Here is a 144,179-nt window from a genome sequence, read left to right on the forward strand (position 1 = left end):
CAGCACAGGAACAGGCCCTTCAGCCCATAATGTTGTGCTGAACTAATTAAACTAGTAATTAAATGCCTAACTAATCCCATCTGCCTGCACAATGTCCATATCCCTCCATTCTCTACACATTCATGTGCCTAAAGAGCCTCTTAATCATCGCTATCGTATTTGCCTCCACCGCCACCCCATGCATCTTAATCTTCTGGGTGAGCCTACCATGGGGGAACCTTGTCAAATGCAAACAGTTGACTCAATTGTTTTTACAGGCAACACTCTTATATAACTGGTTATTGTACAGGTGGCACCAAAAAAAAGGTTCAGTTGAGTCCGATAGCAGATTTATATCATGGAGATGATGCCAATCTTAAGAATCTGATTCACAGAAGTAATCAAGGGGTTCAGTAAAACATCCAAACCATTTGGGAACATTGGTGCTTTATGATAGCTCATGTTAAAAATGAACATGCGATTAAAAATTTGTAGTGAGAGGCAATATTTAGAGAGCTTCGGTAAAGCAGCTGGAGAGCAAGGAAACAAAAAGCATAAGCTATATGTGGAAGAAACAGCAAACAAAACGATTCAACATGGAAGACAAAACCCTTGGAGTAGGGAGGAGAGAGAGGGAAAGGGTAGGGGAGAGGCAAAGAGAGGAATGAGATAATGGGAAGAGGAATGGGTTAAAATAAAGAATGAAGGGAATATTGTGTTTCTTTCGGGGGGGTGGGGGGGGGGGGGGAAGATGAGGGAAGATAAGAAGTAGGAATGAAAAGAGCGCGTGGAAATGTTTGAATTCCAACATGACTGTGCAACAGGATGGCGGGTCAGGCCTGGTATCACATCCCTAAAAAGTATAACAGAAGTCCATGTACACTGATGTTTATTTTGCTCTTTAAAAATTGTACAAAAAATAAAATACAACTGTCTTTTTAAAGTCTGAAAAGATCCCAACTCCCATTTCCAAAAATATTACCTTGTATACAGTTTTGCTCAATTTGTAAAAACGTTCAAGTTTCCCAAGTCCTTTAAATACCCTGGATTGCAGTTTATACAGTCATTTTGTAAAATCTCATGATGCCTTTCAAACTTAATATATAGACAAAAGGAAACAGGTTTTATATTAAAAAATAAAAATACACAACTACCACGAAAACCCTCAACCCAAAGAAAGCATAATGGCAGTAAACATGCCTTATGTAAAATTTAATATTGCACATTATAGACATTATTTTTACAATTATATACGCTATTCTCTATTTCAGTTAGTGTCAAATTCTACTAAAAGTGATATTATTGGTTCCCTTGCTACATAGACAAGAACCAAGGCAGACACACAGATGGTTCTGTATGACCTGCTGGAGCATTAGGTCTATCAATCTTAATTGCATATGTATTTGACTAACAAGCAATCAGATGATGTACAAGCTCTCATGATTACTTTAAAAAGGTAATAAAACAAGTCGCTTTCCAAATGAAGGAACAATTGGAGTGACATTTACTTTCTCATTCACAAGCTTGTCTTCTGAGGTATCAATGAATGCATCTACTATGGAAAACAGGTATGTGATTGGAACAGATGATCACAACACAAATCTGACTGCAAATACCATGGAGTTGAAAATAAGAGGATACCAGGCATGATTGTATCCAATGCCTGTACCAACTTAATTGTCTATAGCTAAAATAGTGTCCTCTAAGTAACACCATCATGGTGCTCATTCTGAAGTCATTGAAACAATCAATATAGTAGTATCTAAAGCTGTCAATATTTGAAACTTATGAAGTATAGAGACATGCCAGTTCAGCTTCATTGATTTCTGTAACATGTACACAGTTTGTTCACTTGACAGGAGCGAACTCCTTTCCATTGGTCATTAACAGTTATTCAGCAGTCAGGCTGGTGACAGCAGTATGATCAAACTGTGATCCAACTCTGAAGTACATTTAGTTGGAAGGCTCTCCCAAGTTCTTGTTAAATTTCAGTCAGTGTGATCTTCAAGCTCTCACCCAGACTTTCAATATTGAGAATGAAAGTATCTTCATTGGAGTAGTGTTCAATGATGTTATCATCCATATTCACCAAAATTCTAGTTTAGCAAAGGAGGAAGGTTAATTCTTGTTTAAAGACTATTTCTGCTGCAGTAGACTTGCCAATCTACTCCTGTAGATCAGAACATTTTCAACAGAACACAAATTTTTTGCCACACTGATATATTACCTAAATTCCTATGCAATGTTTCTAGTAGCGTTATCAATTAATCACAGTTAATGTATGTAATTAACATGATAGTAAATTAATAGTAAATTAAAATGAACACAAGATTCTCAGGGCCAGTTTCAGCCCAGTACATTGCCTCAGCTCACCCCTCCTCCTTCCCCAGATCAAGTCTGACCAACCCTTCAACTCCCTCCTATTAAATTGGTGGTGGGAGCTGTCTTCACTTTCCTGACCTACTCTTTTTCTTGTGTGATTTTAAGAGTAAGTTATTTGTCAATGCACCACATGGTGAGCTGCTGATTGTAGGCTGGAAGAAATCAGGGATGCACATGAAGACAGAATTGGAGGAATGCAATGATCTGTTATAGGACTGGTGGAGGTTACAGAGAAAAGAGCAAGACCACAGAGAGATTTGAACAGAATGACAATTTCAAATTAAGAGGTTAAGATAAAAATGTTCCATTGGACCATTTAAATTAAAAACCGAAATCTAACAATAACCTCTTTGAATGGCCCTATCATCCTTTAACATTGCTATTTATGAAAGCCATGATTTCTTAAAAAAAAATCACTATTAAATCACTACCACCCTAATGACTATTAACTTAGCAACCCTTATTCCGAGAATTGCCAAATGCAATTAAAAAATAAGTTGTGGTGGGTTTGAAAAAAATAATCTAGTATCGCCTTTTGTGTTTTTATTTCTATTGAAGGTGATTCAGTGTATAAGAAACCACTTTTCCTCAGGTACCATCACAGCAAAATGTTTCAAGGCATTTAAAAGGAACGCTATCAAAAAATTTGACACCAAGCCACATAAGCAAATATTACAGCAAACAATCAAAACCTTAAAAGGAGTTAGAGAGTCATACAGCATGAAAACAGGCCCTTTGGCAAATCCGTCCATGCCGACCAAGATACCCATCTAAGCTAGTCCCATTTGCTCCACATCCCTCTAAACCTTTCCTATCCACGTACCTGTCCAACTGCCTTTTAAAAGTTTTTACTGTACCTGCCTCAACCACTTCCTCTGGCAGCTCATTCCACATACCCAACCATCCTCTGTGTGAAGAAGTCGCCCCTCAGGTCCCTTTTAAATCTTTCCCCTCTTGCTTTAAGGTATGCCCTCTAGTTTTTGATTTCCTTACCCTGGGTAAAATGACTGTGAACAGAATGACAATTTGTCATTCTGTTCAAAAGACCCTATCTATGTCCCTCTTGATTTTTTTTTTAAACAGGAGGATCTAAAGATTAGTGAAGGAGTAGTTCAGGGAGTAAAGCTAGAACTTGTGGCCTTGGTGGCTGAAGGCATGCCTGCTAATGATGAAACCATTAAATCTGGGGTTAATTAAGAAGCCAAAATTGGAAGACAAACATCTATCCTGATGGGTTATTGGGCTAAGGGATAGTACACTGAAGGATTCATAAACAAGGATGAGTATGTTTTTTAGCTTTCTTTTTTAATGAGGAACCAACATTGACCCATAAGCACCAAAGTAATGGATGAATGAGAGGGGGTCAACAAAACTGCTGCCCACTTCCTAGTAAAATGAGTAGGGCAGCCAGGAATGCATTGGAACAATGGATCTAACAGGCATGAGTGAGCGTTTCAGCAGCAGAGTTGGGTGATATTACTGAGGTGGAATGCATGGCTAGAAGCTCATCTTTGGGGGGGGTGGAGGGGGGGGGGGGAAACATATGTGAGGAACACAGTTCAGTTTCAGATAGATGCATGGGAGGAGAATAGACTTAAACCAGGGAACAGGGTGTGTGATGGGAACTGAAAATAATGCCTACAATCTTCCCAGTGTTCAGTTGATGATAGCTTCTGCTCAAGCATTATCCACATATTTAAATTTCTCACATTTCCTTACAACATAGTAGGCCATTCATCCCATCAAATCTATACTAACTTCCACAGGAATCCTGTCAATCCCATTCTCCAATTTATTTCCCTGTAACCTATTCCCTTACACACACATGTCCAATGCTCCCAATAGTCACTAATACAAAAAATAATTCATAATAGCCAATTAATCTAATAATCAGCACTTCTTTGGGATATGGGAGGAAGCCAGAGCCCTCAGGAAACTCAAGCAGTCACAGAGAGAAGGTACAAACTCCACACAGGCAGCACCCAAAGTCAGGATTGAACCCAGGATTTTGGAGCTGAGAGATGGCAGCATTGTCCCTTTTTACGTTGACAAAGCAGTCTGCCAATTTAGAGACAATAGAAGGTAAAGGGTTCTGGGGGTTAGGAGGAGCTGGGTCTTCCCAGTGTAAACAGGAAATGGCTCAGGATAGATCCTTGGGGGATACCAGAAATAAGGGCGCGGGTAGAAAGTGAAGCACGCAGTCAGCTGGCTGTGACTCGATGGATCACAATGGAATTAGGGAATGCTATTTTTATCCCCTGGAAAAGAAACCCTGGAATAGCATCCTCTGGTGGAGAAACATTGGCAGGGGATTTTCTGACCAACTATGTCAAAGACTTTGATTAAGGCTGATTCAATACCATTGTAGGGGTGGAAGAATTCACAACAGGAGTTCTGGTAAAGATTGGTATGAATTAGGGAGTGACAATACATTCAAATATGTTGGTCAGGACGAGAGGGTTGGAGATGTAGGCACCAATTTTTGCATTTTTCTGTCACAGTAAACCGTTATTTCCCAACATTGCTTTAACCCAGACAGAAAACTCACACAGGAAATCTTCATCCCGGTTTCCAGTTGAAAAATACCAGTTACTCAAACCAGTAACTTATTCTGGACCAGAAAAGTGATGAGTTAAGAGAATGCCTGCTTCTAAAGTGTTGCATTCATCATCAGTGACCAGTAAGATTCCTCCACTTTGCCAGCCAGCAGCTGTTCCTTGGTGAAAAACTCCATGATGCTGGAGGAACTCAGCAGGCCAGGCAGCATCCGTGGAGAAAAGCAGGCGGTCAACGTTTTGGGTCAGGACCCTTCTTCAGGACTGATGAAGGGTCCTGACCTGAAACGCTGACCGCCTGCTTTTCTCCACGGATGCTGCCTGGCCTGCTGAGTTCCTCCAGCATCACAGTGTTTTTCATCTAGATTCCAGTATCTGCAGTCCTTTGTTTCTCCAGTAGCTGTTCCTTACCCCTTTTTGCTTTTCTTGTAAATTTTTCCAATTTTTTCTGCTGGAAATCCATACTTGTCAGATAACTGTCAGTGAAAAGGGGAAAATAAAAGGTAGAATTAGCAGTCCTAATCCATCAGTTCTTTGAATTCCTAAGTTAAAGGACTCCAGGATAACACTTTCAAAAGAAAAAAAGAAATTCCCTCACAATGATGTTTCCCCAAACAGAATTATATTTTCATTTTTGTTTCACTGTGGATCTAGCTCAGAGTCGAGACTGAAAAATGCCAAGGAATTCTCAACGACTGACTGTAATTAAAATGGAAACTTATGTGCAGCCATTCCATTGCACAGTGTTTAATATGTAAACATCCTCCATCTCCACACACTTCCTCTGACCCTTTGTCAACTCAGGAAAAGGTGGCTGGACATGTAGATTACAGCCTTCTGACTAGAGGTTTATACACACACTGGAGTCAGTTTTAAAGTATCGGTGGGGGTTTGGAGGGGAAATAAGAGAGGCAAGAAAGAACAGCATGAACCCCAAAGCAGGTATTGCTGCCAAATGTTGATTTTGGCAGCACAGCCTCACTCAGATAAAAGCTCCTGAACTCCTGCCTGGCATCCAGGCAGGGTCACTAGCTGGCGTGAGGGGGAATATAGCTCTGGGAGAGTGTGGCCGATGATCTGTGGAAACGAGCACCGGCGGACTGTGGGAGAACCAGGCTGAAGCAACTCCAGCTGTGGGGGCTGTGCACAGGCGCTCGGCGGCTGTGGGGAAGTTCCATCATCGTTGTGAGGCATATGCTGAGATGGCCAAGGACTCCTTTGGGGGGGATCTAGAGGGAGCACTCCCTCCTGGCACAGTAGATGTGACAAGGTATTTAGAAAGAAAACCTTAACCAGCTGGTGACTCCAGCCTTGCCTCTGCTGCTAAGTTCCAGTCAATATGGGACTTCCATTGACTTGTTAAGAGTACACTCCACTCTCTAATTCAGAGGAATGAGGGGGTAAGCTAATGGAACAGTGCAAGATGCAGAGAGGGATTGACTAGATAGATGTAGAGCAAGTCTTCCCCCAGCTGGGAGAGACAGAATGAGGGGTATGACCTTAGGTAAGGAATTGGCCTTTTAGAAATTTCTCCATCTCAGTGGGTTATAAATCTTTGAACTCTCTGCCTCGGATGGCTGCGGGTGGTCAGTTATCCAGTATATTCACAATTGAAATTAATAGATTATTGGTTAGTAATGGAATTGGAGAATACATGGATGTGGCAGGAAAGTGGGTGCAAGTACAAGATCAGCCATGATATTATTGAATGGCAGAGCATGTCTTAAAGTGCTCCTGTGTCTATTTCTCGTCATTTTATGTGGGATTAATTTGGCATTGTTCTCAGCCTGCCGTAGCTAAAGCATTGCCCAACATGAAAGCCTTTAGAGAGCAAATAGATCAGATGGACATGGAGTGGGCTCAGACCAGTAAAGTCGATGGCCTGATTTTAATCCCTCCCACTACTGGAGGGAGTCACATACTTAGGTTCTTTCATTTTGATTGTCCTGGTGCAGAAGCAGTTGACGATGCAACTCAAGCCTGAATATGACTACTTGTTGCTTGGTTTGGTACCCTATGGTTAAAACTTGAGCACGTCTCAGACTTGAATATTACAATAAAGTATCATCACACTTACTGCATCCATCAGCCCTTTGACTGTTGGCGACTTCAGCATCAACGCGTCAAACACTTCATCAGACTCTTTTCGTACATAAAGCAGGACTAGAAAAACAAACATTCCAACATTGAAAATATATTTATAGATTTACCACAATGTCACAGTAACAAAAAAACTCCTCACACAACTGCTGTTGGGTTTTGATTCCATCATTGTTTTGATTAATAACAGAGGTAATGTTATGAAACCATGGTCCCACAGTGGAGGCCTGCTATGTAGGGTACCTGTCAACAGTTCCAGTCAACCGAGCACCAACCTACCCTGGCGGCGGGGAGGCCACATGCAACGGCGGCGCAGTTTTTCCAAGTGTAAACTTTATCACTTAATGCTGGTGAAAAGTACTGGCTTGAACAGCATGGCACAGATGCTATAACTACCAATCTATTCTGCTGGCAAATGAAGCTCTGGAGAAAGCTCACAATTTTGTAAAAGAACATTTTAATAACAGCTTCATCTTAATTTAGTCAGTACCCACCAAACAACTAGTGGGAACAAAGCATGATATTGCAAGACAAAATTTAATATGGGTTTAGTTACATTATCCAAGTCTTAACTTTCAGAAGCAGCAAGCCATAATCAAGATTTAAAAGTAATGGTGTTTGAGTGATTGTGCAAGATCGAGATTTACAAACAAATATAGAAGGTCTGCAAGACTCTGACCACAAGGAGGAAATAAACTACATTTAAGGTTATTGCTACAGTATTAATTGTGCCTTCGTCTCATCCACACTTCTGAATTTTGAACACAGGCTTCCAGACAGATATAATCAAACTTCCAAATGATAATGATCTTCCTATTCAAGGTTTTTAAATTGTTTTCTAAAGAAGACCGTGTTCTTTTAGTTTGATGAGGTTCACTATAAGTTAAGTTAATGTATTTTCATTGGCACATTGGGACCCAAGTTGTATTGTTGATTCACGCTTAAGCATCTTGACTTTTAGTATCAACAATTTTAAAAAAAAGTAATAGAGTATAATTCTAAAAGGATCTTGCATCAGTAGTTAGCTGCTACCCTCCCAATGGTCTTTTGAGCATGGTATGTGAGGTAGGGGTTTGAAGATGTGCCATACAACAGTAGCAATTGGCACCAAGAGTACCTTTAACCAAACTGGCAAAATTTATTTACCAGCACCAACCCACATCTTTCACATAGCAACACTGGAGCTCAATGCCAAAAATCAGAATAATGCTTCACACTGACTGGCACACTTACCCAACAGGCACAAACTTCATTTATTACATTTCTATGAAAATCCTGACCATCTCCTCACAATAATGAACTTCTGGATGGCTTCATTAAGGGGAGGCAATTAAATGATAGTACAGACTAAGTCAACTCACTGATGAAGGGTAGATTTTTCCTTTCCAAACTTTGAAGTAAATTCCAACTCCAACTATGTACTTGACTAACCCTGTGGCTCACTATTGTAACTGATTTTTCCCTCACCCTTTAATCTCTCCTTCATTTTCACCAATCCTCCTTAATAGTTATTTCTCCTTTCCTCTGAAGCACGAGTTTTCAAAATATGAAATAAACAGGTGCAAATTATTCCCTCTACTTTCCATAATGCTTTGTAAAAGTATGTATAAAAGATTGATCCATTTACTAAAACAAATTACATTGTAAATGCATTGTAAAATAAGTGCTTGAAATTACTCATTTTATAACCACATCTGTTACTCTCTTCTATAAAATACTCTTGATTCTAGTGTAAAGGCATCATTTAATCTTGTTTTGACAATTTTGAGTACAATCATATCAAACACAGATCATCCTGGAATGAAGCTCACTGGAAAAATCATTAATCAGCCAAAAAACTCAACTGGAATCTGTATTTAGTATGGCAGAAGTTACCAGCAAGTTCAAACTATCAAAGACCCCATTGAAAATTGAACCAAGCCTCTCACCTGCCGGTGGTTTCAGCTATGTGCTTATGGTTACTGGTGTTCAAAGGTTGCAGTGGGTGATGGGAAGAACCCCACAAAAAATTTAAAAAATAAGTTTAAATGTCTCTAGTCATTAATAAAATTCAGTATACACTGGTTTGAATTCCATAGATGCACATCACCCCCACAGCAACTTTTTTTTGCATTTTGGCAACTTACTTCCAAATACAGTTCAAGGGCCACAAGAGTGTATTTCTCTTAGTGACTTCTCTGCCAATTTCAGTAGGAGCCTCTAACACAAGTTCCACACAGCACTAGTTTAATCTCAAAGTAAGATACAGTAGGAGATTACCTTTTTTATGCACTTCTTCTTTAATCTGTTTGGTGGCTGTTGGGGGATATTCATCTTCCAGAGACCGGAGCATCCTTTTTACAAGGACACTGTGGAGAACAAACTTGGTTAGAATCTCAAGCCAAAAAGGGGACACTTTTTCCATTTGGACTATTACAGATCAATGTTTCTTGCACAGAATGCTTTGCCTTTTCATAAATAATTATGGATGAAGTTGGCAAACTAGTTCTTAAATGAACCTAGTAATTTTGTCTCCATAACTACAGCTAGACGTTAGTTTCATACACTGATCGTTCAATAGGACGTAGAACAGTAGGAACAGCCTTCAGCCCTCTATGTCTGTGCTGATCACGATGCCAATCTAAATTAATCCCATCTGCCTGCACATGGTCTGTATTCCAATATTCCCTGCCTGTTCATGTGTTTGTCTAAATGCCTCCTAAACATTGCTTCATACCTGCTTCTACTCAACATTTCAGGATCAGTTTCTTCCCCTCCATCAGATTTCTGAATGGTCCATGAACACTACCTCATTATTCCTCTTTTGCACTATTTATTTATTTTTGTAACTTATAGTAATTTTTATGTCTTTATGTTTTGCATTGTAGTGCTGCCACAAAACAACAAATTTCACAACATATGTCAGTGATAAAAAACCTGATTCTGATACTACCTCCCCTGGCAGTGTGTTCCAGGCAACTAGCACTTTGTGTAAAAAAAACTTCTCACCCATCTCCTTTACACTTTCCCCTTCTCACCTTAAGCTTATGCCTTCTAGTACTTGACATTTCCACCCTGGGAAAAGGTCTCTGACTATCTACCCTACGCCTCTCATAATTTTATATACTTCTATTAGGTTGCCCCTCAATGCTCCAGAGTAAACAATCCAAGTTTGTCCAACTCTCCTTATAGCTAATACACTCCAATCCAGGTAACATCCTGGTGAACTGTTTCTGCACCCTCTCCAAAGCCTCCACATCAGACTTCTGCGAAACCGCTCTGTCCGCAACCGTGATCTGCATCTCCCCGTTGCCAGTCACTTCAACTCCCCCTCCCACACTATCACTGATATGTCCGTCCTCTGCCTCCTCCACTGCCAGGAGAATTCCAAGTGCAAACTGGAGGAACAGCACCTCATTTTCCGTCTTGGAACCTTGCAGCCTAACAGCACGAACGTGGAATTCTTCCACTTCAAGTAACACCCACAACCACCATGCCTCTTCTCTTCTTCCCTTTCCTAGCCTCTCACTCTTTTTTCTACCTCCCCCCTTTTTTCCTCCTTACCTTTGACCCATCCCTGGTGGGTCTGCTCTCCCCCTCATCCCCCACACCTGCCTATCACTATCTCATACCTGCATCTACCTATCACCACCTTGTGCCCATCCCGCCTCCCCTCTTTTATCTACCTATCACTGCTCTGCTTTTCCCTCCCATATATTGGGCTTCCCCTTTTCCTATCTTCAGTCCTGAAGAAGGGTCCTGACCCAAAACATTGACCGCCTGCTTTTCTCCATGGATGCTGCCTGGCCTGCTGAGTTCCTCTAGCATCATAGCGTTTTTCATGAAGAAAAACTTTTTCCATTTCTTTCACAGCAAACTGAAAGACTGCTGTTTTTCTTTGTTGCCTAGACTGGGCAAGTTTTATGGCTACACTGAAAGCCAGCAAGTCGATTGACAGAATCTGACATAATTCCCTATAAACTCTTGAGCATAGAATGACTGAAAAATGACCAGTTTTTAAGGCATCCTTTGATCTGATTAACTGTGTATCTGAAATAGAAGGATACCCATCATGGCTCATCTACAGACCTCAGAAGGCCATAAGATTGGTAGCATTAATTGATTTTAGTTGTAAAGATGTCAAGTTTGGTAAGCTTTAAATGATCATTGTCCCATCTTTTATCTGGAAAATGAACGTGAGCATCAAATGGAGTGAGGTCCGAGCTCTGTGCTGATGCTTGCCCTCCCCATACTGGGAAAGAAACAGCATTTGCTCCCTAGAATCACACTCGAAGAATGATTAAACCTGTGGAGGACCCAAAAGTGTGCTGGAACTCATGGGTTTGTGTCCTATAGGGAGTTAGGATATTCATGGCAAGTGCGTAGAGGTGACTGTATAGTTAATCACAAGTTAAAATAGGATAAACAACGTGCTGCCCCACTAGTTTATTCTGCCAAGGCTGGGCAGAGCACGGAAACAGACTCTTCAGCTCACTATGTCCATGCTGGACATCAAGTACCTATCAATATTAATCCCATCAAACAGCACTTGGCCTGTAGCCTTTTTAAGCCCTGGAATTTTAAGTGCTCATTTAAATATTATTTAAGTATTGTACCCATCTCCACCACCCACTCAGGCAGTGCATTCCAATTTTCAGCAACTCTCTGGGTGAAATAATTCTTTCTCAAATCCACTCTAAATTTCCTACCTCTTATCTTAAACCACTGCCTTTGGGTTATAGACATCTCTGCTACGGGGAAAAGTTTCTCACTGTATACCCCATTTATGGCTCTCATAATGTTGTATAGTTCAATCAGATACCCCCTCAGCCTTCTTTATTCCAAGGATAACAAAGCCAGCCAATCCCATTCATAGCTGAAACGCTCCATCTAAGGCAACAGCCTGGTGAATCCCCTCTGCACCTCTCCAGTGCAATCATATCCGTATGAAAGGCCACAACAATTGAAACAGCTTTTAAATCGGTCTTCTTCAACACTAAATCTAATCATAGGGTTGATTTAACCCAAATGCTTGCAATTGAATTGAACTGGGGTGGAGTTGGGAGGAGGAGGGTGGTTAAAATTGAGATTTTGTGCTAAGAAAATTGCTGTATTATTTCAAAGTTTCTGTATCATCTGTTACAATGCAGTTCGAAAGCCCAGAATAGAAATGCTGATGGTTCTAATTTGTCAAATCCTGGAAGCCCTTCCTCACTCTATGGCCTCTTTAGATAGATGTCTTGATCGGCCATTGGCAAGGCTACCAATGGCACTATAAATATTATTCGAAGAGATACTGCTTAAGCCTGGAACCCTATTCAATGAGTGTGTAAATGTTAAATACTAGAATGGCATTGACCATAAGGATGGGCTTTCATTTAAAGAAGCAACACTCAGCCCTGTTGCGATAATCTGGCCAAGAACCCTAAAATATTCTGCTGATCAGCACCAACTCCCAGAAAAAAAATGAAGAAAGAGAAACAGAATTCTTACCCTTCCCTCTCCATGTCGTCTGTGCTGACGCTGTACATCTATAAAACCAAAAGGGCAGGTTGTCAGAAATGGACCACAATCGATTATGTGGAAAATTTGTACATTGTAGTCCAAAATATATACATTGGTACTTTAACATTTCAAATCAGGGAGATACATTATCAATATAGTTACCATTGACCTCTGATGGTGAAAGGTACTGGAAGTCCCAAAAAATGCATTGCCATTTTGAAACCTCAGCATTGATAATTTCTAATTCCACCTTTGTCTGCAATTATGATCAATTTGAGGGGATCACGTTTGCAACTTGTCCCCTTACCAGGAGCAGTTAATTTCTCAACATCTGAATCCATAAGCCCCTTTATGTGTTTGCTTTAAATGGGTTACAGTTTCCATTAAACCGAGGGCAGTCAAACTTTGCATTTTTCAACCCAAACTATAAACAATATTTTATCAACAGAAACTAATATTATAGGGAAAGTTTGGTGGCTCACTCTCCTCCACCGGGTCCCTGGAGAAGCTAATAGTGCTAGGAGTAAAGTCCTAGTGGAGGCAACAGAGAAGCAGGTCCTGAAGATGATGGTGGGGTCCCATCAGAATACCTGCAACGTTCTCACAATGAAGGAATTGGGGAGAGACTGGAATTAGATGCAGATGTTATGGTTTTAAAATTTATGTCGAGATGGTATGCTTTTAAAAAGAAATGGTATTGTTGTAGGCTAACATAATCCCTGTAAGTGTATTATGGTGACCAATTTTCGGAAGAATTAACCCAAGCTTTGATACCCTGGCAGAGTGGCGCAGTGGGCAGTGCTGTTGCGTCATAGCTCCAGCAACAAGTTCAATCCCAACCTCAGGTGTCACCTGTGTGGAGGTTGCATGTTTTACCTGTTGGTGTTTGGGTTTCCCCTAGATGCAATGGTTTCCTCCCACACCTCAAAGGCATGCTGTTAGGTTAATTGGCAACTACTGTAGGCAAGTGGCAAAAGAATTAAAAGTGTGTTGATGGGCATGTGAGAGAGAGTAAGCTGCAGGGCTACAAGGAAATCAGAGGTGGAATAGGATTGATGGGCTAGGAGCCAGTATGTGCTGAATGAGAAGCTGGTATGGACTCAATGGGTTGAATGGCCTCCTTCCCCACTGCTATCAGGTTTCTGAGCCATTCACCTCTTTCACATCCCCTTCATGGTGGTGCTGCCACGTTCTCGTACTCTTAACTCTACCTTTCTCAGTTATTCTGTTATTGTCAATTTAGCAATTCTTTTTGCACTACTTCAGATCGCACTACCATCTTTGTACCATTCTGCTATTCTGTGCTCATCACTGTTTTATTGTTGTATTTATTATTACCATGCATACTGTTTACTCTGTGAGCTTCATGCGAATAAGGAATTTCATTGCACCCTGGTGTACATGACAATAAACTAATCTGTAAATCTGTCTGCACCTTCATCAACTACACCTCAAGGGGCAAGGGAAAGACAGCTGGTGGATAGAAACATACAAAACCAAGGTGTAAATATTACTGTTACTCTAATGACCAAAGGGGTGTTGCTGGGTGCGGAAGGAGCAGAGTTTGTACCTGCCCACTCCTCTGGAGGTTCCCAAAGTGGATGTCTGGAATGAAGAGAACTGGCTGCGAATCCAGGTCGGTCATGGTTTTGAAGAAAGTCGCATCACTTCGCTTCTGCATAGCTGCAGTGTTCAGTTTGGTTTCTGATGCTGAAAACCAGGGAGGAAATGCATTATTTAATATCCCCAGAGGAAGTCGATTCAGGAGGAAATACTCCCCTTTGAAATCAGAACTTTATATAGAGCATCAGTTACTGAAACCTGCTTACAGGGATTTACTTGGTTTGAGGCTCCTGAACCTTTTCCTTTCTTTCGGTTCTGTTTCCGCTCTTCATCCCGGATTTTCCTCTCAGCTCCCTTAAGATAAGAACAGGAATGAAAATAACATTGAGTTACAGCATTTAAATTATCAGATTAGAAGTGCATTCTACATGGAAATCTAGAGGCTATTAAAATAAATGAAAATTCTTTAACGTAGTTCTTTCAATAACTGGTCATCTGAAATACAAGAGAGCAGGGAAACCTGAGAGTGTAAAGGGATTAAGGGACTGTTGTGTGATGGTGTGACAATGGGCTAAGCAACCCAAGGATATGTACTGCATCTCTAACAATGAAAAGTTGTCAATTAATCTGATCATCCGTGGACTAAAAGCAGTAAAGGAAAACCATAAAAGCTGCCATTCTAGCTTTGGTTCAATAAATTCTGTCAGGGAAAGAATGTGCTATGTAGCCTGTATATCCATGGTGTTGCATAGCAGAGGAAACTCGGCAGAGGACCTTTGTTTTGTGAATATTAAGAGTAAGGCCTAGACATATGCTTCAGTGAACAACTCGCTGATGCCTTGGAACTTGGCTTTCAAACATACACATGAGCAGACATTGCCCACATACTGTAGTCTGATGACTATTAGGGTGATTTTGTTTCTGGAGTGGAGGTGACATAGGTTGAACAGTTTCCTACCTTGCACAATAAATTAATTATACTCCAGCTAGAAGCATGTTGTAAATGAGATGCTGCACTGCAGGGAGTAAGATCAAGGAAAGTGTTTTGGCAATGACACACCTTGCCTGACAAAGATCAGTTCTGTTGTGACCTGTTGGTTCTTTTCAATGTTCCTGTATCATCATGAAGCAATCACAAGAAGTCAAAATGACCATATGCAAACAAGGCCTTGGGAGCAGATTGTAAGCCTGATGAAATTCTAAAGGTTGGCAGAAAGGAATTTCAGCCACAAATTCACAAGCCTATCCCCCATTTGGGAAGAGGGGAAAATGCCAAGGGACCCGGAGAGGTGCCATAATCATGGCTGTCTTCAGGCAAATACAATTGTGGTAACTACAGAGAGGTTTCCCTGGCTGTCTGTCACGGGAAAAGTCATCACCAGAGCCCTCCTCTATTGCCTCCTCCCAGTGGCAGAAGAGCTGTTCCCCAAATTGCAGGTGGATTCTGTCTACCTACATGTAGACATGGATGGATGTAATCTTCAACGAGCGCCATCTCCTAGAGAAATCTAGGCAGCACTAGACATAACTTTTGACCTCAGAGAAGTTTCTGATGACATCAATAAAGGGGGACTGTGGAAAATTCTTCTCAAATTTGGCTGGCTGCTGAAACTGAATTCTTAAAGCAGCACTGTACTACAAACACCCCCCAGCCACCCACCGCTGATCACAAATTCGTGCTTGGATTAATTTAAATTGCATCAAAATATATCACTGTGACATCTATGCTTATTAGACACAAAAGAACAAGAAGCCACTTAGGATATTTCTTCACCCATTGTCCACTCTGCATCCCTCCCTAAAACCCAACCCAGTGTTCAACATCAGAAGGAGCATATGCAAATAAGGTAGTAACAAAAGTATCTCAGGTTATAATTTTCATACTATTGCCCAGCCTAAAAATAATGTCCATTAGCCCTTAAGGATCTCTGGGAGAGTCTCATTAATGAAAAACATTACAAAGGGAACACACAATGGCAAAGAGGAGAATTTAGAATATCAATTAACACAGATAAATTGGGTAGTTTGACTTGTGCAATTCTGAAAAGCAACATTAGATGGTGCTGTGACATTGTTTTACAATAGATGGGAAAATGGCCCAGAAAGGTCCATTTCGTCCAAAAACTTTAGCTGCCTATTTTATATGGCTCACTGTGGCAGTTTAATTGCTTCTGGTGTCATATATTCTACTCTGTGATATTGCAACGGCTAAAATAAACCTGAAGGAGAAAGGGAATAAATATGGTGTTTCATAATCGTTGGAAAGCTTGTCAATTGGTTGGATTAGAGCAAAGACCACGCCCATGCATTTCCTTCTGGCAATCATACAATCCATTGAGGAGCAATTCTCTGACGTGCATTTTTGATTTCACAATGATACCTCAAAGATAATAAACCTGTTGTTCACAAACAAAGTTTTGGGAACTTGAGAAGTTTAAGAAACACAAAAATAATCTGTGTTCCTTCCAACACACATCGTTCACCACACCTTGTCACAGAACACTTTGATCTGGCAATAGGCCCGATGGATGGGTTTGTTGCTGCGATTGTTGTAGCTATAGGTGTCAATCTGTATCATGAGGGGAAGTCCTTTCACCCCCTTCTGAGAGGAGAAATCTGTGCTCAGGCAGTTCACGGTGATGAATATCTGGAGGAGAAAATAAAACAGTGAACGTTAATCATCGGCAAGAATGAATGTTGACAAAACAGTGACATTAACATGTTCAATGGCATCCCAAGCAACGAACACACACTGATTATGAAATCAAAAGCACAAGATGGACCCTGCTTGTTTAGTAAATAGAACCATGGGGCTTTGTGTTCCATGATGCAGGTGCAGCACAGCTGTTAACCAACAGTTCACCATAACATTACAAGGAAAGGTATTTCTTGTTGCCACCCCTCCATATCCCCTTTTGGGCCCTTACATTCCCATTCCGCTAAACCAATAGAAGACACTTAAGTCACCAAAGCAAACGCTCATTACCAACTTACAAGGATCAACAGTCATCAGGCTTTTCCCGAGCAGCTTTTGTATTGGAGCTTGAATGTTTCTCATTGTCAGAACATCAGCCTTCACTGGGAATTCACCCACTCACTCCAGTGAACAGATTCAGAGAGGTGGTGATAGAGGCTAGAGTGCTGAATGCTCGTGGTCCCACCAAGGAGTGGGCCAGGTCCAGTTAAGGTGGACACTCATAACTTTGGCAGATGATGCAAACATTTTACTTAAATACATCATAGATTTTTCTCCCCTTTAGGGGCATACAAGCAGGAGTAGGCTAATGACTGAGCCAGTCCAACCACTTAAATTAGATCCTAGCTGTTATACACCCTAAAGCTATCTACCTACCTTGATTCTATAACTCCTAGTAACCCTCAGTTTAAAAAAATTCATAGTTTTAAAATCAAAGCCTTATCAGCATTTAGGGAGAGAGAGTTAAAAGAAAGTCTACAATTTTTTGTGCAACAAAGTGTTTTCTGATATCACTTCTGATTCAATTCAATTTGAATTTTAATACTATGCCCTCTTGTCGAGGACTAATAGCAATTTTATAACAATTTGGGTGAAGGAGGCTACTTTAGGGAAAAAGATACAAAACAATATTTTGTTGTGCTATTAAGTTTAAAATCTGATTTTAGCCTTTACTTTGGGGGTAAACAATTAATTAAGATTTAAACTGCTTGTAGATGTTAAACCAAGACCTGTATACTTAGCAGGCAAACACTAATTAGGAGTGATTTTCCTGGAGGAATACACGTCACTGACACGCATATCCCCAACTGAAGGTATGGAGTCCTGACAAAGGGTCTTTCACCTGAAATATTAACTCTGTTTCGCTTTCCACAGATGCTGCCTGCTGAGTGTTTCCACCACTTTCTGCTTTTATTGTTGAAGGTACAGAGTGTGCTGCAGATCAATGAAAGATGGACAGCTATAGTCAGGGTGCAGATCTGGCATTACGTAACTGAGTGACAGAACTCAATGCCAAAGCATGCCCAGGGACTAAATGACTGCCCCTGTTCTTATGTCCATATTTAATTACCAGTTATTCAGTAATCAGGCTTTTCACAATTAGAATATAAAAAATACTGCAGATGCTAGAAAACAGACATAAAAACAGGAAATGCTGGAAACACTCAACGTGTCAGGAAAGAGAAAGAGAGTCAACTTCCAGAAATGACAATGGGTCTTCAACCTAAAAACATTAGGTTTTCTTTATCTTTCCATAAGTGCTGCCCTACCTGCTAAGTGTTTCAGCCTTTTCTGTTTCACATGGGAAAACTGAAGTCCCACCATGTCAATAATATCTGAGTACATCAATAGAGCTCAATGTCAAATACAAAAGCATACTTTGCCAGGTGCAATGTTGGCTTTTTGCAATGTGTTAGATTTACAGGTGGTCCTGGTTCCACACCATTAAAACTCAGTGTTAAGCCTCACCCACCATCCTGTCACATCCTGCAAAAACACCCACAATGCAGGGAAGTACATTCACCTATTTTCAATTCAATAAAACAAGGTCATAAGATACATCACTGTCAGTTAGCAAACACACAGGACTCCACTATTAAAACTAAACAGGATTTAATTTCAAGGGACTTGCTTACTTAGAAAAAACAATGTTCTCTCCACATTTGGCATGTTCAAATATTTTCAGACTGGGGCCCTCTGACTTCTCTGAAAGGTTGGGATTGAATTCTTAGACTCAACCTCGCAAAATCATAGGAGTTAGGAGAACACAAGGCTATCATTAGGTGCCTGGCATGGGGTACATGCACTGTTGCACCACTTCTGCTGGGACTTTCCATGTCTCCCTACAGAACTTCAGCAGAAACCCAGAGAACCCTAGCAGGTGATTAGGAGCACTTCTATCCAACAATTCCAGGTAATTATTTTAGCTATTGTTTGTGAAGGAGGAGGATCTCATTCAATAGTGCTATATTAGTAACTGCTTTCCAGAAGTTAAATAGATTCCCATAGTGAATCTATATTAACAGTTGCCACACAGGAGGTTTGAACACTATAAACTATATATATTACTGCTGATATTGGGAATCTGAAATATCTGAAAATAGCAGCTGTGGAGAAAGTTTAAAGACCAACATTTCAGGTCAATGAGTTATTTCAGAGGGTCAGAAGACTTGAATTGATGGGGTGAACCATGCTAAACTGAGATGAGCAGCTCCCCACAGAATCACTGCCCATCACCTGTTGAGTGAATCTTCGATATCCACAGTTGCAAGCTACAAAGCAGAAATCCAACATGCTGCAACCCAGCTGTGGATGCACTTGGCATCCTGCTCTGCTGGTGGACTCATGATTGAACCTACTGAAGGCTCCAGAACATACTGAGCTGAGGGCCTGAGGTATCACCTGAACCTACTGAAGGCTCCAGAACATACTGAGCCGAGGGCCTGAGGTATCACCTATGGCTCTTCAGCTTTACATCATCCATGGCTGGCAAGCAAGAGGTGAGCCCCTTTAATTGAATGGGTCCCTACCTTCAATAAAAATGTAAATTTATCTCTCTTTATTTTACTGTATATTTATGGCTTCAAATACTTAACTAAATTTATTGTAATTTTTGAAGATTATTTTAATCCATTTCAATTGCTTTTACTTCTAGAGACATTTAAGACAATGATGGATGCCTTTAACAGCACATTATTGTCAAAGGTTGTCAGGCCAGTGTGGTGGAGGGTGGGGCTTCAGGTTCTGCAGCCCAAGACTGACTCACCACATGCTCTTCTCCACCTTACAAGAATGTCATGATTCGGAGGCGTCCAGGGTACCCCACTGACCCCACAATAACCAAGTGCGACTGTGGGATTAGTACATGGAGCATATTTAGGCAGTGAGTCAGACTGAGCATAATCCAGCCCATCAACTCTTTTCCTTTCTCCCTGACTTTTGACTATTTCCAGTATTTTCAATCCACTGATCTGACAAAAACATGAGAGATGAGAGGAGGAGCACACTAGTCAGCCCCCTGACAGTGCTGTTCAAAGATCTCAAATCCTATTTTCCAACCCTATCCCTGAATCACAAAACTCCTTTAATGTCCAGAAATCTATTGATCTCAGTTTTGGATGCAGTCAATGACTGATTTTCTGCAGGTAAAGAATTCCAAAGACTCACTACTCTCTGAGTGAAGACATTTCCCCTTACATCACTCCTCAATAGCCTACCTCTTATTTTGAGACTGTGACCCCTGGTTCTAAGCTCCTTAGCCAGGGGAAGCATCCTCCCCACTCTCTATCAAGCCCTTTTAAGAAAGCTGTGTGTTTAAATGAGGTCATCTCTCATTTTTCTTAATTCTCAAGACTACAGGCAAAGTCTACTTAATCTTTCCTCATAAGCCGCTGGTTTCACTATCCCAGGAACCAGCATGGTGAGCCTTCACTTCATTCCTTACAAATATAACCTTTCTTTGGAAAGGAGACAAAAACTGTATACAATGCTCCAGGTGTGGTCTCATCAAAGCCCTATATAATTATAGATAGACATTTTTATTTTTTATTCAAATCCTCCAGCAAGAAAGGTCAACGTAGAGTTTGCCTTCCTAATTGCCTGCTGCACCTTATTCTGTTTTCAGTGACTTGTGTATAAAGACACCCTCGTCCTTTTGAAACTTACCCAATCTCCCACCCTTCAAAAAAAACTTTTCTCCCCTTACGGAAGTGGATAGCCTCACATTTTTCTACATTGTTCTCCATCTCAAATGTTGTTGCCCACTCATTCAGTTTGTCAATATCCCTTCAGGGCCTCTTTGCATCCTCATCATTACTCACATTTCCACCAAGCTTCACGTCATCAGCAAACTGTGGAACGTTACATTTGGTCCTCTCAGCCAAATCATTGGTGTAGATTCTGAATAGTTGGGGCCCAAGCACCAATCACTGCACTGCCCCACTGGTCATAGCCTCTCAACATGAGAAGGACCCATGTTCCTATTCTTTGTTTACAATCTGTTAAACAACTCTCAATCCATGCTAATATGTATGAGCCCCAATTCCATATGCTACATTCTTGTTCAGCAACCTCCTGCATGGGAACTTATTGAAGTCGTTCTAAATATCCATATACACCACACCCCCTGGTACCCATTCATCCACTCCACTGGATACATCCTCAAAGAACTCCAACAGATTAGTCAAACAAGATATCCTTTTCATAAATTCATGTTGACTCTGCTCAATCACAATATTATAAATAACTGATGTCACATCCTTTATTATACATTTCAGCTTTTACCTACAATGGATGTCAATGGTACTTCTCTATTTTTCTCTCCCTACTCTCTTAAATACTATAGCTATATTGGCTACATTTCAACCTCAAGAACTATTCAAAAACTAAATAATGTTATAATATGACAACTAAGCAAATATTTCTTTGCTAATATTATTTCTTTTATTTTCTCATTTGTTCTGGACCTCTGATTCTCTGAGATTTTTTTGTATCTTCTTCCAAGAAGAAAGATGCAAAGTTTTTGTTTAATTCCTTTGCCACTTCCTTATTCCCCATCATAAATTCTCTTGTATGTCAGTAAAGGATCCATATTGCTTTTACTAATCTTAGCCTTTTTACATACCTATAGAGGCTCTTTTTACATCTCTCTCTAGATAACTCTCATATTCTATTTCATTTTCCTGGCAATTTCTTGATCAACCTTTGTTGAACTCTAGAATACTCCCAATTCTCAGGCCTACTGTTTTTTCTGGCAGCTTTACAAGTCTCTTTAAATTTAATGCCATCTTTACTTTCTCCTAATCCATAGTTGGATCACTTTTCTTGCTGTGTTTTTGTGCCTTAAAGGAATATACTGTATATTTGCTGCAAATCAGCCAACTTGCCCCTCATTACTTCACAGTTTCTTTTCTTTATCATTTTCAAAATTAATGTAAAGTTCTGCATTATGGTCACTTTGTCCTAGGGATCCCTTCACAACAAGAATATCAATTAACTCTTCTTCAATGTACAGTACTAGATCTAAATAAGCCAGTTCTCCTGAATGGAATCCTCAACATACTAATCAAGAAATCTATACATTCCAGGAATATACTGCTGATTTGCCCAGTCTACTTGTAAATTAAAGTCCCCCATGATTACTGTATGACCCATTTCAAGCATTTCTAATTTCATCATTTCAGCCTGTTTTCCAAACAACGACCGTTATAAAGATTGAGCCATGTGTCAGTGAAATGTGAAAACAGGTATTGAACATTTCTTTCAAGAATAATACAAGTTGAAATGCAATATTCTGTTCAGTTTGCTTGCTGGTAAGGTGGGGACTTTGTGATATACAAGAGAAATGTGCCCCAAAACCAATTTTATATGTACCAAAAGTGCAGCAAAATATCACAATATTCTATAGCTATCACTGGTTTTATTGCACTGTATGTAAACTTAATTGTAAGAAGAACAGGAAGGACGTTCTCAGTCAACAGTAAAACAATTGAGAAGGGGGAGAAATCAAACATCAAGGCTCAGTTTAACCTTGGCCAACATATGTGCTTATAAAACTAATCTGAAGCCAAGAATTCTTTCCAGGCTAAGACCTGATCACCTTTCCCTATCTTCAGTGGGGGACATCATTAACTCAATCTCCTGGCCATTTACTCATCACTGTTCAGAGCAATAACCATGAAGAGCAGGACTTGAACATTCATCCATCTTTGATATGTCACAGAATGTCACTTGGTTGCAGCACTGTCCTAGCTAAAGGACAATCTTTGTAACTACCTTATTTACCAAAGTGTGCAAGTCATTGTTGCAGTTTCTGGCAGGCCTGAGCAACAGCATCCTGTGTCAAAGACTCTCATATTTGAAAGGACTGATTGAAAGAGCCAGGTTTGTTAATAATATGTACCTGACAAACTTTCTTCCTGCAGTAACCTTTCAAGTCAGTTCAACTATGACTGTATCCTAGCAACATGAAATGTCATAGCAAGTTTAATTGTAACCCTCAGTCAAGCAGACAATAAGTATATGCAGAGGTAGAGTGGAGGTTTACAAGTTGAGCCTTAGGTTAAGAACTGGACAGAAATGACCTAGCTTTGTTTAAATAAATTGATAACTTTTTGCATATTTTGAACAGCTACATTTTCCAAACAAACACATCAGTGGTGTTGCAAGCTACTTTTGCATGAGCTTCTTACAAGTTAAACATAAACAGAGAGACCACTGCCTATCTATTTACCAGAGGAATGCTAAGTCAATGACAGTTACTCAATGCTATCAAAACACAATTCCTTCCCTTAATGAGCTAAATGGAAGTGAACACAAAAGGAAGGGAGCTGTTGACAATAGGGAAGTCTACCAGTAGCATGACAACTCTGGACGATTGCAAAGTGGGGCATGTCCATTTAAGGCTTTCATAGATTTTACATGTCAATTCAGCTATGAATCCTGACCTGTTGCAGAATCTGGAGGGTTTAACCCACTAATCCAGATAATCAGGCTCTCCTTTAATAACTCCTGCTGCGCAGCAATTACAGATCTTAGCTCTTTGTAGAAATTCAGATTGTATTTGCTTTCTGTAAGGGCCAGACAATGATGAACATGTGGCAGGGGTCAAAAAATCCACATCATTCAGTACTTTTCCCTCAAAATGCACACTGAACACAGCCACAAAAAGCAGGCTTAATAACTACACAAACCTAAGCATTAAAATGTTATGTGTTACTCCTGAACAATATATTGCCTATGCTGACCAAAACAGAATGTCATTTAAAGAAAATTTCCAACAGCAGTAGAGAAATGTAGTAACACCAACACCCCAGACTGTGACTATTTCCTCTCCAACACACACCCTTCGTGGTTTCTTAATAGGATCACATTCCTTATCTGTCTTAATTGCCTTTGTCACATATTAAAGCTAAAAGGGGAATAAGGCGAAGGACATTCCTTGCCAAAGCTCTCCTTCAACTTTTCTCTATTTAAGACAGTCTTCCCAATTACAAGTGAACACCTTACAGCAGACTGGTTCAATGATAGCTAGCATTTTTACTTGAGGGATGACATTCCACTGACTTCATTCTGATGGGATCACAGAGTGCAAATACTGGAAAAATACACAAAGAAGGTCAAAATACTTATACAATACAATCCATTTGAATCAACAATTTCTTCCAAACTGCTCAAGGCTCTGCCGTTATGTTACTGAAACACAATTTGCACACCAACACAGGGCTTCTCTGGTGGAGCCGAAGGAAATTCCCATCCAAATGGATTTAGCATTGTCATTTGAGGTCTTACTGCTGGATTAACCAATTAATTGCTTTGACACACCCTTTAATTGCTGGTTCTAGGTGCAGACACAGGTTGGTCAATAAAGGGCATGATGAAAACTAAAAGAAGTGATGCACATGGTTTGCAGAATTGGTGGTCGCTCGGAAACAGAGGCATCCAAACCTCCATTCATTACAAAAAAAAATCCTCACCTTAGCTTCCTCGTTCACATCCCAGGTGAAAGAGATGGCATTGTAGGCAATTTCTTCAATGTTTCCAATGGTGTTGAAGCTCTCTTTGTAATCAGCTAACATGGGGGAAAAGAAAGAGACAAAGAGCAATGTGTGTGAATAGCCAGCAACAGCAGTTCAGCTCATAAAAAGTAACCACCTGGACAGGGTACAAGAAAATGGTCAACAAGAAGCGGTGGGATTATTGAAAAAAAACTTGCTCATATTTGAGGGAAAAGAACTAGGGATCTCTCTGGACCTCATGTAGCTTACACACAATTCAAGTCCCACAATATACCGACTACCTGTGCCCTCTCAAATGATCTTGCCAACCTCATAGAACAGCCAAGGATGTGGCTTTCACTAGAAAACCTTAGAAACATTCAGAAGTGATAAAAGATCTTCAGTCTTAAATGTCAAGTCTGGTTCCCCTTTCACGGGCACTGTTGAGTGTTTCTGGCATTTCCTGTTTCTGTTTCAGGTTTCCAGCATCTGCAGGGTTTTTTAAAATTTCATTCCTGTATTCACCATCTGTGTATTCTAAAATGACATAGGTGCAGGACACCAGCAACTGATTTACCCATTGTTCTGGATGGCAGGAGGTACATGTGGTTGGAGAGTTGGAGGCAGGGTCATTGTGAATGAGGAGTTGGGGGGGTGGGGGGGGCAAAAATTGAAGACAAAAAGCTGGGGTGAGGGTTGGTACAAGCAGAACGTTTGGATGGTGTAGAGAGGAGGATGTCATCAGATTCAGGAGGACAGGATAGAAATGGAACCACCAGCCAGGTTGGGAGGGGTGGGGGTGGGGTAAAGGGGCAGGTGGACAAGTTATGGAATCAGGGAGAGAGGGCAGTGAATAGCTAGAATAAACTGGGGGCGAGAGGGCCGTAGAATACAGGTAAGTAATTCACACACCTTGCCAGTCTCCCAGTTCTGCAGTAGTTTTTAGACCATGCTGTTCCAGAAGTGCCCACTGACAGGAACCCCTATGTTAATGTGGTCCAAGTTACTCTGCACAGCTCCTAAAGCAGTGTTACATGGGGAACAATCTGATCATGCATGTTTCTGATGCTGAAACTGCATCGGGATTACAGGTTGAATTTTCAGAGTGACGCAAAGCAAGAGAGAAGTGGTCAATATCATTTTGTACTCCAAAGATAAAACAAAGTTTAAAAAAATTCTTCAATTGCTTTAAAACAAAGTCTAATGAGAATGATTTCATCCACAAGCATTATTTAAGTCACCTGCTGATATTCTTGGTCCCTGATCACATACTAATCTTGATTCAAGATATCAGAGAACAATTTGTGCCTGTTTACTATCATCAAAGATTCAACATTCTTAGCAGAGAATGGGAGAGAAGTTATAAAGGTGAGAAAGTGAAAACAAACTGTAGAAGCAATTAAATGGATGAGCAGGGAGAGGATTTAGATAATGATAAGTACTCTTGTCCCAAATGTTGCAGATTAGATGGTAATATTCCAATTTATTGTGCAAGTAACCTGAGACAACAAGTTGTTACTTTTCACTGCACTTTCTCTGCATCGCCATCTAATCATACATTTCAACAGTAGCACTGTTTAACTAACGTTATGTAAACCCATAGAGCTGCAATATTGAAACTGATAGAAGTTCTGCATGCATTACAAAATAACAAGAGGAAGATTATTCCCCCCCCACTTCAATCCAAAAGCACATTGTACATGTCGATCGTAGACTGCAGAAATTCTTGACATCCATACTAATTTGTAATTTTAACCTTTGTTACTATATCCCCTATATCCCACTTAAGCAATTTCTTGAAACAACTTTCCCCTCACCACTTCTTACTTCAAAAACATCTCAGAATTATTTTGAGAGCTAAGTGCTTCCTCGGCACTAAAATGCTGTTTCATTATAAAGTGGAAGGATATATTCAATATCAATACACCAAACATCCCCTAATTTCACTCTTGCTACTTTGATACTATTCATTGACTATTTCTATTGTCAATGTTTAATGCTTGTAAATTGTGATCTGCCATTCCTGTGCTGACTTAAATTCTGAGTCCAACTCATTTTGTAAATCCAAGGCCAACCCTTTAATATTGAACATGTTGCTTTTGCCTCTGTGACTAATGTAATGAACCTTGAGGGTATAGTAGCAAGTAGCATGTTACTGAACTAGCAGTTCAGAAGTCCAGACTATAAACTGAAGACTCCAGGTTTAAATCATTCCATGGCAGGTTGGGAATTTGAGATCCTTAAATAATTCTGGGACAAAATACTGATATCAGTAATGGTGACCATGGAAGTGCTAGATTATTGTAAAAATTCTACAGTTCACCAAAATCCTTTAGAAAATGAAACCTTTAGCCTCATTGGAAATGTGGCTTAATCATAATTGCCACCTAAATAGCCAAGCCACCCAATTGTCTCAAAATGAAATGAAGACTACAGCTGGAACTAAATTACATGACAACTATCTAGGCACCAGATATCAATAGAAACATCTGCCAGAATTGAAAGGGCTACCCTGTGGATGTCAAGCAAAGACATAAAACCAAATTTATTTATTTCAGGCAATGTCCCAATATCTTGCTTCCTTCCAAACATAGTCTAGTAAATCTTCGCTGTATTTCATCCATGGCAAATACATTCTTTCTTAGGTAAAGAAACCAAAACTGGACACAGTATTCAAGGTGCATATTCACCAAGACCCTACACAATTTCATAAGACTTACTTCTTTATGTATTTAAATCCATTTGCAATAAAGCCTCATGTACCGTTTGCCCTCTTAATTGTGCAGGGCCTCATTGAACTCCATCCAAAAATCCAAATGCACCACATCTGCAGTTACCCCTCATTTATTTTAATAGGCAAATCCTCAATGAACTCCAGCAGATTAGTCAAATATGATTTTGATCTATATTGGCTCTGCTCCATCTTTTAAAGATGTTTTGATATTATATCCACCACTCTAGATTCCAGCACCTTCCCTAGGCCAGCAGGTTGATAACTCTTTCCCTCTATCCTTTAATAGTGGTGCCCCTAAGTTACTACCTTTCAATCCACAGGAACAACCTAAAGAAGTATGGGAAATGATAACTAGATATTGACCAGCTTTCAAGCTTACTGAGTTTTCTCATACGTGAAAATAAAAACAAAAATACATGCTGGAAATCTAAAACAAAAACAGCAAATACTGGAAATACTCAGCAAGAGATCTGGCATATGTGTGAAGAGAAACAGAGTTAACGTTTCAGGTCAGAGACCCTTCATCAGAACTGGTCAGTTCTGCAGCACTATTTCTTTGACTAATGCTTAATTACTTATTCTCATTTAACCCTTGATTCTCTAATGTACCTGGCGGGTCTCGTGTGATTTCTTCTGTGAGGAAGGGTGCAAGGTAGTTACTTAATTCCTCTGCCATTTTATTTTCCACTTTATAAATTCTCCTGCCTGTCCATATGGGGCCCACACTTGCCCTCGTTAGTCTTTTCTTTTTAAGCATGTATCAAAGCTCTTACAGTCCATTTTCATGTCTGTCAGCAATCTCTCATATTTTTCCATCTCTATTTTTTCTTGTCAATGAGACTGCGGATGAGGCTTTAAATTGATTAGTTGGGGGCAGGTGAATGGAAATTTGTAAGTTTACTGAGAAAAGACAAGCTGACTGTGTAGGGTAGCAGAATGGATAATGATAACCAGAATCTGTTAGGAAGGGACAGTGCATAAAAACACAACAATATACTTCTAATTAGAATCAAAGTAGGGAAAATTGGTTAAAAAAAAAGCAAAACTAAAAAAGCATGCAGCATTCATACAAGATGGGTGAATTAACACAAATAGAAATAAATCTGTATGATCTAAAAGCCATTACGCAGTCATGGTTACAAAGTAACTAATATTCTGGGATACTTAACTTTTAGAAGAGAGGCAAAATGGAGAAGTAGGTGGGGTAGCGCTGATTTTAATGGGATAAAGGCAGTAGAGGAAGGATCTTAGTTCAGAGAGAGAAAAAAAAAATCGAGGTTTGGGTGAAGCTAAGGGCAGAAAGCAATAGCAGTAATGCAGGGTACCGCTTTATAATCAGGAAATTAGAGGTGCATACAAAGTAATAAGATAATCGTGGGATATTTCAAATTCCATACAGACTGAGAAATGAAGGATTCATGGAATATATAAGAAATGCTTTTCTGGATCAGTACGTTGAGGAACCAATGAGGGAACAGCTATTTTAGATCTAGTATTGTGTTAGTTGATGATCTGGTGGTTAAAGGGCCTTTAGGGAACAGTGATCATAATATAATACAGTTTTATATAAAAATGGAAGTGATTTTTATATAAAATTGGAAATCCTGAAACTAGGATTGTAAATCTGAATAAAGAAAAGTATGAAGACATAAGGCATAGGCAGTGGTAAACTTCATTAAATGTTATAGCAATAAACAAGCAATGGCTAACACTTGAAGAGTTAATACATAGCTTACAAGTAATATACATCTCCCATAGGCAAAACAATTCCAGTAAGTGGTCCAGTTGTGGCTTTCAAGAGAAGTTAAAGATGGTATTTAATCAAAGGAAAAGGCTTAGAATGTTCCAAGAAAAGCCAAGCATGAGGATTTTTAAAAATTCAGAATTTGTCTAGAGAGGACCAAGGCATTGATAGAGAAGGAGAAAGGAGAAAATGAAGTATGCTGGTGAATAACAAAAAGACATTATGTAGGACTTTCTATGGAGATGTAGAAAGGAAAAGATTGGCTATGGTTAATATGCCCCTTACAGAAAAATGGAGGAGAAATTATATTGGTGAATAAGCAATGGGCAGAGAAATTAAACAAATATTTTATGCCTTTATTCATGGAAGAAAGGACACAAAACCTCATGGTAAAAGAGGATAACTGGTGGTCTAGAGTGAATCAAGATCTCAAAGAAATCAGCATTAGTCAAAAAAAATAGTAGTATTGGGACCAAAAGGCAATAGGTCCCCAGGACCTGATGACCTGCACGCAAGTGTTTTGAAGGAAGTAGTGATGAAGATGGTGAATACATTGGTGTCATTTTCCAAAATTCCCAAGAGTCTAAAACAGTTCCCACAGATTGGAAGGTAGCAAATATGACCTCACTATTCAGAAAAAAAAAGGAGAGATGGAGCTACAGAAGTAAGGAAATTGCAGCAATTAAGGAAGTAGTAGCAGGACACCTGGAAAATAATAACAGGATTAAGCAGTCAGCATGGGATTTATCAAAGGATAATTATGTTTGACAAATCTATTGGAGTTTTTTTTTAAGATTGCAACTACCAGATTAGGTTAAGTGGGAACCAGTGGGTGAGATATGTTTGGACTTTTGAGAAAACTTTCGATGAGATGCCACACCAGGGTTATTAAGCACAATTTGAGCACGTGGGATTGAGGATTAGCTAATGGACAGAAAACAGAGAGTAGGAATAAATGGTCTTGTATTGGTTTGGGAGACTGTAATTAGTGGGTGCCGCAGGGAATCGTCCTGGGGCACTAGCTGTTCCCAACCTACAGTCCATGATTTGGATGAAGGGACCAACTGTATTCAAAGTTGCTAATGACACAGTTAGGTAGCAGTGGGGATGAGAAGATGCAGAGAGGTTTCAATGGAATAAAGACAGGTCAAATGAAAGGGCAACAACATGGTAAATCCATTCTCACACAAAAAAGTAGAAGAGCAGAGTATCTTGTTAAATGGTGAGAGACTGAAAAATGTTTTGTTTAAAGTGATCTGGGGATTCTTGTACACAAATCATCAAAAGTTAACTGCAGGTACAGAAAGTAATTAGGAAGAAAATAATACTTTGGCCTTCATTGTAAGAGCATTAGAGCACAAGACAAGTCATACAGAAACTACATAGGGCCAGCTGACACCCTACCATACAGATCTGACCTCTAACTAAGGAACTTGCAACAGGGGAAGGATTCCCAAGATGGGAGTTAGTGGCCCAGATGTTCACAACCTATATGAATGACTTGACTGACTTGAATGAGGGGATGAAGCTTGACATATTCAAGTATGTTGATGATACAATGCCAGATGGCAGTGTGGGTTGAGGAAGATGCAGGGAGGCTTCAACAGATTTATTCCTGGGTTGGTGGATTTGTCATATCAGAGATTAAGCAGATAGGGCTATGCTCTCTTGAATTTAAAAGAATGAAAGGTGACCTTATTGAGACATACAAAATTCTTACAGTACTTGACTCGGTAGAAGCAGAGTTAATACTTCCTCTGAGGGGTTATAGTCTAAAAAGAAGAGGGAGGGGCATCCAAGACAGAGGTGAGATTTTATTTTATCCATTGGCGATGAATCTTTGGAATTCATTATTCTAGAGTGCTGTGAATGCTCAGCTGCCAACCATATTCAAGACATAGACTGGTAGATTTTTAGATATTAAGGGAATCAAGGGATATGGGGTTTGTGCAGGAAAGTGGCGCTGAGGTACAAGATCAGTGGAACAGATACAAGAGGCTGAATGCCTACTCCTGGTTCAGCTTCTTATATTCTTATGTTCCAAGAGCAAAATACTTTGGATTCTAGAAATCAGAAATAAATGTACATTTGTGTAGCATCTTTCACATCTTCAGATATCCCCACCTTCACAGTTAATTGAGTTATGTCGAGTCACTGCCATTAAGATTAGCCACTGCTACAAACTTTCACAAACAGCAATACAATAATGATTGAAGAACAATGCAAGAACACCCTGCTCTTCTTCAAAAGCAAGATAAAGTTTTTACATTGATCTGAAAAGTTTGTTGAATTCTCATTGTTAATAGCAGCTTTCCACACTGCCTGGAATGGTCAAGGAGTGCACTTTGTTTCTCAGTGATGTGCACTACTAAAATGACATTATATTGTGTTCTGCTTCAGCAGTCCTTCATCACTGCCTGGTAATATGGAGCAGAATGGCCAGTAGCTGAAAAGCACACACTTTATTTTTATTCCTTACAGTTTAATATTCTGTCTCGCAAAACCACGGTGAAAGAAATGAGAGTTCTCAGTGGAATTAACTCTGTTAGTATTTTACAAGGATTTAAAATTCTTAGTGATTGGCCATACAACTAGAAGCCTCAAGACATGTCATCTGCTTTACAAAAAATTCTAGTAGCACAGGCCTCAGCTTATATATGAAGTGAATTTGGTTTTAGTTCTGTAAGAAACAATTCTAGATGCTGGCTACCAAATTACCAGTTGGAATGGATCTTAGAGGATCAACAATAGCTCTAGCAAATTAAAACAATAAGCTATCAATTGATTACCAATGTATGGAACCAGCATATTTATATAAAACAAACAGCTCCGCTTTCCCATCCAATAAATCTATACTCAGAAAGGAAAAGCTAGTTTAATCCACACACAGTCTCTAACACATTGGATGGTGAGCGCTATTGAACAAAACTGAAGTCAACTAGTTAAAAAGAAACCTGGCTTTTAGAGCAAATACAAATCAGGAAGATGTGGCCATAAAATCAACTTAAAATAACAAAAATGGAATCCTCCCCCAGTGGCCAGAACCAAATTAGCCATGGTTGAATGAATCCATGATCAAACAAAGCAGTTTGTCCCTCCCTGACAGTATGTCAGCTGATTATGCCAGGAAAAGTCCTGTTAACCTTGAACAATGGCAAAGGTACTTATCAATTCCCATGGACTACAACTTCCTGAGTGCATTTTCTTTGGTGCTTAATCAGTGCAAGGTAAATATGTGGCTTATCAGAAGCCGTCTGTTTGCACTGGTTGGAAAACAAATTGCCCACCTAGACATGATCCAGCATTCAATCCCTATCTCCAGTCTGTTTTCTTCTCTATTGACAGCACTTCCTGCTCAGAGGTTGAAATATGTGACCAGGGGTATCTCCACTGCTTGGTCAGCATGGATACTGAAATACAGGCTAATTGGGGCGTGCAGATGGAATACTCACCAGCTCTGGTCCACGATGTTTCATACTGATCTGGGCAAATTACCCTCAAGCTAACAAGTTATACAATCCTGTAAGGAAAACAACATAGTGGGAGACTATTTGGTTCGTTATATCCTTGTGCTCGGATTAAAGGTATACAGCCTGATCCCATCTTCCAGTGCTGGGTCCCTACTCTTCAAGTGCCGAGCCAAGTACTTCTTAAATCAAATGAGCATTTCACTGTCATCCTTTCAGCCAATGTTCCAGACCTCTACTACCTTCTGGGTGAAAAGATATTTCCTCATCACCGTTCTGTTGATGATGGTCAAATCAGCAATGCAACAGTCACTCATAAGTAAAGCATTCCATATTTATCTTCATGAAAGCCCAACTATTAACCATGTTACATAAATTAGGATTGTCTGCACAGAATTATTAATCTCCAGGGTATCAGTAGAAGTATCTTAAATCACCTTACCATCCTTTGGTTTAGGAAAGGAAATTAAAATACATTATTTTAGTTCTTAACTGCTATCAAGTGGAAGTATCCATAGTTACTGGGGTAAAGTATTAGGGAATACCTGGAACCAAGAGTTGGGTGTCCAGGAGGGAGTCAATGCCTTCAAGAGTAATAGGAGCGAAGAAAGTAAATAAAATGCACCTTTACCGATATTACTGTTTTAAATTTGAGCCACAAAACAACTAAGAGCAAATTTAGGGCAGGAAGGAGGAGGAGAGCGACAGTAATGGCAAGAAAACCCAAGTACTAGCAGAGAAAGACATGAACAACATTTCCTCAATAACACTGATAACCTGAGCAAAATGAATAATTTTGGTGCAAATTAGGCAGAAGTTATGAACAGCAAACAAGATTGAAAGCAAATGAGTCTTCAGGGTCAGGAGGCAATCCCATGCAAATCCTGGGGAAGGGAAAGAAATGGTGAAGACTTGAAAGTAATAAGTACATATCAAAGCGGTTACAAAAGACTGTGGGAATGATTTGGAATCTACATTTGGAATTTACATCAATGACTTGTATATATAGAAATTCAATGCAAATTTATCAAATTTAGAGTTGAAAGCACACTGAAGTAATGGATTCAGAGGAAAGCTATAAGACATTAGAAAACAAGTTGGGCAAAATCTTTTAAGTGAGATGATCCAGTGAAGCAAAATAAACACAAATGTGAATATCACACACAGTAAGAAAGAGCTAAACAGCACAGTAGGGATGATATGGAGATCTTAGTAGATTCAGCACCTAACACACCCAACAACACAGATGGCAATCATAAAGCCAATAGAACACTGAACATTGAATTACATCTGAATCTTGTATCCAAAAAATTAAATATCTGATATTAATAGCCCAATAATATAATCTAAAGTTAGGCAGGGCCATACCACCATCCTTTTATTTTTAGTTTTTGTAAATATTTCTTACTTAACTTTGGGTTTTTATTCTGCCAAATATAGGAAAGAATTTTAGAATCAATAGTGTAAAAAAAAGATTTTGGGACGAAAGTTGGAATCGCTTGAAATAAATACAAAAATTTTGGTAAAATATTCATCTTACCTGCATTAATTCAGCCTACCAATGATAAAGACAGTGGGGACCATTTAGTAAATAATTGTTTCAACATGGTCAATTAAAGGCAATAGATTAGCTTTAAATAAGTCCTTATGTTTCTTGGTAATTTTAACACCTAAATACATAAAATAGTCAGTTACCAATCTATAAGGTAATTGCCCATAAATTGGGGTTTGCATATTTAATGGAAAAAGTTCGCTCTTATTAAGATTTAATCTATAGCCAGAAAAAACACTAAACTGATCTAGTAGTGATAGTACTGCGGGGATAGATTCCTCCGGATTAGAAATATAAAGTAGCAGGTCATCTGCGTGAAGAGATATCTTAGGAATCACCTGTCTGCGAGTAATGCCACATATATTTGATGAGTCCCGGAGTGCAATAGCCAAGGGTTCTAAAGCAAGGTCAAATAATAAAGGGCTTAACGGGCAACCTTGTCTAGTACCTCGAAAAAGCCTAAACAAAGGAGATCTTTGATTATTAGTAAGTATTGAAGCCATAGGTGTATAATAAATCATTTTAATCGCAGATATAAATTTAGGGCTAAAATTAAATTTTTGAAGTGTAATGAATAGATATTCCCATTCAACTCTGTCAAACGCCTTTTCAGCATCTAGTGAAACAACACATTCTGGAATTTGGGGTGAAGGGGTATATATAATATTCATTAATCTCCTGATATTAAAATGTAAATAACGATTCTGAATAAATCGTGTCTGGTCTTCAGAGATAATTTGTGGAAGAACCTTTTCCAGTCTAAAGGCTAATATTTTGGAAAATATTTTGGAATCTACATTTAATAAAGAAATAGGTCTATAAGATGCACAATCAGTGGGATCTTTATCCTTTTTAAGAATTAAAGAAATAGTTGCTTCATAGAAAGATTGTGGTAGTTTACCTACTGATAGGGCATCTTTAAAAATTTTGGCTAACCAGGGAACAGGAATATCAGAAAAGGATTTTAAAAATTCAGCTGTATATCCATCAGGGCCAGGTGCTTTACCCGAGTTCATTGAAAATATTACTTTCTTTATTTCTTCCTCCAAAATGGGAGCATCTAATGTAGAACGTTCATTTAAAGATAATTGGGGAATCTTCAGATCTCTTAAAAACTCATGCATTAATGTAGGATCCTCACGGGATTCTGATTGGTATAAAGAAGAATAAAATTCTTGAAAGGATTTGTTAATTTGAACCTGACCTATCATGTAGGTACCATCTGGTTTACGGATTTTATTAATCTGACGTTTAGATAAAGTAGCTTTCAATTGGTTGGCCAACACTTTACCAGATTTATCACCATGTATATAAAATTGACTTTTGTTTTTAAGTAGTAGATTTTCAATTGAAGTTGTTAATAATAAACTATGTTGTAATTGGAGTTCTGTTCTCTTTTTAAAAAGCTCCAGATTAGGAGTATCAGAATATTTTTTATCAATTTCTTTAATCTTGTCAGCTAATATACGTATTTCGTTATTAGTTCGTTTTTCAATCCAGCGGAATATGAAATAATTTTACCACGGGTATATTTTACCATGGATATAGAAGTATCCCATATTATCCCACTGGAGATTTCTTCAGTAAAATTAGTTAAGAAAAATGAAATCTGTTCTTTAATAAATTGGATGAAATCTAAGTCTTGTAATAGAGAAGACTTGTAATAGAGAAGGGTTAAATCGCCATTGTCTGACAACAAAGGGTACATCAATGTAAATCGAATGTGGCTTCTTTGACACATATGTTTTGGTCCTGTCCTCTTTTGGAAAAATATTGGAAAGAGATTCTTAACATTTCAAATGTATTGAAGATTGATTTACAACCTCACCCTATCACTACAATTTTTGGATTACCAAGGATAGAGTCTGGCCATTTATATGCTTCCACTCACTGTATGATTGCCTTTGTTACAGTAATGGCCAAACGATCCAATACCGCCTACTACCTTTCAATGGTTCTCTCAAACTATATCATGTTTACATTTGGAAAAAATTAGGAGTGGTACTGTTGATCCTTTGCTTAAATTTGAAGAAATTTGGAGTCCATTTATTCAATATTTTCACTTGATATAGATCCCCTTTCAATAACTTTCCAACTTAGAGGAATGGAGTCGATGACATAATATTGCTCTGTTTCTACTGAGAAATTTTAGTCCAGTCTTTTTTTGTTTTTTAAAAATTTTTCTGTTTAGATTAGTTTGGTTTGATATATTGTTTATAATTTTTTTATTGATTTGGGGATTTTTTTCTCTTTTTTTATTTATATAATAAATCTTTTTCTTTCCTTTCTTTTATATTATATTCATTTACTAAGAGATCGTTGAATCTACAGATTTTTTTATATTTTATTGTCCTTTATGATTATCTATACCATGATTGTTCTCCTGATCTCTTTGTATTACATGTACTAACATTGATGTTATATATTAATCTGTATTAATCTGAAAACTAATAAAAAGATTGAAAAAAAAAGAAAGAACACTGAACAACATAGCCAAAGCAATATAATACAAATCAAAGAAAATCATGACCTCAGGTCAGACCACAGCTCAAATATTCTGTCTACTCCTGGTTACTGATGCGTCCAATATTGGAAGCAGTGCAAATGCTGGAGGTCCAGACTATGGGGAATAACAAGAGAAAGCTGAATATTTCATCTTGGAATAGAGGTCTCTGAAGCAAATTAATAAAGGCAGCAAAACTGCTCATTGAACAGAATGATGTAAAAAGCAACTTTAAACTAAAAAGGGAGGCTGATGCTTCAGTATAGGAACACATTTTGAAAAGTTGGTTTCGGGTTGCAGAAGAAAATCTCCTTTTGCAAAGTATATGAAGTGATGCAAAACTTTAAAATGTTTTGTGCAGAATTTTCAACAGCCATTCTTAATGGAACCATCTTTTCTGGCAGGCATGTGCTCTGACATTACCACTTAAATTTTATTGGCAGGACCAATTTCCAAATACCAGGAAGAGATGATATATTTGAGCTGGCAAAATTATTCAGATGTGAATGAAATAAGGAGTAAATGACATATTCCTAAATTTACAAAAGTATCAGCGACAAGTTAAAACTCAAGTGTGCCTTTTATATTTTCAAAAACAGCTACTTCTGTTCAATGATTCCATTCTTGAATCAACTAGCACAACCCTAATTACTACAACACTTTGATCACTTTGTACTAAAATGCACTTTGTTTTTTTGTTCTAACTGTGTGCATTCTTGTAAAAAATTGGGTATGATTTATGTTTAGTATGTTTTTCTTGCTTAAATGATGCTATGTGCCTGTGATGCTGCTGCAAGTAGATTTTTTATTGCATCTGTGCATACACGTACTTGTGCATATGACAATAAACATGACTTTGAAACTTCCTGGTGCCCAGCCCAACCAATATCACTAAACCAAACTAAATCTGTTGATCTTTGTGGGATCTATCTGCATACAAATTGAAGCATTTCCCTGCTACAACAATGATTGAGCTACATAAAAAAATCAATTGGCTGTCAGTATGAGTTCTACAACCTCGCCTGCAAGGATGTTGCAATTCCCTGGAGCTAGGGAACAGGAAATACCTGCCAGGTTTCCACACCTTAGAGAAACTCCCAATGCAAGTGTGGGGCTATAATGGAAAGATAACCAGCTAATTTGGGCACATAAATGATTTTACAATGATCTCTTTCTAAATTCACATATAAACAATTGGACAAAGAGGGAAATTTTGTAGAATAATTGCCAGCAGCAGACCGCAGTCAGACAGAGAAAACTGGTTATTGAAAATGTAATGTAACAAAGCTCTGATGGCAAGTTAATAATATCTCGAGAATAAGCACATCAGCACACAACTTCACTGACCTGAAGTTATGTATGGCTGCCACACTGCTGAAATGGTGCCCTCCAGAATTACTTCCCTGCTTTGGAACTAGTTCTACATTGGTCTTCTCTTAATGTTAGGGAATGTCACAAATTTGCTCAGTCTTCTTATTATGAACTTGATAGATTGTCTGGAAATACATTTTAGGTTCCACATACTGAGTTATACAGTCATGGAGAGATACAACTTAGAAACAGCCCTCTGGTTCTCCAATTCCACGCCAACTATTAAGACTTATTTTTACACTAATCTTGCCCTAACCCATTTTATTCTTCCCACATTCCCATCAACTCCTCCCCAGATTCTACCAGTCACCTACACACTAGGGGCAATTTTTAGCAACCAATTAACCTACCAACCTACACATCTTTGGGATGTGGGAGGAAACCACAGTGCTAAGAAACCCATGCAGTCACAAGGAGAATATGCAAACTCCACACAGACAGCACTGAAGTTCAGTATTGAACCCAGGTCACTGGAGAGGTGAGGCAGCAGCTCTACTGGCTGCACCACTGTGCCACCCTCAAATTCTTGCCCTGCATAACAGAGGTTGAAAACCCTTGAACACTGTAGTGTGCTGCAGGGCTCCTCCTGATACAGTTCCTCCTGTTGATTCAAGTCTGACAAATTGAAGATCATTTCTGCACTGTTAAAAGCTAATTTAAAAATGAGAAGAAAGTTTTGTTGGTGGCCTGCATTAGGGTACTGCAGATGCTGAAAAGCTAACATAACAGTAAATGCAGGAAATACTCAGCAAAGTCAGGCAGTATCTGTGGAGGGAGAAACAGTTAACATTTCGACAGGAGACACAAGACTATAGTTGCTGGAATCTGGAACAAAAAAAGAATAGTAAACTTGTGGAAGAACTCAACGGTTCTAGCAGCCTCTGTGGAGACAAAGGAATGGTCAATATTTTGGGCCAAGAGTGCTGCGGGGTCTCAACCCGAAATGTCGACCATCCCTTTGCTTCCACAGATGCTGCTCCACCTGTTAAGATTTTCCGGGAGTTTATTAACATTTTAGGCATGTGTATTCCTGTTTTTATTACATGGTAGTCTAGTAATTTGTCATGGTTTAATTAGGGAAAAGGCATAATGCTATAGTTAATAGAATGCTTGAATCCATATAAACCTTGTTTTTCTCTGTTAAATGAATGTGTGCTTAAAATGGGTTTGCCTCTTCCTGACATATTGCCAAAGTTATTAGTGTTTTATTTTTGTTATAGTTGAGCAAACATTTAATTTTATGGTGCATTTTTAATAAATAAAAATGCCATTAAACTTTTATAATCATGAAAATCTTTACAGCAGTGATCACTGACTCATAAATTGGACAGACCTACCAAAGAACCTACATTTTCCTACCACAGATATCGACAGCACAGTTCCATGGCAATCTAATGACGCTGATGAGGCACAATTCAGTAATTAGTTACAGGGCTGTTTTCCCTTCCAGTGAATAGTACTGGAAAGATAGGACAGCCCTGCACCTGTATTATGCTCAGCCTTTCAGTGTTTGTAGTGTTGCACTATAGACAATGTACAGACAAACACAAACTTGCTCATGCAGATCTTCAACATCTTGGTGGAGCAGCTGAGATTCGCCCAGCCTGGGATGGTATTTTCTAGTCTGTCTACAGCAAGAATGTATAGAGCAAAAGCAAAAAAAAACTCACTGCCAAGCTCCTCCTCCTCAGTCAATGCAAGGGAACAAGTCTGCAGGCAGAATTTTTTTAAACTGCATCAGGGAAGACCCAGCTTCAGCAAATTGGAGGGCTGGAGGAGAGTGAAGGTGCGAGAAAACCATGCATTGGGAAGTAGTATGGCTTAGCTGAGTTGGCATTCTCATTTCTAAGCCAATTGGGTCTGCAGACTTCTATGATATTAGTAAAACAGAAAATGTTGGAAACAGTCAGCAGGACAAGCAACATCTGTGGGGAGAGAAAGAGGGTTAACGTTTCTAGTCAAAGACCCTTCATCAAACCTGATATGTTAATTATGTTTCAGTTTCCATAGATGCTGTCTAATCTGCTGTCTATTTCCAGCATTTTTAGTTTTTACATTAGACTTTCAGGATGTATAGTTTTCCATCCAGGGTATTAGTTATGTTTTATGAAGCAGCCTGGAGCAAAGGCCTTGACTGAGAGGTGGAATCCTAATCAGACATCTCACAAGGGAGAGTACTAATGAACGAGCAATGCTATAAGCTTGTGCTCTTTTAGTTTATTTAACTCATCCTCTGTGCACTCTCTCTCTGTGAACACTTGAATGGTGACTCCTCCTCAAAAAAAATTCATATGGGGTAATGTCTAGATTTTATAAAATGCATGTTTGTTATGTGTATATATTCACTGGGTCCTTAAATCTTACATAATGAGAATTTGTACCTCAGTCATCTAAATTATCACTGGGATTTTATGTGTGGATTAAATATCTATGTATCTGATTTAACTAATTAAAACTAATTCAGCAAAAGGGTTACTGAATAAACATTAATCAAGCATTTGCGACATCTGACTGTGCTTCACAATGATCAATTGGAAGTATATAAGCAATAAAAACTGGAAGGATATTTAGCTGCAAGGACATGATGGATTGGTTAGTGGCTGTGTAAATAAACAGCGATATAATTAATGGGAATTAAACAATCGGCACAGTTCTGGTCACCAGGGTTGAATAGGGTTCCTAAATAATAAGAGGAACAAACACTGTTAAACAAATTAAGTGCACTTTAAGCCCTTTCAGATAACCTCAGACTGATCCAAAAAAAAAGCTGGATGGCAGGCTTAATTTAAAAGGACAATTGACAGAATCCTTTTTTAATTTACGTTTCTAGAAAACATGATGAGACCACAAACAAAATTCAAGCTTTTCCTTTACTTTCCCACTGTCCCTCAGATTGTCACCAATATTTTCTACGTTCTTATTTAGTTTGAGAACACCCCACTTGTCTGTGGAAATATGGTGACCTGTCAAGAATTTTTTTTTATTGCATCAAGGGTCTCCACTTGACCTGGGAGTCCTTGAAATGAGTACAGAGATCGAACTGTACTATTGACCCAGGACTACTTATTCCACCCCAGACAGCACACCAACTTCCGGCTCTACCTCATTTAGATTATTCAAGTATCCAGCCAACTCTAACTGAAAATTCATTGTGTTGATTTGCTGAACACATCAGGAGAGCCCCGACCTTATGAGTGGCTGCCACAAGTAAAACTAACTGTCACTGCTTAACACAAGTCTGCACCAGTTCAGAGGTTAATGAGGTGTGGGAGAGATGAGAGGGGTGAATTGTGGTTGGAGAAGAAGCTGGCAGTTGTTCCACAAGTGAATCTGGTATGAAAATACTGAAGAACAGTACTGGGTCTGGGAGGCTGTGTAAACACATGCCCAAAGGGTAGTGGGAGCAGATGTTCATTAGGGTGGATGTTGTGACAAAAGAGTTCAATGACCACACACAAATGGGTAAGGAAAGTCAATGCATCTTCAAATATCACATCCTACCAGTGACACAACTAGTCTCAGATGCATTTCACCATATCCCACCATTCACCTATTAATAATTCACACATACCTTACATTTGCATCAATCCCTTTACCATATCAACTCCACAGAGCTTCCACATACTGCCACTATAACCACTATATACCCCAGACACGTTATAATGTATTCAATGACACACGTCACTCACCTACTCGGGTGAAAGAGGCACGTAACTTGAGGGGTCAGAAGCTAACCACAAGGGAAAGATGCATCAGAATAACCTTATCCCCTGGAAGACACTGTGCTGGCTGTTATAAGGATGGCCTTTGCTGAAGTTGTGGACAGCAATAGGGCTGAAGCCATTGAAGTATCATGTGGACACAGTGTGCAAAGGGGTTTGGAGCATGTCCTAAAAGTCCAACAGATCCATCGTTCAACAGGGTACTGGCACTGCAGAGGTGCAAACCCAAGGAATCAGCAAAAACTCCATGGACTTGATGATGATGACCCTGATGATGTAATAGAGTAACACTGACCAGTGGGCACTCATCTATATTAATTCCATCTTCCTTCACTTGGTCTGTAGCCTTCAATACCTAGGTGATTCAAGTGCTCATCTAGACGCATCTTAAATGCTGTTAGCAGCTCTGCTTCCACCACTCTCTCTAGTGGTGCATTCCAGGTTCTCATCACTCCAGGTGAAATAGGTCCCCATCAGATTCCTCTAAATTTCTTACCCCTTACACTAAATCTATGTCCTCTAATTTTATTCACCTTTGATGAGGGGAAAGATTCCTTCAGTCTTCACGACCCTGCTGCTTCTCTTTGAACAGACAGTATTAATGACCTCAAATGACCTGCAAACATCTCCTGAAGAAGCTAGATATATGGAAGTACGTTATCACTGTCACTTTGATAGCCAATGGTACTATTCTTTTTGTCCTATCTTGAGGCTGCAGTTGTGGCTGGGAAACTTAACTGATTTCAGTGAGGACATTTTCATTGAAGTGCAGATATCTCAGCCATTATTGCTCAGATACTCCACACTGTTCACACCAGTCTAATAGTTAGATTCCTGTAGGTAACCCTTCTTCCCCAACTGCCTCTTCCAGTAGCTTGCCCTTCAACATTCTCTCAAGATTGTCTAGTGAGGCCAAGGTAAGGGAGAAACTGGTTTGTAGCACAAGTCGTCCTTAAGCATGTATTATTTCACATTTCCTTGGGAAAAAGGATGCCATTCCACCCCAGTGATTCTTCTGATGCTCACCTGTACCAAGAGAAATCCACTGTTCCCAATTAACCTACAAGCACATTTTTAGGATGTGGGAGGATACCAGAAAATCTGGAGTCACAGGAAGAACAAGCAACTCCATACAGACAACACTGGAAGTCAGGATTCTATGAGCAGGTTTGCCAACTGCTTTGCAACTGGGCCACAACTTAGAACTACTTCTGCAGCAGTTATAGAATGACAACCATGGCTAAAAGAAATCAACCAGCAACTACTCAAGTAGTGGATCGTCCCTTTGAAAACTGGGTGAGGGCTGGGGTCTCCTTTCTATCCCCAAATACAGATTTGGCCATGCAAGGTTATGAAAGATCATTAGCTGATGAGAACAAAATAGGAACTGTCAGCAAATTAGCAGTGTATGCTTACAGATGTCATATTTTTTCTGCTTTGTATATTTTCAGTAGATGTTCACTGTGTGCACAATAAATCCTCACCTATATGTGCCCAGAGTGCAGAGGCCACAAAATGTTTATGTGTATACACAGAAACACACACACAATTTGGAATCTTAAATTGGAACAACCAAGCCCATTTTCACACCCACAATTTTTTAACAATCTTCCTTTCTGACTAACTTTATTCACTAACAATTATTCATTAGTATTTAATTTTTTTAATATATCATTCCCCTTCTAATCACGTGCCCATTAACCGGAGCAGTATTAACACAATAACATCAGAGGATGAAAATTTGCAAAGTCTGAGCATCTCCACAACTAAAATATATCAAATTCCTCCTTCTCTCATCTTCTCACTACATGCCACCCAATCCAACCAATGGCAGATATGATGTAATCTCAAGGTAGTGTACACAGGGAGGGAAATGAACAGCAATGGGATTGAGAAAGTTCACCTGAAAAGAGTCTTGAGCATCTTGCTGAATTTGATCTTCAGCAATCAATAAAGCTAACAGAATGAAGTATGTGGGTAAAGAAAAGGATGCAAGTCAGAGAAAAATCAAATCAAACTGGGCATTGCTGTACTCAAGAGTTCATCTTGAATGTTTTGACTGGGGTTGTTTATCATACCAACAGAGAAACATTCTGCAGCTGGAAGCAGAGCAGAGCACAGCAGAAGCACAAGTCTGATTGCTAATGCCAAATTTCTGAATATTGAGGAAACAGAAAAGAAACTCGAGACTGGACATTAATAATCAAGATGCAATGCAGGGGCGTAAAAGATAGATAAAAATCATAAGACATTATTCAGCCTACCTACCTTGTCCATGTCATCTAAAGGAAAGCTAACCACTTTCAAACACCTCGTCTGTAACTCTATCTCACAAGTTCAAGTTACTTTATTGTCATTCATCCACGCTATAAAAACACATGGCGGAACGAAATGTCGCTTCCCCCAGACTCTCACAACAGAGGACATACATAGAACAGAAGACATACAATAAACACAACAAAAAACAAAAAAAAACAAACAAAAAAGTGCAAGAACAAGTAGTGCAAAAAACGGTATATACAAAATACAAATTTAGTGCAGAGTTAGTGCAAAACCGAGTTGGTTAGATCAAGAACATATCAAGAACTCAGACAAACATTAAAGGAACAAAAAGGAGAAGCTTGAAATAAAACTGTGTTGCAGTACAAGGGAACACAAATGTAAAGTGGGAGAAAAAGAAGTGATGTACCCTTGGCTATATTGATTCATCGAAACAAGGTATGGACATCCAGAGAGATGATAAGAAATGAAAACATCCTGGAATCACTTCAGAAACAATTAGGTGGTACAGTAGGAGAGTGTGTCTATATCATATGTAAGAATTAAGATGGACCAAATGGCATCCTTTATCTATTTACAGAATTCAGATTAGCCACATCATTTGACATTTCTATTCCACATGAAGTTGTCGTTCTGGTGCTTGTTTCACTGTGATAAATGGGCAATGCTGAGATGCTCTGTAAATCCTCACACTACCACCTTTTATTTGCACTCAGGATCATGGTAAACTACACAGCAGTAACACTGTTCATTAAATCCACTCTCACATGAAAGCACCATCCTAATCGTGCCAATATAGCACATACATCTCCTACACAATCTGTACTCCTAAGTGAAATTTACCAGTTCCACATTGACTGCTTTTATTGAACAAAACATCAAGAAACATCAAAAGGGACATCAAGAAACCAGAAAAACTTAGAACAAAACTGAAAATGGGCAAACTTTCATCTCGTTGAATTCTTATTGCCTCATTTAATTCTCGAACAGTCAATTGTTACCAAATATCTGATTCATATTACAGTTGATTCTTGCTAAAAGGGCAACAAATTCTACCTCAGATTTTAGTTAACAGAACACATCTCTGATTAGTATGGAGTTCCTTCATTCCCTAGAAGTAATTTAAAACACATTAATCTATCAAGAGATACTGAAGTTAAATAAACATAATGGAGATTATTCTCTCTGGATCTTTTACAACATTGCTTTCAACTTTTCTGCATATTAAACACATGCTAATTTATTGCGCTGTACTGGAGCAAAAGGCAGCTCAAGAGAAAAGAAAGAACATATTTAAGAATTCATCTTTCATGAATTGAGGATTTCCCCAAGGGCATTCATTGTAAATTAAGTAATTTTCAAGTACGGCTACCTTCTAATATAGGAAAACACAGCCATCAATTAACATACACCAAGGTCCCACCACCAACAATGTAGTAATTGACCAAAAAATCAATTTTAGTTACTTTGATTGATGGACTAATATTGTGTGGGAGACATGGAGAATTCCTTTGATTTTCTTTAAATACTTCCAATAGGGTATTTTGCATCCAGCTGATTGGCAGTTAAAGCCTCAATTCAATATCTGACTTAGACACATCAACAGGAAACATCACAAGCACCGGGGATCTCACCAGTACTTCTTTCCTCCTTCGTACCAATATCCCACATTTGCCAAGCTCCTACTTCTTGGGTTCTATGAAAGATGCATTCCAATGAAGTAGCACTCTGCAGTACTATGGAGTAAAGTTAGGGCGGTGCAGTGGTGCAGCCAGTAGAGCTGCTGCCTCACAGCGCCAGAGCCCCAGGTTCAATCCTGACCTTGGGCTCTGTATGCGTGGAGTTTGCACGTTTTAACTGTGACTGCGCAGGTTTCGTCCGGGTGCTCTGATTTCCTCCCACCTCCCAAAGACATAGGGGGTTGGTAGGTTAATTGGCTACTGTAAATTGCCCCTAGTGTATTGGTGAGTGGCAGAGTCTAGGGGGAGTTGATGAGGATGTGGAGAAAATAAAAAAAATGGGGATTAATGTAGAATTAGCGTAAATAGTGTTTGTTAGATGGAACAGACCAGGTCCTACAATTGTTTTGGCTGTAGAGAGGATGACATATTTCCTGCCACACGCCTGAATGACGAGCCCAGTGTTCCCCAGATATTGTCAATCCAACTCAATTCATTGTTGGTGGCCAAGAGCACCTTCCAACAGGTTAATCAACTGCCCATCACAAGTATGGTCACCATATATGTGATAACATGACATAGGACTAATGATCAACCAGAGACCACTGTATGCCTAGCCATTTTGCTGTGCTTTGACTAAATATATCTTGGGCAAAACACCCCACAACGTGCCCAGGGGGTGGAGTTGATAGATGAAAGTGGGTTACGAAAAAATAGGTGAGGAAATTAATGGGACTTTATGGAATACCCTGAGCCAGCATAGATTCAAAAGGCTGAATGGCCACCTTCAAAGTTAAAAGAAAACATTAACAAAAAAAAAACACAGCTTAAAGAACTTGCCTATATTTTTCTGGATGACAGCATTCAATTTTGTGGCTATGTAATGAAAAACAGCCTGAAACATCAGCCATTTCCAAAACATGTTTATCTAATATTATAAAAATTACTGATGCAATATAGTCTATTTGGCATAGACCCAGGTAGAAAATCCTTCCATGGAACATCTATCCAGTCTCCACAATATCTGCTGTCAAGAATGGATGTTAATAGGGATCCACAAAGGATTAACTCAAAAACCAAAGCTTAAAAAAAATGATTTACTGCCAAGCAATAACTCCTGTGAGAAACAGTGGAATGAAAGAAAGGTAGATATCTTTCTTTAGCAATATTCAGCAGTTTCTTTACTGCTCCCCTTACTTAATCAGCATCGATCACCAATAGAAAGCTGGAGATTGCCAGGAGCCACATTTACATACAATTCAAAACTGTTGCTTGAAGCAATCAAATATTAGAAGTACACTTTGGGCAGGATCACAATGAAAATGAGAATTGCAAGACAGCTTCACAATGTCATATTTCCTAGTTTGCTGATAGGACCAAGGTGAAAACCAGAGACTGCAGAGTGGATAAGAAAATTAACCTCACGGTGTTTGTGCATGTGTGCGTGTGTATATACACACACCTGCGCCTGCCTGTGTGCATGCTTGCGTCTGTGTGTGTTTATTAAGTCAAATTCACCATTATAAGGATAGTTCATGTGAATTTGCTCAACACCAACAGAAATTAAACTGACATGTACACACAAATACTTCTGATTGGTAAACGCAAGTTAGACCAAGGTATGTCCTAATGGAAACAACTTGTTGAAACATGCTGTTAAGTATTTATCTATAACATGTAGAGACACAGCCACCCCTTACAAATAAAATCTAGAGATACTGTTTTGGCAGAATGAGGCCCCACACAAGTTGTTCCTTTTAACACTACCCACCACCCACCCACCAACTCCAACCAGTTTCTTTCTTTATTCCTCTCTTTGGGATACAGTATTAAGAGCTTCACATTTAACCCAGTGCAAGTAGTGTCAGTAGTAGGGACAGGATCACATGTGAACATCATCAAAGTCAGACCTAACCCAAAATATTCACTGCATTATACAAGAGCTTATGTTGAAGTGTCTCCAATCAAGGAAAAATGATCGGAGATCAAATCTTTCCAAACTTTCCTGTTACTAACTTCCATGTTACTAAATCAATCTTTAAAATAAGCAACATAGTTACAAACAGAAGCCATTAAAATGCAAATACTAAAGGCACTGAATCTTTCTCAAGTAATTAAAAAAAAGTGATGCTGATTGGGAGTAGGTGGGAAAAATAGGTTGTGTGAATTATTTATTGTTCTGCCACTGAGTTGTCAAACTCATACAAAAATATATCATTTGACATATTGGGAAAAGGCTTAAGTTTTCAAAACCAAGATAGGGATAAAAGTGTTGTCATTTGGCATGGAGGCACAGGCACAGAGTGATACAGCACAGAAACAGGCCCTTCGGTCCACTGGGTCTGCATCAATCATCAAACACCCACTTACACTAAACCCATTTTATTCTCCCCAAGTTCTCATCAACTCCCCCCAGATCCTACCACTTATCTACACACTAGGGGCTATTTACTGTGGCCAATTAACCTACCAACCCGCACATCTTTGGGATGTGCAAAGAAACTGGAGCACCCGGAAGAAACCCACATGGTCGCAGGAAGAATGTGTAAACAGACAGCACCAGAGGTCACAATTGAATGTGTGGCACTGGAGCTGCACCACTGAGCCACCCTTCATGTCCTTGTTTTATCTACAGATCTCTACAAGGTTGTAAAAACAAAAGCAACTCCCTGTTCTATGAGTAAATTCACCACGTGTTGTGAGTCATAAATAATATGTTCAACTTCTCTATCTACCATCAGTCTCAAGTGTGTTAGCTTGAATAGTGCTCTTGAACCTCCCAATCCATCAGGGAAAACTAACTAGGAATTTTTCAGGGAAACTAAATGGGTGGACTTTACCTTGGAAGAAATCAAAAGATCTTTAGAACAGACGAGGGAGGTAATTGAGAACCAAAAGGCAAATTTAGACAAAAAACACCTCTTGGTTCAGAGAGACTGTATCTTTACCAACTGAAACAGCAGGGAAAGAGACAGACTCACTATTGCATATCTATAAAAAAAATCATCAGTAAATTGATGAACAGACAAACTTTGTATTTCTTTCTTTTAATTTTAAAAAACTATTGTCCTTGAGCATTCTAATTCATGTAACAATGGTTTAAAAAATATAAAGGCATCTTTACAGGAATGTAATAGGGAAACATTAGTGAACGAGCATAAAGAAATAAAATGCAAACTGAAAGATTGGGTTTGACCAAATTCATTGAATTCTTGAAAATAGTCAAGGCAGTGTAGTAAGGGTAATAGATTTGGATTTTCCTGCATTTGGTGCCTGTGGTGTCAGGTGACACATAGCAGAACTGACAGCAAGTCAACTACAAAACAGCAAAGAGAGATTTAATCAGTGACAGAAGTCAATAGATATCTTCCAAAAGGAATTGACACAGGTACCACTGTTACTCGTGGTTTATATAAATGATCTGGACCCCTGAATAGAAACAATTTCAAAACTTGCAGATGCCAGCAGATCTGAATGTTTAACCATATTTAATCCACTATGTAAATGCAAGTTGTTAACTGTATAGTTTTTACTGAGGAAATCTGGAACAAAATACAAGAACATTTCAATATAGATAAATGAAAAGGTGCATTTTTGTTGGAGAATTAAGGAGTCCTCCAACTTCGAATCCAACTAGTGCAGATTGGCAAAGGGATCAAGGGCCACAGGCTTAAAAGTATTTAAAATTATCAGAGCCAGAGTCCCATTGTCCCTCGTATCATTTTGCCATAAGCAATCTTGTGATGGCTCATACCCCTATCTGCACTGGATGACAGGTTGTAATGGTTTCTGCTGGCATACCTGGAGAGGATAAGGGCACGAAAACTTAACAGCAGTGTCCAAAATAAAAGTTCTTGGAGCCTGCCTAGTAGGTAAAAGCAGGATCTTGTCCACTGGAGATGGCAACTCCTTTCTCCGCAGTTCACTGAGCAATAACCAAGATCCAGTTAACCATAACCTTAAGTTAAACAGTCCAGCTTTATACCCAACTGCTTTACAGTTAAGCTCATAAATGCCAGACTTTTCAAAATGTCGGTGGGAGAAAGGCAATGCTTGCCTCAGGTGTAAAGCTACTGCATTAGAATGTAAGGGAGGACCGAACCAGTTGGCCTGTGTTGCAGGCCACAGTGGGTGGGACAGTTGCCTACCCCACTGAAACAGCTGGACCCCAAAAGCCCCCACCCCAACCCAATCCACTGAAAGTGCTGGCCTCCAATTTCTCCCTCCTTTAGCAGTACCGAAACTACCAGTGCCAATATAAATGATCCTTCCTCCAAATTGCCAGCCTATTCCCCACCCAGCTCTCAGCATTCAAACTGCTGGCCCCTTGGGTACAACTGAAGTCTTCAACAGGAAGTCAGTGACCAAATCCTGCCATTGCGCCCATCTTGGCCACCCATTAAACTCTCCAGGCAATGGGACTGTACATAGTAGGTCATCTCTGATATCTTCATATAGCTTATTTCTCAGTCACACCTCTTCCTATTGTGGATGTCTATTCCCCACTGTTCATCTTGGCTTGGATCTTTCCCAATACAATCTGTCCCTTCTTAGTTTCCTCCATTTTTCTCTTTTGTACCCCTTCTTCAGGTGGGCCACGTGATGTGATAAGAAAAGCCTTGGCCACAGCTGTGGAATGTGTTGGGAGACTGGAGGATAGGGATAAGATCTGGCCTTTGTAGGCTCCCTTCTCATTCTTTCCACCAAACACCCTTAACACTTCACCCATCCACAGCTCCCTTATTCACATCACAATATCTGCCTTATTCTCTGGAGAACTGAGGTGTTGTTTATGACGCTCTGCTTTCCCATTCTCTTTAACCTCAGCTCTTCATTGACTGATCGCCTCTCTGATGTGGGATACCAAAAACTCTCTTAATTTCAACTAGTCTCCTTCCTGTTCTCCATTTCTTTCAAAAATTATTTGTTTACTTTCAACAGTCAATTATGTATTTCCCAAAAATAATCTTAAGTGCAAGAGAAAGTTATCTTTCAGTCTTGCAGGTATTTAAAACGGAGACTCACTGTGACATTTGTGGGCAAGATTTGCACCGATCATTTCAAACCATGATAAAAATAATCAGCTGGCATCAAAATTAAATTATTGTTGAATGAAGCAGCAGCCTTCATTTCTGCTTTGCGACTCGTCTGTCTATGCGTGTGTATACACACACAGACAACTTCACTGTCCTTTTCAGTGTTTAGACAAACAGCATAACTTTATTCAGTTTCTCTAATATATACATCTTTTATCAAATTAAAATAAAAAGTTTTATGTCAGCAAAGCTTTGAAACTTTACCCCTTTTTCAAAATTCAGTGAAGAAATTCTATGCCTTCAATGTTCTCAAGAGTAAAGAAAATATCAGTAAAGCTCATTTGACGCTGTTGGTGCAAATTTAGATGAGCTGTACAGAGTGTGTAATCCAAATTTAGCACAGTTACATTTCCAACTTTATTCTATCATCAGCTGCATCAATTTTCTCCAGAATACTCTTCACTCTTCCATCTCGTCCAAACACTCTCTCTTTCCCATGGCACCATCCCGTGCATCTGCAGGAGACACAACACTTAGCCCACCGCAACATTCCAAACACTCTTTCCATATGAACTTGTGATTCTTCCAACTTAATATTATATTCAATACTCAGAGTGTGTTCTCCTTACACCGAAGAGACCAAACACAGATTGGGTGACCATTATATAGATCAGTTCAGTTCATTCCCCAAGCATGACCCCAAGCTTCCGGTCACATGTCACTTTCTTGAGGCTCGAGGGATCAAGGAATGTGGGATGAAAGATGGACTGCAGCACTGAATTTGGATGATACTGAACAACAGAGTAGCGTTAAAGGGTCAAATGGTCTATTCCTACTATTTTCTAAGTTTCTGTGTTTCATTTTCTCTCCAGGTCTCACTAACAACTTTCTGTCCTTACCCTCCAGCACTGTTTGAAAATAAGCTCAAAGGCAATACCATCTTCAGACGAGGCACATTGTAGCCTTCTAGTCTCAACATCAGATTTAACAATTTCAGGTAAGCAGCATTTCTGCCATTCATATTTCAGATATCCATCGTTAGTTCTGCACAGATTTTAATTTTACATAATTATTCTGTATTCACACCTCCTCTAGACTTTTGCTACCTTGCACAATCATCTTTATTGCTAATTTTCGGCCCTATCATACATCTTCCCTTTTGATTTCTCCTCCCGTCTCTTTTCCCTCCATCTTAAAACATGTTTTATCTGACCATTCCCAGATCTGATGAAAATTCACTGCCCTGAAACTTTAATTTGAGTTCTCTCTCCACAAGTGCTGCCTGATCTGCTGAATATTTCCAGCATTTTTTGCATTAACTTTAGTTCTGATACAACACTGGGGAAAATGATTAAGCCCAAACTTTGGCAATAGGCTGGAACATATATAAAAAAAACATTTTAATGAAGGCATCAAAAAAATGGACATTTCAATAAATAGATTAAATTACATCACTAAACATGAAGCTTTGCTATTTAACAATTCTTAATGGAATTTGGATATTTTGGAAATCAGAAACTGCATGTACAAAAAAAACTGGAGTGGGAATTCAAAGAACTTTGAACAACTTGTGGGAACTCAGTAGCCAGACTGTACATTCACAGGACGATGCACTCTCACTATTAAAAATTAGCTGTAGTGTATTATATTAAGCTGTGTAACATATTTAACATTGTAATAGCTTGTCACAGCAACACCTACAGGACTAACAGGTTCTGCCAAAACATAATGCATTCTCAATGAAATGCATGGTCCACATACCACATTTAACACACAACAGAAAGATCATGCAGTTAGTTTGTCTAGCTTGAGTAGGAAGGTATCTGAAACACACAACAGAAGCAGGTTCTTAAACTAGCATCCCCTGTGATGCCATAAACTTAAGGAGCAGTGAAACTGAAAGTTAGGCTTCCTGGTCCCCAACTGTAGGTCACATGGCCCATTGCAGGCCAGCAGTAGTTACTTCAACATTAAATGAAAACATTTTATTGAAAAAGGAGTTAGGGGACAGAAAATCATTAACAGTCATTTTAAAACAGCTGTTGACAAAAATAGTATCCATCCAGCCCCGCCATCTAAATAGGAATTGTTTCCACATAACCTGTGCCCTGAAGAAGTATAGAGCCATAAAGCTGTATAGCATGGAAAAAGGCCCTTTGGCCCATATGCATCCATACCAACCAAAATGTGTGTGTATAATATGTATGAATATTACAACAAAATTCGGGAATATCATTCCCCATGCAGAATAGCTTCCTTCACATAAATAAAGAGGAAAGGCTATGCCAAACAAATCATGCAATGATCATGTTGAAGCACTTCCTCACATCATCCTCACACAACTTCAGTGTGCTTTGGAAAGCTGGTTGCAAAACAAAAACACTGGCTGATGAGTTGGTTTCCTGAGAGACAAGAGATCATTAACAAACTCACTATCATGTGAGGGAACTTGAACATTTGCAAGAAGGACCCTTGTGTATAAGAGTAATTTTTATTCAATCATTTGTTATTTTTCATAAGAGATCTATCAAGCATAGTAATGACCAGCAAGAAATAATTATTAGCGAAGTTAAATACAATGCAATTGTCTAGTAGAAAAAAAAACAAATTTATAATGGCTAAGTCTATAGAAAATTTATGACACACAAGATTACCAGTCTATCATGTCTGTGCCAGACTGTACCCAACCTAATCCAACATTAGATTTGTAGTCCTGCAGACCATAGCTCTACATAAATATCCAATCACATTTTAATGTGATGAGGGTTTCTGCCTCCAGACACCTCCCATGCAGCAAGTTCCAGACACTCACCACACTGTAATTGAAAAATATTTCCCCATCACCCCTCTACCAATTACTTCAATTCCACGCCCTTTGGTTTTTGACCCCTTTACGTGGGGAAAAGGGGTAAATAGGAAGGATCTACCTTAGCCCCTCATAATTGTATACACTTTAATTAAGCCTCCCCTTAGCCTCTGCTCCAAGGTAAACAAGCCTAGTTTATCCAACCTTTCCTCATAGCTCCAATTTCCAGACATAGCAACATCCTTGTACATTTCCTCTTCACTAATGCAGTCACATCTTTCCTACAATGTGGTGATCCAAGTTACAAGCAGTACACAAGTTGTGGTCTAATTATCATTAAACATGCTTCTAGTATAACCTCTCTACTTCTGCATTCTAATAAAGGAAAGCTGTTTTAACCACTTTATTGGCCTGTCCTGCTATCTTTAAGGGTCTGTGGATAAACACTTCAAAAGTCCCTTTGTTCCTCTACACTACATTTGTTGTGTATTCCCCCTTGCCTTATTGCACCTTCCCAAATGCATTACCACACACTTATCTGGATTAAAACTCCATTTGCCACTTTTCTGCTGAACTGAGAAGATCATCAATATCTTCCTGCAATCTAATTCTTTACTCCTCAGTGTAAACCAATTTTTGTACCATGTACTTCTTTATCATGTCTCCTACAGCATCCACAGTGATACCCAAACAATCAGCAAATGCTGGTCAGAGAAAAAGCACACCAATAAATGCATGGCATGTTGAGTTAGTATTAAGGAAAGAGGGGAAACAAATCAGCAAGGAATTAGGCATGGCTTCAAGTTCAATGCATAAAAGATTTTTGCATCCAAATTTGGAGAGGTGACCCACAGACCAATTATATATTGCCCAACAAGAAGCATACTTATCAGCTAATATCCCATCTCCATCATCACCCTTAGATATGTGCCCTGCCCCACTGCAAGAATGAAATATAAAAAAGATGAACGTGCAGTGGAAGGGATTGCAAGAGCTGTAATCACTGGATTTGGAAGCCTTGCAATCTGGTCAACATTTGACCACACAATTATTAGATTCATAAGAACATAAGAAATAAAAGCGGAAGTAGGCCATCTGGCCTGTGGAGCCTGCTCCGCCATTCAATTATATCATGGTTGATCTGTCCATGGACTCAGATCCACCTACCTGCCTTTTCCCCATAACCCTTAATTCCCCTACTGTGCAAAAATCTATCCAAATGTGTCTTAAATATATTTAATGAGGTAGCCTTTACTGCTTCCCTGAGCAGAGAATGCCACAGATTCACTACTCTCTGGGAAAAGAAGTTTCTCCTCATCTCCATCCTAAATCTATTCCCTTGAATCTTGAAGCTATGTCCCCTAGTTTTAGTCTCACCTACCAGTGGAAACAACCTTCTTGCCTCTATCTTATCTATCCCTTTCATAATTTTATATGTTTCTACAAGATCCTCTCTCATTCTTCTGAATTCCAGCGAGTATAGTCCCAGGTGACTCAATCTCTCCTCATAGGCTAACCCCCTCATCTCAAGAATCAACCTGGTGAACCTCCTTTGCACCGCCTCCAAAGGCAGCATATCTTTCCTCAAGTAAGGAGACCAGAACTGGAAGCAGTCTCCAGGTGCAGCCTCACAGTCACAGCATAAATCTCTCTGCTCTTAAATTTCAATCCTTCTAACAATGAAGGTGAACATTCCATTTGCCTTCTTGATAACCTGTCACACCTGCAAACAAACCAACCTTTTGCAATTCATGCATGAGCACTCCCAAGTCCCTCTGCACAACAGCATGCTGCAATCTTTCACCATTTAAATAATAATCTGACCTATTTTTCCTTCCAAAGTGGATGACCTCACATTTACCAACATTGTACTCCATCTGCCAGGCCCTTGCTCGCTCAGTTAACCTATCTATATCTCTCTGCTGACTCTCTGCATCCTCTGCACAATTTGCTTTTCCACTCAGTTTAGTGCCATCAGCAAACTTAGATACGCTACACTCGGTCCCCTTTTCCAAATCATTAATGTATATCATGAAGACATTCAAGAAGAATTTGGGAAGAAATTCAGCAATGAGGTGGGAACATTTTTACTTCTCATTTCAATCTACTGATCATTTCTGGGAAGTGGAGAATTGGACTTGGTGGTGACAATCAAAGCCATCAATACTGGGTTTACTCCTCAAATACAGCAGTGCGAGGTTGTTTTGGTTCACACACCAGCAATCTAAAGAGATGAGGACCCAAAAAGAAACCAAAACATAATCATCCTAAAACTCTAAACGAAAGAATACAAATCTCTAGTAGATCCAGCCAGTGAAAATTAAAATACACAGTCATAATAATTAAAATAATGTCACTCCTTTAGCAATAAATCAAAGCCATTGCAATCAGAAATTCTCATTTTGTCATAGTAACTCATCTCAGTGAGGTAGCATTTATACAGTCACTTACCGATATCAAGAACCCTCTGTTTAGCTGTATGCTGTCGAGAATGCCAGTATTTCCAATATTTCAGTTGCTCATCACGGTTCTTATCTTCACTGAATACAACCATTATTACACTCTGGGGAAATGGATTATTCAGATTAGGTCCTTAAGATTGCATTTTCCAAAAAAAAACAAAGAATTAAACATTTATGTTGTTCACATTTTTGTATTATTCCTTATTTGAAGATTAGTGTATCAGCATGTTTCACACTTATACTCTATTGGTATCAATAGTTTATAATTACCCAGTAAGCAGCCACTGTCTCTTACCATTAGCAGAGACTCAGCCCAGCATTTCTTTCTACAATAAAACTTTACAGAAAGTAAAATTTGCCATGGGACAATTGAAGACTATTTAAACGACTTCATATCAGGATTCACTCCATTTACACTGCTGATCAACATTCAAAATATTCATTGTTCACATTCTAATCCTACAGTAAAAACAAAATCACAGCCTTCAAAACATTTTCTGTATGCAGGCTGCCTCATTTGCACATAACACATCAATGGAAAAGAGTTCCATTAAAAACATGGCACGCTACAGTTTTAAGAACAAATGATATCCAGTACATTAAACAAGTTGAGACTGAATGCATGTTTTTAAACACCACAGCAGCTTTTCCACACTATTTAATTGGAGACTGACACTACCAGCAGAAACTTTCCAGTGTAAATGCAACATATTTATTTTACTAGGTAGCCATTTTCTTCTGTAAGTAGCTACTTTAATGCAGTTCCTGCTCAGTTTTGCAAGTTTTCTATTACGGAGCAGAAACAAGAAAAAAAGTAATGTTCTTTCATCGATACCAAATTAATACTATTTGGGGCCAAGTTGTTTCTACAAATGGCAAATTTAATATGTGCCATCATCTTCAGAATAGAAGTTGTACAGCAAGAAATTGCACTATTGCAAACATTCCAATATGAGTCTTACCGACCACCATTTCACAGTAAGCTACAAACTGAATTTCAAATCTGAGAGGTCACAAAGGTGGCATGGGTAGAAAAATGGTACAGGTATAATACTGGCTCTGGATTTGTTTGGACTGTTATTAAAATGTTACGTTGGGCAGAGTGCAGAAGTCTTGATTCAATACCCAATTCACTAGAGATCAAAATGGTAAAAATTTTCCTTGGTATTCAAAGCCAATTTTACATAGGTACCACTGTAAATGTAGGGAAGAGATAGCTACTACTGTATGAAACTGTGCAGTTGGAAGAATTAAGATACATAATGAACACTGGAAATGACAAGTTGGACCAGTTCGCTAGAATCCTAGAGAAAAAATGAACTTCAGATACTTTCTAGACTTTAAGGTCTTAGCTTTGGGGTAGTTGGTGACATTCTTGCTTCTGAGTAATTTATATCCAGCTCCAAAAACACAAAAATAAATGCTGGCTAAAACTGGTGCAACATGGAGTGACTGCAGCTATGTTGGGGCACTGCCCTTCAGATGAGACATTAAACTGAGAACCTACAGTACGTCCTCTTTCAGCAGCACTGAGAGATCCCCATATCATTAATTTTAAAAAAAAAGAGTACCCTTTGAATACCAAGGAAAATTTTTACCGTTTTGATTTCTAGTGAATTGGGTATTGAATCAAAACCCTTGTGGCAGAGCAGAGAAAGGGCACTGGGACATGACTTCAATCATAGGGTCATATACAGTCCTTTCAACTACTCTCAGATTCTACCACTCACCTACACACTAGAGGCAAATTACTGTGGCAGTTAACCTACTAACCAGTGGTGAGAAGAAGATCAGTGACTAGTTGTACATTAGAGGGAGGGGGTTTAGGGGACTCACTCTGCTAGATGAGAGAGAAGGGCAACAGTCTGGCTTGAAATGGGGGCAAGTTGCAGCCACGAGCAGGTGGAGGGGTCCAAGGTTTATTGGTATTGGTTTATTATTGTCACTTGTACCAAGGTACAGTGAAAAGCTTGTCTTACAAACCGATCGTACAGGTCAATTCATTACACAGTGCAGTTACATTGAGTCACTACCACTGCTGTAGTACAGGTAAAAACAATAACAGTACAGAGTAAAGTGTCACAGCTACAGAGAAAGTGCAGTGCAATAAGGTGCAAGGTCACAACAAGGTAGATCGTGAGGTCATAGTCCATTTCATTGTATAAGGGAACTGTTCAATAGTCTTATCACAGTGGGGTAGAAGCTGTCCTTAAGTCTGGTGGTACGTGCCCTCAGGCTCCTGTATCTTCTACCCGATGGAAGAGGAGAGAAGAGAGAATGTCCCGGGTGGGTGGGGTCTTTGATTATGCTGGCTGTTACGCCAAGACAACGAGAGGTAAAGACAGAGTCCAAGGAGGGGAGGCTGGTGTCCGTCATGCGCTGGGCTGTGTCCACAACTCTCTGCAGCTTCTTGCGGTCCTAGGCGGAGCAGTTGACGTACCAAGCCGTGATACATCCAGATAGGATGCTTTCTATGGTGCATCGGTAAAAGTTGGTGAGAGTCAAAGGGGACAAATCAAATTTCTTTAGCCTCCTGAGGAAGTAGAGTCACTGGTGAGCTTTCTTGACCATGACATCTACGTGATTTGACCAGGATAGGCTGTTGGTGATGTTCACTCCCAGGAACTTGAAGCTCTCAACCCTCTCGACCTCAGCACCATTGATGTAGACAGGTGCATGTACACCACCCCCTTTCCTGAAGTCAATGACCAGCTCTTTTGTTCTGTTGACATTGAGGGAAAGGTTGTTGTCATGACACTATTCCACTAAGCTCGCTATCTCCTTCCTGTACTCCAACTCATTGCTATGTACTGACTCATCGATAAGTTATGTACACCTGCTGATTCAGCACTGCAGGATTACAAATGCATTGACCCACAATTGACCACCCTAGGAAAAAATGGTCCAAATTTTCCTGCAATAGTCTAAATCAAATGAAGCACAGGGAACAGCTTCTTCCTGCACATCCCGACACAGAAATCACACAGGTTGCAAAGGTGCCAGAAGGCATTATGTACTTGGCTGAATTTTATGACTACCATGAGTTGACTGTGGGTTAACTTGATTTTCAGTCACAAGGAGCTGAAGAAAGAAAAGCACTCATCTGATCAAATTTCTAGGCAACAATTGAATACAGGAACTCCTATGCAAAGTTCAATTTACTAAATATCATAGCTATAGGATGTGACTGAATGCCACACGATGTAACATTGGTAATGGCTACATTAACACGTTTAATACTCAAAAATCATTGTTTCTCCCACTCAATATTATACCTTCATCTGTAGACACCAATTAGAGTGGGTGCAGTTCCTGTGCCTTACCCAAGTGGCCATTCTGCTTATGAATGCAGAGTGTAGATTGAATGTCAACAGCTTATCATTTGTGTGGGGAACTTCATAACTGAACCCAATTCTATCCATGCTCCACAGTCATATATACACACTTGTGAGCAGACACCACTTGACAGCAATCAGTATGACACATATCCAGTCTGAACCCTCCCTAACAATGGCGAAATTATATCATTGCCACACCATCTCAGATCGGAAATTGGCAAGTTGCTCTGATACCCACTGATCCCCAACTAAACAGAAAATTGAAGCCCTGGAAGTATTTTCATAGAACTCAGCGATTAGATAGGAATCCAACTCTATACCTATAATGCGAAGTACACCAAGACAATCTCCTTCGGACATAATCACAACTTCTTTATAAGTGCACTATCTTTTTGACATTAGCTTAAGAGGTCCCTGTCATTTCATAGAAACTACCTGAATGTCCACTTAAGTTGAAGGGAAATGCAGCAGCTTACCCTAACTTTGCTGATTGGATGGCGAAGGCATTTGTTGGCTCCAGTCTCCCTGAGTGTTATGGCATAAAACTGTCCTTTATTCAGGTACGTCATCGGCCCTTCCCCTTGCTTCTGACGTAAGGATTTTGTTGCTTCCAACATGTAGTGGAACGAATCTCTAAAACAAAACAAGAATTAATTATGTATCCATAAGCAGTCCAAGGAAACACATACAGGACTTAGCAAAAGACTATGTTAGCAATTAGACTCTAATTGATGAATTTAATTTCTGTTAAGTCCTTCTGATCACTATGGTTCCTGTACAGAATTACAAAGGCACAGCTTTAATTTCTCCCAAATGACAAATGAAAATACATTTTACAGAAAATGTAGTTAAGTTAGGATCACAACTGTTAAACAAACTAGCTTGTAACTTTAAAATACACAAAGTGCAGCAAAGTGGCTGAGGCTGTGCAAGGTTGAGGTCCCAATCAATAACAGCCATGTTTACCCTAGGAGTGACAGGAAGGGCTCCTGACAACTAGCAAGATGTTCCCTCTTAGGATAGGAATCAAGAAATAGGATGAGAACAGAAAAGGCCATAAATATCCAGACACTCAAGTCATTCAACTTTCCAGATACTCAGACTTCAGTGGAATCCTACTAACAAAGGGCTTGGAGCTCAGATGGTTTGCAGTTGATCTCAGGTGTGTTGCTAGCTTATTCTGCTTTTTTTTTAAAACCAGCATTTTGCAGTCTTTTGCTTTTTATTTCCTATAAACTGATTAAATTTCTCAGTTTGTCTGCCAGCTACAACATTAAGGGCTCCTCTCTACACCTGCATCAATTCCATCTGGAGAGTATTCATAGAAAAAAAAGGTAGAGAAACAGAGAGAGCAACATACCTGTGTTATTAAGAAATGCAGTAACAGTTCAACACTGACAGCCCTCAACTAAATTCAGCTTAAATTCCTTCCGTCTTCCTTTTTCAAGGCAATTAACTAGTTGGGGTGTTGTTTTTTCAAACACTAAGCACTCTTTTAATATCTCACATGTATCCGATATTCACAAAAGAATGCAGAGACCAAGTGTAATGGAGTGTTGCAGGCAGAGGACATGAGAGCTGGGTCCAAAGCAGCCCTTGTGATTTTCACACTTGTGGGCCCTTCACAGAAACCATCAACTGACATAAATCTCTGGGACAAGAACTAGATAAACAGGATCCAAGGCTCTCTCTGCCTAACCATGGATTCTGAGTTTTTCTCATAACAGGGTGTTACTATATCTTTAGACTTCTTCCCCCACACCCCTCCAAGAGATTTAAGTGCCTTACCCTCCTGTGTGCTCGTAGATGAATTCCTCATCTCCTAACGAAGGGCTACGGTATTTCTGTAGTTAAAAGGGGGGGGGGGGGGAAAAGGGCAGATATTAGCATTCAGCATCAGGTTTCATGATATAAAGTAGAAGATTTTAAAAGTACATTATGAAAGCTTTGGGGGCCCTTTTTCCCATTACCATTATCAATCAAAGTTATGATAGAAGTCAAAAGATAACTGAGATTTCACTGCCACATTTTGTACTTGTAATCCGAGTGTTTTATTTGATTATCTACCATCTTCTCTCCCTAAATTCTGAATTGCACGTTGACAGAATTCCCCTATTCTTCCTGTTCAGACAATCATCAAGTTTGGATTCTGAAATGTTTCCCCAACTTCTGCCCCCACCACATGAAGTGGTAACTATGGTCCAGTTCTGATTGACCAATCAAGTCTGCACCTTATAAAGCAGATTCCCTCTATCCCTAGTTGTATCGTCTGTCCTTCTTGGAAAGAAAAGTCCAATGGCTTAGAATTTTTACTTAATAACTGAAGGCCAGGATAGGTCGGTCCACCCAGCCCCTACTTGCTGTCCCTACCATTCCTCGCAGTCCCCAATCACTGCAGCCCTGCTTCTGTATTACCTGCCATTCACCACACTATTGCCCTACCGTAACCTTGCCAATAGTCCCCTGAAATCTTTTAAGGTCGAAGTTCAAGGAGACCAGGACCAGCAGAAGACTCAAGGTAGGATTCAACACTCCTCTTGTATTCCCTCACAATCCCCACTGGGGTCCCTGGACATAGATCGTCAGGGCTATCTGACAGCAGGCAATGGGCCATGCAGCCAGGGACCCGGGCATGAGGCATCCAAGGATCAGATATCCAAGGACCATACCTAGCCCACTCCAAACCTCTGGACCCAAATCTGGATCCTGGTCCATATCCAGTTCCAGACTCGGGTGTAGTGAACTGGTGGGCATGGCTCTTCATAAAACAAGTACAGTACTATAAGGCACATGTGTGTTGCTGTATAACACCAGGGTGCAATACAGGTGTGGCAAGGTGGAAAAGAGATGTGGTAAGTTGGACAGTGAAGTGAATAGCAGGGGTGGGCGGGTGGGGGTGGTCAGCAAACAGAGAAACAAGTGAAGCAGTGAGTGGCATAGTGAGGGGATGATGAGAGAGCAGAGTTACAACATGTGCAGAAGTGAGGAGGCAACAGAAAAAAAGGGGGCTGTAAGTAGAGCAATAAGGAGACAAGCATTTGTGCCTTTAAGCAAGACCGAAAGTAGCAGTTTCTAGTTAAGCCACACATAAACAAAAATACACTTCTTTTGAATGGCCCTCAGAAGAGGTTTGGATTTTAAATTTGAACCTCTCCACAAGAATGTTGTGCACCAGTGAATTACACCATTAAAAATGAAGTTTCTATATTTGGTGCTTTCCCCATGCATCACAGTTGTTTATAAAATGATCAGTAGTTTCACAATAGCAGAATGACACTGAGAACTCCAATGTTTTGTTTTTTTCTCACACATAACTAAATGCTGAAACAGCTTTCTTTGCGTAGTGGTGACTAATTGGAGAGCCTTTGCAGCTATTTACAACATTAAATTAAACAGGCATAGTTATTGATTATTCTTCCACAATAATTCCATAATTTTCTTGCATATTAACACCATACATGTGTCTAATTGAAATTAGACTTAAAACAATGAAGAAATCATGATTTCAGGGGTTCACTCTGTAATTCTTGTTGCCTTCTGGAGATCAGTGTTGAAAAAAAAGTGACAGATCTAATTTGGTGCATACTCAATACATTACTACATCAATTTGATGAACTTACTGATCCAGTAAACAGGCAGAACACAAATATTAGGTTAATGTATACTGACAATTGGTGAGTGAATAAATTCATTGAACATTTGGTCAAACCAACAAATTAATATTAATGAAGCAATAATGCGTTAGTGAGTTTATTATATTTGCATATTGCATCACCACAATAAGAGATGAAACACTAATACTACCTTCAAAAGCAGTCAGCCAATTTTAAGCATGTCAGATGGGAAGGAGAAGTCCACAATAAATGAGGATACCTCAGCTGAATTCACTTGGAGCAAAACAGACCCAAAGACAGATAAACCAGTTAATTTGCACGGTGAATCTGAAATTCACAGTGACAGAAACTCCCAACACCAGCAACAGGAAATCGGATCTTCCTTTATAAATGTGTTAAGAAGTTATTCGTCTGAATAACCTTCCCCCTGCCTCATTATCCAATGCTTGTACACTGGATTTTAATTATGAAATGTGATACAAATATAATTTAATAATTGTAAAAGTTAATATAAATATTCAAAAATTGTAACAAACATGGTTTGTATAGCTAATGAGCATCCTATATTCATATATATTACACAAGTGTCTTGTATGCAAAAATGTAGGCAGCAGTCTCCTGCTTCAGCTATTGCTCAAAGATAACGAAAGTAAATATGTCAATTGAATTGCTGAACAAACAGCAGATAAAAAGAATATCAAACATTATTGTAATCAGCTAAAGAGATAATGACCTGAAATTATGTTTGTAATAACAGAAAAACTGTCAGTGTTCCCCCTCAGTACTGTAAAATACTGCCAAAAATTTATGCCACCCACAGGGGTGCAGTTAATGTGGGAATCCAGAACTTATTGTCAGTGATGTCCCAGCCTACAATGGCTGTAAACTGTGAAGACACAAACAACACAGAATCAGTGATTTGATGTGACTATTAACTTTTCTTTAAAACATGCCAATCTTGTTGTAAAAGCCATTCAGAATGTTAAGCATTGCTAAATAAATTATAAACAACATCCTTCAGTAAAATTCCAATAAATCAACACAGTAAAGAATTTGGACTGGAAGATCTTCCAGACACAGACTTTTAATTCAATTTTTAGATGTTAAACTGTACTATGATAAATTTTCCAGTAAACCAGTTGAGTGTAAAGGGAGTATGGGAACGGGGGACCTGGCTAGTACAAAGGGAGCACAGCAAACGTCATTTGCTGAACCATTGGGCTTTCCAAATTGTCAAATAGCAGCTTAGAGTTTTACTATAGTTCACCACTAGTAAAAGCAGCTAATCGTATCTTGATGCGACATTCACAGTGCACTAATAAATTCTGGTTCACAACTTGCTTCCTGCTATAGCTTATCCAGGTTCATTCTGACAAACAACGAAATCTCTCAGCTCCCACCCATTTAAATCTGTATTCCAGAAGAACTCCATGTAAATACATTAATTACCCTTCTAATGTAGTCAACGAATATGAAAGGTTGCACTGCCAATGTGTAAAATTTTGCTACAATGTGTTCATCAAGGCACTTCAGTTCACCAACTGTCAGGTTATCAGATCAAAAGCAACCACTATGTTAAAAAGTGGGGCAGAATCTGCAGTGCTTTACATCAGTAACATCAATGTAAACTGGGAAAAAATCAGCCCCCACAATGCAAAAGACTGGCTAATTTTAAACATAAGTGAGCTACTCACTTTTGTTTTACAATATGCAGTTTGCCCATTTGTAAGACTGGCCTCTTCCCCAAAATTCTAGTTCAAAAAAGTAGTCAGTTTACCGAGAATTTAACTTGGATGTACTCGCAAAACTATCAAAAAAACTACACTGAACTGTGTAACATTATTCAGTGATTTTGAAATCAAATATTTCACAGGTGGAGAACTGAGTACTATTATGAAAATGTGCTTATTTTTGATGATAAGCACACATTTAGCTACATCAATAAAAGTGCAGCACATCTATGCTTTTAAATACATCAAAGGGACACATTGTAATGGGGAAAAAAGAAATAGTTACATTTTTATCAGACTGGTTGGTTGCACTGGTTCACAGAAGATTTTACATTTATGGTTCTGTTAATGGATTTTATCAGAAGCTCAAACTGTAATCTATCAATGTAATTTGGGGTGCATTTAATTACATTTACCAATGGCACCAAAAATGAAAACTATCTTAATATATTAAATGTTAAAAGGCCCTGTTAGCTAGCAGGCAACTTCCCACTGAAAAGATTGCATCTCTTCAGTTGAAACCAGCATTGAAATGATGAATGCTGGATTCAGTATGCTGCTACTGGAGGTAGTCTAATGCTTCAGCTATATGTTATACAACAATTTGATCAAAATCAAACCCTCACAAGTGGCAAATGCAGCCACAAGGTGAACAAGCAGTACAATTTATCGCAGTATTTTTTTGGAATAGCTTTTCATAAATTTCATTAAACTACAATTTACCTCAAATAGAGGATGAGCGCAGCACCAAATGGCACACAGTTCAAAGTCCAAGTGTCAGTCCCTGGCCTGTGCTGAGTTAATAGATGTCATTTAGTTTGGGCTGGAGGTATTATAACTGGCTACAGTGAGATAAAGTGAGTTCTTGCCCTGGTGAGCTATCCAGTGATACCTGCTCTGGAACATCTAACTGTATGTTCATCAATCGAGGTTTAATTCAGGTTTGGCTGTGAATAACCCATTAGGTAGGAAGCCAGTAGCTGGGTAAACTGAACCCCAAGGAGAGACAAAATCTCCAACATGAGAGGGGAAATCACAGAGTCATACAGCATGGAAACAGGCCCTTCAGCCTGTTACGGACTCAGTGAAAGTCCCTTTAAGATAGAGAGTGTGTGTGTTTGTGTGTGTGGGACGTGCTTACGTCAATAGAAGATAAAGGACGTAATGACGTGGTTGAAGAAGGCAGAAGAAGAAGGAGAGAGAGAGAGAGAGAGAAGGGAGAGAGACATCAGCCTGCTAGTGTTCTCTATTGATGGATGAGAAACAATAACTGTGTCTGCCACTGAAATCCATGTATGGAAGTTGGAAGTAATCCGGTGGAGTTCACTTTGTTGCTGACCTGTAGAAGGAAACAGGTATTTGTGTGTGGACGACCACGATTCGGATGCTTTTCGGGGTGAGGAAATCACTACCGAGTAAACACTGGAGTGTCGTTTGGGTTCCATCGTGGAACATTTGGAGTTCGTATTTACTCTCTCTATGTTTCTCTACGTCTACGTCTTATCTTCAGACAACGGTGGTTGTTGAAGAAGCCCTTGCTCATGTTTCACCTTATGGCTTGCGGAACTGAACTTTAAGAACCATTCCTGAACTGGGAGTTTTGGACTTTGTCACACACACACACGAAGAGTTTAGTTTTGGGGTTAACGTTCAAGGTTTAACATTTTTGAATTCTAACATACTAACATTTTTACTTTTATTTTTTATATTATCATAAGTAGTGATTAATAAAATAGTTTTTAACACTGAATCATGCTCAGTGTGTTTCTTTTGTTGCTGGTTCGTGACAAGCCCAACTGGTCCATGCCAACCAAGATGCCCCATCCATGCTAGTCCTATTTGCCAGCATTTGGCCCATAACTTTCTAAACCTTTCCAATTCATGTGCCTGTCCAACTGTCTCTTAGAAGTTGTTATTGTACCTGCCTCGACCACTTCCTCTGGCAGCTCATTCCACATGGATACCACCCTTGCCCCTCATGTTCCTCTTAAATCTTTCTCCTCTTAAATCTTTCCCCTCTCACCTTAAACCTATACCCTCTAGTTCTTGATAACTCAGCTCTGGGGAAAAAGAAGACTGAGTGCATTCACCCTATCTGTGCCCTTCATGATTTTATACATCTCTCAGTCTCCTACACTTGAAGGAATAAAGTCGTGGCCTGTCCAACCTCTCCCTATAACTCAGTCCTTCAAGTCCTGGCAGCATACTTGGAAATCTTTTCTGCACTCTTTCCATCTAATAACATTTTTCCTCTGGCAGGGTGACCAAAACTGAACACAATACCCCAAGTGCGGCCTCACCAGCGTCCTGTACAACCGCACCATGACCTCCTAACTTCTATACTCAATGCCCTGACTTATGAGGGCCAGTGTGCCAAAAGCCTTCTTCATCACCGTCTACCTGTGACTCCACTTTCAGCGAACCATGTACTTGTACTCCTAGGTCCCTCTGTTCTACAACACTCCGCAGGGCCCTGCCATTCACTGTAATGTAGGTGAAAACGAAAGGAAGGATATTTTAATAAAATTAATCAAATTAAAACTGTTCCGCGCTGTCCAACAGCCATTTCTCAAATCAGTAAAACTGCTCCATTTATTTGAAATCAATCTCTTTCCTTTCTTGTGACAATCCTCACTTCTGCTCCACAGTTAACTGAACACAATTTTCATCCTTTTCTATAGTCAGGTCCAATGAGAGTTTGCTATAGGTATAGCAAACAGATTTACGAAGTACAAAGCTTTAGTTACGCTTGAAGAGTCAGAAACACACGACACTCTTAGCAGCAAAAGTAAGAATGGTTAGGTTAATTATGTCTCAAGGTAGACTGCTTTAAAACAAATAGTTTCTGTCTAGTAGTGATCCATGACTTTGTGAACATGCTTTCAAGGGGAACTCAAACCCATTTGGCGAATGTCATCAACTGTAATAGCTCACTCACAAACCACCCTCCCCTCCTTTCTACACCCTCTCCCCACCCCCACCACCACAAACGTCTGGACGTGTGCAGCGTCATTGTAGAGAAATCCATCTCGTTATATTGAGATTTTTTTTTCTGATTGCCTAAGCAATGAATCTCTCTTTTTCTGGTCACAAGCAGTCTCCATTCTTGATGTTTATTCACATTCAAAGCTCCCAGCTGGGGTGTACTAGGTTTCAAAATACAAGTTTGTACCAATTATTTCAAACAATGGTTCCCACTAATGTGTTTTAAACTGGGAAATCAGACCATGACGAAAAAGTTTATTCACACTGGCATTGAATTCAAAGGAAATATGGCATAGATAAATTTAAAGGGGATCTAGGTGAGAAAGTGAAAGAGAAAAGATTAGAAGCATATGTTCATTGAGAAAGATTAAGTAAATAGAAAGAGTGGAGGCTCATTTAGACTAAGGACTGTGACTGAATGGCCTTTTTCTTTACTGCAAATGTGATTCTTTGTAGTAGGAATGACCAATGGAGCAATGCACTCCCTGGCATAATATGAAACTATGAAGATCCAGGGTCAATTAGCTTGGATTTAACTAATTCCACTACAATTTTAAGGGATAAATATCACATACATGGAAATAGGATCAGGAGGCACATCAACCACAACCTGACTGAATGGGCTCAAGGGACTGAAAGATCTGTTCTTAATCTTATGTCTCCACAACTACATATAAAAAGAGTGACACAAATGGCTCGGATTCTGAGCTAAGGAAGATAAATCAGCCACAACCTGGTGCTTTTACTGCAGAATTTGAGTGGGTGGAAATTATGATGAAAATGGGAGTGAGTTAGGCAGTGCTTCCCATGATTTAATAGGCGGCTGAAACTCACTGTCTTGGCTTCCAGAGTTGGTGACGTGCTGTAGCCCAGAATGAGTCAGTGCCTTTAGGGGTAGGCAGGGGCAGGAAAAAAAACAGATCTCCAACCAGAGGAGAACACTTTCATATTGCCAGTCCAAATGCAGACAAAATTGAGATCTCCTTGACTGAGAAAAGACTATTCAAGTGATGTTTCTGAGGTGATTACCTCCATCTTACTTTCATTATAGGGAAGAGGTATGAATAGTCCTTGTAGTTCTGGAATGTAATCCCAGTGCAGCAATGCAAGAACCAGCCCTCATTAAAATAGTTCCTGTTGTTGAATCAAAGCAAAAGTGCTACAAGATAAGAAAGAGGTGTAGGTTCCCTATCCCAAAAAAGCCCAATATCTCCCTATTGTCAGACTTCTGGCTTACTGCAGCTTTAAAGGAAGCAAATGAGAAAAAGTTAGTTTTGTTTGTATTCAGGATAGATCATTTTTCCATTATTAGTCATTGAAAATTTGGGCCTAGAAATTGCTTTACTACATTTCAATGGTGTTAAAACACCACAATGGATCACTGTGTAATGCCATACTGTGTCATATTCAGCACAGCGTATTCTATTGATCAATTACCACTGTTGGAGAAGTGGGAGTTTGCTCTTAGGGGAACCTGGTCAGGCAGTGATCCTAAGGGCATATTCTTTCAACAAGTGGGGTATGCACAAACTCCAGGGATAATGCAAGGACCCGAGGTCACCAGGGAGATCTCTGAAAGCAGCAATCTTACACAAGTACACACTACGGATAGCCCTGCAACACAGATGGACTAGCTGGATGGACACCGGGATCGGCATGGACTGGTTGGGCCGAAGGGCCTGTATCCGTGCTGTATTGCTCTATGACTCTAAATACTCATGCCTGCTTCATCAAGGCTGAAGAAAAAAGTGGATGAAGTCTCCTCTACTTATGGAGTTCAGATGATCTCCTGAATAAAGCAGTGAAATGTAAACTAGAAGATGTGATAAAGCCCATGTCTGAGCTCACAGGAGGTCATAGCTCTGAGTGATGACATAGAATGCAGTTTGAGTGTGGGCTCTTTAAATAGCTCAGCTTCAGTGGAAATGGCGTTAGCAACACCTGCTTGTTCTGCAAGCATTTTTAATGCATAGCACTGAAGTTGAAAAGCAAGTGAGAGATGAATTTTGGCCATTGCACCACTGTCTACGTCATCTAGGAATGATTCATGCCAGGAAAAATGATCCAACAAGAAAGTTGGGAATCCGATTTCCAGCTGGGCTCAGACACCTAAAATTGATTGCCCTAATCCACGTTAAGCCAATTTTCAGCAGCATGGCATGATTTAACTTTGGTGTATGAAGGAATTTCTAGGCCAATATAACTTTCTGCTTTTGTTTTTCTCTCCATTGTTAATTAAGAACTTGAACTTTGTTCATGAATCACATCTACGGCAGCTGATGAACCAGTGAGTCTTCACTTTAGTAAAATGCACTGTTACGGACTCAGTGAAAGTCCCTTTAAGATAGAGAGTGTGTGTGTATGTGTGTGTGGGGCGTGCTTACGTCAATAGAAGATAAAGGACGTAATGACGTTGTTGAAGAAGTCAGAAGAAGAAGGAGAGAGAGAGAGAAGGGAGAGAGACACCAGCCTGCTTGTTTTCTCTATCGATGGATGAGAAATAATAACTGTGTTTGCCACTGAAATCCATGTATGGAAGTTGGAAGTAATCCGGTGGAGTTCACTTTGTTGCTGACCTGTAGAAGGAAACAGGTATTTGTGTGTGGACGACCACGGTTCGGATGCTTTTCGGGGTGAGGAAGTCACTACCGAGTAAACACTGGAGTGTCGTTTGGGTTCCATCGTGGAACATTTGGATTTTGTATGTACTCTCTCTATGTTTTTCTACATCTACATCTTATCTTCAGACAACGGTGGTTGTTGAAGAAGCCCTTGCTCATGTTTCACCTTATGGCTTGCGGAACTGAACTTTAAGAACCATTCCGGAATTGGGAGTTTTGGACTTTGTCACACACACACGAAGAGTTTAGTTTTGGGGTTAACGTTCGAGGTTTAACATTTTTGAATTCTATCATACTAACATTTTTACTTTTATTTTTCATATTATCATAAGTAGTGATTAATAAAATAGTTTTTAACACTGAATCATGCTCAGTGTGTTTCTTTTGTTGCTGGTTTGTGACAGCACCTAGGAGAGGAGATAGGTTGCACGCACAGAAATTTTGGATTGCACAGTGCTGACTTTCTCAGCACCAACTGAATGAGTGTTGACTTAACCAGGAGGCAAAATTGTATTTATGGTCATTTCCAAGTCTGATCATATCAACTGTGGAATTTGACAGGCAGTAAATGGTGTGAGGCATTATTGTAACCCCAAAGCAGTTCCCATGTGCGGAAATACATCCCCCTGCAACATTCCTTTTGGAGCACTGCGGAGCTACTTGAGCCACGTTGTCCTTTGATCACCAATACTGGGCACCACTAAGACAACATAGTCTTAATCCTACAGCTCTGACCTAGGACACATTGCAGATAAGTGAAAAACTGTCCAATTCCTGAGGCCAAACCCTACCCCACCAACATTCCAGATGACCTGCCCACCACTGACCAAGCATTCTCAACTATCCACTCCTTCCTCCACCTTTCCCACGTGCTGAAGGCTGTCCAGAGTTCAAACCAGCCACCTACCCACATGCTGGCCTCCAATGGGTCCCCACATGCCTGTGGCCAATCTACCAAGCCTAGCCTCAGGAGAAGAGTACCAGAAAGCACATCTTGAATTTCATGAATGAGAATGCAAATGAATATTAATGCACTGGTTTGTACAACAACTTCTAGGCAGTAACGTTTAGCCTGGTTGTACCATAAAGGAATTTAAAGGGTATAACACTCTCTTAATAAAGTTGAGTGTTATTCTCTATTTCAAATGCTAACAGAATTATGTCTTAAGTTTATTTCTAGTAGGATGCCACTGCAACAATCTGGAGCTACTGTTCTTCCAAGTAATATGGCAGCAATAACACTGGAACTTTGTTCATTAAGTAACATTAAATGCCACAGTTGTATGGGAGGGTTTTACAATGCATCAGAAAGGACTAGTTACAGGCTGATAAAGCATCCAGTAAGATGCACCATTTAACCTTTACAATTTGAAACTTGTACATTTATGTCTGTATGTCTTTAATAATTACAAATTAATACAGTAGCAGACAATTATTCACCCTTCTAAAATAAATTCAATTAATAATAGTCCTTCCCACTGGTCTTTTAGACCATCCCATGAGCAAGCTACAGCTGAGTTTATATTGCAGCCATCACCTGGAGACCAGCAGATGAGAATTCTGGTTCAAAACTGGCTGAAAACTATCAATATTGCTTGGCTTCTGGCTGGCAGGATTTCTGTTAACACTCCTGTACAAGATGCACTGCACAAGTGCATCTTGAACACACAAACAGCAAGTGTTCTAAAACAATAATTTAGTGAGTGGGAAGAGAAGCTCTTTCTCCAAGGACAGGTAGCTCTATAAATGCATATTATGTCCTTTTAAAAAGCTAAAAACATCCACGGTTTGCAGACAAATATCTGCACACTGGAATTGAATTCCATGCAGTGTCAATGGGAGCGATGAAGAACCATCCTTTACAAGGACCTGCAGGCTGGAATCAATCAGATCTAAATCAGATATAGACAGCCAGGTCACTGTGATTGTGCAGCTGAACTGTGTTCTCAACAGAGGCAGAAGGTTGTAAGTTTCAAACCCCACTCCAGAGGCCAACACTTCAGTGTAGTAATACAGGCTTAGTAACAGTGTGCTGAACTGTCAGGAGGTTCAATCTTTTCGATGAGATGTTAAAACAAGGGTCAATCTGCTACAACTGAACATAACAGATCCTATGCCACTATTGCTGTTCACAGCAGGGGACTTTCCCTCAGTCCTAAATAATAATTATTCCTCAGTCAATATTTCTAAAATAAGTTATATAGTCATTATCACTTTGCTGTTCCAAAAGCAAAATTGTGCAGATGTTGGAAATCTGAAGTAGATTCAGATCTGACAGTAGGATCATTGATCTGGAATGAATTTGATTTCTCTCTTCACAGATTCTGCCTGACGTGTAATTTCCAGCATGCTATCTTATGTTGGGAGCTGGCTATGCACAAATTCATTACATTTGTTATATTGTAATAGTGACTACATTATTATAGTACTTAATTTACTAAAAGTGCTATGGCTATGCTGAATAGAATAGAAATGAAAGTACATATAAATATACATCTCCTATATAAATGAAAGTCATTCATTTTTCAGACTGAAAGCCATTGTGTTAATGGACCTTTAGAAACATTCCAGCAACACTCTCAACACTGAGATTGGATGACTGTTGCATAATGGGATCCCTTCAGTGAAGACAGTAGTACAACTTATTTCATTATCTTCAAATGGCTATTGCTACATTGGAATGAAAGCTTTCCTCCTATCGTGACACTGGTTATTTCAAATAGTCCTCTAGAATTAAAATTTGTGTCTTAATATTATCATGGGATTCAACTCACATTCAGCTTCAAAGGCCTAGATAAGTGCTTCCCAAAGCATTACTGAAACTTTTCTCCAGCACACAATTCCCACCACCCAGACCCATTCATCACCTTATGACTGTATCTCCAGCAGTTTCCATTTTTATTTCAGAATTCCAGTATCTGCAATTTTTTGCTTTTCAAGGTAGTGAATAGTGTGGGTGGGGCTGTTTAGCTTCCTGTTCTCTCGAAATATCTAACTATTCCTCAGGACTGTGTTTGTGAAGGTGAAGACAGCCTTTGCTACGTTAAAGCAGAATAGCAAGTGGATTGTAAGTGTTTAATTGTAAGAGTCGAAAACTTCACTATCTGTCTTTGTGTAAAACACACTTAATTTGGGCAAATTTGTTCAGCTTTATTCCACAAAAGCTGTTTCGTTCACTTAAAAGATTTGATTTTATTGGCAATTGAGATATCCCAGCTGTGGAAAAATGGTGGATCATGTCTGGAACTTTCAGGGAAACCTGCTACTGGTCAGCAGCTCTGCTCAGTTGAGTTATGTGTGAAAGATTTCAATTTAGATTAAATAAAAACTTCACAGAGAGGCTGACTCTGACCCAAACAGTTATATGGCTATTCTGTTCCATTAAGTGCCACTTTCACTGAATACAGCTCTGAAAGAATAACTATTTGCCATAAATATCATCCATTAAAAATCCTTGTGTGAGCAAGTGTGAAGACGGTTTCTATCAATAATACATCTGCAGCACACCAGTTCCAGATGACATACCACTGTGGCACAGCATGCCAGTTGGGAAATAGTGCCCCAGGGTCAATGCACAACAAATAAGAAACCCAAAATACTGAAACTGATGTCTTCAATACACCTTTGGTTTCAATGTTTTCAGTGTTTTACTTTAAAAACACGAAATACCAACACCAACATTCTTCTTTCTCTACATCCAATTTGGCTTGTCAATGTAGTGCTATTTACAATTAGAGGGTATCCTTCATGATTAATGCTATAGAGCAACAGTTCGCTCTTCAAATTCTCCTTATGTGCCAAAAGGAAGTTTTTATATTTAGATTTTTTTATATAGTTGAATTCCTTTCCATTATAATGAAAACCTGTCTATGTTCCCAATGCATTTAATGTCACTAGATACCATGGTCTAGAAATTGCGACTTTCATGGCTTTAAAAGAGTGTTGTGGGTCACCTTAATGCTGTTTGAGAAAGTCCATAAAGATCTTGACATATATTTGTGATCATCACAGAACAGCACTGTGGGTTTCCCTGTGTAATGTCACAGTGAAATTGGCATTGTTGCAGGAAATGCAGTATTCCCTGCAAGTATATTGCAAATTCTCACAGGTGTCAGCATTTACCCCAGCAGATGTGATTGCCAAATGCAGTTCTTAAAGGGGCAGAACACAAAGGAAATAATATTCTTCCAGATAGAGTAAAACTCCGATAATCCATTCTCTAATTGTTCAGAAATCCTGAATGTTTGGCAAAGGGCTCACTGGATATTGATTACCGCACTGCCTTCTAACATACCGAGGCCCCAGTTCTCGTGCTGGTTTCTAACTCACCAAGTTCACTATAAAATTTATTACACTACCATGTAACATCCAAAGAAAAGTGAACTAAAAATATGTTGGGAGTATAATTTGGAATAACATCCAATAGTCTGGAAAATCTGCCATTTCGGCACCAACAAAGTCCCAAGTGTGCTGGATTAATGGAGCCTTATCACACTGGAGAGTGTGGCTGCTGATTGACTGGATGCTGCAATGATGTGAGGAAGGAGGGAGGGAGATTACCCCCAGAGGATAACTAGGAACTGGACAGACAAGTGAAGAACAGTGCCTGTAGGAGATTTTTTTTGTACAAGGAGTCCATAGAGATCCTCCAGGGCTATAGCCAAGAGCTCCTGCCAGGGAAGTCTCTCTAGGGCATGACAACAGTCTATGAATGTATTCACTTTGAGTAAAGCCTGCAATGCAGGTAAATGCTCACACCTGATCTGCGTTCTCCTACGGTTGAAGGAAGGCTAGGTGAAGCCTCTTGCCCTGGAGTATGCAGTTGAACATCAAACTGTGAGATGTGCCGGAGGTCAGCAGCAGCAGCTTGTAAGGATCCCAAGACCAGGAAGCTGAGGTCCACAGGCAAAACATTCTACACAAATGTGTGAAGTTGTAGCCAAAGTCATGGGAGGTCACAAAGCTCAAAGCTCAACGAGGACAAAGAATTCAGTTTGAAAGTTGGTTTTCAAAATAGAACAGTTTCAGTGGAAAATGGGCATCAGTAAAACCTGGCTGTTCTCAGACCGGCAAGGCTGAGAATCAGCAATGACAGTTGACATCATTTTGGGGAGTGTTTTATGCCAATAAGTTGCCAAAGCAAACAAGAATTCCATTGTGTCAAATTTCCTGAAGGGCATTAAGAAACCCAAAATGCACACAAAGCTCCTGATATAAGCCAATTTTCAACTGCACTGCACCAATTTTGTTAGCCAAATTTCAAGCCTCCTAGTTCATTTTGATTTGCCAGTCAACTGCTACAAGCCTTTGTCACACACCTAACTGAGAATTATTCTGCATCAAAAGAGACCATGAATTTGCAAAGTGCTTCATGTACAATCCTGCAAAAACAGGGCCAACAACTATTTAGCCCTAACATGGGCAGTTTCCATTCCCATGCAGCTATCTTTCCTGGACATGCCCTCCAAATCAACTGACTTTGGCTGCTTTTCAAGGACTGGATGAGGTGAGGGAAAGCGGCAGCTTAAAAATAATCAAAATCACCTAGTATACACAACTAATTGTTTACATGTCCACATGGGTGTGAACAGCTTTCTTTATAGTTTAACATTTGCTTTTCATCCTTAAGTGGGCTTGTAATAATTCACATTAAGACAGGAAGACTCTTAGCTAGGAATGTGAAAGGGAATTGTCAAGTCATCTCTAAAAATCATCATACAATTATGCAGTTCACAGAGCCGGAAGTTCAAACAAGCATAGAATTGAGAGTAAACTCAACGTCCAATTTAATATTAAGATGCAGGGCTTGAAATACAACCTCTAAGCCAGCAACAATCCAATTGACCAAGGGATTGCATAATGGGAAGAAAATAGGAGAGTGAACATTTATATTCCATACACTGTTGGTACAGACATTTAATCAGAAGCTAGCCTGATGTAACCCAATATAAAAAAAACCTCCTCTGGCTTGAGAAGAGAGGACCAAAAACTGCTGTTTTACCATTCAGTCATATCACTCAAAGTCTTTACCCAAAAATCTATCAATCTCAATCATGAAAATTGCAAACCATGTAGACTCACATCTATCAATTCTAACATGTTCAAAAGCATCTAAATGGAAGTGCTCGAGTGTTTGCAATGTTGAGTTGCAATGTTTACCTCTACCAAAGGTAAAGCAACAACCTCTATCAACTGCACATTTGTTCTCCCATACAAAAAGCTTTTGCAAGAATAAAGTACATCCTCATAAATAAATAACATAAATATATTAAATATTTTTAAACTGCAACTCACTTCAGCTATTCCTTCCTTAAATGATTCACTGTAGCTGCTGTCAGGTGTGCTGCGCTGGTCATCCTTGAGGTAGTTGGTGTGTGTGACAGTGAGCACTTCATATTGGTTGCTGCCGAGGTTCTGTTCAAAAATCACCCCTCTCTGTTCATCACCCTCAGCTCTGCTGTAGTGCACGTTGGGCGTCATTGCCCCTGAGTAGCTCGTAGGGTAACCCTCCGTCTTGATGCTGACCACAGCTACTCCTGCAACTGACACAGGCATGTTCTCAGCTGGATTTGCACCATAATTCTCCCTCTTTGAAACGTCCAAGTGCTCCGGGTGCAAAGACAGGTTCACTGGGAGGGACTTAAGAACTTGCACCCGATTGTCTTGCACGTCCAGATTGTTCTGATTATCAGATGACGCAAGGCAATTTCTGACAAAGCAATGAGACAGTGTAAAGAAAACTGTCAGAAAATGTACTTTCAAAATTAATCCAAAGTAAACAACTTCAATGACACATGATTAATATGAAGTGGTAATGATAGAAAGTATTTGAACTCTCAGGATTTGTTTCACTTCTGCCATAGTCCACGGACCTAACTATAGTAAAATTTCATCTCTGATTGCTAGTTCTACATGTGTGCTCAAATATTGGCTACTATCTGGAATCACCTCTACAGATTTAATTGCACTAGTCAATGGAATACACTTGTCAAAGTCAATGGAACCAAATGTGTGGCAACTGATAATTTCTTGTAGGTTTAGCGCTAACATACCAAGAGAAATTTCGCCCCAAATGGATGTTATTCTAAGATTAACAATTTATTCCCATCCTCTTTTTGATGATTTAAGTTTGTCCAGTCAGTAGCTAAGTTATTCACCAGGAAGGTCCCAGTCTCACTCTCTCTGCCATCTTACTTGGAATGGTGGCTCTTGGCAGCCTTGAGGTAGTGTGAAAGACATCATAAAAATAAACAGGGTTCCCCTTTCTGATACTTCCCAGCTACAAAAGTTTGAGTGATCGATCAAGGTCAGGGTTTAGCTGTTATTCCCTCTCAGTCTTAACTATTGAACAGTTAATGAATATGGCCATTTACGTTGGTGCTTAAGGAGAAACATCATCAAGGAATGAACATAGTTAGGAAAGACAGTGGAAAGGAAAATAATTTAACAAAAGGCTCTTAACTGGATATGCCTTCATGGATAATAGGTTCAATTCCAATACCTTGCACAAGTGGCTATTCTTTGTGACTCACACCTTCAACCTGTTCAGACATTCAAAGAGGATTCACCAATGCCAACAAATTCAATATGTATTTTCTAATAAGTGTTCCAGATGAGATCAGAGTTGACTTGGAATCAAGCATGATGCTCCCAGCCTTTCTGGTGTTAAGTTACACTGGGTGGTGCCTTTAACTACCGGGTCATTGCTGTAACTCTTCTAATTTCATTTTAACTACTGTCAGCCAATTAACTCAATTACAACATAAAGAACAGATACATTTAATCATGGCCTGATGTAGTCTTATCAAGAGAAAATATTAGCCTAAAGTCAGATGCTGCCATATTATACCACACTGAAATCAAACTAAGATTGGGAAAAGTCAAGTCTCAGGATCAAGAAATCAACACTCTTAAAATTAACTTTTTTGGCACTTTGTGCCTTAGAATTCCAAGGCACCTTTAGAGAGCAAATGCATATGTTACAAAGGCATTGGCATCCTCATGCAGTGAATAACTGCCAGAATAACGCAAGTGACCCGTTCAATTCCTCCAGCAAAGTCATCCATAATCAGCAATAGGGAGAATCCCTCATCAATACCATCAAGTCATAGAGCATGGAAACATGCCCTTTGGCCCAACTTGTTCATGCTGACCAAGATGCCCAAGTTAGTCCCATTTGACTGCATTTGGCCCATATCCCTCTAAACATTTCCTATCCATTACCTGTCCAATTGTCTTTTAAACATTGCAGAGGCAGGTACGATTATGGCTTCCTCTGGCAGCTCATTCCATATACCCACCACCCTCTGTTTGAAAAGCCTGCCCCTCAAGTCCCCTTTAAATCTTTCTCCTCTTACCCTAAACCTATGCCCTCTAGTTTTAGACTCCCATATCCTGGGAAAAAGACCACGACCAACCACCTTATCTATAGCCCTGTTAAACTTTTTAATCTGTACAAGGTCACCCATCAGCCTCTTTCACTCCAGGGAAAACAGTCCCATCCTATCCAATCTCCCCTTATAACTCAAGCCCTCCAGTTCAGCAACATCCACGTGAATCTTTTCTGCACCTCCTCTAGCTGAAGCACCTCCTTCTGATGGCAAACAGTGTGGCAAATAGGATGGCAAACAGAACTGAACCCAAGACTCCAAATGTGACTGAACTAACATTTTGTACAAATGTACTGTGACATCCCAACTCTTCTACTCAATGTCAAGGCCAATGAAGGCAACCATGCCATATGCATTCTTCACCACTCCGTCTACCCAAGTCGCCACTCTCAAGGAACTATGTACATGTACCCCAAGTCTCTGTTCAACAACATTCTGCAGGGCCCTGCCATTTATGGTGTATGCCCTGCCCTGATTTAACTTCCCAAAATGCATTATTCACACTTGTCTGAGAATCTGAGTCACACAGTGTGGAAACAGGCCTTTGGACCATCACATTCACACCAGTCAGCTCCCATTACATTAATCCAATTGTCCCCTCACATCCCCAGACACCCTCTCCCTGATTCTCCCAGAGGCAATTCATAGTAACCAATTAAACTACCAACCAGCATATCTTTGGCACGTGGGATGAAATGGGTGCACCGTAGGCAAACCTATGCAGCCACAGGGAGAATGTGCAAATACCACCCACACAACACCCAAGGTCAGGATCTCTGGAGCCATGAGGCATCAGTGCTAACCATTGCACCACTGTGCCATTAACTACTAACAGCTTAACTGTTCCCTTATATCCTTTGGCTTTCTGTGACTTTTGATGCTTTCGAAAGTAGTTTCAAACTCCACTCATCTACTGGAAGTGACGGAGCAACTGCTAAATGGTATTTTGCTGACTTCAAGGTTTCTCCATGAACTTGGCTGTCAAGGTGACATTGGCAATGGACTTTGTGGCTGGCACCTTCCAGACAAGAGTTGGAGAAGAAGAGTTGCAGTTAGCCATCCATTGCATAAAGGAAGGCACTGATGCTCTATTCAAAAACAGCTAAAGCTACATTTCATTCACACACAACAGAGATCACAAGATGTTGCCGTGATTGCAGATTTCCCCTTGGTGTAAGATGTCGCTGACTGCATGCGTATTGCATTGGTATGTCAACTGCTGACCACAGTCCACTGTGCCATCAAAATTTCAGCTAGCATAGCACACCAAAAGATGATTACCAAGCCATTCAGGTTATCCACTGACCACATGGGCATTGACTCCAGTTTCAAAGCAACACTCACATGAACAGCATGTATTCACTGAAAATCATGCTACCATACAATATTTGATAGAGTAGACCACTGGTGCATAGTAACAAGCCATCTGTTGCCTGGATTGCCAAGAGCCTTTCAGTGCTTAGTCAAGCCAGCATCAAGCATCATGGTGGTCTCCTGCTTGCTTCACAACCTCAGTCAGGAGCAAGTTGTCCTTGTCTCCACTATACAGCAAATAGTTTTACGTCAGGACTCCAACCCCTCCATTCTTCAAGAGTCCCAAAGTTATCTTCTCTCTTTTGCTGACTAACACATCCAATTGTGCCCAATGCAAAAATTAAGTCACCACAAATATTCAAATCCAAATTTCTAAGTTGTGTCATATTTCATATAGACATCAACCAATCAGACATACAAAATTTTCCACGAGCGTTTGATTGTGCAAGTGCTCTGACACAGTCACAGCTCAGCACCTGAGCATGGTTGGTGACTGGTTGCTAAATTACAGTGGGAGAGGCTGCAGATACAGTAGACTTGGAGCATAACTTCCAGCAGCTGTGAGCCTGGAAAGGCAGTGGACTGGATCATCTTGGTAGGGTTGGGCAAGAGCCAAAGCTGGCTAGCTGACTGCAAATACAGGACACTGCCAGAGTGGCAGCAGGGGAAGAACAACCATTGTCCTTCTGAGGGAGGGGAGTACGGTTTTTGCTCCATGAAGCCTCTATAATTATCTTGCGTGGCACCTCAACAGTGCTATAAATCTGCTGGATCAAAGGTTTGAAGTATGCTGCAACACCCTTCAATCCCCAGTGTAGAAATTATTTTAGCAGTCCAGTGTGCATGATACCGTGCACTGCAGTTGTGCCTGTGGTATAACCCAACTGACAGTGCATTATAGTTGGCTTCTTAGGTCTGTACTCCAAGCCTCCAGCTAAGCATTGTGTCAAGTTGGCACTGGATCCCTCCATATATTTTGAGAACATGGTTTCTGGCAGGTTTCCCAATGTGCCAACCATTATACTGTGCTTTACCTGCAGGTTGTCTCACTGCAGTCTCCGTTGGCATGCTCAGCACCAGCACTCATGTGCAACCTCACCCATTGTGGTAACCCGCCCACTATCCTGGCTGCAGACCACTCATGTCCAGGTCTCACTGCTTGTGGCTCTTGCCACCATGCTAAATTATGCATTGCCAGTATCTGAGCTGGTGGCTGCAGGTGTGAGACCGTGATTGTGAGAGCTCATCATCACAGTCCTCCACCGCTGCCTGGCCAGGTTGCAGCTCTTGAATATCTGAAATGAAAAGTGGACAAAGATAAGACTAGGAGAATGCAATTTTATGCTCACAGCAACTACAGTTTATAAATCAGGCAGAGTATGGATGAGGGAGATGCAAGAAAGAGGAATAGCTCCAGGGATGTCATTGTCTTTGATGGCTTCCGAGTCACTGCCGGGTACAGCCTCCACAACAGCTGTCCCAAAAATAACCAGCACCATCCTCTCCTTGGGGCTGCAGCATGCAGGCATGCCTTGTCCTCTTCAATTAGTTCTTTCTCCTTCCAGGTTGAGTGGCACTTTGCTCTGCAATGGGGAGGTGTGTCACTGAATGTGTTTGGCTGGTGTGGCTGTATTTATTTTTATTCATTTTTCCTTAATTTATTCATTAATGCTAATTGCTTATATTTTTTGATAATTGGCATTGTATGCAAGCTGCAACATGTGGGTGTGTGGTGCGCAGCTGTACCAAATGTGTGAGGATGAGATGAGATGAGCACATGATTATGAAGTACAAATAGGAATTGATAGAAATAATAGGTAGGTGATTGATGGGGGTGCAAAAAAAAATGAGCAAAGCCTGATGTTAGTAGTGCAGTTGGTATCATATGACATTTGAAGATGCACTCACAGACCTTCACCACTTATGGGTGGCAACAGAGCACCTTGCAGTACTACATCCAGGTCTTCAGTACATGATTCCTGGCAATGGCCTTCACTCCAGTCTCCTCACAGTACCTCTTGATCATGTGTCTGGAGGACCCCTGCAGATTTGAGACCTACTTTCACTTCCTCCATCAAAGTCTCCAATCCAACTTCCAAAGCGATTGGATGACACTTGCCCTTAACCTGTGTAAACTCGTAAATGTTTCCCAGGTCACATTCACTTTGTACATAGTTGCTAGCACTTAGTTCAGCTACATGCACCACCCCTTAGGAGGTACAGGTTAATATTAAGCACTGCAGGCTACACTTAACTGGAGCTAACCACTCACAATACTGGTTCCTACAGGTGTGCCCAGATAATCAGGAATATGCTTTAGCACTGGCTTGTCACTGAAAACCACACTGTTTGTTTTTGAGGCCTACACAATTTGGCCCCCTTGATATTCCCTCACTTTATTTCTAAGGAATTTCCTCAAACAGATAATGCAGGAAATATACAAGTATACAGGAAGATAACGCATGCAAGTATATAAATTCAAAATGCTGTTAGACTGTCATTAGGATTGCCACCCCAAGCCTCAATAAACATATATTCCAGCCAAACTTCCACACCCAACTTTAAAGCGTCAGCTTAAATGAAGAATTGCTTTGTCAGACTCCCAACTTTAAACATCAATTTAAACAAAATAATGCTCGATTAATGTTGTAACACAAAGCAACTACGTCCCACTCAGCTCTTAATTTGTGCACTGTTGTCATAGCTTTGCGCAGATCGGGATGATTAAGACAAGTGTGAATGAGGCCATTAAAGTCTCTATCTTGCATTAATGCTGACGTTTTGTTTGCATGAAGCCATTAAAACACAAAGACATTTGCACATTTTTGAGTGTTAGGAGACACCCATGTCATTTATATAACAAGTTGGCAATCCCGCAGGCGACGTTGAATGAATCAATCTTTCTCCTCTGATATTATGACATTTAATAAAAGGTTACTTCAGAAAACTCATCCACCATCTGAGGCTTCAATCTGCTTTAAATAAATCTGCTTTAAATAAATCTGCTTCTAAATATGCAAATATAATCATTCAAAGACATTAGCATCTCTTCTGACATTCAAGGCATAGATTCATTGGTGGATTAGGTGTCAAGTTGTACAGGAAAAGGATCAGGGGAGGATCAAAGAAAGAGAGCCAGGGGGAGGGAGAACTTCCCCAGGCCTTGCTCCCCCCCCCCCACCCCCACCCCACCAACCGCACTTCCACCCTGCCACCAACAGTAGTGCCCCCAGCCCCATCACTAAAGTCCACCTGCTCCATACCCTGATCTGGCCTGGTGTTTTGCTAGGGGAATGCTGCCATGTGACAGTACACAGGGTTTTCCTCAGGGCTGGAGGGCAAAGGAGGGCATTGGGAACAGGGAGGTGGGAGATTAAAAGATGTGGAGGGAGGAACCCAGACAGACAGAGGAAAGAGGTGGAGGTGTTCCCACTACAGGGTAGGAAGGAGAGAAGCAACTATCAAGGCACAAGGAGGAGTGAAAAGGGGATGGAGGGAGGATGAAAGGAGGTTAGTGATGAGCAGGATACTGAAGGAGATTTGAGGTACGGAGAGGATCGACAGTCAGAGGTGTCAATGGATATGCAGAGAACAAGTGAGGAAGTGGAAGTGGGCATAGGTGTCTGTGCCCAAGTCTATCTATGTATGCTCCTGCAGGCTTGTGTGTGCATGCAACCGCATTCAGGCTGACAGGTGCCTATGCACATCAATGCCTATGCAGCAGAGTTTGGTCCTTAGTTATCTTAGTTTGGTCCCTTTTGTCACTCGATCAAAGCCTTGCTCTGTGAAGCCCCATTTTAAGTTAAGTCAGGCACAGGCAACATGAAGTTCAGGCTCCAGAACACAAGGACCATTATTGATTGTCCCAACAGCATCAGACCTAATGTCAATCCACTATTACAGCCGAGGGACACAGTCACTTTGACATTGACAATGCAGCTCTGTGAGAAACACAATGGGCAGGAGATGGGCAGTTCAAAAGGACAACACAATGAGTACACCTTCTTCTGGAAGGGCAAACCAGAAAAGGAACACCGGCTTCATGGGGTGAAAGTCCACCATAATTAGCCTGTGTGAAGTGACCCTTGGCTTCTCTACCAAAAAACACCAGGACTAGGTTTATGAGATCCGCAAGCTAACAGCAAAGGCCAGTCATTCTTGGATTGGAAACTCCACTGTCTCTCCAGGGAAATAAAATAACTGTGCAGGCACATGTTCATGACCTCTGAAAACCTCATGAGGTCCAACAGAAAATCCATGACCTAATGAATGGACAATTAGTGGAAAGAGCACAGGAAGTCCAGCAACATGCTCATAACCACAACATGCATGGATTCTTTGGTGTTTTCTCCATTTGTGGCCAAAACATTCAAGGTTCCACCCTGCTGAGATGCAAGAAAGGATGCAAACCTATCAAGGACAGAGAGGCACTCAACACCCACTGGAAGGAGAACTTTGAATAACTCCTCAACCATGATTCTATCTTCAATGTGAAAGCCTCCAATTCCATCTCACAGTAAACCATCTGGTCCAGCCTTGCCATCACTCCACATCAAGAAGATCAAAAAAGCCCATTTGCCATCTGAAGAGCAACAAGGACTCGGAAGCAGATGATTTCCCTGTTGAATTTCTAAAACTTGGTGGAAAGAATCTTCAGTCACAAACTCATCTCCCACAAGAGGAGGAATTACCAAGGGATGTTAGAAACATAGTAAATGTGACCATCTTCAAGACAGGAGATAAATCTGATATAACAATAGACTGGTTTCTCTGCAGTCTGCTACAGGAAAAGTTATTGCCAGGGTCCTCCTCAACCATCTCCTCCCAGTGACCAAAGAGCAGCTCCCTGAATCGTGATGTGGTTTCCATTCAGCTAGAAGCACACTGGACAATAGCGTCAGCTCCAAGAAAAATGCAGGGAGCAGCATCACCCAGATTACATGGCCTTTCTTGAACTCACAAAACCCTTAGATTCCTTCAGTTGAGAGGGATGGTGGACATCCTTCTCAAATTTGGTCATGTGCAGAAACTCGTTTCTATTTTATACCTGCTACACAATGCCATACAGGCTATGACCTTAACCAAAAAGTCCACAGCAGACCAAATTTCAATGGAGGCTGGTGTCAAAAAGGCTAGTTCAATGCCCCAATATGTTCCTCAATCTTTCCCACTGTATTACTGCATATCAGCTCCATGAATTTTCCTCCTGTAATGGTGCTAACCTTTAAGATAAACTGTTAATCAAAGTCACTTCCACTCTGAAACCAAGGTCATTGTAACTTTAACCGTCAAACTGCAAACTGCAGATGATGCTTGTGTACATGCATGTTCAGAGACCAAGTTCCAAGCTGTTGTTGGCTTTGTCACTGAAGCAGTTCAAAGAATGGACCTTACACTCAACATCTAAAAAACAAAGGTCCTCTATCAACCTCCACGTTGGACACCATCTGCTGATCATAAAGGTCCATAACGAGACTCCAGTAAATGTAAACTACTTCCTAAAGTCAAGGGCCACCTCTGAATGAAAGCAAACAGCAATCGTGAAATTCCCCATCAGCTTCAGTGCCCCGGGACAGCCTTTAGCAACACAAGGAAAAGCATGTTTGAAAATCAGGACCTCAAGCCTGGCACAAAGCTCATGGTCTACTGGGCAGCAGTAATCCTTGACCTCCTGTACATTTTTGAGTAAGAAACTACCTACAGCGCATACCTCAAACCAATGAAGAGGGCCACCAATGTTGTTTCTGTAAAGTCCTTCAAATCCACTTGCAGGATTAGCAAACCAAACACCGATGTCCTTTCTCCGGCACTGTGGCCCTATTTATACTCAGTCCGCTCCATTGGTCAGGCTAAGTCATTCACATCAGACACCTAAAATAAACACTCAACTCCAAGCTCCATCACGGCAAGAGATTGCCAGTGTGTCAGGAGCAAAAATTCAAGGTTGTTCCCAAAGCCTCCATGAAAAAGTTTAACCCCTCATTGACTTGTGGAAATTCCAAACTTGTGACCATTCAAAATGGAGATGGAGCACACACAATGGCACTGAGAACCAAGTCTGTTAGTCAGGAACACAAGCCAGTATCACCTCCTGAACTACTTCCCAATCCACCATCAAGCACCTCCTGCCTCATCTATTGTGAAATCTGCTGGTTTCAAGTAACCCTCATTAGTTCCCTTGGAACCTTCAGAAGTGGTGTGGATGCAAGTCAGTCTCAACTGAAGGGCTGCTCAAGTACATAAGAACATAAGAAATAGGAGCAGGAGTAGGCCATCTGGTCCATCGAGCCTGCTCCGCCATTCAATTATATTATGACTGATCTGGCCATGGACTCAGCTCCACCTACCTGCCTTTTCCCCATAACCCTTAATTGCCCTACTATGCAAAAGTCTATATGTGTCTTAAATATATTTAATGAGGTAGCCTCTTCTGCTTCCCTGGGCAGTGAATTCCACAGATTCGCACTCCTCATCTCCGTCCTAAATCTATTCCCCCAAATCTTGAGGCTATGTCCCCTAGGTTGAGTCTCACCTACCAGTGGAAACAATCTTCCTGCCTCTATCTTATCTCTCCCTTCCATAATTTTATATGTTTCTATAAGATCCCCTCTCATTCTTCTGAATTCCAGTGAGTATAGTCCCAGGCGACTCAATCTCTCCTCACAGGCTAACCTCCTCATCCCCGGAATCAACCTGGTGAACCTCCTTTGCACCATCTCCAAAGCCAGTACACCTTTCCTCAAGTAAGGAGACCAGAACTGCATGCAGTACTCCAGGTGTGGCCTCACCAGTACCCTGTACAGTTGCAGCATAATCTCCCTGCTCTTAAATTCAATCCCTCTAACAATGAAGACCAACATTCCATTTGCCTTCTTGATAACCTGTCGCACCTGCAAACCAACCTTTTGCGATTCATGCACAAGCACTCCCAAGTCCCTCTGCACAAAAGCATGCTGCAATCTTTCACCATTTAAATAATAATCTCATCTTCTATTTTGCCTTCCAAAGTGGATGACCTCACATTTACCAACATTGTACTCCATCTGCGAAACCCTTGCCCACTCAATTAACCTATGTATATATCTCTGCTGACTCTCTGTATCCTCTGCGCAATTTGCTTTTCCACTCAATTTAGTGTCATTAGCAAACTTAGATACGTTACACTCAGTCCCCTCTTCCAATCATTAATCTATATCATGAACAGTTGTGGGCCCAGCACTGACCCCTATGGCACTCTGCTCACCACTGATTGCCAACCAGAGAAACAGCCATTATCCCAACTCTCTGCCTTCTATTGGTCAACCAATCCTCTATCCATGCTATTACATTATGCCAACTCCATGCATTCTTATCTTATGGATAAATCTTTTATGCGGCACCTTATAGAATACTTCCCGGAAATCCAAGTATACAATATCCACCTGTTCCCCTCTATTCACTGCGCTCATTATATCCTCAAAGAACTCTATTAAGTTTGTCAAATAGGACCTGCCCTTCCTGAATCCATGCTGTGTCTACCCGATGGAACCACTTATATCCAGATTTCTTCCTTAATGATAGCTTCAAGCATTTTCCTGACTGCAGATGTTAAACTAACTGGCCTATAGTTACCTGCCTTTTGCCTACATCCTTTTTTAAACAATGTCTTCCAATCCGCCAGGACCTGCCCAGCATCCAAGAGAATTTTGGTAAATTATCACAAATGCCTCTACTATAACTTCCTCCATTTCTTTCAGTACCCTGGGATGCATCCCATCACGACCAGGGGACTTGTCTACCTTTAGGCCCACTAGTTTGCTCATCACTACCTCTTTAGTGACAGCGATTGTATCAAGTTCCTCAACTCCCATCGCATCCATAACATCTCTCTTTGGCATGTTAGACATGTCCTCCACCAGGAAGACCAACACAAAATAATCATTCAAGGCCTCGGCCATTTCTACATTACCCAACATTAATCCCCTCTTCTCATCTTTCAAGGGACTTTAGCCACCCTTTTTATATAATTATAAAAACTTCTGTTTTTATATTTTGTGCTAGTTTCCTTTCATAATCTATCTTCCTTTTCCTTATTGCTTGCTTAGTGGTTTTTTGTTGCTTTTTAAAGTTTTCCCAATCTTCCTGTTTCCTACTACTCTTAGTGACTTTGTATGCATGAGCTTTTAGCTTGATGCCTTCTTTTATTTCCTTAGTTATCCAAGGCTGACTCTCCCCATCCTTACTGTCCTTGTTTTTAAACAGGCATATACATTTTTTGAGCGGTGAGAAACCTCTTTGAAAGTCTTCCACTGTTCCTCAACTGTCCCCACCATATAGCCTGTGTTTCCAGTCTACACTGGCCAACTCCTCCCTCATTCCATTGCAGTCTCCCTTGTTTAGGCATAATACACTGGTTTGAGATTGAACTCTTGCACCCTCCACTTGTATGAGAAATTCAATCATACTATGATCACTCTTTCCAAGAGGATCCCTAATTACAAGATCATTAATTTTACCTATGTCATTGCACAGAACCAGATCCAAGACAGCATTTTTCCTTGTAGGTTCACTAACGTGCTGTTCAAGAAAGCTATAATAGATGTATTCGAGATAGTCCTCCTCAAGACTGCCTCAACCAACTTGATTCGCCCAATCTATGTGGAAGTTAAAGTCCCCCATGACAATTGCCATTCCATTCTTACATGCAACAAATATTTCTTGATTTATTTTCTGTGCCACTGTAATGTTATTATTTGGTGGCCTATAGACCAGTGGTTTTTTTCCTTTACAATTCCTAATCTCTACCCAGATGGATTCAACATTCTGCTCCCTAGATCTTATATCATCTCTCACTATCGTTCTAATCTCATTCTTAATTAAGAACGCTACCCCACCTCCCTAACCTTCCTGCCTATCCTTCCATATTACTCGATACCCTTGGATATTTAATTCCCAATCATCTCCACCCTGCAACCACGTTTCTGTAATGGCCACTAAATCATACCCCTTTGTACTGATTTGTGCCACAAGTTCACTGACCTTGTTTTGAATACTATGGGCATTCAGATAAAGTACCCTTACACTCATTGTCCTTTTACAATCTAGTAACCTTTGCGTCCTTTGCATTTGATTCTTCTGTACTCCACTCTTACTTTTCTCTTCTAACTTTTGCTCTGGTTTCTGCTTTGCTTCCCTCTGACTTTCTGCATGGATTCCCATCCCCCTGCCATATTAGTTTAATAAGAATAGAATAGGATAGAATAAGTGATGCGCACCATCCAATAAAGTCTCAGCTTCAAGTATTAGATTATTCTGTTTAAGGCAGTATGGAATAGTCAGATGCAACAACTGGTCTCACATCCAGGTCCTAGAAAAAAAAAATTAACCAGAACCCTTCCTAACTTCCTGTAATGCTGGCTTGGAATGTGGATGACCGGCAAGTGTAAGACCACTAGGGTAAGTAATCAGAGCTGCAGTAGGCCATTTTGTCCCTTAAGCTTACTCCACCTTTCAACAAAATCATGGCTGATCTTCAGAGAATTGCGAAGATTCACCAACCTCTGAATGAAGAAATTTCACTTCATTTCAGTTCAGAATGAGAATGCTTGAGTATGCCACCCCTAGTTCCAGATTTTATCCAGGGAATCATCCTCCTTGTATCTACCCTGTCAAGCTCTCTAAGAATTTGTGTGCATCAGTAAGGTTTCCTATCATTCCTCTAAACTCCAGAGAACAAAGGCCAAGCCTACACCTTCTCCTCATGTCAGACCTTCCATCCCAGTAACCATTCTGGTAAATCTTTGCTGCAAGCCCTCTGTATATCTTTTTTAGGCAAGGAAACAAGAATTGTACACAATACTCTAAGCGTAGTCTCATCAAGGCCCTGTATAAAAGAGTAAGAAACCTTTACTGATCAAGATCTGATGAATGGTCTTCAATCTGAAATGTTAACCGTTTCTCTCCTCACAGATGCTGACTAACTGGCTAAGTGTTTCCAGCATTTTGTTCTTATTTCAGACATCTTCACTCTTGCACTTTATCCCTCTTGCAATAACAGCCAACATAACACTTGTCTTCCTCACTACCTGCTCCTCCTGCAGGTTACATCAGGTTCTAATGGCCCTGTAGTAGAGTAGTCCACTGCCACTCAATGCATAGACCCAGACACTGGGGAAAGGTATCAAAGAAAGAAGTGGACATCAATCGGAATCACTTCCCTCAAAAAGAAAAATACTTAGCAGTTAAGAAAAGCAAAAACAGCAGACGCTAGGAATCTGAATATCTGAGCAGTTGTGTTATATTCTTGCAGCAGTAGGTCTGAAAAATTACCCAATAAGTTTTGGATATCATTTGATTTTATATTGTCCACACTTATTGTGGCTGCTACTAGTACTGGCTGAAAGGCAGTAACAATTTTGGTTCAAATCAAAGATTTTTTGAGTCATAAGTGAGCCAAAAACATTCAGTGTTGATTGGAAGTGTTGACCCCTGACAATATATCTACATTAATTGCATGATTATTTTGGACAATACATTAGGTTTTTCCCATAAGAATATGAAACAGAATTTTTTTTCACCCAGATGGTGGTTGAAATTTGGAATGCACTGCCCAAGAAAGTGATGGAGGCAGATAATCTCACAACATTTAAGAAGTATCAGGACAAGCATTTGAATCACCAATTATGGACCAAATGCTGGTAAATGGGACAAGTACAGATGGTTCCTTGATGGCCTGCATGGACCTGGTGGGCCAAAGGGCCTGGTTCTGTGCTGTATGACTCTATGACCTTGTTATCATACTGTATTTGTATTTAAAACCCTCTTTGGATCATTCTATGATTGTGCTTTTTCCCTGAGATTCATGTGAATTTTACTAAATTATGCCCTATTCAAAACCTAATGCTGGCTGGCATCCCATTTTCTACACTCCATAAATGTGAGATCATCCAGAACTCTGCTGCCTTTGCTGTAATCTTTATTGCATGAACAGATATTTACTTCCATGGTTACCAAATAAAAATTCAGGCATGTAGGTCTAAAGGACAACTCTTCTTTCAAAGAACCAGCAGAGGCGTAAAAGAGATCAAATGGTCTTTTTCTGTTCTATAGGTTGCCGTTATTTGATGATGATGATCATGGGGCAAGACTACATGCACATCCACTGATGTGACAAAGCCAACCTTTTGGCAAATCACAAGGAACCTTTCTTGTACAGGTTCTGATAACTTTGCAGTAATTACACGTCTGGCAATTCAGCCCTTCCAATAATGATCAGCACCACTGATTTCACTAATACAACCACTTTATTCGACACCATTTACCAGAAGGTTGTTAGAGTAATAAATGTACCTTTTCTCTTGATCATCTTGTGCATCAGCTACTTTACCAAGTGGCATCAGTCTCTTATCCCTGGGGACCTAAAAGATACAACAAAATCCAAATATAACAATATCGACCGCTTGGGTTCAGAGACTGGATGGAGAACACCATATAGTATTTGAAGCTGGCAAACCTTGTAATAGTCATAAAGCAATCCTAAGGCAGCCGCACTATCTTCATCACCATTAATGCTCATCATTGCTTTTGTGGCAGCTGTCAATGGGTTTTCAAGATATGACTTCCAGGCCTCATCTTCACTGGTATAGGCACGTCTGGGATGGAAGTTTGAATCATTCTGTAGTACTACCACCAGGCGCTTGCTGCTGCCAAAGGAAGAGAATCAATTTGATTACTGTTTGGTGCTGACTTGAACAGATATTAGTAGGAGTATGACAGTGCAGTGGCCATAGTAATAAACCAGGACCAATGGTCAGAATTTCAAACAGAAATGTGTGAACATTAATTTAATAAACTTAGTAATTTATAGGTTGGCACCAAAAGGAGAAAGATTACCATGCTATAAAAATCCACAAGTTCATCAATGTTCTTCAGGGGAGCCTGTCGCCCCCAACCCCTTGACTCTAAAATGGGGGGGGCGGGGGGGTGTAAGCTACTCATAGAAGTTCACATTCGCATTAGTTTTTCAGAATAACTGAAGGCTGATAATGAGCGTGCATCCCAAGAACAATTTCTTTTAAAAAAGGCATCAAGTCTACTACAGAAACACTCCATGAAATAGTTAGGTACTTGCATATTGGTAGTTTCAGACCCATCATCACTGATTAGTAGAATTACACTCCATTGCAAACTATAGAAATAAGATTAAGTAAAACCATCTGTAATACAATAAATCAAAGTTAAACACAGATCAAATATATTTGGCTTAACTTACTGAAACTGGCGTATTCTTGGATACTAGTTATTTCATTTTATTACATCTATTAAAAACATCTTTGCCCTCTTTCCCCTTTGTACTGTGTATTTGACAGAGGGTGAACAATGTTCTTATGCTTAGACTTTTGTCAGCAAGGCTCAATAAAACTGATAAGAACCAATGGAGATGATTTATGTCTGGAAGTAAGGAATATTAAAATCACAAATCTGCAATCAGTAAAACTCAATGATCTTGGAAGACAAAAAGAAAAATTATGTTTAAAAAAGTCACAAAGTTTTGCAGCATTAATTTAAAAACTGCTGTGATGTTCTGAACATTAAAAAAATCAAATGGTAATAAACATCCATTTTTTAAAATTGTAACTCTAATATTGCAATGTTTGAGGGTCAGACCTAAACTGCATTCATTGAATGTGACCCTGAATTTTTATTGGAACTTTAATGGAGAAGCAAGTACCAGAAGACCTAAACAATGTGCCAGAAGTATAAATCTAATATGCACCTACAGAGCTATTTTTGGACCATTCCTTTCCAGCTAAATATGCTCAAAAAAAATTTAGGTTAATATACCAGTAACGAAGTAGTGCTTAGTTGTCAAGGACACCATCTTTTAAATGAAGGAAGCACCCTTCCCTCCACCCCAAGGGACATTAAACTGAGGTCCAATTTTGTCTCCCAGTAGAATTCCATGGCACTCCTTTGAAGAGGAGAGTTACCTATTGTATCCAGCCAATACTTTTAGTACTCTTAAATTTTAGTAAGGCGTTTGACAAGGTTCCTCATGGAAGGCTCATTCAGAAAGTCAGGAGGCATGGGATCCAGGGAAACTTGGCTGTGTGGATTCAGAATTGGCTCGCTCATAGAAGAGACTGGTGGCAGATGGAGCGTATTCTGCCTGGAGGTCGGTGACCAGTGGTGTTCCGCAGGGATCTGTTTCTGGGACTCCTGCTCTTTGTGATTTTTATAAATGACTTGGATAAGGATGTGGAAGGGTGGGTTAGTAAGTTTGCTGATGATACAAAAGCTGGTGGTGTTGTGGATAGTGTAGAAGATTGCTGTAGATTACAACAGGATATTGATAGAATGCAGACCTGGGCTGAGGAGTGGCAGATGGAATTCAACCCGGTAAAATGTGAAGTGATACACTTCGGAAGATCGAATTTCAAGGCAGAATACAAGGTTAATGGCAGGACTCTTAGCAGTGTGGAGGAGCAGAGGGATCTTGGGGTCCACGTCCATAGATCCCTCAAGGTTGCCATGCAGGTCGATAGAGTTGTTAAGAAGGCACATGGTGTGTTGGCCTTCATTAGTCGGGGTATTGAGTTCAAGAGCTGTGAGGTAATTTGCAGCTCTACAGAACTCTGGTTAGACCACACTTGGAGTATTGTGTTCAGTTCTGGCTGCCTCATTATAAGAAGGATATAGAAGCTTTAGAAAGGGTGCAGAGAAGATTTTCCAGGATGCTGCCTGGATTGGTGAGCATGTCTTATGAGGATAGGTTGAGTGAGCTAGGGCTTTTCTCTTTGGAGAGGAGAGGATAAGAGGTGACTTTATAGAGGTGCACAGGATGATAAGAGGCATAGATTGAGTGAACAGTCAGAGACTTTTTCCCAAGGCAACAATGGCTAACACGAGGGGGCATAATTTTAAGGTGATTGGAAGAAGATATAAGGGGATGTCAGAGGTAAGTTTTTTTTACACAGAGAGTGGTGGGTGTGTGGAACGCACTGCCAGCAGAGGTTGTGGGGGCAGATACATTAGGGACATTTAAGAGACTCTTAGATAGACACATGAACAATAGAGAAATGGAGGGCTATGTGGGAGGGAAGGGTTAGATAGAGCAGGATAAAATGTCAGCACAACATTGTGGGCCAAAGGGCCTGTACTGTGCTGTTATGCTCTATGTTCTAATACATCTCTCCCAATTAACATTATTAGAACAGGTGATCTGCTGTTTGTGGGGAGACTATGGTGTGCAATTTGACAACAACATTTCCTATATCTTAACAGCAAATGCACTTCAAGTTAGGGCAGCACAGTGGTGCAGCTAGTAGAACTGCTGCCTTGCAGTGCCAGAGACCCAGGTTCAATCCCAATCTTGGGCGCTGTCTGTGTGGAGTTTGCAAGTTCTCCCTGTGACTGCATGGATTTCCTCCAGGTGCTACAGTTTCCTTCCATATCCCCAAGGCATGCTGATTGGTAAGTTAATTGGCCACTGCAAATTGCTCCTAGTGTAGTTGGTTGGTAGAATCTGGGGAGAGTTGATGCGGATGTAGAGTGAATAGGGAAAAAAAAGGATGAATGTAGGATGAGTCTAAATGGGTGGTTGATGGTCCATGTGGACTTGGTGGGCTGAAAGGCCTTTTCCCATGATGTATCTCTCTATGACTCTACTCCGGAAGCTGTAAAAAATATGTTATGGAATGGGTTGACAAGCAAGTGAGAAACCCAATATACAAGTGCAGGTATTCCCCAGGTTATGAATGTCTGTCTTGTATACAGCCCGTACATACGAATGAACATTTAGGAGATCGGCTGGATGTATTTGCCAGCTGCTGCAGGCATCTTCTGCATGTGGGAACTCAGTTCACCGCAATATATGAATGGTTGAGTTAGACGCCCTGGTTTAACTACACACTGCTTTCGGTTGGCCTATGTTTTTATTTAAGTATACTGCCGCATTTCCAATTTCTCATACATTCGGGTTACGAACAGTTCTAAACTAAGCCCCATTTGCTTTCTCTGAGGAGGGGTGGGGGTGGGATGTAGGATGTAGGGTGGGGGAGCTGCAAAATGTCCCATGGAACTATGGCAAAGAATAGGAAAATATTCTCTGGAGTCTGAGTTAACATTTATCTCTCAATTAGCAACCCTACAACTAATAATCTGGTCTTTATCACACTGTTGTTAGTGGGAGTTTCCGGTCTACACATTGGCAGCTTGTGTTTCTGCTGAGAGAGGGAGGGACAGTGACAGAGAGAAAATCAAGATAATAGAACAAAAGCTGCCATGGCCTGCACCTAGAGACGACTTTAAGAAACAGCCAGGAAAAAATATAGAGCCTCAGAATCAAATACTACCTTTCAAATCATCCAATTGAACTGACCAAAGTCAAAAGGAGGTCTATTGTGCAGGAATTAGCAAAGTTTAGTTTCTGAGCAGACTTGCTGCCTGATCTGTATTTCCAGCATTTTCTGTTTTTGTTGCAGATTTCCAACATCTGTAGTGTATTTTTCTTTATTTTGCTCTCTAACAAGTAAAACACTACTGTTAAATTTAAAATGCTCTTCTCCCTTTCCTCAAAAAGGCACTGATATAATGTTTCTAAGCAGTCATCCCCCATTGGCCAAGTATCTCAGTGAAGGATCCAGATGCAATTCTAGATTTAGACAGTGAATATTGCCAAATCACTCGTACAATGTTGGTGGGAACGTGGGAGTGGGGGGGCTTTAGAAGAAAGGACAGCTGACAACTACATTAGCAAACTTTCCAGCTCCAGGCAATGAACAGTCATCAATATCAGCATCGCTTACGACAAAAGGGACTGCAGATTCTAAAATCTGGAACAACAAACTAATTGTCCTGATACAGAGTCTCGACTCGAAACATCAACTTACACCTTTTGCCTCACAGATGCTGTTTGACCTGCTGAGTTATTTCAGCAATCCTGATCGTAACTTCCAAATTATTCCCAGCCCAGGAAGCCGAGATCGAACGTAGTACTCTAACAGGTACAGTGAGAAAGTTCCACAACATAAACTGGATCTGGAACTCCCCAATATGACTGAATAAATAACCCATTCTATAGGTGAAGAAAAATGTAATACAAATAATAAAACATAAGCAACAACACTCCTACTGTGCTGGGCCTTCCTATGCTAGAAGTCAAAGGCTTTTGTTCCCAATTACTCTACAACCTCCAGAAATTTTAATGAGAAAAATATTACAAACCAAGATGTGAACATCTAAGATGCACATCTGCTAGAAGATGCACGTCTTTAACATACCCTTCGAATATTTTTCCCTCTATCAGATTTGAAGTATTACATAATACTGATCAAACTATTGAAAATGTGGAGGTCTTGAAGTACTGTTTTCTGATATTCCAGCTTTCCAATTTATTGTCATTTTATAGCAGCAAGATATGTGGTCTGGAAATCCATTAATGAATAAAGGACTTGCTTTAAGTCATTTCAAGTTTAGTGTCTAACACACCATGTTTATCCAGTTGCCCACTTTCACTACTCTTTCAAACACCTGAAGGTATCAAAGAGCTCACTTTTTTTGTGGGCTACAACTTAAATAAAAGGGCCAGGTTGAAATTACGAATGTATTGTCAGGATATGGGGACAGGGTGTTGCATAAAAAAGGTAATCAAGGTCAGGCAAAGAAAATGTTTATGATTTCATGTTCCCAACCATATATTTAATCTAGATAAGATATCTTTATTAGTCACATGTACATCAAAACACACAGTGAAATACATCTTTTGCATAGAGTGTTCTGGGGGCAGCCCACAAGTGCCACCACTCTTCCAGCGCCAACATAGCATGCCCACAGCTCCTAACTAGTATGTCTTTGGAATGTGGAAGGAAACCGGAGCACCCAGAGCAAACCCACACAGACACGGGGAGAACGTACAGACTCCTTACAGACAATGGTGGGAATTGAACCCGGGTCGCTGGCGTTGTAATAGCGTTATGCTAACTGCTACACTACTGTGTCTGCCCATTATAATCTACACCATTATCTTTATATTTGTAGTTAAGGATATCCAAAACAAAACAATGTAAAATAAACCTTTTTTTCTTTCATTCAATTAAAGCTGATGGCAGATTCATGGGTCATAACAATGTTTGCAATAATTAATATACTATCTTTAATACAGAAAATGTACAAAAGAAAGGGAAAAACTAAAATAAAATTAGAAAAAATAATGAATAAATACCAAATTACTGCTGGAAATGGCCTAGAGGATGATGGAGATATACAAGGTTTGTAAAGGGGAAATAAATAGAAAGAGATGAAGCTGTAGGAAATTTGACATGACAGGGCCAGGTGAGCTATTGGCTCTGTCACAATGGTGGCAGCCAAATAGGAGAGAATGCATAGGACTGGAAAACCACAACACGGGAATACCAGTCTGCAGAAGGTTGCAGAAACATTTTTGTTTTTTATACAGAGTGCAACTAAGATCTGGAATTCACTCCCTATAGAAGTGACAGAAACAGAATCAGTCAAGGAATGAGACAGGCACTTTAAAAGGTAATAATTATCAAGGCACTAATGTCAAAAGAGTGGGGACTGGGACAGACAGGATTGGTCTTCTAGGAGCTGACACAGACTCAAGGAACTGAATGGCATCCTTCTGTATCATAACAATTTTATGAGATAAAACAAACAAAAACATGTATTTATATGGCAATCACTATTCTGATAAGAACATAATAGGAGCACGAGTAGGCCATCTGGCCTGTCAAGCCTGCTCCACCATTCAATAAGACTATGGCTAATCTGGCCATGGACTCAGATCCACCTCCCTGCCTTTTCCCCATAACCCTTAATTCCCTTACTATGCAAAAATCTATCTGTGTCTTAAATATGTTTAATGAGGTAGCCTCTACTGCTTCCCTGGGCAGAAAATTCCACAGATTCACTACTCTCTGGGAAAAATAGTTTCTCCTCATCTCTGTCCAAAATCTATTCCCCCGAATCTTGAGGCTATGTCCCCTAGTTCCAGTCTCATGTTGGAAAGATGATAATTTGTATACAGGAAGCTCCCACAACAGTAATATTGTAACGACTAAATGTGATTCAGGGATAAAATTAGCCAGGATACCAGTGATGATGTCCCAGAATTTCTTTGAAGTAGTACACTTGGATCTTTTACAATCACCTGCAAGAGCAGAGAGCCTGAGTTTACCATGTCATCTGAAAGAAAATATTTTGGATTCACTTAGCGCACTCTCAGTACCCCACTAAGGTCCCAGGCTAGACTCTGTGCTCAGGTCTGAGAGTGGGGCTTTAACATTCAGGCTCAGATGCAAGGGTGTATACATTGAACTACTGCCAACGCTTTAAGATGGGGTGAGGCCACAGATGGATTTTAAAATATGAATACTAAATTTAAATGCAAGTTAGCACAGCAGAGGTATTCAGTGAATTTTGACGTAAGTTGGAATCTATGGATAGTAGGAGGGCCTTCAGTGTGACAAAGGCGTGAATGAGAGGCCAGGTTGGAGGTCGGCTATGTTCCAACAGTCAAAATGTAACGCTTGAGATGGAAAATTTTGAAGCCAATCTATTACCATCATGAGTTTTCAATAGAGGATTTGAAATGTTAGAATTCCATATTTGCAGAAAACTTCAGCAAAGTAATTAGTGGCTGTTATAGAACAGCGAGTTTCAATTACATGGAATTTTTGTTATTTTATTGTAAACCATTGATTCAGTACAGCCAACTCTCCTGTTGCCTTGCGACCCCTCTCCTTGCATTGCAAGCCCCCTAGGTTCAGGACCTACTGAAATACTCGATTTCAAATGTTTTTATTGTGCATGGTCTCAGTCTTCACCACCACTCTTTGAAGATGTTAACTCACATTGTGGCATAGTTCCACAGTTACTGACTACATTCTACCAGTTTGTTTGGTCAGTTTACTGTTTGCTACTTGCAGTACAAGACCCACGTACTTGGAGACAATGGTTGTACGGCATCAAAGAGCTTTATTTTCTTCCTTCTTGCACACAATAATAGCGAGTATTCATCACTGAAATGCTAGACTCATATTTCATATTTTCTTTCAACATGGAAGACATCATTTGGAGTCTCAGGGCAATTCCATCAGTTCTTTTCTCCTACTTATTTCCCTGTAGCCTATTCTCTCTCAAGTCTATTAACTCTCTTCCACCCATCTCCCAATTTTCCTATCACACACCCACATCACAGGTAATTTAGAAAAGCCAATTAACCAGCCAGCCCATCTTTGGGACATGGGAAGAAATCAGAACACCTGGAAGAAACCTACAAAGATATGGGGAGAATGGGCAAACTCCATGCAAACGGGACCAGATATCAGGATGAAACCTGGAAAACTGGAGCTTTGTGGCAGAACCCTACCTGCTGCACCACTATGTCACCTGATGGCAGACTTTGGGACATATCATCAGGGATAACAGTTTCTCTCTCAATATTTTTGGCAAAAGAATCAACCCTTCAAGTGGGTTAGGGTTACAATGCCAATGAGCATCTTCCAGTACGTTCATTATTATCCAATGAGCATCAGTAATCAGCAAATGACAAGCGAGGAGAATATGGGGGAAGCACACTATATAGCTAAATTTATTCCAATCCTATTCTCCTAGCCACATAAACACACACACACACACACACACAGTAATAGACAAACAGAGAACACAAGTGGGATGGTCACAGTAAATACAAATTTCACAAACTCAATGTCACTCCATTTCAGATCACAACCAAATGCTCACCTTAATCCCAAAACGTGAAAACCATTACTTTAACCAATACAGGACACATCTATCAAAAAGCTTATCTAAATAAAGCAATTTTTGAAAAAGTTATTTACTCTCCTGTTTTTCCAGTTATTAAACTGTGGTTCTAAAGTCAAAAATGTACAAAACTTTTAAAGCCATCTTCCTGGCTTCAACCACTGCTTCTGTAAATCACATTATGATAGGCCAAATGACCCTTTCATGACATTATGATCCCACTGAAAGGATAAAGTATGGACAAAAATCCATACAATCACAATTCCATTTGCAAATGAAAGACTACTCAGGCATCAAAGGGTTCCGTGCAGCAAAAGAAATTGTATTCTCCCCATAAATTGGCAGGAAAAATAGGGAATAATACTTTTAAAGGAGAAAGATTTTAGCAGGTTATCTTAACCAATCTTCAACTGAAATCTAAAATGCTAATGCTTTTGTATTACAAGGTACAGGTCATAAGTCAATGGCATTTTTGAGTCTTACTACACAATGACTTTATAATGTTCAATGTGGTCTCTCTCAATCTCTTGCCATAATCTTGGTGGAAGGTTGAGGAATCCAACAAATAAAATATTTTACAAGAATATGACTAAAAAAATTCGATGTTCTTTGAAGGAAATCACAAGAAAAATATCTAATGTTAAGTTAGGTGCTTTACTAGTTGAGTGCATGACTAAATTTTAATAACTGTCATCTCAGTGACCAATATAGACGTTTAATTTAAGTGAAGTCTTAAACAAAGCCAATGCCAAGAATAAAGAATAAATGAAATAGTCTCAGGAAATGCTGCACATCACAGTTAGGATCCCAATGTCAGATAATTCTTGGCAACAATTCTGTTGAAATAGCAATAAACCAAATAACCAGCACATTATCCCTTTTAATCACTTGGTACAACTAAGCCACTTTAAGACTATTCACATTAAAAAAAAACCTCCTCACCGTCCCACTTTACCAGTCCTTAGGAACTAACTTTATTTTCATTCTTTCAGTATTGACCTTCCTGGATCCTGAAACCAAGCATCTGTCTAAAAATCAGATCACTACAGACACCCATCTATCAAGTCTATCGTCATTACCATTATCATGTTGCACCAATACCTGGTCCTTCTTCAACATTTTACAGATCATATATTTACTCTAAATACAAAACTACACAGTTGGGTTTCCAATGAAATATTTTGAAATCAATAATTTTTCCACAACAATTTACACCTATGGCCCAAACCTCCACACTATTTCCTTATCTCCTAAAGGTTTTGCATCATTACAGGAATTCATTATCAAAAACCTCAGCACTCTCCAGTATTCCATACAAGTTTCACTTATCAGTGTAAGTTTGCAGACTTTGTCCACAAGGCACATAACAGCCAAGACAATCCCATCCTCAACCAATGTTTGCACTTCTGAAGATTTGACTATGTTGGTGCATACACAGGTAGTAAAGGGTGGTGCCAAAGGGGCATGCCATCTCACCCCACCATAGTCACTCAGCACATTATAAATGTGCAAGAGTGCATGCATGTAGGTTTAACATGCCCCTTCAGAAGCATCTAATTTAAATTCCTGCGTATTTCCCTATCATTAGATAAGCAGCATTCTGAGCCAAATTCCATTAACTGACACAGGCAAAGTTGACACAACACCTTGACCAGGCTCCTGTTGAGATCAGCTACATTAGTACAGGTCACATTCCTAGTCTGTACAGTTTAGTCTTTTACTAACAATTAAATAATACAAGGTCCTAGCAGACTAAAGAACTTGTCTGGTTCAGTTCTAAGGTCTAGGGCTTAATTCCATGCAATTATTGGAAGATTAACATGACTAACACCCATGGGAACATACCTCCAATAAAGTCTGTGGCTGCTGGACAGGAAGGAGAAAAATATGTCTCAGTTACCATTCTTTTAAAAACAGTAACAGACTCTTAGAGATCCAAGAACAGTTTGCTGATATCCTAATCTCAGCCAAAGAATATTGTTTCATAGAATGATTATGGCAAGGATGGTCATTAAACTCATAACTCACCTGTTCAGAAATATCCCAAAGTTCTTTCATTATAGCTCCCAATTGTTTCTCAAAATATTCCAGGGGTTTTACCTCTACAATTCTAATTAGGAGTCTGGTCTACAATGAAACTATCACAACATCCTAAAGTCAGTGCCAACTTTGCTTTTGCACTAAAATGAAGTAATATTCCATTCCCCCATTTATTGAAATTTAAAATAATATAGAAAAGACAAACCTGCAAATTAATTGTTACTCTGGTTGCATCCATTAAATCAACTCAAAAATCTCCCTTTTCATCCTTTCCCCTTATTATTCATGAGTCTGGCCTCATGGCTCTTCTACACCACTTAAGTGACTCCTTTGGGTCTTTATGAACAAATCTAGACACTGCACTTGAGGCATTATTTACTTTAAAGATGATAAAGTGTATTCTACTCTTCTGGTTATATAGTCCAAGATTTTGTTAGCTTTGTTGACTCACTCCCCTATGACTGAGCATTTTCAGTACTCAGTCCACTAAAGTTCCAATTTATCTTAACATAATACATTGATACTTGCACACCCATTATCAAGTGTCAATGTGCAGTACTTTACAATTATATAAATTAAATTTATTCACCATTACTCTCCCGGTTTTGATTCGTTCTGTAACTTCTGAACTACTTCCCCAATATCACTGATACTCCTAATTTATCTAGAAATGTGACCTATTTTGAGTTTCTAAATAAGTTAAAGCAAATTACAAACATCAGTGGTCCTATAACAAGGTCCGCCACTCTTCTTCGGTGAAACTGAACTTTATCATTTTCTATCAGTGATCATTTTAAATCATTCTCAAGTTTAACCCAGAATCCCCTATAGTCTTGATCACATGTTTGCCTTTCACATGGAACTTTATTAAATGTTTAAAAAATAAATATATTTCCAGTTCTTTGATGAGTCATCAACCTGAAGCATCAACTCTCTTTCTCTCTCCATGAATGCTGCCTGACTACTGAGTATCCCCGGCACTTTCTACTTTTATTCCTGATTTCCAGTGACTGAAGTTGTTTTCTTTTCAATTTCTAGGACTTTCCGTTATCCAGTTCTCAAAAGAAAAGGGATAAACTTCCCTATAAACTTCATAAACTTCCCCATTCTGAATGTATATTAGCTGCCGTTTCAGTCCTGATATTCTTTGTTTACTCTGGATAATCAACATATTTACAGAGGACTGAAGACTAATTGGGGCTGAGGGTTTGGGATAGTGATCATGTGGGGATGGGCAGTGGTGACAACAGGAAAAATTCAGTTTTACTCATGGATAATGAACATTTCTGAGTCATTTTGCTTCACTTGGGAAAATCAATTGATCACTTCCACAACAGAATCACCCTTGTGCCCCTGATGCAATTTCCATGTCAGTCACTTACAGGATTACATCATTTCCTTGTTTAACTCCCTCTTTTGCATTTAGAACAAGTTTGTCCCAGGAGCAACGGCTAATAAAAACAGAAAATGCTGGTAAAACTCAGCAGGTCAGGCAGCGTCTGTGAAAATGTTTTAGGCCACTTATGCTTTGTCAGATTTCAGATTTCCAACATCTGCTGTTTTTTTAATTGTCACTTACTAGCTAATCCTAAAGCAGCCTTTACTTGCCTGTCATCCTTTGGTCACAGCCTCTTCCCCCATTACACCACCAATCTCTCACACAACCCCCACCCCACTCCTCTAAGGCTCAGGCTGTGAAGCCCACTACCACACGGAAGAAGCCAGTCTCCAACACCCTCGTGGACACATTATCTGATCCATGACTCCCCAGTTGATCCTCAGTACCATCCCACCCACCACTAAATGAATCCCTTGTCCCCAACTACAAGCCTCCATCCCAAAAAACCACAACAATCAATTCAGATAATACTCCCCCCTCCCGAGCATCTCCCATGCCTCCACCACCCCCAGCTACCCAAGTACCTGTCCTGATCCCACGATCCAATCAATGAAGAGAATTCTCCACCAACACCCTCCCACAGCAACTATGGCCCCAACTGGGCCTTTGTATCTGGTCCTCACTATCTGCCCTACCCTAATCCCTTGAGCTGACCTTCAAACCTGGGGAACAGATATTCATTCCCAAAAATGTACAATATCCATTCAATTTCACCAGGAAGCCCTTGTCTAAAACAGTTTTCAGCATTGCTCTGCATCACACAATCTTTGGGCATATTACAATTCCTAGGCAAATGTCTTTCTCTCAAGTTACTAAAGTCAGGCATGGATCAGTAATGTCAATTTTCACCATACATTCATGACAGTTTTAGTGGCCTGAATGTGAGAAATCAGCCTTGCTTTCATAGGGTTAAAATATTCTCCAGTGTCCTCATTAAAAATTAGGTACAAAGATTCATGCAAAGTGCATTTATGATATAATTCACAGTCATATCTCAAATTCAGTGAACACACATTGTGATATTGAATTCTAAGTACTAAAGTTAAGTTGCATCGTCTTCAGGTGAGTTCAGTTATTTTTTCCCCAACAATAAACAATACAATCTACATAAAAGATTTTAAACCAAATTGAAAACAGATTGTTACTCTCTCCCATTGAACTCGTCACAAAACTTAATGTAAACAGTTATCATCTCAAAACTGATATATGTGCCTTTGTGATATATATCCTGGCTTATCCATTTAATGTGCCAGTACTCAAACTATTTTGAATTACCATGTTCAGAATTCCCAGCAAACAAACATTGGGAATCCTACTTCAATGCAATTGCTTCAGTTATACTTTTGGTAGAAAGTTTGGAATGGATATTAAGGCTCACAAGAGTTATCTCACTAAACTACGTAAATGTTATTTGTTTAAGCAACTGTCCAAATAAGGTTCATGTTTATTGTTTTGTTTTCACAAATTTAATCTGCCTTCTGGTGCATGTTTTTTTTATTTTATTTTACAGCGTGGTAACAGTTGTTGATAATAAAAAAATATAATTGTTAAAACACATAATTTGTTTATAAAGAAAGGCTAAATGATTATTTATGGATCACAGACTATTACCCATATAACCACTGTCAGACTCATGGCAAGATGCCGACTTTAGGTTTGATCTGCAATTGTTATAACATTATAAAAACAGGTAATGCTGGAATACTCAACAGATCTGGCTGCATGTGTGAGGAGAGTTTTTGTTTCAGGTCAATGAACTTCTATAATCAGTAAAATATTTTCACCATTGCTAACACAAATAACAAATATAGAGTTATGAGCATAATTCTCAGTATTCTTAATATCCATTCCAAATGTTCTCCTGAAACATTAAATCTGCTTCTCACTCCAGTGACGGCTGCTGAATATGTCCAGCATTGTAAACTTTTACTTTAAAATTTCAGTATTTACAGTATTTAGTTTTTGGATTATTGTTAAAATAATGCCACCTCTGAGGCAATTAAAAAATGCTGAAGATACTCAAAAGGTCAGGCAGCATCTGTCGCGAGAGAGTAGACCTTTAAATCAGGGCTACTTCCAATACAGTCCACTGCAAATCCAGATACATTGCCACGTTGTCGCAATATTGTGTCAAAGAGAGGTAACTGAGTTCGTCAACTTTCCACGGGATTGCTTTGAGTCCCTACCCTCCATCATTGGTGCAGTTGTTGAAGCTCCCTCAAACTAGCAAAGTAGCTCCTACGATTATTGGTTTTAAAAATTGGATAACAAATCAAAATAATAACCTTACAAAAGCACCACCCACTCACACAATTCCCCTCCAAAACAAACGCATCTACATAGGAAGAAATAGGTTGGTAGTGGTTCTCCTCAAACGTGGCGAGAAGTACTCTTGCCGCTGTCTTGAGTGAGGCAGGGCTTGACTTCAGACGGAGAGCCTTCCTGTTCACCTTCTGCCGGGTTCCTCCAAGCTTGTCCACCCACTGGTGGCTTTAAGGGGTTGGGAATCATAAAAGGTTTGTTGCCAAGTTTTTTTTAAAAATGGAAATCCAATGTACTGTGTTCTTCAAAAGACTAATACATGAAGTAAACAGAGGGTGGATATTGTCAACCATTGATGGTGTGTCTGCAATAAGTTGTTTCTGATCAGCTGGGCGCTATCGTCCTGATGGAGGGGTTGAGCATCGAAGGGTCTGGTTAGATGGCGATGTCCCGTCCGGTCGAAGGACCATGGGGGCCGTGGGCGGGAGTTTTCTTTTGTCTGTGGTGATGTGGGGATTGCAAGTTTAGAAATAAAGTAGAAGCTTCCAATTACTTTGCACAACATGGACGAGGATACGTGTTGGAGTCGTTGCCCTTCTCCCTCGCTTCTGATGTTTAAATAAGTTAAATTACCTGAGCTTCCCTTTGTAAATTGGGAAATGAGAGAATAAATGCCCGCTCCCCCTTCCTCTCCCCCCACCCAATCGGGCGGGCTTTCAGGTGCAGCCGTTGATAGATTAACCGGAGCGGACAGCGGGGGTGCGGGTGGTCGTCTGTGGGTCTGGTCGGGGGGGGGGGGGGGACAGACCTTCCTGTGGAATCCCAGGTGAGAGCGGCCCGGGCCCCCGGCCAGCCCAACACGAGATCACAGACCACCCCCCTCCAACAGCAGTGGGGGGAGGGAGGTATCCTCAACCCAAAACAAAGTTCACTTGTTTTGGAAGTAAAGTTTGAAGCCCCCGATCCTCCTTGAGAAAATGGCCGATTAAAGAACTGGTGGGAGTTTTGTTGTTGATACTTGGTGCCAAACACCAAATTCCACACCGGCGTGTAGTTCCCACTAATAACTTTTTAAAAAAAGATAAATCGGTATTAACAAAGAAAAATCATGGTTTAAAAAAAGTGTAGGCAGACTGAGATATGTGGATAAAGGCACCGGTTTGTCGGGGGGGGGGGGGGGGTAAGAGTAAGAGAGACCATTAAAAGATAGAGCAGCGGATAAAGACAGTCAGAACCAGTAGGTTCACTTACTTGTCCGTCTCCTGTGACATATTTCTCCAGCTCTTCCCGGCTTCTCTTCTTGCGGAACTGGACTTTCAAGTCGGTGCGGTGTGGTCTAACTGCAGAACCCGGACTACAGGTAATTCCTCTTTTGCACTCTTTGCAGAACCGGTGCGATGAGAACAGCCCCTCGATTCACCTGGACTACATGAGATTTGCGGGACTGCACGGCAGGGAGGGAGATAAAATCAACACTTTTTCCCCCCCTTGTATACAATGGTCAGACTGTGGGTAGGCGTGCACAGTAATAAGTGATAGGGGGTTGCCCAGAGAAAAAAACAAGTGATTTTTTTTTAAGGTGTGTGTGAGAATGCAGATTTCAACTGGGTGAGGTGCTGCAGGGAAAAAAAAGTTGCGTTTTTGCAAACTGGGCGCTTTCAGATTCCAGTGGGCGGCACTAGCCGTCGAAACCAGGTAAGTGAGTGGATGAAAGGTGGGTTGGTCCGCCCATCTTTAACACACACACACACACACACACACAGTGAGAGGTACTGCACCTGAGGGAGTGCGCAGGGTAACTAACGTTGGAGCAAAAAACGCGAACAGAGCACTGCTTCGTACGCGTCTGGAAGACGGAGGGGAGCAGAGAACTGGTACTGTGAAGAAAAGAATGATGAAGGAAAGTGGCTGAAGGCAGCTGAATGAGTTATAAAATGAAAATAAAGCCAAGCAATGGAGAGAAGACAGCGTAATGACAGTGGAGATACTTTTCCAGAGAGAGTAAAAGTACTGTTTCTTAAGCAATGAAATCAAATAACTTCCTGAAAGAAGACATTTACTAACTGGACGAGACGGATTATCTTAACTTTGAGGGGAAATGTGACATTGTACCTCGCTGTAGGTGATTGTGGAAAGTTATGATGACTTAATGCAAAATATTTCTTATGATTACAATACAATTGTTAACTATTCAGTCTATATATCAACAGCATGCAATATACTGACAATCACCATCTGCTCTGACACCTGTTATTGGCACTGGAATGGAATCAAAACTGAATAAAGCCATTTCATGAAGTTTATAGTGTATACTTTCAATAAAAACAACCTGGAGTAGTTTCAAGGCAGTAATCTAATCTCAGGAATCAAATGACAAGTTATAAACCACTGTAGTTTGCTTTCATGTTTTATACCACTTGATTAGATTACTGCTTTGTAATTACTCCCAGGTATAGTACCCATTATTCACTTTTCTGATACAAACTAGTGTAAATGCTGACTGTAAACTTAAGATGTGTGATAGGTTATCTACTCCATTTTATTATTTCCACTTTCTTAAAAACTCCTCATAAAATTAAATGCAAATATAAAAATTAAATGCAAATTAATTCAACATAATAGTTTTGTGTAAACATTCATATGTGTATCCAGGCCAGGATTAGAACTGTGGGTAGATATCTGGCATAAACAACTGTGCAGAACATGAAGAACTTGTCCACTTCCAGGTCTAAGTATCCAGTTGGTTGGAGCAAAGCAAATAATTGATATCATTGTCTTTGGTTCAGGAAATAATCAGCCAACGTTTCCATTCCTGATTTGTTATATAAACTGGCAAGTAGATATTTTTGATTATAAGTTTAACAGGATCAGGAGTAAAATCAAAGTATTGAAGCCAACCTGTTAGGATGGTAGCATCTGTAAAGACCATGAGTTCATGCCAGAGTGCCTTGTGCTATTGAGTAACCTGTCAGCATGCATTGTAAGTGCTTGGATACAGAAAATAGTCAATTGCCTGAGGTTCCAATGTACTGCATCTTACTGAGGAAACATTCTTGAATGGGAATTATGCTCCAGTAAAGAAAGCCAAGGCAGATTCAAACAAGAGGTGGAATTTGTAGCATTCATGGGGAAGAAAGAGAGGGAGAGATGAAATGTTTGGGACAGTTGGGAGAAAACACTGGGAAAGTGAGGATCAAGTATCAGACTCATCAAGAATTTAGAATTTCTAATGACTTTTGTAACATTAGTCTTGTGCCAAGGGCCCTGGGGAGTCAGAGCAATGAAACTTACCTTGAGAAGTGGGAGCAGAAGTTGAGCTTCAGGGAAAAGCTGACATAAAGATAAAAGCATGATATTAGAATAGTTGGAATATGCCTAAGATTATGCAATACAGATTTTGGACAATATTTTATAAATAAACCATTACAGATAGTAGAAATCCAAAAGAAAAGTGCTTTACATTTTCAGCATATGGAGCAATATTTGTAAAATGAACACACTGACATTAAGGATGTGACCTGTGTATCTGAAAGGAAGAAAAACCAATAGTTCTGCTTTTCTGAGAGTTTGTATCTAAAATGTTAACTTGTCAGTTCCTCTCAGGAAGTTGTTCAATCTAGATGTCTACAGCAATTCCCCTTTTGTTTTCAGGGCATGTTGTGTTAGAAATGGAAAAGCAGAAATTAATATTTATTATAAGCAATGGAATACCCTGAACTCAGTAAAGATTTATTTGAGATATTATAGATTGACCATAATCTCTTTTTATAACAACAAAGTAACCAATCATTTTATGAAGTTATATATATCAGAGATACAACAGGTTTGCCAAAATGTTCATATTTTACATTACATGGAATGGACACTTAAGACCAAGCTGGTAAGTAAAGAAGTATGGAAATACAAGCAAAAACATTTCATATTCTCTGTAGCTTGATTATAAACTTACTGATAAATATGTGGCACTGTCATCCATAGTCAAATAAATACAAACAGATAGAAGACTTAAAATTGCTTATTTTCTTTACCATACTGAAAACATGAATATCTGTTAACATGGGCAAAACTGTGGCTTCATATTAATAAAATATTCTAGTAATGGAGTTTTTCCATAACGTACACTGGATATACTGCAAGAATCTCTAACCAAACCCTTCCACTCTTGTTTATATTAAAAAAAAATCCTTGACCACACCTGTTCCTAATTCTGCTTGCTGTATATGTTCTATTGTGTGGAGTATTTTGAGCTATTTACTTTATTTGAAATGTTATGTAAATATGCTGTTGTATTTTATATCATTTTCCTGTTTCAGAGCCTTGTGATCAGCAATAGAAATTTAAAATTTGCACAAGTGATGAACTACTGCACATTATTCACATTCACTGTACTGTAACCTCAGGAAAATTTGTAATTTATAGTTGAAATTAATCAAACATGTTATTAGGAGGATACCCTTTCCTAAAGTCTGGCCTGGAATTGCAAACACACTCATGTTGTCAGCAGGTGAGAATGACTGCAGAGACCTTAAGTTCCATAAAATCAGATCAAATGTGGCCTGCTGCAATTGTTAACACTCATTAGAAAACTAGAGCTGGTTAGGTTCCATCAGATCTTATCACATCAGGATATCACCCCTTCACAGCCTCCAAACTGATGTTGCCCAACCCTACACTTACATGACATCCACAAACAGGACTGTCCCAGTAGATCCGGTGTTTCTGCCTGCTTTTGCCCTACTTATCTCTTCATACCCCATCTCTATCCTGTCTCCCCTTCCATTCTGGGTGCTGCAAACTTCCACCCTGCCCTCAAATTCACTTCGACCATTTCTGATGCTTCTCTGCCTTTTCTGGATCCTTCCATCTCCATCTCAGGAGATAAATTATCCACCTGTATCTACTCTAAGTACACTCATTCCCACAGCTACCTCAACTACACCTCCTCCCACCCTGTCTCTTGTAAGGACACCATCCTTTTCAGTTGCTTTGTCTCTGCCACATCTGTTCTCAAGATAAGGCTTTCTGTTCCAGTAACTCCAAAATGTCCTTTTTTTTTGAAAACATGGTTTCCCCTCTACCTTAGCTGATAGAGCCCTAACCTTTTTTTTTATCGTTTCCTGGCTGTCTGCTCTCGGCCCCCATCCCCTCAGACAGAACAGAGATAGGCTTCCCTTGGTCCTCACCTTTCACTCCACCAGCCACTGTATCCACCATATTATCCTTTGCCATTTCTGCCAGCTGCAACAGGATCCAATCACACCTTCCCCTCTGCACCCCCCCCCCCCCACGCAACTTTTCTGGTTTCTGCAGTGATAATTTTCTCCGTGTGCTCTTTACCCTGCAACCTAAACAGCCATTTCAGATGAGGTAGAGATTCATATGCACCTCCTCCAATTTCATCTATTGCATTCAGTGCTCTCGATGTGGCCTCCTCCACATTGGCAAGACCCAAATGTAGACTAAGTGACCATTTTGCAGAGCACCTGCGCTCTGTCTGCATCAGCCATCTTGAGCTTCCAGTTGCATATCACTTCTACTCCCCATTCCCACGCCAACCCATCTGTCCTCAGACTTCCCCACTGCCACGATGAGGCCAAAAGCAAACTAGAAGAATGGCACCTCATATTCCACTTTGGTAGTCCACAGCTCAATAGAATGAATCGTGAATTTTCCAATTTCAGGTAACCCACTCCCCCGTGTTCCTTGCCCACTCCTATCGGTCCACCTAGGTTCTCTCACTTTGTTCACCTTCCCATTTCCATCTGCCTATCACCCACACACCATCTACCTGGGTTTCTTCTCCCTACCCGCTGCCCCATCTGAATCCATCTGCCCATCATCCCCCCCTTATCTGTTTCCACCTATCAACCACCAGCCTTTGTCTTTTAAATTCCACCCCACTCCCCCCAACCTGGCTCTTTCTGCCCATCATACCCCGCACTTCACCTGGTTGCACCTATTACTTATCAACCCTGTCTCACCCCTCTCTCACTTATTCGCTTATTTATACTGACATTCTCCTCCTCTCTAGGTTCTACCGTATCATCTTCACTCTTTATTCTGAATGCAAAATCATTTTGGAATTACCAAGTGGATTCATGCGTATGAGCTGCACTTTAGCTCTTGAGGCACCAAACACAGTTGTAGCTGGTTGTTTAATTTGACCCATCAAGTCTATTTCTCCCTCCATTAAAAGCCACTGGGATAGCTTAGAATGAAAAATTGCATTGAAGAAGCAGGTTTTAGAAAGGGATACAGGAGCTCCAAGGCAGAATGGTTTGGAAAACCTTGGATCCACTTGGATGTAAGAAAGGACTACAAAGGAGGCCAAACTCAAGACTGAAGGGCACATGTTAGCACACAAGTTTGAAGGAAATCCTGAAAATGAGGCTGTCATCGAAGGGCTTCAAATTCGGAATCATTAGTTCTGGTTTCAGGGCCCTGTAAAGTTTGAGCACGGCTTAACTTTGTTTTGGACAAGTTGATGTTTGTTAGTAAAGGGAGTGCTGGGAGGGTCAGATCTTGGTAATAAAAGCATATATAAGGGCTTCATTGGTGAGGTGAGGTTAAGGAAAAGGTGAGTAATATATAGATGATCTTGATACATTTCACCACCTTACCCAAACATGTGAGCCCAGGTACTGGGTATCAAATGCATTTATTAAAATGAAAAAATTTGAGTTCAGTCATTTTTGGATGGAGTCACATGTGCAGACTTTTCATTCTGCATCGGGAATCATTGTAAAATTGCCACCTCTACTACCTGAGCCCATGGGGTCTGAGGTCAATTAAAATGTCCCTACTGCTTGACTGACATCACAGAATAGAAGATAATTGCATGGCTCCCCAAAAACCTTCAGGATTCCAAAACAGATTACAAGTTTTCAGCTAATTCTACCCTCCTGTCCTGATACCACTAACCACCATCAATTACGAGGGCACTAGGCTCCCTTAGTACCGAAATAACCATCCTTCACGAGGAACTGAAATTACACATGTTGAGGACATTCTTATTTTTCCCAAAAACATAAGAGAAACCTCATTAAAGTTGATATTAATGTTGATGGGTAAATTGAACCTATGTTATAAGGCAGGCTTTTGTATTCCAATACAACCAGCTCATTTCTCCACATGTTTTGATTCATTTTGTATACAAAATGTTACAGTGTCATTAGAATAAATAATTTGAAGGATAAGACTAAACCTTAAGATTATATCCATTATCCTCCAACCATGGGTATTATAAAGAGCATCTGTTGCATTCCCTTCAAACCATGCCTCTAACACACCCATCATTACCACAGGAGGTGGTTGGATGGGCAGAATAAGCTATTTATCTCTGAAACTTTTATCGGACAAGATGAATAACTTGCTGTTGGGTGGGTGGGAATGAAGATATCATTTTGACCAACCTATAGCTTTTAATTAGCCTACGGAAAGCCTTGGAATTAAAGACTCCTAATAATCTGAAGTATCTGTGGAGTAAAGAAAATGTTTGGCCACCAGACCATGCCACAGAAGTATGTATTGTTCGAGTGTTTAGCTGGAGTCAAGATTCAATAAGCAGCAGGGTCCCTGAATGTGATTCTGCTTATTATTTAACAATTCGAACATACATTCTCCAGAAATTTCAGAAAAATCATTAATAGTCAACCTCTGATCATTTTTCTCCCTCTGAAAGTATTAACATCTTAATGGGCATATTTTCATGGGTGGTTGAGTGATATATATTCATGCCATTTCCATGGGAGCCAACTCAGCACGAATCTTTCTCAACGTAAATAAAACCTTTTTGCTCAGCCTGGTCACTGCCAGGAACCATCCCAGCAAAGACAATTATGTCAATGACAAAATCCAGGAAACACCAAATATTGCTTAATTTTTCAGAGCATTTAATCGCCTGCTTCCAGTGTGTTCTCAAATTTGTTGGTTCTTTCCAGTTCCCCTGGTTCTCTCAGCAGTTATTTCCAGTTTACTCACTCCCTGTGTAAACTAATTAAATCTGAGCTCTTTATTGTCCTTTCCTGAGTTGGTTCACTTACGTAGAGTTGTGACAATACCAGAAACATTAATAAGATTCACCAAACAATCTGGTGGAGGAACTCAGCAGGTCGAGCCACATCTGTAGGGGGAAAGGAATTGTTGACGATTCGGGTTGAAATCCTGCATCACGACAAGCAGGTTTTTGACCCAAAGTGTTGACAATTCCTTCCCCCCCCCCCCCCGCCCCCGACAGATGCTGTTTGACCTGCTAGATTTCTCCAGCAGATTGTTTGTTCCTCCAGGTTTCAGCTTCTGCAGTCTCTTGTGTCTCAGTTGTTAGGGGTCAGTCCATCTGTATATCTAATGACTTGACATTTAACTTTTTATAGTATTTTAATGGTTTACAGAATCACAAAATGATGCTAACATTGAAGGAGGCAATGTGGCCCACTGAATCCGTACTAGCTCTTAGTAAGATCAATACAGCTAGAACCACTCCCCACCCTCTCCCTATGGCCCTGCAAATACTTTCTTTTCAGATATTTATCTAGCTCCCTTTGAAAATGACAACTGAGGCTACCTTTACCGGTACTTCTGACAGTGCATTCCAAACCCTAGCCATTTTCAATGTAAATGAAATTTTCCTTGCGTCACTTTTGGTTCTTTTGCTAATCAACTCCATTTGGACAAAGGATGTGTGACCTGAAATGTTAACTTTGTTTCTCTTTCCACAGATGCTGCCTGACCTGCTAAGAACTTATAGCATTTCCTGCATTTATTTTAGATTTCCAGTAATTGCAGTGTTTTTTGACTTTCACCTTCATTCTATCCTCAAGTTCATGATCCCACCACAAATGGGAACTGTTTCCCTCTGTTTACTCAAAGTCATAGAGTCATACAGCATGGGAACAGGCCATTCAGCTCATCACATCAACACCAACAGTGAGCATCCATCTGTACTCTGTGTAGACTCTTCAAATCCCCTCAGTAATTCCTCTGTTCCAAGGAGAACAATCCCAGCTTCTCTAGTCTCTTCATCTAACTGTTGTCCTTCATTCTAGGAATCATTTCAGTAAATCTATCTAAAGTATTTACTTTTCTTACCACTTCAACTGCCATCTATCCCCCCCTCCCCAGCATACTACTGGTTAATGTCTAGGCCATTGAGAACAAAGTTCATGAACTAAGAGCGAGACTGACCTATCAGAGAGAACTGAGGGACTGCTGTGTGCTATGTCTCACCGAAACATGGCTTACACCTGCTTCACCTAACTGCGCCATACAACCTGAGGGCTTCTCAATTCACCTGATAGATTGTACGACACCCTCAGTCAAAGTTAGAGGTGGAGGGGTCTGCTTCCTAATCAACTTCTCGTGGTGCAGTCCTGCTGAGTACCTGCTCACCCAGCTTGGAATATCTAGCAGTGAAGTATCACCCATTCTACCTGCCACGGGAGTTCACTTCAGCTATCCTGATGGCAGTCTACATCCCACCTCAGGCGAATGTGAAGCCTGCATTCAGTGAACTACAGGAAGTCCCCGGATTACGAACGAGTTCCGTTTTTGAGTCTGTTCGTAAGTTGAATTTGTATGTAAGTTGGAACAGTATGTAAGTCACTACAGTATTTATAATTGTTATTTATTCAAGTTAAATGGACCCATTTTGGCAGTTTTTGTTACGTTTTTTTTATTCTGTGCGGGATGCAGCGAGTTAAGGTTCAGTGGGTCGTGGGTGATGTTAACCAAACACGGAGCAGTTATTAGTATTTCTTTACTTTATCAAATAAGTTGATGAGAAAGCGGATCGATTGCAGTGTCTGTGTCAGGCAGACCGCCGCACTATCAGGGGACGTGAGAGGCCTCAATGTGCGAATTTACTGAAGGTATATATTTAACTTGTTGCCGTTGAACCCACAACAAAATGAACACTCAGATTAGTTAAACAGCCAAAAATCTCCCCCTTTAAAAGAAAACAATCTATACACAAAAGCCGTTGCCGGCTGAAGCCCGCGCCCCCTCTCCTCACCGCCTGGCCCTGTGCTTCCTTCTGTACTCGGGCAGAAATCTTTCGTTCGGTGAGTCCAATGCTGACAAAATATCAAACAGTATGCCGGAGGTTTGACAACATTCCTCAAAAATAAAACGATTACATAATGTCTGGATCCAGTGTTCACTGCCTCTGTTGTAAGACACGGTCAGAAAGCATCTAACTCAAATCATTGTGCAAGTGAATCGATTCTTCTACAATGTTTTACGAATCAACATTAAAATTCTTCACAATCAGATGCGAATATGGACAACCATTGCATTAAACCATCCATGTAAATATTTACAGTTCATTCCGTTCGTCCTGTACTAATGAACTGCCCGTTCGTTAGTATGAACCATTGTGTGTAACTCGATTTTTTTAAATAATAGGCTTTACGGAGGTTGGTTCGTAAGTGTGGGCATTCTTCAGTTGGGCGTTCGTAACCCGGGGACTTCCTGTATACTCTGTGATCAACAACCTTGAAACGGGATATCCTGAGGCCCTCTTCATCATTGCAGGTGACTTCAATCAGGACAACTTCAAGAGTGTGTTACCAAAATATTACCAGCATGTCTCCTGTCCCACCAGGGGCCCAAACATCCTTGACCGTTGCTACACAACCATCAAAGACACCAACCGAGCCACCCACCCCCCCCCCCAATCCCTCCCACCCACACTTTGGTAAATCAGATCACCAAGCTGTGAGTACAAAAAGAAGCTGAAACAAGAGGATCCAGTACAGAATGTTCTACAGTGCTGGTTTGAGGAAATAGATGAGCTACTATATGACTGCTTTGAGTCGGTAGACTGGTCCATGTTCAAAGACTCAGGAGCCAGCCTAGACGAGTATATCGCCACTGTCACAGACTTTATCAGTAAGTGTATTGAGGACTGTGTACCAAAGAGGACAATCTGGGTATTCCCAAACCAGAAACCATGGATGAACTGGGAGATCCACTCCCTACTGAAGTCTATGACTGTGGCGTTCAAATCAGATGATCCTGACGTACACAAGAAATCGAGATGACCTCCAGGATACCAAGAGGTATCAGGGATACCAAGAGATAATGCTAGTCCAAAATTGAGTCCCAGACCAGCTGTCAGTTGTAGCAGGGCTTACGTGCTGTAGTGGGCTACAAAACGAAATTGGGTAGCATTGCTGGCAATAGCACATCTTTTCCTGATGAGCTTAATGCATTCTATTCACGTTTTGAACAGAAGGGCTTTGGAACGTCACCACCCAACCTGACAGCCTCCAGTGCACTTGAACCCACAGTCACTGTCACAGACGTAAGATCAGCCTTCCAGAGAGTGAACCTGCAGAAAGCAGCTGGTCCAGATGGTGTCCCTGGCCGTGTCCTTAGACCCTGCACAGATCAGCTGGTGGGGGGATTTGCAGACATTATTAACCCCTGTTTCAATTTGAGGTTCCCAACTGCTTTAAGAAGACCACTTTCATCCCGGTACCTAAGAAAAACAAGGTAACATGCCTTAATGACTACCACCCTGTGGCTCTGACATCCACCATCATGAGGTGCTTCGAGTGGCTGGTCATGGCACGCATCAACTCCAGCCTCCCAAATGACCTTGACCCATTGCAATTCGCCTACCACTGAAACACGTCTACAGTGGATGCCATCTCCCTGGCCCTACACTCTGGAGCATCTGAACAGTAAAGACACCTACGTTAGACTATTGTTTATTGACTACAGCGCTGCCTTTAACACTATAATTCCAAGCAAGTTTATCTCCAAACTCCTCGACTTGGGACTCCCAACAACTCCCTTTGCAACTGGATCCTTGACTTCCTGACCAACAGACTAGGCAGCAACACCTCTGCCACGATTATTCTCAGCACTGGTGCCCCACAAGGCTGTGTCCTCAGTCCCCAACTCTACTCCCTATACACTCACGACTGTGTGACTAGATTCTGCTGTAACTCCATCTACAAGTTTGTAGATGATACCACCGTAGTGGGCCGTATCTCAAATAACGATGAGTCAGAGTACAGGAAGGAGATAGAGAGCATAGTGATATGGTGTCATGACAACAACCTTTCCCTCAATGTCAGCAAAACAAAAGAGCTGGTCATTGGCTTCAGGAAGAGCGGGTGGTACACATGCTCCTGCTTACATCAATGGTGCTGAGGTCAAGAGGGTTGAGACCTTCAAGTTCCGAGGAGTGAATATCGCCAATAGCCTGTCCTGGCTCAACCACATAGATGCCATGGCCAAGAAATCTCATTAGCACCTCTACTTTCTCAGGAGGCTAAAGAAATTTGGCATGTCCCCTTTGACCCTCACCAATTTTTATTGATGCACCATAGAAAACATCCCATCTGGATGCATCACAGCTTGGTATGGCAACTGCTCTGCTGGTGACCACAAGAAACTGCAGAGAGTTGTAGACACAGCTCAGCACTTCATGGAAACCAGCCTCATCTTCATGGACTCTGTCTACATTTCTTGCTGCCTCAGTAAATCAGCCAGCATAATCAAAGACCCCACCCACCTCAGACATTCTGTCTTCTCCCCCCTTCCATCGGGCAGAAGATACAGAAGCCTGAAAACATGTACCACAAGGCTCAAGGACAGCTTCTAGCCTGCAGTTGTAAGACTATTGAATGGTCCCCTAGTACGATAAGATGGAATCTTGACCTGACAATCTACCTTGTTATGACTTTGCACCTTACTGTCTACCTACACAGCGCTTTCTCTGTGACTGTAACATTTTATTCTGCATTCTGTTATCATTTTACCTTATTCTACCTCAATGCACTGTTGCAATGAATTTGGCATCTGTATGAATGGTATATAAGACAAGTTTTTCACTGTACCTAGGTACATGTGACAATAATAAACCAAGTTACCATTCCACCAGCCTATCTACCTCTCCTTGAAGTATATTACTATATTTCTCACAATTCACTACACTTCCAAGATTTTGAAATTATGCCCTGTACACTCAAGTCCAGACCGTTACTTAAATTCTAAAATGCATACCTTTGGTAGATTTGTGGCTCTGCTGTTGGTATAAGCAAACCAAATTTAGTACTCTCTGGAACAGAATTTGATCACCCAGAATCCACACTAGTCATTCACGTTGAGATAGGAGCAGGATTGCGCCATTCGGCCCCTCAAGTTGGTTCCACCATTCAACAAGATATGGATGATTACCTCTAACACTATTTTCTTGCCTTGTTGATTCCTTTATTATCCAGAAATCAATAACTGAGGCAGAGAATCCAAATAGAGAATTCAAAAGATTGACCATTTTCTGAGTGATGAAATTAGTTTTCATCTCAGTTCTACATGACCTACAACTTGTTTTGAGACTGTGACATTCCCCCCACTTCCCCCTCCCCCCCCCACCCCCCCCTCCCCCCCCCCACCCCCCCCTCCCCCCCCCACCCTGTGAGAACCGGTTGGCATATACGAGTTGGGCTGAAGGGCCTGTTTCTATGCTGTATGACTCCATGAACCTTGCATCTGGCATCATTGATAGCTTGGTGTGTCACAGTCTCACACTGACAGTTCACTCCCCACACAGATACACACGCAACTCTGTAGCTCAGAACAATCCCTAGAAATGGGCTGATAATTATTCTAATTGGCACTATCATCTAGGTACATGCATCATTAAAATACCTTTACAAAACAAACAAAAACACACAGTAGAACAAGTACTAAATAGTGATATCTGAAGATCCATTTAGCATTTTATTTCCCTACTACTCATTGTCATGTTAAGCAGAATTGCCTGTGCCACATTATTCTGCTGGACCTCAATCTTCAACTGCCTGTAAACTATTTCTTTTCCCTTGAGGCACAGTGAATCTTCCAGTCAAAGAATGTTTTGCATTTACAGCTAATTAGCTCCTGGATGTTTTGATCATTCTCATCTGTCCTGCTTCTTTTTAACAGAGAAGCCAAGAGCCCTGTCATAGGTGCTAATTATGTTGGCAGTCCATAAGGGATGAACACTCTGGCTGGGAATTGACAGGTTGTATATGAAGCATTGTCCAAGGCATTGATTTTCTTGTAGTAACATTTCTGTTGTTGCTGGTGTCTGGGGGCCAGCTGGATGGAGATGACAGAGCACTGTAGGTGGTGATCAATTGGTACCTGTCATGGCACAGGTGATGAGCACATCCTTGTGATCTCTCTCAGATGATGATACAATCTAATAGGAGGCAGTGTATGGACCAGAGTTGTTGCTTGTGCCCACCTCTCTGACAAAATGGGGTATTGGTTATGCAAGACTCTGCTCCAAGCATTTTGTCGGAAGAAAGACGCTATTGGAGTTCGTCCTCCCTACTCCCACCTTGCTAATCACATCCTGGCAACAGATTACATCATTTCCCACCCTGGTACTGAAGTAGCCCAGAAGGATCAGTTTGTATCCCTCTGGAATGTGGATGAAGGTAGAGCAGAAGTCCTCCTTGGCTTCATGTGAAGCTTCCAGGGTTGGGATGCATGCACTGATGAGTATAATGCATTAATTCCTCATTAGACTAAGCCAATGGGTAATGAAGTATTAATTCCATGGGATGAATCACTGAGCTGTTGGACTAGATTATTCTTGATGGCCAAGCCCACTCCACAAAGGTGGTATTTCTTTTACCCCTCTGGTTTGTCTCTCTGCAAGAACATGAACAACCACCTTGTTCTCTAAACTGGGTGGTGATGGCATTGTCAAAGCATCTGAGGCCCCAAGGGTGATGTTCAGGTCTGTCGCCATGGGTTTGACCATTGGTGATCCTGATGTTCTCAGCCCCAACCTTCCTCTGTGGAAATTGCCTCTGTGTGGTTTCTGTTAATGTGGTGGGGTCATTGCACACCTGCTACCACATGGAACTGACAGAGTGAGGCCTTGATCCAGCAGTAATGAGGATTGAGGTGACTGGAGATCAGACTCGGTTGTACAGATATTAATGCTCACGCATTGATGGACCTGTGCACAGGTACAGCTTAACAGCTCTCTCTCTCTCTCTTTCTTGCTCGTGCATGCAACTACAGTTCAGAAGAATCCTGAGAAATGCACTAGCATTATTAAAGAGCAGATAGTGGGTGAAAAGAGTGCAGGAGGCCCAGCAACTCCCTGCAGCCTAAATATCCAAAACCCCGCTCCACCAATAGATAACAACAGGGATGAACTTATCAAGGACACAGAGACAGTCAGCATCTACTGGTAGGCACACTTTGAAGTCCTTGTCAACCGTGACTCTGTCCTTGACATGAGTGCCCTTGACTCCAACCCCAGCAACATATTCCGTGCAGACTTGCCACCACTCCTGACCTATAAGAAGTGGAAGCGGCCATATCCCAAATAAAAAAAATAACAAGGCTTTGGGAGCAATTAGATCCCAGCTGAAGTTCTTGTCACAATTCCACAACCTCATCTTCCACATATGGAAAGAGGAAGATATACCAGGCAACCTCAAAGGTGCCATGATGGTGATGATCTTCAAGAAAGGAGACAGATCTGATTGTGGTAACTAGAGAGAGTTCCCCCTGCAGTCTTCCACATGGAAACTCATTGCTGAGAAGCCCCCTCCCAGTAATCGAAGAGCTGCTCCTTGATTCAAAGTGTGGACTCCATCCACGTAGAGACAAAGTGGACATGATCTTCACTGACCATCAACTCCAAGGATCATCACTAATCATATATGGCCTTTTTAGACCTCACTAGAGACTTTGACTCTGTGAACTGGAAGGAACTGGCACAACACCCTCCTCAATCTCAGCTGCCCATCGATATTCATCTCCATCTAATGTTAGTTTCACATTATCTCATGTTAGCTTGACAATGGCATGCAAGCCATGATGCTAACCAAAGGGTCCAAAGCAGAGTAATGGTGATCAATCAAGAAAGACTGGATCATTGCACCGATGCCTTTTTCAATCTTTTTCTTTGCCACAGTGCTGCATCTCACCTCTAACAAGCTTCCTTCTGGAGTAGAATTAAATTATTATACCAATGGAAACTGTTCAACCTATGTTGCCTCCACCTCAAGGCTAGTCCAACCTCAGCAGTCGAACTGCAGTACACAAGTGATGCATATGTACATATGCATCACTTGGCTGGCTCCAAGTCATTATCAGTTATTTGCTTAATATCTAAGACCCCACTCCACTGAGAATTAACAACAGCGGTGAATTTATCAAGGACTCAGAGGCAGTCAACATCTACTGGAAGGAACCAGATTAGCCTAGCATCCAATATCCACAAAATAAAGATACTCTGCCACACTGTACAAACCACCCTCTGACTATAAGATTTGCAACAAGACCTGGAAAATGTGGACAACTTCCAATATCTTAGGCGTCATTTCTAAGTGAAGATACATATCAGTGATGAAATTCACCGTAGATGTTACAGCACTATCGCAGCCTTTGAATGATTGAAGAAAAGGGCCTTTGAAGATCAAGGCCTCATGGCCTACAGTGCAATAGTGATCTCTGCCCTCCCATATGGACAACCTACAGCAGGATCCTCAAGGCATTGGATGCTGCCAATGTTGTTTCTGCTAAGTTCTTCGAATGCACTGGCAGAATAATTAAACCAATGTCGGTGTCCCCTCCCAAGTTATAACCCCCAGCATTGAAGCCCTAATTGCATTCAGTCAGTTCCTTTGTGCAGGTCATTTTGTTCACATGTCCAAGACCAGAGTTCCAAAACACCCTATTCGAAGCTCCATCATGGCAAGATATTACCAAGAAAAGACTCATGGATGTTCTTAAAGCCTCCTTGAAATAGTGCACTAACTCCTGGGAATCCTTGGCCCATGGCCCCTCAAAGCGGAGAAAGAGCCTTGATTCCATGCATTGGAAGCACCTGGAAACTCCCAGCAGAGACAGCAAAAGGAATGTATGACCCCTCTCTTCTGAAACTACCCACCCACCCACCCACCCACCCATCCCAGCAGGCACCTCCTGTCCCATATGTGGTTAGGTCTGTGGCTCCTCCATTGACCTCAGAACCCAGAGAACTGGAGTGGATGCAGATCATCCTCAGACCAAGGGGGACCATCTAAGAAGCAGGTACCATATTATTGCAGCATTAGCTAAACTCTGGCTCACCAATGAATGTAAAGGAACTCAATTGCAATGTATGAACACTGAACCTGCTGCCAATCAAGTGTGTTAATTGTCCTAAAGTCTCAGACCTCAAAATTCTTATGGGTGAGGTGGATCAGTTTGATTCAATTCTTCAAAAAGACCTGTGGAGCCATGAAATTTATTGATTGTCTGAAATCAGAATTCAATCACTCTGCCTAAATATAAAACACTGTAAGTACACCCAGGATGCTGACAGGAAGTAAAACTTTCTTAGTTCCCTTTTCCAGCCTGATCCTCTGCCAGGCACATACTCCCATTCTTTAATTTTTCAAAATATTCCAGATTAATCCTTTGCATAATTTCCACTCATAATTTAGATCCCTAACACAAGGGATCAATCTCTTGGTCTGTGTCTGGAGCTAGAATAGCTCCTTTGTTGTCCAGCAATCAGGACTGGACACAGCACTCAAAGTGCACCTGATCAAAGCAGAGCACAGATTAATCACACCGTCCTTTGATTTGTACTTAAACTACGCTCCATTAACTGTCTGGATTGCTGCACAGCCTTGGTTAGACATTGTCAACCTTGCTGAGTATACTAAAACACCCTGTCATTCTTCATCCTTAGCTATTTTAACATGCTGCAAAGGTCCATATTTTGCTGATCTTATTCCCTTATTCAGGAGTTTTCATTCAATGTACAGTGTGAATTGAATTTCATCTGTCATTGCGAGGCAACGTCACCTTTCTGTTTAATTCATTCTGTTACTTTCATGCTGCTCCATCATTTCCATGGTCACTCTGCATCAGATTTGACCGTGTTACTTCTGAGCTTCTGAATTTAAGTCATTGAAGTAAAGTTAGGTACATGAGTGTCGCTAACACAGATGTCAGAACAGTTTCATTGCCAGCCTGGCTTGGGGGTATGTGGATGGTGATGTGAGGTGGGAACTTGCCCGTTGATCCAAAAGTGATCCTTGACCTAAATAAACACCAAAAAATGAAGTAAGCTGCAGTCCAGAAGCCATCTTTTAACAGAATGTGGTGACATCAGCTTTGGAGGACATCTTGCATGGTCTCGTGTTCAGGAAGATGAAAAGTTCTGTGGCAGAGAAGCCAGGAGGGTTAGTAATCAGATCTAATATAATTGTATACCCACCCAGACTTTGCCAAATGGATGGGACTAAAGTTACCTTCCTGGGAATAACCCATCACACTAATATGACTCATCTAAGAAGTAACCAATGTCAGCACAAAATTTAAAGGTAAGTCTGAAAGTGCCCACTGTCATTGAGTGGCTGTCAGGCAAGTAAGACTGTTGCACCAGGCTGCAATTGAAGAGCATTTAGGTGTGAGGAATAGATTGGAGATCAGGGGAGGGGTTGAGGAGGAGTGTAGGTATTGATCATGAGATTAAAATATTGCTGGAGGGAAGCTCAGGGAGGTCTTTTGAGGAGGGGCACCTGGGAAGGATGTGAGAGTTGCCTGCAGAGATTAAGGTGGAGGCAAGAAGATTACTGGGGTGAGTGAACGGGAGAAGGGATGAAGATATCGGGTGGCAGGGAGGAGATCATAGGAACGTGGTGGATAACATAGAGATACAGAGTCATATAGCCCAAAACAGGCCACATTTTGGTCTAATTATCCTGAGTTCAACCAATGTCATCTGCCATGTAAAAAAAAGATTTGCACTCGATCCTTCCAAAAGGTGTTAGGCCTCCTATCTACATTTACAATGGATGTGGCCACTACAGAGTAATAAGCATGCACCTCTGCCAGCCATATTGAAGGCCTAGGAGGAAATTAGTGTTAGTGATGTTGGCACTGCATGGTAGAACGTCTAGTCCCTCAAGCAACTTGGAAGCACCGATACAAATGGTATAATTTTCAATCTATCAAACTGAACTGATTTCATTGATGAGTTATGCTGGAGGACATTGAGTGGAGTCAGAGACTTCATCACTTGGATAGAGGTAGGAGACGATGAGTCGCTAATTTCACATATCCTTACAAAATAACATGGACACATACATGGTTGGAGATCACTCCAATTTTAAGGATAGATTAAGGATGAAAATTAAGTGTGGTTCCTTTTCAAGAAACAAGCAACAGCTATTCAGGATTTGGATTGAGAACTATTCAATCATCACTACTTAACAAAGAAAATCACTCTGTTAGACATCTGATTTAAGGAGTATATGTAAATATAGGTTGTAACATTATTAATCCATTCACTCAATATTCCAATAAATTGTCTGCATAGTGCTGACAGAAAAATGATTACTCTGAAAATCTATCATCGAACTATGCTTCTTTTCCCCTGAGTTTTTTCTAGACCTGAAGCACTGACCAGCTGAAGACCAAACACTAGCATTCCATGAGGACCATGGTGAAATACTTCCCCTCATTCTCTCAGACATACATGTCCACTTCATTGATACTGACTTACAATTACCATGTCTCTGAAGACTTAAGCAAACATCAAGGAAAAGTTTGTACCAGTGATTATTTAATTGGGTTACTAATCCAGAATTCTGGACCGAATTTTCAGAGACATGAGTTTGAAACCCATGATGAAACTGGAGTATCTGAATTCATTTAATGAGATAATTTAGAAAAAAATACCTCGCGTCAGTAATGAAACTACCAGACTATTGAGCAACTTAGATTTATAATATCCTTTCATAAGGGAAATCTGTCATTTTTTCTTGTCTGCCTTATATGTGAGTCCAGGTCCACAAGAATGTAGTTAACTGGCAAATGAAATAACCCACCAAGTCACTCAAAGTGAAATATTAATAATAATCAATTCTACCCCGTATCAGTCTAGGCACTAGATTAAAATGTGGAATGGATGCAATAACCCAGTTGACCATCTCCTCATGAACATCTGAGAAATTGTGCCTAAAGAGACCTGTCGCAAAGACTGATCAACTATTCATCCAACATAATCATAATCACACTTTCAGTCAGTGTCCAAGACTCTCCCTCATGATACCTGCTCAATCAGATGGAAAGACCCAATAGACAAAGGGAGGGAGTGACCTCAAAGTTCTCTGGACCCGATGAAATCTCATGACATTAGGTGAAAATCAGGCTGATTGCCACCTACCACTCTTCCTCCACTGATGAATCAGTTCCACTTGATATCAAACAGTACTTGGAAGGAGCACTGAGGGCACAGGTCACAACATGTCCTCTGGTTCGGAATTTCATTCCATCACCAATAGTGACTTAGTAGCTCTACCACTGATCAAGTTCTGGAGGATACCTACTGTCATCTTTTGTGGCACCACCATCATGCTACACATGCTAGATTAGCACCCCAGAACTGGGTATCCAGGCAGAACCATGGAGCATCACCTGCTCCATAACTGTATCCTACCACAGCCTGTAATCTCTTGACCAGCACTTATTCCACCATCATAACTGACCCGGTGGACCAAGTCTAATTCAGTGACAAGTGTAAAGAGGTTTCCAAGGCTGCACCGGCATATCTAAAAATGAGGTGCCATTCCACTGAAGGCACACAGATGACAACATCTATTCTAAACAGAAGAAGCAGAATGCTATAGACAGATTTAATGGATCCTGCATCCAACTATACAGATCAAAGATCTGCTACATCCAGATATGAATGGTGAATTACTTCTCCGTGGATTGTCACCTTGTCGTGGTGGAGAAGCTTGTGTGGTCCTGAGATCCTGAGAGCGATGCCGTCTGGAGCTCTGCACCTGGTAGGGTCACCCATGGTGGTAAGGTCGATGGTGAGGTCCCTGACAAAGAACAATCCAACCAAGACCTCAATGGTGGAACAGGCAGACGAAGTTACTTGAACTCAACGGCTGTGAAGGCGGATGAAGGCTGCAACAAATCCATCAGCTCCAATCGTCGTGGTTTCCATGCCATTGGAATCAGTTGGTTGATTTGTGAAGTACCGTGTGCTTTTTGTAGTGTAACATTAAGAACACGTTAAACAAATACACTCACAGGCATCTTCGCTCTGTGGGCTACTTCTCAAGTCTTTCGGCGATTGGGGGAGGGCGACGGGAGCAGACAATGTGATGGCTGGAAGCTCCTAGTCAAGAACCGGCACGAAAGCGGTGAATACTTGATTCAGTTGCTCGACTTTTGGACAGAAGCAGGAAAGTTGTTCGGCAGCAGTATTCACGTCTGAGCAGCCCTATTTAAGATCCACTCTGCTCACCCCGAACTGGGAAGGGGCTAGAAAAGGTGCCCCGAAAATAGTCTGCTCACCCCACCCTGTATGGAAAGCCGCATCCAGAGGGGTCACCATCATGTGGTCAAAAAACATCAAGAAGTGAAACTATGAAATTTGGAACCTGGAATATACGAACTCTGATGGATAACCCAAACTCAGACTGACCAGAGAGGAGAACTGCCTTTGTCGCCAGGGAACTTCAAAAATTCAACTTTGACATTGTTGCTCTGAGTGAGACCCGCAGAGCTGGAGAAGGGCAACTAAAGGAAGAGCAAGGTCAATACACCTTCTTTTGGAAAGGACTTGATCCTGAACAACCAAGGATCCATGGAGTAGGTCTTGCCATCCGAAACAGCCTACTTCAGAGCTGACAGAGCAACCACTGGGAATCAACGAATGTCTCATGATTCTGCGAATCCAGCTTGTCAAGAACTAACATGCCACCATCATCAGCGCCTATGCTCCAACTATGGACGCTGAAGATGAAGTAAGGATAGACCTCTATGCCCAACTTGATGATGTCCTTTCCTCTGTTCCCAATAATGACAAGATCATTCTCTTGGGAGACTTCAATGCTAGAGTCAGGAAAGATCATAGGCTCTGGACTGGAATAATAAGCAAGGAAGGAGCTGGCAAGGTCAATGCCAATGTAACACCCCTCCTCACCAAATGTGCTGAACACAACCTGGTGATTACAAACACCCTATTTCGCCAGAAAAACAGGCACAAAGTCTCCTGGCAGCACCCACACTCCAAACACTGGCACCTCATCAACTACGTCATCATACGATCTCGGGACCAAGAAGATGTACTGATAACAAGAGCCATTACTGGTGCCGACAAGTGCTGGACAGACCATCGACTCATCTCGTCCACCATAAGCATGAAGATTCGGCCCAAAAGGAGGCATCAAAATCAGAACACTATTAAGAAATTCAATGTTGACATCCTTCAAGACATCAACCATGTACAGAAGTTCCAGCTAAATCTTCAAGAATAACTGCCTCAACAAATCCCATTATCTGTAGAAGAACACTGGAATAAACTGAAGAACGCTATCATTACCTCCTGCAGGGAAACATTTGGGTTCAAGACAAAAAAACGTCAGGATTGGTTTGATGATAATGATAAACTACTCCAACAACTCATCGACGAAAAGAGAAAAGCTTTCATCACTTTACAAAATGACCAACAATTGACTACTAAAAGGAAACGCTACCAGGAGAGCATCCGAAACCTGGAAAACCAATGGTGGAGGAAAAAAGCTCAGGAAATCCAACAACTAGCAGATGCCAACAACATTCAAGGATTTTTTAATGCAACTAAAGCTATTTTTGGCCCATCCTGTCACAGTCAAGCTCCTCTCAAAAGCAAAGATGGTTCAACCATGCTGAAGAGCAATGCTGACATCAATTCTAGATGGAGGGAGCACTTTGAAGACCTTCTAAATCAAACCGTCTCATTTGACAGGAATATGATTAACAACATTCCAAAACAGCCCATTGATGACTCCCTAAGCAAAATAACAACACTTGAAGAAGTCAAGGAAGCCATCAAAACCTTGAAGAACAACAAAGCCACTGGACTCGATGGAATACCAGCCGAGGTCTACAAAATTGGAGGTAACCTGCTTCAGTACCAACTGCATCAACTTCTCATCAAGATCTGGATAAATGAAGACGTACCAGCAGACTTTAGAGACTCAGCAATCATGACCATCTACAAAAGGAAAGGTGATCAATCCGAATGCGGAAACTATCGTGGAATTTCCCTGTTAGCAACAGCAGGAAAGATCCTCACCCGCATCATGAACAACCGGCTCAAGCCTTTAGCCGAGAAGATCCTTCCGGAGACACAAGCCGGTTTTAGACCATCACGTGGAACAATCGACATGATCTTCACAATGTGACAACTACAAGAAAAATGTCGTGAACAACTTCAACCTTTGTACCTGGCATTCATCGACCTCACCAAAGCCTTTGACTCGGTATCAAGGGAACTCCTATGGGATGTCCTATCCACCTATGGATGCTCTGAAAAGTACATTCGAATCCTCAGACTCCTCCACGATGACATGCTTGCCACAGTCATGGTCAGCAACAGTAACTGTGAGCCTTTTCAAGTCAAATCAGGAGTAAAACAGGGATGCATGATTGCCCCAACTTTGTTCACCATCTTCATTGCGACAATCATCCACATCATCAAGGACGATCTACCCCTAGGAATCGAAATTGTCTACAGAACGGATGGCAGACTTTTCAATCTTGCTTGTCTCAAGTCCAAAAACAAGACATTCACGAGTTCCCTCATCGAATTCCAATACGCAGACGACAACTGTGTTGCAGCTCTCTCAGAAAACCACCTACAACAGATTCTGACTGCCTTCAACTGTGCGTACATGAAACTTGGACTTACCATCAATTCCAAGAAGACTCAGATCATCTACCAACCGTCACCAACTGAGACAAATCGGATAGAACCATCAATACAACTTGGCGAAACAACCCTGGAAAATGTGGACCACTTTCCATATCTTGGAAGTTACCTCTCCTCCATTGTCGACCTTAATGATGAGATCCAACATCATCTTAAATGCGCTGGAACAGCTTTTGGACATCTCTGAACAAGAGTCTTTCATGATCGTGACATGCAAACAGACACTAAAGTGTTAGTGTACAAAGTAGTGGTGATCCCAACACTCCTGTATGCATCAGAAACTTGGACAACATCCATCAACGCTGTCTTCGAAATACCTTAAATATCAGCTGGAAGATAGAAGAACTAACATCAGCATGCTAATGAAGCAAAAACAACAAGCATTGAAGCCTACGTTATCAAGAACCAACTAAGATGGAGCGTCATGTTGTTTGGATTGAAAGACGAACGTCTGCCGAAACAAATCTTCTACTTCCAGCTTAAAGTAGCAAACGTAAAAGAGGTGGACAACATAGAGATTCAAAGATGTCTTAAAAGCCAACATGAAGAAATGTAACATCGACATCAACAATTGGGAAACCAATGCCAAGGACAGGAAACTCTGGCAAACCATCATCCGAGAAGGAACAGCAACCTTCGAAGCCGACAGATGTGCAGAATTAAAGAGAAGAAAAATGGAAAGAGAGGCAGCAACAACCAAGCCCGATCTGCCATCTGGAACTACCTGTCCTGAATGTGGAAGAACTTCCAGAGCCAAGATTGGACTCATAAGCCACTTGAGAGCCCATAAATATATCAACAGAACGAAGACCATCATCCTTGACCTCGAGGGATAGCCACGATGACAACGGTGAACAATTAAAAATCTAACAGGAGTGCCAGAAAAGGCAAAAGTCCTGATTGGATGATTTGTGGTGAGGGTGGCTTTCTCCTGAGGTTCCCACTATCACTAAGAATAGCTTTAGCTATTTCTAATCACTTAGTGTGATATCAAGAATCCTGGCATGATGTTATGGCTGAGACCACTGGATACAGCAAAGGCTCTGAGTCCAGGTAACATCCTGGCTGTAATATTGAAGGCTTCCATTCCAGAATTAACTGGGCCTTTAGCCAAGTTATTCCAGTACAGCTGCAAACTGGATCAACCATACAATAGAAAACTGCTCACAAAAAGTAAGACAAATCCAATCCAGGTAAGTACAGCACCGTCAGTCTACTCTCAATCATCAGTAAAGTGATGGAAAGTGTCACCAACAGTCCAGTGACATTTACGCACCAATAAGCTGCTCATTGATGCCGAATTTGGGTTTCATCAGGAGCACTTGGTTCCAGATCACATCACAGCCTTGCTCCCAAACATAAACAAAGAAACCTAATTCTAGAGGTAAGATGAGGGTGACTACTCTTGACATTGGGGCAACACTTGATCAAATGAGGCATTAAGGGGAAAGCTTATTCTCTCTGGAGTCATGCCTCACACAAATGGAAATAATTATAGTAGTTGGAGACAAAGCCTTACATCTCCAGGGCACCATTGCAAGAACAATTCAGCAATAGTGATAGGAGACTCGATAGTTAGGGGGACAGATAGGAGATTCTGTAGCCACCAAAGAGACGCCAGGATGGTGCCAGGGTCGCGGATGTCTCAGAGCAGCTGCAGAACATTCTCAAGGAGGAGGGTGAGCAGCCAGAGGTCATGGTGCACATTTGCACCAACGACATAGGAAGAAAGGGCACTGCCTGCGCAGTGACTACAGGGAGTTAGGAGAGAAGCTGAAAAGAAGGACCCCGAAGGTAATAATTTCTGGATTACTCCCGGTGCCAAGTACTAGTCAGGTCAGGAATAGAAAGATAGAACAGATGAATGTGTGACTGAAGAACTGATGCAGGGGGCAGGGTTTCAGGTTCTTGACTTATTGGAACCTCTTTTGGGGCAGGGGTAACCTGTACAAGAGGGTTGGGTTGCACCTTAACTGGAGGGGAACGAATGTCCTGACTGGGAGGTTCGTAAGTGGTACTCAGGAGGGTTTAAACTAGTTTGGCAGGGCAATGGGAATCGGAGCACTGGGTCAGAAAGTGGAGGGATTGAGAGGAAGGTAGATGTCATGACCAGTAAATCTATAAGGAAGAAGAGACAGGAGCAAGGTAATAGATAGGATGGGATGGACAGGTTGAAGTGTGTTTACTTTAATGCTAGGAGTATTAGGGGTAAGTGTAATGAACTTAGAGCATGGATCAGTACATGGAACGACGACGTTGTGGCCATTACAGAGACTTGGTTGAGAGAGGGACAGGACTGGATGCTCAATGTTAGGTGGTGAATTTAGTCAAGAAGAAAAAGGTATGTGAGATTTAGGAACCTAAAATCAAACAAAGCCCCTGAAGATTTTAAAGAAGCTAGAAAGGAACTCAAGGAGGGAATTAGAAGAGCCAGGAGGGGCCATGAAAAGTCTTTGGCAAGTAGGATTAAAGAGAATCTCAAGGCATTCTATACATTCATCAAGAGCAAAAGGATAACTAGGGAGAGGGTAGGACCACTCAAGGCTAAAGGAGGGAACATGTACTTGGAGGCAGAGGATGTGGGCAAGGTCTGAAGTGAATACTTTGTATCAGTATTTACCAAGGAGAAGGACATGGAGGATAGGGAGATCAGTGTGGAGGGTGCTAATACGCCAGGGCATTTCGAGATAACGGAGTGTTGGATCTCTTAAAGAGCATTAAGATAGATAGGTCCCCAGGGCCAGATGGGATATAGCCCAGGTTAAGGAGAGAGGCAAAAGAAGAGACTGCTGGGGCCTTGACCAAGATCTTCACGTCCTCTCTACCCACAGGTGAGGTCCGAGAGGACTCGCGAGTAGCTAGTTGTTCCATTGTTCAAGAAGGGAAATAGGGATAATCCTGGAAACTATAGATTGGTGAGTCTCACGTCAATGGTACGGAAGCTATTGAAGAAGATTCTTAGGGATAGGATTTATGAGCATTTGGAAAATCATGGGCCATTTAGGGACAGTCAGCATGGTTTAGTGCAGGGCAAGTCATGTCTTACTAACTTCATTGAGTTTTTCAAGGAGGTGATGAAGGTGACTGATGAAGGTAGAGCCATGAATGTTGTCTACATGGATCTTAGTAAGGGGTTTGACAAGCTCCCTCATGGGAGGCTCATCCAGAAGATTCAGATGCATGGAATTCATGGTGACCTGGCCGTTTAGATTCAGAATTGGCTTGCCCATAGAAGACAGAGGGTAGCTGTCAATGGGACTTATTCTGGCTGGAGGTCTGTGACTAGTGATGTTTCACAGGGATTCGTACTGGGATTTCTGCTGTTTGTGATATATATGAAAATGTAGATGGGTGGGTTAGTAAGCTTGCAGATGACACAGAGATTGGTGGTGTTGTAGATAGTGTAGAAGATTGCCAAAGGATACAGCAGAATATAGATCAGTTGCAGATATGGGCAGCAAAATGGCAGATGGAGTTTAATCTGGCCAAATGTCAGATGCACTTTGGGAGATCAAATGTAAAGGGACAGTACACTGCTAATGGGAAGACCCTTAACAGTGTTGATGTACAGAGTGATCTTGGGGTCAAGTCCATAGCTCCCTGAAAGTGACTGTACAGGTTGATAGGGTGTTAAAGAAGGCATATGGCATGCTTGTATTTATTAGTCGAGGCATTGAGTACAAGAGTTGGGAAGTTATGTTGCAGCTTTATAAAACTCTAGTTAGACTGCATTTGGAGTTATTCCATTCAGTTCTGGTCACCCCATTATAGAAAGGATATGGAGGCTTTGGAGAGGGTGCAGAAGAGGTTTACCAGGATGCTGCCTGAATTAGAGGGCATGTGCTATAAGGAAAGATTGGACAAACTTGAGTTGTTTTCTCTGGACTGGCGGAGGCTGAGGAGAGATCTGATAGAGGTTTATAAGATTATGTGATGCATAGATAGGGTAGACAGCCTATCTATGCCTCACATAATCTTATAAATCTCTGTGAGATAAAGTCTTCTGAGGGTCAAAATGTCTAATAATAGAGGGCATGCATTTAAGGTGAGAGGGCTAAGTTCAAAGGAGATGTGCAGAGCAAGTTTTTTACACAGAGAGCGGTGGGTGCCTGGAATGTGCTACCAGGGATGGTTGTGGTGGTGGAGGCAAATACAGCAGAGGTGTTTAAGAGGCTCTTAAATAGGCACATGAATGTGCAGGGAATGGAGGGATATGGACATTGTGTAGGCAGAAGGGATTAGTTTAGTTAGGCAGTTAATTACTAGATTAATTAGTTCAGCACAACATCGTAGGCAGGCACGGTAGCATAGTGGTTAGCATAATGCTTTACAGCGCCAGAGACCCGAGTTCAAATCCGGCCACTGTCTGTAAGGAGTTAGTACGTTCTCCCTGTGTCTGTGTGGGTTTCCTCTGGGTGCTCCGGTTGCCTCCCACATTCCAAAGATGTACAGGTTAGGAAGTTATGGGCATGCTATGTTGGTGCCGGAAGCATGGCAACACTTGCGGGCTGCCCCCCAAAAAAAATCACTACGCAAAAAGATGTATTTCACTGTGTGTTTCGATGTACATGTGACTAATAAAGATCTTATCTTATCTTATCTGTTCCTGTGCTGCACTGTTCCATGTTCTATGCTGTAAGGTCCTCAGTCCAACCAGCTTCAGATATTTCATCATAAGGTCAGGAGTGGCGATGTTCACCAATGATTGTACATGACAACTCTTCAGGTTATGAAAGCAGCCTGTGCCCACATGCTGCAAGACTTGGACATACAAGTGTGGGTAGTGTAGCGGTTAATGTAACACCATTACAGCGCCAGCAACTGGGGTTCAATTCCAGCCGCTGTCTGTAAGGAGTTTGTACATTCTCCTGGTGTGACTGCGTGGGTTTCCTCCGGGTGCTCTGGTTTCCTCCCACATTCCAAAAACATACAGGTTAGGAAGTTGTGGGCATGTTATGTTGGTGCCAGAAGTGTGGCGACACTTGCGGGCTGCCCCCAGAACACTCTATGCAAAGGTGCATTTCACTGTGTGTTTCGATGTACATGTGACTAATAAAGAGATCTTATCTTAAATGCCAGGCAATGTACATCCACAACAGCCATTTCCCCTTGACTTCCAATGGCATTACCATCACTGAGCTCCTTATCTGAGACGGGTGTGGGTGCGTCATCAATGCCCAGACACTCAGCTGGACCAGCCACATGAAGAGAGCCTTTGTGGATCAGGAGAGAGAAAGGAGCACAGAGGGTGCAGGCTACCTGAAACTAGAAAATTCAATGTTCATACCATTAGGAACAAGTGTTTATTTAGATAGCTTTTTGTTTGCTATGCACTATTATCCCAAAGCTTAAAATTATTTTGAAAGAATGATTAAAATAACAAAATAAAGTCCTGGAATAGTAAATTGATACTAGGAGGGGAGGGATTACTGGCTATCTCTGGATGGATTAGCTGAAAAGCCTTCCTCCATGTCAATTGTGATTTTATTCAGGTGTCATGTTTTCTACAGGGCTGTTTCTAAATGTCGTGTGATAAATTTGCCTTCAAAGATAACAAAGAGCACCTGTTGATAAAACCCATGTACATTGGTGGCCACGTTGGTAACGCAAGCAATATTTGGAACAAGGCCCTGGAAATAGAAAGCAAAATAGAGTTATATAAAATACATGAACCTGCTTAGCATTCTTTGCCTTTGTTTCTTGGTAATATTCCTATTATGAGTATTCTGACCTGGATTTGAGCAATGTAGGCTTGCACTTTTTATTTCACCCACTTCCTCCCTTCTCCATAACTATATTCTTGTGCACTTTTTGTTTACCAAGGACACATGACTGCACAGAAGGGGGTCATTTTCAGTCTATCAACTCACTGCAGACCCCTCTCCATTGTCCCATTTCTCCCTTTCTTTTCCTATTGTCCTGCAAATTATTTTTCAAGTGCCTAATTTCCTTTTGAAAGTCCAGATTGACACTGTTGTAAATTCCAGACCATAATCACACAGTGAATACAAAAGCTTTTCCTCATATCTTCCCTGTATCTTTTACCCATTATTTTAAATCTATATCCCCAGCCTTCAAGCCATCTATTAAGAAAGTATCTTTCTACTTACCCCATCTAAAACCACCCTGTTCTTGACTCCATCCAATCTCCTTTCAACCTTCTTTACTCCAAAGAAATACACCTTAGCTTCTCCAGGATAACTTTAGAGCTGAAATCCCTCAACCCAAGAACCATCCTACTGAATCTCTTTTGCATCCACTTTTGCATCCACATTTTTCGTGAAGCATGGTGACCAGAATTGATCACCTTCTGTATAAACAGGAATTTCTTGATGACAGAGCTAACGTTAGGTTTGAACATGTCACCTGCTTCTTCTGCAGTTTAATTTGAATTGATAGTGATGGAAAAGGATAGGACAGGTCCATGGATTAGAGTCCTAAACTGGAGCAGGGCTAATTTTGGGGGAATTAGGCAGGATCTTGCAGACGTTGATTGGGTAAGCCTGTTTTAAGGGAAAGGAACGACTAGCAAGTGGGAGGCTTTTTATGAGAGTGATATCAAGAGCCCAGGAACAGCATGTTCCTGTTAGCGTGAAAGGTAAACCTGGCAAGTTTAGGGAACCTTGGCTGATGAGAGATATTGAGGCTCTGGTCAAGAAAAAGAAGGAAGCATACATTGGGTTTAGGAGGTTGGGGACGAGTGAGTCCCTTGATGACTATAAAAAGATTAAGAATACTCTTAACTATTCAGGTATCAGATTTCTGAAGCCACCAGATTTATGAATGGTCCATGAACCCAAGAACACTACTTCGTTATTCCTTTTTTTGCACTATTTATTTATTTTGTAATTGATAGTAATCTTACGTCTTTGCACTGTATTTCTGCCACAAAGCAACAAATTTCACGACATGTAAGTCAGTGACAATAAACCTGATTCTGATTCTGAAGAGGGAAATCAGGAGAGCAAAGAGAGGTATGAGATGGATCTGGCAGGTAAGGTTAAAGAAAGTCCCAAGAGGTTCTATATCTATATTAAGAGTAAAAGGGTGGCAAAGTAGGTCTCCTTAGAGATCAGCAGGGCCGCCTGTGTCTTGAGCCGCAGGAGATGGGTGGAATTTTTAATGAATATTTCTCCTCGGTGTTTACTGAGGAGAAAATCATGGTTCCTCAAGAGATAAAGGCAACAAGTTAGGCTGGTTTGGAAGGTTAGGTCCCATGGAATCCTGGGAGATCTACTTAGGTGGACTCAAAATTGGCTCGAAGGTAGGAAGCAGCAGGTGGTGGTTGAAGGTTGTTTCTTGGAATTGAGCTGATTTGCTGCAGGGGTCAGTGTTGGGACCCTTGTTATTCATTATTTATATAAATGATTTGGATGCAAATGCACAAGGCTTTATCAGTAAGTTTGCAGATGACATGAAATTAGGAGGTGTTAATAGTGAAGAAGGTTATTGTAGATTACAGGGGGATCCCGATCAATTAGGGAAGTGGACCAAGGAGTGGCAAATGGATTTCAATACAGATAAGTAATGCATTTTGGAAAGTCAAACCAGTGTAGAACTTATGCTACGAATGGTAGGGCACTAGGGAGTGTAATGGAACAGAGGGACCTAGGAGTACGAGTGCATAGTTTGTTGAAAGCAGCATCACAGGTAGATAGGATGGTGAAAAAGGCGTATAGTACGCTGGCCTTCATCAGTCAGGGCATTGAGTATAGGAGTTGGGACATTATGTTGCAGTTGTAGGTTTCCTCCGGGTGCTCCGGTTTCCTCCCACATTCCAAAGACATACAGGTTAGGAAGTTGTGGGCATGCTATGTTGGCACTGGAAGCGTGGTGACACTTGTGGGCTACCCCCAGAACACTCTACGCAGAAGATGCATTTCACTGTGTGTTTCGATGTACATGTGACTAATAAAGATCTTATCTTATCTTATAACCGTCGGTGAGCCGCACTTGGAGTACTGTGTAGAGTTTTAGTCACCCTGTTATAGGAAGACGTGGTTAAACTGGAGAGAGTGCAGAAAAGATTTACGAGGATGTTGCCAGGACTAGCAGGCCTGAGTTATAGGGAGAAGTTGGCCAGGCTAGGTCCTTGGAATGTAGGAGATTGAGGGGTAACCTTATAGAAAAGTTGAAAGTTATGAGGGGCTTAGATAAGGTGAATGGTAACAGTCTTTTGCCCAGGGTAGGGGAGTCCTAAACCAGGGGGCATAGATTTAAGGTGAGAGGGGAAAGATTTAAAAGGAACCTGAGGGGCAACTTTTTTGCACAGAGGGTGGTGAGTATATGGAATGAGCTGCCAGAGGAAGTGGTTGATCACAAGATCACAAGACAAGGGAGCAGAAGCAGGCCATTCGGCCCATCGAGTCTGCTCCAAGGAAAGGGAAAAAAAGAAATGAGAAATGGGGAATGGGGGAAAGAAAAAAAAAACCTATTCTAATCCCAATTTCCGGTCTTATCCCCATATCCCCTGATATCCTGACTATTTAGATATCTATCTATCTCCTCCTTGAACGCCCCCACTGATCTGGCCTCCACTGCTGTACGTGGCAAGGAGTTCCACAAATTTACCACCCTCTGGCTAAAGAAATTTTTCCTCATCTCTGTTTTGAAACTGTACCCTCTAATTCTAAGATTGTGCCCTCTGGTCCTGGACTCACCCACCAAGAAAAACAGCCTAGCCACATTTACTCTGTCTTTTCCTATCAATATTTTAAATGTCGCTATGAGGTCCCATCTCATTCTTCTGTACTCCAGTGAGTACAGTCCAAGAGCCGACAAACGCTCCTCATACGTAAGCCCTTTCATTCCTGGAATCATCCTCGTAAATCTCCTCTGAACCCTCTCCAACGTCAGCACATCCTTCCTAAGATGTGGGGCCCAAAACTGTGCACAATATTCCAAATGAGGCCTCACTAGTGCCCCGTAGAGCCTCATCAACACTTCCTTACTTTTATACACTATACCTCTCGAAATGAATGCCAACATAGCATTCGCTTTCTTTACCACCGATCCTGCACGAGTACCCCCAAGTCCCTTTGTACTTCCGTACTTTGAATTTTCTCTCCTCCTAGATAATAATTTGCCCGCTTATTTCTGCTTCCAAAGTGTACAACTGCACATTTCTCAACATTGAATCTCATCTGCCATTTCCTTGCCCATTCTCCTAAACTGTCTAGGTCCCTCTGCAACCTTCCTATCTCTTCAATACTCCCTACTCCTCCACCTATCTTGGTGTCATCCGCAAAAACTTAGCCACGAAACCATTTATTCCATTATCCAAATCGTTAATGTACAAGGTAAAAAGGAGCGGCCCCAACACTGACCCCTGCGGCACACCACTAGTAACCAGTAACCAACCAGAACGAGATCCTTTTATTTCCACTCTTGCCAACCAGCCAATGCTCCACCCATTCTGTTATCCTACCCGTAATTCCATGACCTCTCATCTTATTAATCAGTCTCTTGTGAGGCACCTTATCAAAGGCCTTTTGAAAGTCTAAATACACAACATCTACCCCCTCTCCCTTATCCACCCTACCTGTGATTTCTTCAAAAAACTCCAATAGGTTGGTCAGGCAGGATCTTCCCTTCACAAAACCATGTTGGCTAGGACCTATCTTGCCTTGCGCCTCTAGGTATTCCGTAACCCCATCCTTGAGGATAGATTCCAATAATTTTCCCACCACTGACGTCAGACTAATAGGTCTGTAATTTCCTTTATGCTGCCTCCCACCTTTCTTATACAACGGAACTACATTTGCGACCCTCCAGTCCTCCGGAACCGTGCCAGAATCTATCGATGTCTGGAAAATTATCTCCAATGCCTCCGCTACCTCTAAAGCCACCTCCTTCAGAACCCGGGGATGCACCTCATCCGGTCCGGGAGACTTATCAGTCTTTAGCCCATTTAGTTTTCCTAGCACCTTCTACCTAGTAATCTTAACTGAACTCAGTTCCATTTTGTGAGACTCCTGACTAACCGGCACATTGCTGATGTCCTCCACGGTGAAGACCGATGCAAAATATTCATTCAATTCCTCTGCCATCTCTCTATCGCCCATTATAATAACTCCTGCACCGTTATCAATTGGTCCTATATCAACCCGTGTTTCTCTTTTACTCCTTATGTATTTAAAAAAACTCTTAATATCCTTTTGAATGTTATCCACCAACTTCCTTTCATAATTCATCTTTTCTTTCCTAATGACCTTCTTAGTTTCCCTCTGCAGGTTTTTAAAAGCTTCCCAGTCTTCTGTTTTCCCACTAATTTTTGCTTCTTTGTACACCGCCCCTTTTGCTTTTATTTTAGCTTTCACCTCTCTCGTTATCCACATTGTGCCTTTTTTCCATTCAAAACCTTCTTTTTTCTTGGAATATATCTATCCTGGTTGAGGCAGGTACGATAGTATCATTTAAGAAGCACTTGGATAGGTACATGCAGGGGCGGGACTTAGAGGGATGTGGGTCGAATGCAGGAAATTGGGACTAGATGGGTGGGCACTGTGGTCAGCATGGACTCGTTGGGCTGAAGGGGCTGTATCTGTGCTGTACTGTTCTATGACATTTCAGGTACACCTTCCCCTTACCACTAATCTACAGCTTTAGATAATCTCTCAGATGCTTCACTGTGGACTTTTTCTTCAAAAGCCTAATTTTCTTCAACTTTCCCTGTAACACAAGCCTTGATATTGTGGAACGACCTAACATCTTGTTTCTCGACTCTGTCCCTCCTTGCTTGGCATAATGTGCATCTCTGGCCACTTTGCACTTTGTCTCTGAATCCGTATTCTCTTGAGGCTGAAGTGGACCCACCATCCAGCTCATTCAATACTTCCTACATTCCAAAGTAAGGTAATATTTATAATACCACCTGTCAATCCATTTGTTATTAATTCCTAAGATTTGCTCTGAATCTCTTGAACTTTGAAATTAATTAATGGGTATTAGTGTGGAACATTATCAAAAGCCTTTTGAAATTCAAGGCTAAACCCCATCATATGGCTTCGCACAATATATCTGGATTGCACTTTTTTGTTCATTTATTCACTTTTTTGGGATCTGGGCAATGCTCGCAAGGCCAGCCCTAACTGCTCTTGGAAAGATGCTGGTGAGTCACCTGCTTGCACTTCTGCTGTCCTTCTGGTGAAGATCCTGCCACAGTGCCCTGGGGTGGGACTTCTGGGAAGTAGACCCAATAATGATGAAGGATGATGTGCAACTTGGAGCGGAACCTGCAAGCGATGGTGTTTCCATGCACCTGAAGCCCTTATCCTTTTTGATGGTAGAGGGTGGGAGGAGCTGTCAGAATAGCCAAGGCAAGTGACAAGTGCATTTTGTAGATGTAGACTTCAAATAATGAATCTTTAGTTTCCTGTGTCTGTCTGTTCTGTTGTTCTTTTGAACAGCATGGCCATATTAACTTGTTTCCGACTGATTCATACCTCCCCAGATTCAACTGGTTCTTCACAATGAATGCCAATATCTCAGAGACCTTCTTCCTAGCTTATCTCAGCGCTCCATGATAAATATCATCTGTTAGCAACAGTGATTATAGGAGAATACTCGCCATCATTTTCTCAGAGAAACCAAAAATGGTCAAAAGTAACAAGCTTAGCAATGTTACCAACATCCCAACAGCAATTTGTTCCAGTAAGCACACATATTTGATATGTAAGTACAAAGATTAATAATCTGTTGAATAATGTTACTGTAATATGTGGCATGCTGTGTGAAATCTATGATTTAACCATTTGACATCCCGATTGTCCAAGTCATTCATCTCTACACCAGGGTAACCTTGGAATACTCAAGGAAGTTTATATTAATTAGATCATATTGCTCTGCTTCTATAGTTTTACTTACCTTGGCTGCACACAGCAATGATGATGTAATGATTCCTTTAATGTGCTTATTCACAGAAGAAAGGACACAGAATTGGACCGACAATGAAACTGCCTCAGGGAAGAATGGGTTTTCTGTTTAAAAGTTAAAGGATCTCTAGGTCATTTCCAGAGGCAGCATATAATTATGACGAAAAATACATGCAAAAGTGTCCAATGAGAGAAAAATTAAAGAAAAATCAAAACAGGTAACATGGAGTGCTACCAAGTGAGCTCCGAAGTTCATTCTTGTTCCTACACATACTTCTGAATCCCAAATTTTGAACAATTTTTTCTGTCATTTTAGAATAACATGCAAAGTGTCTACGATGTAACAGGACAGCAATTTGCATAGATGGACAAGGTTGCTGCTTGCATGTCTCATCTGTTGGCAAAGCCCTTCAGATTAATATTGGTAAACAACATGATCCGAGTGTGTAAGTAACTACTTGTTTGAACTATTCACCTGGATGGGGAGGAATAAGATCATTCCCATTTTGTTTACCTAACCACAAACTCAAGTCAGTGACTTATCCAAGGGTCAATAATTGCCTTAGGATTCCAGTAAACTGGCTCTCTGCTTTGTTGATTTAACAGACATCTGGCCTTTCCCATTTCTGGCATTTTACTGCTTGATGTGTAAGAGATAGAACCTCTGTCCATCCCTATACAAGCTGGAGCTGGGAGTGGGCCAGGGACGCTTTGAACTGAAGATGATTGGCACAAATTGAGCTGCATGTGAAAGGTCTCAGAACATTGTCCCACTTGTTCTCACTTGTATTTATTTTGTAATTTAGTCCTTCACAGGTTATGGACATTGCTGGGAATGTTGACATTTATTGTCCATCTTAATTGCCTCTGAACTGAGAAGGAAGCAGTTAAGAGTCAACTACATTGGTGGCGCTGGAGTCCCACATAGACTAGACCCAGTGTGGATAGTAGATTTCCTTCCCAGAAGGAAATTAGTGAATCAGATGGGTTTTGAATCAATCGATTAGTTTCCTGATTACCACTGCTGAAACTTGATTTTTTTCATATTTCAAGATTTTTTAATTTAATTACATTAAAGACCCCAGCTACCATGATGGGAACTGAAAATGTCTCTGGATCAATCAGCAGTTAAAGTAAGCCCATTATAGGCCAGTACAGTGTACCAGTAAGAAAGTGGCAATCAGTACAAATGAGTTAAATCGGCAAAGTTAATGATACGACCCATTGGTAAGAAATGTAGCAGCACACACAAAGTACTGGAGGAACTCAGCACGTCAGGCAGCATCCATTGGAGGGAAATAAACCGTCGACCTTTCAGGTTGAGACCCTTCATCAGGACTGGAAAGGAAGAGGGCAGAAGCCAGAATAAAAAGGTCAGAGGAGGAGGAGGAGCACAGGCTGGCAGGTGATGGGTGAGTCCAGGTAAGAGAGGGAAGGTAGGTGGGTGGGGGAGTGGGGAGACATGGGGTGATAGGTAGAAGAGGCAAAGGGCTGAAGAAGAAGGAATCCAGCAGGAGAGAGCAGTGGACCATGGAATAAAGGGAAGGAGGTGGGGAATAGATGGTCAGGTCATGAGGGCAGAGGAGGGGAAAGAGAAGGGGTGAGGGGGCCACAGGAATGAGGGAAGACAAAGGAGGGGTAGGGGGGGAAGAGGTATGAAAAAAAAGAAAAAAGAGAGGGAGGGAAAAGAGGGGAGGGGTTACCAGAAATTAGAGAAATCGATGTTGAGGCTGTCAGGTTGGAGACTACCAAGGCGGACTATGAAGTGTTGTTCCTCCAACTTGCGTCTGGTCTCAACGTGGCTGTAGGGGAGGCCATGGATAGACATGTTATTATGGGAGTGGGATATAGAATTGAAGTGGCTGGCCACCGGGAGGTCCTTGCTTTGCGGCGGATGGAGTGAAGGTGCTCAACGAAGCAATCCCCCAATCTGCGTGGGGTGTCATCGATGTAGAGAAGGCTGCACCGGGAGCACCGGATGTGGTACATGACACCCTTGGATTCACAGGTGAATTGCTGCCTCACCTGGAAGGATTACCTGGGGCCCTGAATGGTGGTGAGGGAGGAGGTGTAGGGACAGGTGTAGCACTTGGTGCGGTTGCAGGGATAAGTGCTGGGAGGATCATCAGTGGGGAGGGACGAGTGGACAAGGAAGTCGCGGAGAGAGCAATCCTTGCAGAAAGCGGAGGGGGGGAGGGGAAGATGTGTCTGGTTGTGGGATCCCGTTGGAGGTAGCGGCAGTTCCGGAGAATGATGAGTTGCTTGGGGAGGCTTGTGGGGTGGTAGGTGAGGACAAGGGGAACCCTGTCCCTGATATGTCAGGGGTGGGGGGATGGGGTGGCAGCAGAAATGTAGGTTACTTTCATCCCCAGGTTCAATGCTCCAGAGGTCTAACTTCTGACCACTACACCACTGCATACTCTTGCTGGTATCCATCATTTCTCTACTGCAACCAATTTCTTTCATCTGGTCTATGGGTCACTTAATGGCTTCATCCCATTCTATTCATGGTAATCTCCCCACTTCTAGATTTCCTTCCCTGTGGCTCCATTCTTCTGACTCCAGCTGTCTGTGTATTCTCCCTTCTGCTGTCCCACAGAGTCTTCCACTGCCTCAGTTCCATTGTTTAAGATTTTTTGGAACCCCTCCCATACACGTTTTGAATTGGTATCCAATTAATTCAGCAACTGGAAAAATACAACCAAGTTTTCTGTGGACAAATAGCAGTTTAAAGATGAAAGCTACCAATTGAGTCTCTGTGAATCTGCTTCCACTGATAGAATAGGATGGGATTAATTCTTAAAATTGCCCCCTTCACAAAGAATCATTTGACCTTCTGCCTTCTTGTTATCTTCCTCAAGCATGATTTGATTGTGGGCAGCTCAATAACAGGGTTATACTGCTCAGTTTATTTATTTTAAGGCTCATTAAATATTTAGTCGTAGTTGAATAACCTGCTAACGCTCACTGCCAAGGTTTTTAGACAAATACAAAATTCCAAGAACCCACGTTGCAACACTTCCAACCATACACTAATTCAAAATTGAAAACTAAAATTTGAAAGCGCTTCAATTTCAAGTAATTGGATGAATCTGAAGCTCCTTTTCATGAGGAGGCAGTCACATAAAAGGAAGAAAATCCATAACTGCTGGAAATGTGTTAATGCAGGAGGCACACACACGTCAGCCTGCCTATTTAGTGTGAAGAGACAGAGAATGGCAAATTTTAC

General features: G+C 40.8%; 1 protein-coding gene across 5 annotated transcripts; it reads right to left on the reverse strand.

Moving 5' to 3' along the window:
- Window positions 1–851: 851 nt before the first annotated feature.
- On the reverse strand, window positions 852–107,804 carry grhl2b (grainyhead-like transcription factor 2b). Of its 5 annotated transcripts, none has more exons than XM_052023592.1 (17): window positions 106,598–107,804; window positions 105,394–105,845; window positions 91,373–91,559; window positions 91,210–91,277; window positions 76,472–76,886; window positions 61,016–61,071; window positions 59,704–59,860; window positions 55,879–55,990; window positions 24,513–24,607; window positions 16,552–16,710; window positions 14,330–14,417; window positions 14,071–14,210; window positions 12,489–12,526; window positions 9,276–9,364; window positions 6,994–7,079; window positions 5,328–5,392; window positions 852–2,075 (listed from the first exon to the last, which is right to left on the reverse strand). In XM_052023592.1, the coding sequence occupies exons 2-17, from the start codon at window positions 105,417–105,419 to the stop codon at window positions 1,961–1,963; spliced, it is 1,896 nt and encodes a 631-aa protein (XP_051879552.1). In that variant the 5' UTR covers window positions 105,420–105,845; window positions 106,598–107,804; the 3' UTR covers window positions 852–1,960. The 5 variants fall into 5 exon arrangements, with proteins under 5 accessions (XP_051879552.1, XP_051879551.1, XP_051879555.1 ...); XM_052023591.1 differs by having other exon boundaries at window positions 91,373–91,562; XM_052023595.1 differs by lacking the exon at window positions 105,394–105,845 and having other exon boundaries at window positions 106,598–107,803.
- Between the last annotated feature and the right edge of the window lie 36,375 nt (window positions 107,805–144,179).

The sequence above is a fragment of the Pristis pectinata genome, chromosome 9 (assembly GCF_009764475.1).
Source record: "Pristis pectinata isolate sPriPec2 chromosome 9, sPriPec2.1.pri, whole genome shotgun sequence".
Classification (NCBI taxonomy): domain Eukaryota; kingdom Metazoa; phylum Chordata; class Chondrichthyes; order Rhinopristiformes; family Pristidae; genus Pristis; species Pristis pectinata.

What these genes read in the sequence shown, in the direction of transcription:
- grhl2b (XM_052023591.1), bottom strand. Translation starts at nt 105,419, where the DNA reads ATGCGTTTGTTTTGGAGGGGAATTGT. An exon ending in TTGTTTTGGAGGGGAATTGT is followed by an intron (nt 91,563 to 105,393) that starts GTGAGTGGGTGG and finishes TTCCTTTGGCAG; the next exon opens with CAGCAAGCGCCTGGTGGTAG. An exon ending in TTAAGGAAGGAATAGCTGAA is followed by an intron (nt 61,072 to 76,471) that starts GTGAGTTGCAGT and finishes TTTTAACTACAG; the next exon opens with AAATACCGTAGCCCTTCGTT.